At 32.5% G+C, this 144,179-nt stretch overlaps 9 protein-coding genes and 2 non-coding genes across 28 annotated transcripts; 4 read left to right on the top strand and 7 right to left on the bottom strand.

The window, feature by feature from the left end:
• Window positions 1–1,215: 1,215 nt before the first annotated feature.
• LOC133034516 (uncharacterized) lies at window positions 1,216–2,496 on the bottom strand. The gene has a single exon (XM_061109612.1). It carries the CDS (start codon window positions 2,494–2,496, stop codon window positions 1,216–1,218), a length of 1,281 nt encoding a protein of 426 aa, XP_060965595.1.
• Window positions 2,497–16,378: 13,882 nt separating this feature from the next.
• TRNAS-UGA (transfer RNA serine (anticodon UGA)) lies at window positions 16,379–16,460 on the bottom strand. The gene has a single exon. It is a non-coding gene; the product is annotated as a tRNA-Ser (tRNA).
• Window positions 16,461–17,884: 1,424 nt separating this feature from the next.
• LOC133034515 (uncharacterized) lies at window positions 17,885–18,654 on the top strand. The gene is made up of 3 exons (XM_061109611.1): window positions 17,885–18,056; window positions 18,180–18,246; window positions 18,587–18,654. Exons 1-3 carry the CDS (start codon window positions 17,886–17,888, stop codon window positions 18,652–18,654), a joined length of 306 nt encoding a protein of 101 aa, XP_060965594.1. The 5' UTR covers window position 17,885.
• Window positions 18,655–38,882: 20,228 nt separating this feature from the next.
• Window positions 38,883–40,241, bottom strand: LOC115720039 (uncharacterized). The gene has a single exon (XM_030649204.2). The coding sequence runs from the start codon at window positions 40,239–40,241 to the stop codon at window positions 38,883–38,885; it is 1,359 nt and encodes a 452-aa protein (XP_030505064.2).
• Window positions 40,242–40,275: 34 nt separating this feature from the next.
• LOC133034514 (uncharacterized) lies at window positions 40,276–55,147 on the bottom strand. The gene is made up of 6 exons (XM_061109610.1): window positions 55,072–55,147; window positions 54,753–54,964; window positions 42,622–42,672; window positions 42,244–42,429; window positions 41,112–42,009; window positions 40,276–40,799 (listed from the first exon to the last, which is right to left on the bottom strand). The coding sequence occupies exons 1-6, from the start codon at window positions 55,145–55,147 to the stop codon at window positions 40,276–40,278; spliced, it is 1,947 nt and encodes a 648-aa protein (XP_060965593.1).
• A 2,391-nt stretch (window positions 55,148–57,538) lies between these two features.
• Window positions 57,539–76,012, bottom strand: LOC115721282 (piezo-type mechanosensitive ion channel homolog). Of its 5 annotated transcripts, XM_061110888.1 has the most exons (22): window positions 75,732–76,012; window positions 75,354–75,434; window positions 75,011–75,170; window positions 74,740–74,897; window positions 74,334–74,490; window positions 74,048–74,234; window positions 73,067–73,182; window positions 72,850–72,934; window positions 72,481–72,696; window positions 72,213–72,390; window positions 71,899–72,027; window positions 71,560–71,733; window positions 71,248–71,472; window positions 69,663–71,144; window positions 66,747–69,259; window positions 66,274–66,669; window positions 66,030–66,188; window positions 65,120–65,623; window positions 64,851–64,992; window positions 60,041–60,185; window positions 57,734–57,913; window positions 57,539–57,655 (listed from the first exon to the last, which is right to left on the bottom strand). In XM_061110888.1, the coding sequence occupies exons 1-21, from the start codon at window positions 75,778–75,780 to the stop codon at window positions 57,778–57,780; spliced, it is 7,392 nt and encodes a 2,463-aa protein (XP_060966871.1). In that variant the 5' UTR covers window positions 75,781–76,012; the 3' UTR covers window positions 57,539–57,655; window positions 57,734–57,777. The 5 variants fall into 5 exon arrangements, 4 of the variants coding, with proteins under 4 accessions (XP_060966871.1, XP_060966870.1, XP_060966873.1 ...); XM_061110887.1 differs by having other exon boundaries at window positions 57,539–57,913; XM_061110889.1 differs by lacking the exons at window positions 57,539–57,655; window positions 57,734–57,913; window positions 60,041–60,185 and adding an exon at window positions 63,736–64,174.
• Window positions 76,013–83,576: 7,564 nt separating this feature from the next.
• TRNAA-CGC (transfer RNA alanine (anticodon CGC)) lies at window positions 83,577–83,649 on the top strand. The gene has a single exon. It is a non-coding gene; the product is annotated as a tRNA-Ala (tRNA).
• Window positions 83,650–84,642: 993 nt separating this feature from the next.
• On the top strand, window positions 84,643–86,258 carry LOC115719561 (phosphoglycerate mutase-like protein AT74). Its single transcript, XM_030648655.2, has 2 exons — window positions 84,643–85,292; window positions 85,646–86,258. The coding sequence occupies exons 1-2, from the start codon at window positions 84,839–84,841 to the stop codon at window positions 86,056–86,058; spliced, it is 867 nt and encodes a 288-aa protein (XP_030504515.1). The 5' UTR covers window positions 84,643–84,838; the 3' UTR covers window positions 86,059–86,258.
• Window positions 86,259–86,542: 284 nt separating this feature from the next.
• LOC115719562 (uncharacterized) lies at window positions 86,543–89,067 on the bottom strand. Its single transcript, XM_030648656.2, has 2 exons — window positions 88,300–89,067; window positions 86,543–86,927 (listed from the first exon to the last, which is right to left on the bottom strand). Exons 1-2 carry the CDS (start codon window positions 88,514–88,516, stop codon window positions 86,617–86,619), a joined length of 528 nt encoding a protein of 175 aa, XP_030504516.1. The 5' UTR covers window positions 88,517–89,067; the 3' UTR covers window positions 86,543–86,616.
• A 19,882-nt stretch (window positions 89,068–108,949) lies between these two features.
• LOC115719043 (replication factor C subunit 3) lies at window positions 108,950–129,320 on the bottom strand. Of its 8 annotated transcripts, none has more exons than XM_061110883.1 (14): window positions 129,151–129,316; window positions 128,935–129,011; window positions 128,206–128,258; window positions 127,642–127,774; window positions 127,446–127,556; window positions 127,142–127,174; window positions 126,449–126,617; window positions 125,792–125,973; window positions 112,763–112,899; window positions 112,565–112,663; window positions 110,551–110,620; window positions 110,404–110,478; window positions 109,426–109,471; window positions 108,950–109,311 (listed from the first exon to the last, which is right to left on the bottom strand). In XM_061110883.1, exons 4-14 carry the CDS (start codon window positions 127,723–127,725, stop codon window positions 109,253–109,255), a joined length of 1,065 nt encoding a protein of 354 aa, XP_060966866.1. In that variant the 5' UTR covers window positions 127,726–127,774; window positions 128,206–128,258; window positions 128,935–129,011; window positions 129,151–129,316; the 3' UTR covers window positions 108,950–109,252. The 8 variants fall into 8 exon arrangements, with proteins under 8 accessions (XP_060966866.1, XP_060966865.1, XP_060966864.1 ...); XM_061110882.1 differs by having other exon boundaries at window positions 128,935–129,060; window positions 129,151–129,290; XM_061110881.1 differs by having other exon boundaries at window positions 128,935–129,049; window positions 129,151–129,289.
• On the top strand, window positions 120,081–123,661 carry LOC115725229 (protein ROOT HAIR DEFECTIVE 3-like). Of its 7 annotated transcripts, none has more exons than XR_009686402.1 (6): window positions 120,081–120,505; window positions 121,300–121,446; window positions 121,684–121,750; window positions 121,908–122,010; window positions 122,276–122,472; window positions 123,052–123,661. XR_009686402.1 is itself a non-coding variant. In XM_061110886.1 (6 exons), the coding sequence occupies exons 2-5, from the start codon at window positions 121,428–121,430 to the stop codon at window positions 122,281–122,283; spliced, it is 249 nt and encodes an 82-aa protein (XP_060966869.1). In that variant the 5' UTR covers window positions 120,081–120,505; window positions 121,300–121,427; the 3' UTR covers window positions 122,284–122,472; window positions 123,052–123,661. The 7 variants fall into 7 exon arrangements, 5 of the variants coding, with proteins under 5 accessions (XP_060966869.1, XP_030510533.2, XP_030510535.2 ...); XM_061110886.1 differs by having other exon boundaries at window positions 122,224–122,472; XM_030654673.2 differs by having other exon boundaries at window positions 120,436–120,505; window positions 121,303–121,446; window positions 122,354–122,477.
• Window positions 129,321–144,179: the final 14,859 nt, after the last annotated feature.

Raw genomic sequence — 144,179 nt, 5'->3', positions numbered from 1 at the left:
AACGTTAATGCAAATGGGAAAATAGGATATCGTGGCCAGAATAGATTGGTTCATAAAGATGTATAAATATATTATAATAAATAATAGCGTGAACGTTCGTACCGAAAAAGAGAAGTAATAAGATGGTCTTGATATCGTGATGTGTAGCCATCAGGAGTATAAGAGATGATGATGAGATGGCTAGCATTATTTAATTAATAAGATCGTGTATTTAGTCAACTTGATCAAAAAGTAACGGAAAGTGACTGATACTTATTAATTTCCTGGGAGTAAATGGCACTCTTCTTCTTCTTGCATGGTTAAGTTATATTACGTGTATTATAAATTGAGAAGTCAAAGAAACTCAAACTAGCCTATTTATATATATATATAATATATATGGGTTTTTTGGTATTGGCATTTTAAATTTCACTGAAGTAAATTAGTATAAAAGAAGCAGTAAATTGGATTAGAAATCAATTATGACAGATTGTTTGAGGTTATTATAAAAGATTATTGTAATTTTTTTCATCTTTAAATAATATTTTCTTATTTTTTATTAAACAATCTATAATATAATTGCTTATAGTCTTTCTTTTCTCGATCAAATATACAACAGCAATGATGTTCTTATTAAGATAGAATTTTATTTTTCTTAACTGATTTAATAAATTAATAAAAATTCTTTATTTACTTTTAAAAATATATATATACAGCATATTTAACGTATATCTATAAATAATAGTGTCACGTACGTTAATATTTTGTTATACATATATAATGTATATGACATATACTCAATTTTTTTAAATCAGAAATCATTCATTAAATAGGTAGCAGCTTGTTAGGCCGTGGACAGAAGTTTGTCGTATTGTCTACTCAAATAAAAATTAACATCCTTTAATGCTACTCCTCTTAATAAAATTATAATTCTAAAGGCTACAGCTAGCCCATTTCAAAAAGAATAAAAAATAAAAAATAAAAGTAAAGGCTAAAGCAAGCTTTATTAACCGAGCCAAAGTCCATATACTTTTCTTTGGAACTTTTGAAATCAAACTCTTATTAGTATGTATTAATATTTTTATTGCTGTAATTTTTTTTTTAATAGATTCATGTAATTAAATATTAAGTCTTTTAATTATAATTTTTTAAAAGTATGCTAACTAATTATAAAATGACACTAAAAGATATTTATTTTTTTTGATAAAAGCATTTATATCATAGATTCATAAAGATTTAGACCTCTCGGTCATTACAGAATAGGGTGTCCGGGACGGAATCTACTGGGAGGGACCCAAAAGTCTGATGGGTAAAAGCCCATCTAGCCACATTATGAGCGGCAAAATTACAGGATCTACTGATGAAAGAAAAATAACAACTACTAAAAGAGTGAGATGACTTAGTACAAAAGGAGATGTAGTTCTCTATTGCCCAACGAGACCCCTTCCCATTGATGGCGTCAATAACCACTCTCGAGTCACTCTCCACTATAACATACTTAGAGCCGATATCCAGGGCAGCAGTCACTGCCAAAGAGCAGGCCGCCGCTTCACCACAAAGAACATCCGAGAAGTTCTCCCGAGCTGTCTGAATTCTAATCACTTTGCCAAGATGGTTTCTTGCCACAACAGCAATACACATACTATCCAACCCCACTTTTACATCACAATTCAGCTTAATCCAATCCTGAGGAGGAAGGGACCAAGCTTCCTTTAAAGCTGGGGTAGGACTTTGGAGCAAGGTATCAAACATATCTGCATAAGAATTACAAATATTATCAATGCATTTGTTAATATCAACAGGACAGTTATTATGGACCTTCTCATTACGCACCCTCCAAATAGTATCCACAACAATAGAAGCATATAAGAATATATCATCGACACGAGCTCCTTTATGTTTTAGATCCCAGATGAACTTGACCCAATCCCAAGCTCGGATGCCTGTATCACACACCGGATAGATACCCCAAGGAGATGAACGCCAGAAATGAAGAGCCACCTCACAGGATAGAAACAGGTGTTCAATGGATTCTACACACCTTCCACAAAGTGGACAGCTTTGATCATCTATATGGAATCTAGTACCAATCACAGCTCTTACCGGGAGGGCACTAGACAAGATACACCACCATAAGACCTTATGACGCTCCAAAATTTTGCTATTCCAGAGTTGGTTCCAAAGCTTTGGGGCAACAACACAATGGGGAGCTCTTTCCAAGGCCTGAGCAAGATAAGCAGACTTGCACGAGAACTGTCCATTACTCTCCAGAGTCCATATCCACCTATCAACTCCGCCACTAGAGGGTTGACCCCCTTTGAGAATGGCTGTAACTGTTTCATTGTCAAAACAGTGGTTCAGCTTTTGGGTATCCCAATGCCCATTGTCTTGAACAAGATCTGCCACAAGGTTTAGGTTGGGGGGGGGGGGGGGGGGGGGCACCCCCACTTGGTTTCGGATAGAAACCTTTATAGTGAGGAATCCAGGGGTCCCGCCAGATATTCGTAGTCTCTCCATTAGCTATTAGCTTGCAAGCCCCTTTCCTCAAGATAGAATTAGCTTTCACAACACTCTTCCAGAACCAAGAATCAGAATTTTTGTACCTGCAGGTGAGAAAATCTTTGCCCCTGAGATACTTGGCTTCCAAAACTTTGCAACATAAAGATTGGCTTCCGTTTAGGATATTCCACCCCCATTTTGATAAGAAGGCCTGGTTCATTTCTTTAGTTTTCCTGAAACCCAGCCCGCCAAAAGATTTCGGAAGGCAGAGTTTATCCCAAGCCTTAAGGTGAATACCATGATTTCCTTTCTCGAAACCCCACTAGAAGTCTCGGACCAACCCATCGATTCGGTTGACCATACGAGTAGAAAGTTTTGTGGTTTGCATAGCATACATTGGCAGCGACAAACCCACAGATTTTATAAGAGTTGCTCGCCCCGCCTTTGACAAAGTTTTTGCCTTCCAACCTTGAAGCTTTGTCGTGAGATTGTCTAAAATAAAATTAAAATCAGCATCCTTTTGCCTAGATCTGAAGAGAGGCAGACCCAAATATTTTATGCACCCCTCTGGATAATCAATTCCCAAAGCTACCTTGATATCACGCCGCATTTCCATCGGGGTGTTTTTACTAAAGAAAATGGTTGTCTTAAGCTTGTTTACCTGCTGGCCCGACCAAGAACAGAAATTTTCTAGGCAACTCCAGAATCCATTTGCCTCAATTAAATTAGCTCTACCCACCAAGATTAAATCATCAGCAAAGAAAATGTGAGAGAGCACCGGGCCTCCCCTGCTAAGATTTATCCCCTTGATGTTACCCCGGTCAAGGGTATTGGAGATCAATCTTGAAAGAACTTCAGCATCCCAGATGAAAAGGTATGGGGAGAGAGGGTCTCCTTGAAGAAGCCCACAAGAGGGTTTGATGTTTCCTACCTGACCCCCATTTAGACAGATGTTGAGGGTCGTAGTTGAAATACACTGCGAAATCCAATGACGGAACCCCATAGGAATGCCAGAGCATTCTAGAACATGATCAATAAACCTCCAGCTCAGCCTGTCGTAAGCTTTGACAAGATCGATTTTTATAGCAAAGAACCCCTCCTTACCTTTCTTCCTATTAAAGGAGTGGATAATTTCTTGGATAATCACATTATTATCATGGATATTCCGCCCCAGAACAAAAGCACCTTGCGTAGGGCATATGATAGAAGGAAGAATGGGTTTTATCCTGTTTGCTAAAATCTTAGCTATAACCTTGTACACTACATTGCATAAAGAAATAGGCCTGAAGTGATTTGTACGTTTAAGATTTTGGACCTTCGGGATGAGCACAATGTTCGTGGCATTAATCCCTCTATGCATGTGGCCATTTACAAAGAAGTCTTGAATCGCATCACAGAAATCAACACCAACAGACTCCCAATAATGTTTATAAAACAAAACTGACATCCCATCAGGACCCGGTGCTTTATGGTTATTCATGGCAAACAGAGTTTTTTTGATCTCATCAGAACTAGGAGAGCAAACAAGAGCCTCCAACTCTTCCTGGGTGATTCGGTCCTGAAACAACTGGGAGCAATTGTAATCCAGACAATTCGCAGCCTCCGTAAATATACCCTTAAAGTAGTCCATGAACTCACTCCCTATGGCTTCCCGGCCGGAGATCCAGACATTATCTTTGTCTATAATACTCTCAATGGCATTTCGACGCCCCTTAATGGTCGCCGAAAGGAAGAAAAACTTAGAGCATTTATCCCCATCTTTGAGCCAAGAGATTCTGGCCCTTTGATTCCAATAGATCGCTTTTCTTTCTAAAGACTCATTCAACTCTCGGCGAATATCACGTTCGTGAATCCAGTCTCGAGACCCAGCCGGCAGACTCTGCAGAGAGTTGAGTTTATTCTCAAGCTCTTTTATAACCACATCAAGCTTTCCAAATTGGGTTCTACTCCAGTTCAGGAGGGCCACCCTAGTGGCCCCAACCTTTTTGAAGATTCTTGCAGGGGCCCAATTGTGCTTAACTGACTTCCAGGCATTGTCCACTACCAGATTGCTTCTAGCATCACGGGTCCACCCTTCCTCAAATTTGAAGCATCTCTTATACTTGGCGACCAGACCATCCGACATTAAGCACAAAGGCCTATGGTCGGAGTTGCAAGTCTGGGACGAGCAGAGGATGGCCCTAGGAAATAAGTTTAGCCAGGCGCCATTCACTAAACCATTATCCAACGCATATTTCACATGATGCCTCCCAGACCTATGGTTATCCCAAGTCAAGTTGTCCCCTTGGATAGGCATATTGATTAGACCTCTGGCGTCCAAAAGGTTAGAGATGATCGGGATGAAAGGATCCCGACCCGAGGAACCTTCTCTTTCAGAGTCACTGAGAACAAAGTTAGTATCACCCAAGATCAGCCAGGGCCCCCCAAATCTATCTCCCAAGGTCAGAAACTCAGACCAGAACTTTTTCTTCGCATGTAGGTAGGGAGGACCATAAACACACGATAGGAGCCACGGATGAGAGGGGGGATCTGAATACACTATCCCTGATATATGATTGCACGAGCTAGAGATACACTCAAAACTAAACCCAACCTTCCAAGCCAAAATAATTCCTCCCGCATTTCCAATAGACGGAACACAAATATTAAAGTAAAAGTGAAGGGACTTAAGAATACGTACCAAAGGTTTGGCGTTCACTTTAAGCTCGGTCAGAAAAACAAAATCAGGGACTTCAGTTCCCGAACTGTAGAGGTCTGCCCTAACCCTCTACAGTTCCACGCTAAGCCTCTCATGGCTCCTGTGGAGGAGATTCAGCATTCTCCTCCACAGGGGTATGAGAGTAAGCGGACCCACTCGACACAGCATCATTGATCATAAACGAGCCAACCTGGGGGTACTTCAAGATACCAGATCGGCTCGGGGAATTGGAACTATCCTCAGAAGGATCATCAAACACCATTTCAGCATCATTCTCTTTACGCCTCGAGTCCCAGGGGAAGTCACGCACAACCCCGGGATACTTGCGGAGAATTTTCTGAGGCCTAGAGCAAAGAGAAGCAGAGGATTCAAACTTCCTTTTTTTGACAGGAGTCGTCCTCTCATTAACTTCAGAATAGGCCGGGACTCCAAAATCACCTCCTATCTTACGACTCACATATAAGTCTAGCTTCCCAAAATATTTAAGATCATTCATTAAGTCCTCAGTAGCTTTGAAAAAAAGAGCCAAAGCTTTATCTTCATTAGGAAGCGACATAGACTCACGATCAACATTGGGCTGTGGAGAAGAGAGCCCAACCTGACCGCCACTCACTTGATCTTCAAGAAACGGCCCAAGAGTAGGAGAGATATTTTTAGACACTATCGGCCCATTTACTTCCAAATAAGAAATTTCATTTATATTAGTATTAGCATCCCCCCCTACCGGCCCAGGTTGCACATAGGTCTCACGATCATCAAAGGACATATAAGAATTGACCCCAACCTGCCCGTCAATAACTTGAGCCAGAGGAACCGGCCCATTTAAGGAAGCGATAAAGCATGGGAGAACCGGCCCCAAGAAGGCCCTATCTTTGAATTGGCCCCGATGGGCCTCCTGCCCACAAATAGAAAATTCTTTAGGCTCCAACTCCTTTAAAGGCCTCGACCCACCAGGCCCAAATAGCAAAGGTCCAACACTACTTCTCGGCCCAGACCCCAACCCAATTTCAACACTAATAACTCTATTCAAGGCCGGCCCACTATCCAAGTCAAATTCCTTACCACAAGACTTCTTAGAAACCAAAGGGTAAAACGCCCTTTTGACCTTATTTGTAGGCTCCAAAGGAGGAAAACAAGCAGAAATCTTTCCTCCAAAATTCAAAACGAAGGTGTCCCCATTACCATTACTGGTAATCCTCTCACCACACGTAACAGGTACATTCTTGGGCCTCCAAACCTGTAGCTTACCATGACCCTGCCCCAAAATACCCCGAGAAGTCACTATCATGAAACGCCTCGAGCCACGAGAAGCTGTGAACGGACGCCTACGCACAGCACCACCCACCTCTGTCCTGGCCACGGTCACCGGGTGAGCAGAGAACCTTACCCCATCCACCAAAACCCAGTCTAACGATCTACCAGACGGTGAGGTTGACGGAAAAATAAAGAACGGACGAAAAGAAGCATCAGGGTCCTGAATTTCATCCACAGAAAGAAGAAAGGTTTCCTGAAAATGATCCCTTTCCGTGGCCACCGATGAAGCTAGACTACGGACTCCACTTTCTTGGGTTCCTTCATCTTCGTCGTCCAAATCCCAACCGGACGACAACCAACCACCTTGCTTGACAAAAGCCTTCACCAAAACAATCCTTCCAGCATCAACCAACTCCTTCTTGCTAGGAAACGCCCCAGGCTTATTAGAATTCTTCATGAAACCCAAACTCAGCTTCCAAATCAATATCCCCTTCGCTATCCCAATCCCTGCAACACGTGACTAACCAAGGCCCACCAACAAGCAAACCCCTTCAATACTCCGTCGAACGAAAAAACCCCCATAATACTCGCCTGGACTTTTCATCTCTCTGTCTCTCTAAACATTATTTTAATTTTTACTCTCTTCAATTTTCTTGAGGTGAAAGACCCAGTGATGCCCACCTTTCCCTCTAACAATCTCCTCCTCAGTTCTCTCAGCCAAGTCCTATGCCACTGAGTCACTGACTATTTCTCCCGGTGCCGACTATTTCTCCAATCGACCCTCGCGCTCAAAGAATTTGCTTCACTGACTATTTCTCTCTCTCTCTCTCTCTCTCTCTCTCTCTCTCTCTCTCTCTCTCTCTCTCTCTCTCTCTCTCTCTCTCTCTCTCTCTCTCTCTCTCTCTCTCTCTCTCTCTCTCTCTCTCTCTCTCTCTCTCTCTCTCTCTCTCTCTCTCTCTCTCTCTAACAGAAACTCCTAAAAGATATTAAACATTATTAATATATGCTTTCGTTTTCTTTGAAAAAGCACTAATTAATGCTTGGTTGGAAAAACACACCGACAAATGCATGGGACATAATGGTATTAATAATAAATCTCCATTTATATATAACTATTAAAGATGATGTGCCAAAAACACGTGTTATTTGTGTATTAGTTAGTTTAACATAACACCCCTCAAAATTTATTATAAATTAATTATATATTTTATTTTCATTAATTACGTTTAAATAAAAAATATAAGTTCGTTTTTTAAAGCTAAGTATTATCTATATATATATATATGTTGTTTAAATATAATTTATGTGATTTTTTCCATTAGAGTATCTCTAATGAAAAGCTAATGTATTGTTATTTTTAGAACATTTTGCTAAAATTTAATTCTAATAATGTAAAATGTGTGCTAAATTTAGCACAGAAGATAGTATGGGTTAAATTTTTACCCACAATAAATACTACATTTTTTTAAATTACCTATTTGTCACTTATTAATACTATTAATTGACTTTGAAGAAGATATATTTATAAGATATTAAAATAATATAAATAAAATTAATTATTTTGTATGTTTTGAATGAACATTAATGGTAATATTGAGTTTTATAGCTAAGTTGCACCTTGTGTATTGGAGCACAAATACAAGAAATGGGCCAAATATAGCCTTATGGTATTTTTTGGGCCAAATTTAACCTAAAATATACACCATTCATTAGAGATAGTCTTATTATGATATTATCTACTAATAAAACAATACAAAAAATTAACATCGTATATGAAGTCATGTTTTGTTTAATGTAATAGAGATTAATAGAATTAAAATTTCTATTAATCTTTGATTTTCTTTTAAAAGTGATGTAGTGGGATTACAATGTAATAAAAATTACATTATGTAATAAAATCTTTATTACATTAGAAAAGCTATGTAATGAGAATTACATCACAAATATTAAATAAAATAAGTAAAAAAATTCAAATATGAAATTTAATAATCCATGCTAAAAAATTAGCCATGGTATTTAATTATACCCCAATTATTACACATAGGAAATATATTCTAATCTTTTTATTTCTTTCCAAAATTACCCCTCTTTTCAAACTCCTCTCATTCTCTCTAACTCCATTCTCTCTCTTCTTTCCCTCTCCCAAACTCATGGTGACCCATCGCACGAACCCAAACTCCATTCGAACCCACCGCACGAACCCACTCGTCCAAAACCGAACCCACGGCAACCTTGTAGACCACTCGAACCAAGTGACCAACGAGACCCACGAGATCCCCCAATAACTGACGAGACCCACAAGACCCACGAGACACCCCAGCGACCCACGAGACAAAGCTCCGTCCAGTCTTGGATCACCTTCCCCGCCTCCGTCCACGACAACTCCAACCCAGGTTTGTTTTTTCTTTTACTTTAAATTCACAATCTGTGATTAAACTGTGGTTTGTTTGGATTTATTAATTTTGTGTTTGGGGAAGAATCTGAGTTTAGGGATATAGTATTTTTGGGGTTTTCTTTCTTTGTGCGACATTATGCGATGTTATGTAATTTTGTGCAATTAATACTGCAAAGTCAAATCGAGTTTTTGTGTTGGTATTATGTGTGCGATTTCCATGCAATTTTCGTGCGATAAGTCATGACTATCATAAGTGTTTTTGTGTTCCTGCTTGTATGCGATTTTTGGGTGACATTTTGTGCGATTTTATTTAAATGTTTTACTAGTCAATGCTTGAACAATTTTAAGAGACATTATGCAATTTTTGTTTAAATTATTTTATCAGGATCTAGATTTACTAACAAGTTGTTTAACATCCTAATATGAATTTCTAAAACAATGTAAATAAACACATATAAAGTTTGAGAAACCTTACAGTGGGTGCAGCGGAATTAAATGACTCCTTCCGTTCAGATCTCTAACCCTTGTATCCTTTCTGTAGCAGAATATCACCAAGATATGAGCCCGATTCTCCTTCTTGTTGATTGGATTCTTCACAGTCTTACACAATATGATTGAGATACCACTTGATGTGTGTGGGCACTCACTCTATCACTCAAGGTATGAAAATATGAAGAGAATAAGAAGAGAATATGGTTCGGGTATGCTATAGGAAAGGAGGCTCAAAATTTCACTGAAGGTGATTTTTTCATCAACTTTAAGTGTGAGCCATCACTATCTATTTATAGCCAACCACCTAGGTTTAGGTTAGGATTTATTAAGAAATAAAATAATGAAGAAATTAAATGGAAAATACATTCCCTAGTGGCCAGCCATAGGATGTATTGGGCCCCACTTGGAATTTTCTATTTTATCACAATCTTTCCTTATTTTCTCAAAAATATCATTTTTCCAATTCTAACCATTTAAATGCCAAAACTAATTATTTAATAATTAAAAGAACTATCAAATAAAATTGTCATTTAATATATTTATTAATTAGACTTATAAAAGTCTCTTAATTAATAAATAAGACCTAGGATCTCTTTTCTTCACATTTAAGCCCTTGCTTAGTGAAAATTCATAAACTAGACATAGTCTAATTTTAGAATTATAATTGATTAACTAAAATCAATTAACTGAGTCTTACAAGCAGTATGGTCTCAAGTAGTATAGGGACCATGGGCCTATATAACCGAGCTTCCAATAAGCCGATCTAGAATTTACCAAGTAAATCCACTAACTTATTAATTCCTCATTGCATTCACTGATAGAACTCGGAATTGCACTCTCAGTCATATAGAACGCTCTATATGTTCCACGATATAGATACGCTATTAATTATCCATTGTTATAATCCCAATAATCAATGATCCTCTGTAGATGATCTACATTGCATAGGGAGAAAATTACCGTTACACCCTTTCAATGTATTTTATCCTTAAAACACTTGGCCACCTATAAATGATATTATATTGAACTAATATAGTCACTAAAATGAGCGCTCTATCATTTATCTCTATTTAGCAAGCTCGAAGGAAATCATCGTTTCACTTCTATGTCGGTTAGAAGCTATAGATTTCATATCTATGATTAGCACTCCCACTCAATTGTACTACCATGTTCCCAAGATGTACGTATCACCCTGACCAAAAAGTAGACTTAACTAACAAATCAAAGAACAGGAATAACACTCTTGAGATCGAACCTAATATTGTCAGGATTAAGATCATTTGATCTAGGATTAACTAAGCGATATTGAATTGAATAGATATTACGGTAAATTTATCATATCTAATCAAAGTTCAATATCGGTGCCTTCCAATGTATACTCCATACATCTGATACTGGTAAACTTTGCCAATGCCCTAGAAAGGACATAACACTTATCCAAGGTGTAAGTATACCTATCGCTGATTATCATGACAGTCTAAATTCAGTGAACTGATAAATCAGGGAATTAAACTCTTTGAACATATAATCATAATTATATTCCACTGTGTTGACAACACTATAATTATGAACAAATACATATGTTCTGGACCTAATAGAATTTATTCATATGAAATAAATCATGTGAACCATGCAACATAAAATAATTTCTGATCTTTATTAATTAGTAAATCTGATTATATTGAAATGGATTTTATTTAGGGCACAAAACCCAACAATTTTTGTGCGATTAATACCGTAAATTCAAATCGGTTTTATGTGTTGGTATTGTGTGTGCGATTTTGTCTGATAAGTCATGATAGTGCTTGAACAATCATAAGTGTGTTGTGTTCCTGATGGTATGCAATTTTTTGGCAACATTTGTGCGATTTTATTTAAATGTTTTGCGATCTTTGTGCGATTCCTGGTTGTTATTTTGCGATTTTGTGCGATTTATAATCCAATAATAGTCATCTTTTGTTTGTAAATGCAGATGGCTCCAGAAGAGACATTAGAAGGTCTAATTAATAAATATATTTAAATGATAATTTTATTTGATAATGAATTATAATTATTAAATAGAAAAATTAGTATTTGAATAACTAGAACAGAAAAATAACATTATTGAAGAAAGATAATTTTGTTTCATCAAGGAAGCAAAATAATGGAAAAAATCAAACTCAAGGGCCTTATAGGGAGTTCGGCCATGAGTGGTTATTTTATGTCATTGGATCTTTTAAATCAGTCCATTTAGTTCTAACCCTAACCCTAGTGAATGCCTATAAATAGAACATATTATCCTTTGATTCAGTAGACACAATTTAGACTCTCTCATGTCTGACAAACTGAATAAAAAGAAAGACAATTATTTTTGTATTTAAAATTTCAAAAAATTCTCTTGTTTTTCATCATAAAAATTCATGCTCCTTAGTGTTGAGAACTTGCCCACACAAATCAAAGTAATACTCAGCATAGTGAGGAAGACTGTGTTGTCACTTTGTCATCAGAAGAAGAATCCAGGTTCAGATCTTGATCATACTCTACAACAAAAAAGATCAAGGGTTAGAGATCAGAACAGAAGAAGTTATATTATCTTGCTACCATTAATATAAATTTTTCTATGCCTTTTATGTGTTTAATTCATTATTTTAGGTAATTCGTATTTGAAATTTAGATTATAGAATTATAATCGAGCATACATGTTAGTAAATCTAGATCCTAGTAAAATAATTTCTAACATTTTTGTGGGTTTTTTTAAAGATCTTTTTGTTCTCCTCATAAATGACAATTCTTTTTACAACAACTTATGTGGTTTTTTTTTTCTTTTGGTTATCTTTTTCTTTTATTTTTTTTTTCTTATAAATGATTTTTTAGGTATAATTTTTCGTACAATATTTGTTGTGGTGAATTATTTTTTATTATTAATAGAACATTATTATTTGACATCTTAAGATGCCCAACACTATGCATATATGACACTTAATGATTGATTAGTAGTTTTCTATATTATTCATTGAATCAAAATTTGTGAGACTCAATATTAAAATACACCAGTATGTCACCATTTATGGTGTTTAGCACATCCCTTAGTATTTTCATCATCATCTCCGATAAATAGTGTATAGTTTGAGTTAAAAAAAAAAGTGAGTTAATATTATATTTAGCCTAAATTTTGTAATAATGCTTCAATACATTTATGGTAAAAATATTAAATTTTTATTAAAAGTATATAAAAGTTCAATTAAAAATATAAATAAAATGTAATAAATGATTAATTACATTAATAAATGACAAATGAGTAAATTAAAAAATAATATTTATTGTGTTGTAAAATTTAATTTATGCTATATTTGTGTCAAATTTAGTACAACTTTTAGTATGTGCTAAATTTATATTTAAACCACTTTATACATCATTTTAGTAAGGGGGCTATTATGGTAGGGATTAGGTATTTTGCCTATCAATAGGGATAGTAATTTATAGCCCTTGATTTAATCCAATGGCTTAAATCAACTCTTGAAAACTACACCAAAATTAATATATTTTTTATTTATAATTAATCTTTAATATTATTAATTGTAGATTCAACAAACAAACTCCAAACCTAACTCCAAACCTAATATTTTTATCTTTCTATTTTATTTTTATTTAAAATTTAGTTTTAATTATATTTTTTTATTTCAAATTTACATAAAAAAAATATTTTAATTAAATTTATTTTTAAAACAATAATTATACTTATAAAAACCTATAACATATTCAACTTATAATAATTTTATAATAATCACTCTGAAAATAATTAAAATATCACGAGTTCAATACTTTAGAAGTAATATTTTCTTTTCTTTTCTTTACTTATATTTAATTTAAGATTTCAATTAATTTAATAGTTTTAAAATTCTATTATATTATATTAATTAATTTTATCTTTCAAGATTATAATGTTTAATGTATTTAAAATTTTTAGATATAAAATTAATTATTTACATCAATTACATTATTTATAAAATCATGAATGAACTAGTAAATAATATACATTCATATTATGCTTATTCTTCAATTTAGTTTAAGGTAGGGTTCTGAAAAAAGCCCAACCAGCAGACTGGTTCCTAACCGGAAGATCGGTTCCTGGGGATCAACCGGTCGACCGGTTGTTACAGGCTCCCTTGAACCAGTCGACCGGTTCAGTGAAGGGAACCCCAAAAATGTCTTTCACAACTCAAATCGAGCCCAAACTTAAGCTCAGAAATTAAAAACACCATTAGAGAGCCAACTTAAGCTCTCTAACTTCAAGTTTGAGTAATCCGTAGTACAACTAGCTATCTCAGCACAAAATCAACTAAAACAAACCTATCTTAACCCCAGAATTAAAACCCAAACTAGTTGCACACTACAGAACCTCAAATCACTAAAATCATGCAATTAACCTATCTTGAGCTAAAGAAAACCATAAAGAAGAAGGCTAAGCATTATACCTTGCATTGGACCTCCTATTTCTGATTGAAAACTCTTTAATTGTAGCAAGGGTAGTTTAGTCATTTACCACTCCCGACAAATCCCCGATATCTCCAATGCCTAACAATAGTACCACGCTATTGACATTCTAAATCATACAAAATGTGACTCTCTAATGGCCCACGTAGCTTTCCACCGTTACCGAACACAAGCACAGAAAGCGCGAAATTCACATATGTAGCATAATTAATACATTTTAAATTTAAATAAATCTCCATAAACATGTAAATCATAATTAATAACTCAATATTGTAATTAACCCTAATCATTTAATAATCCAAAATATTAATCTTAAGCGGTCATTAGTGCAAAACTTTTTATCTATATATTATGCATAATTTGCTTTGACAAAGAGCCATAACTTTTCATTTGAATATTATTTATTAATGCATGTATTATTTTATTGTTCACTAGTATAATTACAACCTTAAATTTTTTTATAGTGTATTCCATACATATTGTTTAAAACAAAAATTTTAAATTATTAAATTAATTTAAAAGTTAAATTAATAATAAATAATAAAAAATCATGTCTTTACAAGGGTAGCAATTCGATCGTTTATAGTACGTTTGAAGCACCTTATAATTAAAGTTGTCATAAACTATAAAATTTGAATGAGATCGACAATAAATCGAAATCGTTTAGATATTTTTTTAGTACAAAATTTTTCATCTATTTATAATGTATTTTTTTATTTGACAAAATTTATTATTCAATTTTTATTTGACAAACTTTTTATTTGATTATTATTATTATTATTATTGCATGTGTTATTTTATTGTTCACTATTATACTTTATGTAATACAACCATCAATATATATTAACAAATAAAAATTTAAAACTTTTCACCACAATAATTGCAAACTTTAAAAATTTTATAGTATAAGAATTGTTCCATATTAGTAAATTTTAAAAAAAATGAACTATTGTTTAGAAAAAAAAAATAAAGAAATTCAAATTATTAAATTAATTTAAAATCTTAAATTAAAAAAAAAAATCATACTTTTGAAAGGATTGAACTCATGTCATTGTACTTGATATACAATAATTTTACCTCTTACACTATTATTATATTATTGGTTGTATTGATTATGGTAGGATTAAATAACTTGAATATTTTGTACTTTTCTAGCTACAATTATTGTGTTAAGTAGAAAATAAAATTAATTAAAAATAAATATATAAATTTCAAATTAAAAAAAAATAATTAATTGAAAATTATAACTAGTCATAAGATAAATAAGTAAAAAAAAAAAGTTTGGAGTTAGGTTTGGAGTTTGTTAGTCGAACTTGTAATTAATAATATTCAAGATTAAATATAAATAAAAAATATATTAATTTTGGTGTAGTTTTCAAGAGTTGATTTGAGCCATTGGATTAAATCAAAGGCTATAAATTACTATCCCTATTGATAGGTAAAAATTACAATACCTATTGTATTAGCTCCCTTTTAAGAATGGAGTTTGATATTAATACTTTTTTAAACATAATTGTTAAAAATAAGAAAGATAATTATAACCCATAAATTTTAACGGATTAAGTACCCACACTTAATATTTTTATATATAGGGATAATTTTGTCACGTGATGTACTTTCACGGAATGTATTTCGTGGTATATTAGATAGGTGGTACATTAGATGGGTGTCAGGGTACGTTATTATTTTTTAACCCTAGATCAATCTCAATCCTCAGATCAAATAAATGTCTCATCTCATCTCACGGTTGTCGTACATCACGGAACACATTCCGTGAAAGTACAATGACAGGACAAAATCATGTCCCTATATATATATAAATATATAGATTTATAGCAGACAGCAGCAAAGGATAAGAGGTAGCTAGATATAGAGTACTGCCTAATAATAAACTCAAAATCTTGGAGGACATGCATCCAAGTGAAGTGATATTATTGATGATGACGATTATTGACGACTAGTACTGTACTTTATGTCCATTTATAGTACTCCTCCTCACTATGCTATAAATACATACTAAATTTGGGCATATGTACATACTTGATATTTGATTCCCCCAAAGCTGATTATTATTATTATTATTATTTTATACTGTTAATTTATTTTCTTTGCGGCTGATGAGAATGTTTATCTTGAGAACATTGAATGGTATGTGTATACAAATACATTAATGCGTACGTATTTTAAATGATTGACTGTATTTGGCTCAGAATTAGAAAATTTGAGCTGCGCAAAGAGGATATGGTCGATACTAGCTGTAAACTAGGTGCTATTATATAAAACGACAACAAAGTCAGGGATTTTTTCTAAGTCCCTATATATGTGCCCAATTTATTAGTAAATTATATCTGTTATTATATTCAACCATTGGCCTGTTAATTTACCATTTCGATGTTCTTCAGTCAGTTTGTTTCCATGCCAGGAAGGATTGACCAAGAAGATTGTAGCCATTTTATTGTCGTTTCTAGCTTTTCAAATCATCTTACTGTCGTTTGTATTATCATTATCGTTAGTGGATTAAGAAAGGAAAAAAACTTCACTTATAAAAAAATGAAAAGGGAAAAATCGCTTCAAAAATTCTTTATAAACGTCGACAGCAGGGTTCGAACCTGCGCGGGCGAAGCCCAACAGATTTCAAGTCTGTCTCCTTAACCACTCGGACATATCGACCATGTCGCAATGTGTTGCTTACTTATATAATGATTCATAACATCATAAATACTTAAAATTTTAAAATTATAAGCAACATAAATTCTATAATTGTTTTAATAGCATAAATATCTATTATTTATAACTTTAATTTTCGTTCAATTTTATTAGTGTCTTAAACAAGACATACATAAGAACTATATTCTAAATTATTAGGTTTAGATAGAAGTATGTAGTATTAATTTCTTTTAAATCTTTTTTTAATAAATTCAAAACAGAATTTATACTGACTAAACTAGATAAAAATTACAGTTTTACTAATTTAGGATACTTATGCCACTAAAAAAAAATTATTCAGTTTATGCTAACTACAAACTCAAAACTTTAAGTATTTATGGCGTAATTTTCTTTTTATTTAATATGGTGCTTTATATTATTATAAAATAATTTAGCATAATTGATTAAACTCTATATCTATATTTAATTGTTAATTTATATAATAGAATTTGACACAAAATATATATAACATGGCTAAATTTTGACTACAACAAATATGTCACATTTTTTATTCGCTCATTTACCAATATAATTTACAAGGTTAAACATTTTATTATTTAATAATTTTAAAGGAAATTTGCGGTATAAATATCTATTTTGTTCAATTTATTGCTATTAAATACCCAAAATTTAAAAATAGTGGCAAAAGTGCTCAAATCCTCAATTTCTATTATTTCTGTTAGTACCTATTTTAACAGTTCTGTTAAGTCCTCCAATAATGCCACATGTTGATTTCCAATTGGTATATTATTATTAAAAATTATTATAATAATTTTAAAATGAAAAATAAATAAAATAAAATATTTTTTTCTTTCTACTCTCTCTTCTCCGTCTCTTCAATTTTCTCGTTCTCGATTTTCCTCTCGCCCAACTTCTAACCAGCCCAGGGCTCTCTCAGGCCACCGACAACCCAAACGGAGGCCACTTCTATTTTTTCTTCTTTTGATAGATATCTTTATATATTAAAAGTGTCTATCTAACAGTATTTCTTGATTTAACAGAATATACCTTAAAAATAAAAGAATATTCTGTTAAATTTAACGATGTTAATAGGTTTGATCTCCCGTTAACAAATAAACCAAATAATTAAACCCAAAAAATTAAACAATCTTTTTATAAATTAAAAAAAAATCATCTTAGTCACATATCTCTCTAACAAACCGTAAAATATTTGAGATTTTACGAATAAGTCCTCCGTTAACCCTAAGTAAAAGAAAAATATAACCAATCAATAAATCTTCTAACCCTAAACTATCAAAAACTAATCACATCGTTCTGATCCTAATTTCTCTCTCAATAACAATATTTTCGTCTCTCAGCCCTCTCTACGTTTTCCCTTTTAGCGCTCCGGTGGGGGAAAGAGTAGCTTTGGTTGCTCTATGGTCAGTGATGGTCCGAGTTCGGCAAGCAGTGGAGAGGTCTGGTCGAACGGCGAAAGAGATCCGTGTTGTGGCTGTTTCCAAAACCAAGCCCCTTTCTCTCATCCGTCAGGTCTATGACTCCGGCCATAGATGCTTTGGTGAAAACTACGTTCAGGAGATTCTCGAGAAAGCTCCTCAGGTCTCCCTCTACAAATATATATATATATATAATATTTTCAAGTTTTTTTTTTTCTTTTTAACATGTTGGGCTTTGTATGAACAAAAATACTTTTTTTGATCTTTTTGTTTTGTTTTTGAACAGCTTCCTGATGACATAGAATGGCATTTTATTGGACATTTACAGAGCAACAAAGTGAAATCTCTTCTAAGTCTGTTCAGTTTTTCTTCAAATCATAATATAAACTTTAATTGATTTAACAGTTGGAATGTTAGCCTTATAATTAAAGTGAAGCTATGATTTGAACGATCATTTTAATGGTAAAAATGTTGGGTTTGATTATTCCAAATCTTAAATATTTTATGTACTTTTGGGCAGTTTGTAATTTGTAACTCTAAAATAAAAACTTTGTTGTTATAGAGCAGAAAGGTTTAATTTTGAGGATATAATGCTTAAAAAATTGTAATACAGATCTTATATTTGCTTTTTTATTTTCCTATTAGTACATTAGGGTATGATTTTTAGGCCATAGATTTATTTATTTTTTGCAGCTGGAGTTCCTAATATAAGCATGCTTGAGGGTGTGCACAGTGAGAAGTCCCTATTGGGCATAGATTAGCACTTGGAACTTTGAGTTTGAAGAAATATTAAATATATAGGTAAGTACGACCCATTCTCGTTTCTCCTCTTCTTAAAGTCCCAAAATAACTAAAATAATATCCCACCGAACTCCACTTAAAAATTAAAATTACCTTTTATATTATTATATAAATATAAATTTAATTATAATCAAGGGTCTCGTGGATATTGGTAAATAATTTACAATGTTATTATTAATGAGAAGTCTCGTGGGTGTGTGAGTGTGTGGGAGATGTATAGCGGGATGAGTTGAAATCCCTATCATAATATTTGAATAGCAATGTGTATATTATTGGTTTATATACACAATTATGACATTCTTAACAATTAGTTATATAAAACATATCGTTTATAAAATAATTTACAATTAGTTACTGAATTCTTAAACAAAAACTACTAGAACTTACATAAAACTAATATTTACGTGGCTCGCCACGTAACTCTCATCTAGTATACATATATATATATATATGGGTGCACTCTTAATGGGTATTACCCATGAATGGGTAAAATTACAAAATTTTGAGTTTTTATGCTTAATTTTTTTATCTAATTAAAAATATCTTTCATTTTTATATCACATGGACTGAGATTGTCCCATCGGTAAAAAAAAAATTAAAAAAAGTTTTTTAGTAAGAAAAATAAGAAAAGAAAAAGTTGAGTTTGAGTTAAATATTTTTGTATGAACATATTTTTGATATAGTGTAAAAAGAGATATTTTTTGATATTTTTTATAATTAAGTAGTTAAATTAAGCATAGAAATTCAAATTTGTGATTTCATTATTCGTAATTAGATCAAAATTCGATGGTTTGATATTTTTAAAATTAATATTTGTAATTAAATTTGTTTAGTAACCATTCATGGGTAATACCCATTAAGAAGTGTTCTATATATATATATACTAGTAAAAAATTACGTGCGAAGCACGTATACTAAATTTTATGTTAGGTATTTTTTATTTTATTTAAAAACGATACAATTAATAATTGAAGAAAAAATATATTAGTTATTAGGTGAGATTATTATTATCTATATATAAATAATGTAATTTATAATTTTAACAATAAAAAGTAAATACTGGATGCAATAAATTAGTGTTTAAGAAAGCTTAATAATTTAACTGTAATATGTTCTTAAGATTATCCAAAACTAAACTAAAAATTTATGTTCAAATGCTAAAGAAAACACAACTTAAATATGTGTAAAATAAAAAAAAAATTAAAAATCAATCTCTAAATTGTTGATAATTGAAGATAATATCTTTCTAAAAAGTTATAGATAAGAAAAATAAAAATACTCGTAATAAGTGGATTTTAATCTTTCTTCGCTTTGAAAGAGACAGTGTAATATTTGTATTTTGAACTTTATATTCTAACTGGGTTCGCATATAATTGGATTGTCCATTTTTTTGTAAATAAATTGTATGTGGTAGTGTCGACAAAGTGACAGTATTCCTGCAAATAGTTATTTATTATCATTTAAGATGATACGACATGGTGTGAATAATTAATTTAATTAAAAAAATCTACTTAAGACAAGTAGAATTATTTTATTTATTTAAAACTACATCGTATAAGATTATTAGCCTTCAAAATGTAGAATAGCAAAGTTCCAAAGATCCGTGACTCCATACACCACACAAAAACCTTGACGAGGAATCCAGCCATACGTGGTGCTAACACAAACAAAACCAGAGACATAGTCAATTAACTTTCACTTCAGACAATACATACTTGACTTATTTCTTTCTCTCTTTCCCAATTAATTAATTCACTACGTTATACAATACATCATAATTATCCATTTGTTAATTAATTAATGAATGATACTAATGGTCATACTAATATTCATTAGTATTGTTTTTTTTTATACACATGATGTAGGATTTTTGACAAGTCTGGGTTGGTTGCTTTTAAATAAAAAGGGATCATAATCATTAGTCATATACATCTCAATCAAAGTATACCCGATTGCTTCAATGCCTTCTCAAAGTCTTCCTCACTATTATTGACCTGCAATTAATTGAAGTGGCAAACACAAAATTAGACTCTAAACACACATATTGTTAGTTTTATTTAAAGTTTGATTTTTTTTTTTAGATTTTTTCTATTTATATTGCTTAAGCAATAGTGCTTATGTATCTAAATCTTTGTTAAACTTAGGCCTATTAAAAAAGTTTTAGAAAAAGAAAAAAGTTATTAAAAAACATAAGAAAAAATTATATTGTCCAAATAATTTTTAGATGCTATATAGTTTGATCGTGACACAACAAATAATCATATATAATTAATTGTTATCACGTTTGAGAGTAATGTCATTCTTCTATGGAAGGTACTTGAATTCAATTTTCTGAAGTAAGACTTTTGCCCTTTGATACCATAAAAAACTCAAGAATGAATCTTAATTAGTATAAAAAAAGTACGTCGACCAAGAAAAAATAAACTATTGACCTATTATCCCTCTATAGCTAACCACATGAGCACTCTAATTAATCAAATAAACCTTGACTACTTTACAAATATCACTACATGAGCACTCTAGTTAATAAAAATTTTGTACTACTCAATTGAAAACAACGTCGTGTTTGATTGTGATGATAAGTTAAGGGAAAGAGTTACGTCGAGCTTTAATGATTGTAATGAACGTAATGAACTCATTATTAGAACTACGTGTTAATTAATCAAGGATAGCTTAATTCTTTTTGTGTGAATATAAGTGGAGATGATTATTTGTTTATATAATCTATTTAGGATTGTGGTAAAGGAAATATCGTTGTGATTAGATCTTAAAATTGGTTTTTTGCTCTTGAATTATGTGAGAGTTCTAGATGAAAGAGTACAAAGAATATGTTCGTGTGTTAATGATAATAATAAGAATTATATGGATTCATATAATATCTTGCTATTTGACTTTTTTTTTTTTGGCTTTCTTCGTCAAATATAATATCTTGCTAAGATTTCTCTCTTTTCATCTTAGTTTTTTTGGCCTTATTAGTTTGATTTCTTCAAATATCAGTTCAAATATTAATTGGATTTGTTTTATTATTATTTTATTATATATAAATTTTCTTTTTAAATGGGTTGTGATTCTCGAATATTTAATATCAGTTCAAATACTAATGGGATTTGTTTTATTATTATTTTATTATATATAAATAATATTTTATTATTTTATTAAATAAAAATAAAAAGTCACCCATGAATTTCTCATAAACCAAGAATTTCAGTTATATAGACACACTTTATATAGAATAGATATATACTAGGAGAAAGTTACGTGCAAGGCACGTATACTTAGTTTTAGTTTTATGTTAGGTACTATATAATTTAATTAGAAATTATACAAAAAATAATCATATATATATTTTAATTTATTAATATGGTCTAAATGACTCTTTTAATATAAAGTAATTAATTTATCATAAAACTCATATTACTACCCGATCTATAAATGAGCACTACTATTAAATTGGTTTTTCGGTTTATAACTATCTTTTATATTATTTCTTATCGGTTCCTCAAATTGTTGGATAAAAATGCAGAACTTTAAATGATGATTTATAACTATTGAGAAAAGTCACTTTAAATAACGGTTTACAACTATTGGAAAAAGTCACTTTAAGTGACTGTTTATAACTGTTGGGAAAGACTTCTATCAAATAGTAACAGACAGAAAAAGTTACTTTAAATGACGGTTTATAATTGTCAAAAAAGTCACTCTATTTATATTGCATTAATAATATATCATTCATATTCATGACAAAACCTTCTTACTTCTTAGCATTTGAACCAAATTGGTATTCATCCATTAACAAAACTGACTATAAAATGTTAAACTAAGTTGGCTTATGAGTAGATCATACCTAAAGAATAAAAATCATAATCTATCAATACAACATGTATTGGTATTGGATATATTTTTACCAGTATGTATTAAGCAATTTTTGCCAAGTTCAAGCTTATACATATCATCATCTTCAACAAAATGTACATGACCAAAAGAAAAGAAAGAAAGGAAAAAAAAATATTATAAGAGTAAAATAGTAGTGTTATCTATTTCACTTCTTAAATGAAAAGTGAGATAAGAAAATTTTTACCTCAATTTGTTGTGAGGAGGAGCTTGGCTCCTGAACCACTTCCTCACCTATATCCTTCTCAACTTTATAGTTATTCTCTTGTGTTTCACTTGCTGCAGCTGGTCCATTGTTGTGAGATGGTGTGCCTTCAAGTTCATAGTAGTCGTTTTCAACATTAGACATCCTTAGAGAACATAGTATTCATCAGCTGTGCTTAATCCCATCTTTGTAATGATTACTTGAAGCTTAGTTCCCATAATTAATATTGTCTACAATTTGTGAAATTACTATATTGATCATCATCAATGAATTTATATTACCATAAGAGTTGGGTTTTAAACAAGGAAGAAATTAATTAGAATATGATTAATCATAGCATCTGTACTAGTTGTTCGTGCATTTGTGTCGTACTTACAATTAAAAGTAGAAATGGCAGCCACAATGAAAAGTATAGTCCTATTAGAAAAGAACAATATTTCTCAATCAGTGATGAAATAGTAAATTGATAATCAAGAGAGTGTAATATATATGTTTTAATAATAATAGAACAAAGTGTCCAATACCATATGTGTTGGACAGTAGAAACAACACTATAACGAACTAAATTATTGAGATGCATAAATTTAACAACTCCTTAATACTTACCATATCGTGTCGAAAATATAATCTATTAGAATCCTATATACACATTCACCATAACCTTGCAACATAAAACACAAAGGAGATATGGAGCTTAGAATTTTCATAAGCAACAAATTTAAGCTCTAAACACATACAATCAAAAACCAAACTACTCTATATCTCATACAAAAACCTAATCACATAATCACACATAAAACTTATTAGTATATGATGAATGCTAACAAATAAATAAGACAACTTCCTGGAAGAAAAAAAATATACATGTGCACCATGATTCATTTGATCAATATTTTATGGCTCACAAAGTTAAGAGGTTGTGTATACTTCCCAACCTTCCTAATAAAAAAAATCACTGATTCAAAAGGATGAGTAGGAATTAAAGCATGAATGAAAATTAATGAGATAAAAATTCATTTATTCGGTCACGTTTAATTGTGTTTTCAAGAGTAAAAAAAAGTTAGAAGCAAAACGATTTAACAAGCTCCCGAAAAATCCTATGTTGTAGGTACAGAGTATGGATGCTAAAGAAGCTCTACCACTCCATAAAGAAAAAACTTATTACAAATACTTAATTATGTACCAATTAACAAAATAAAAAAATTCATGATAATGATAAGCTAAAAATGAACTGAAACTTAAATAAAAGTTCACTTCTTAATAGGTAAACCTCTCAAAATTCTATAACTAATAGACCAAACTAATTAGAAATCATATAATTAACAATTGTTACAAGTGAAAATTAATTTTGACCAAACAAATGAATATTAACAATTACGTAGTTGTCTTATGAATCGCCTCTTGTAGATCATCTACAGTGGCCTGAAGAAACAACATAAAAATTAAATAAACACAAAATCAAAGTCTCTAGGAAAATTTCAAGTATACTAAATAAACACAACTCTGCGTTTTAATTTCTCATTCCAGCTAATTGATATTATACTCGGTAATTAACAATTAATAGTGTCACAAGTCTATACAATCATATTTTCGTACATACTTACATTTGGCCAACAATTCTATTCATAAGGTCATCATATTGTATATTAAGATCCTATAGCAGATGCTAAGACTCACCTACATTTGAAACTCTTCCCACATGCCAAATTTGACAGAAAAAGACACCACCTTTAGCGTGAACACCATCAACAAGGCTTTCGAGCTTCAACATGCTCTTTTGTCCAAATACCAGGTGTATCAGGGTACTTATATATAATAGAACCACACACAAATATTTTACAACTTTCAAGTGAGTAGAAAGCATGAATTTAAAATAAAAGTACTTGCAATAAATAGATCAGTAGAATTACCCTTGAGCAGTATCAAAAACTCCAGTTGCTTCTGAAATGAGAAGACCCCCATTGGAGGTTCTTTGGGAGTAGTACATGTTAATTCCATTTTTGCAAAAATATTTTATTATTTCCTATTAATTTCGGCTGGTATGTGCTTAATATAGTTTCCTATTTTGTGTATTCAAACTTGGAAGGAAAGTTGTCTAGCTTTCCTATTTTTGGAAAAAAAGGTAAAAATGGTAAGTTTGGTTACCCATTTCGTTTTTATCTAACCAGCTGTATAATCTGATCTTGTGTTGAGTTTTCCATTTTCTCAGATCAGATTTCTTGAAGAGAAAACTGGAGCTAAACTTTCCTTTTCTATACAAGGAAAGTTGTAGTTACTGCCCACGATTCTGTAGGTACAGAAACAGAAATTTCTGGACTGATTGAAGAATTATTTTAGGGAAGTTTCTAGTGGGCTGAGGTCTTGTTCAGACCGAATGTAAGCTGTCAATAAGACGTATATTCACTATAAATACATCTTATAGTAGCTAGGTTTATTATCTCTTTCATTCACTTTCAAATCTTTAGGAAAGAGTGTCTTTGTTATGTAGAGAAGAGTTGTTCTACTCTTACTCTGTTTATTTGTTGTTTGTATTGTCTTGAGTCTGTATTCAAGTCTACAACGAAGAAGAACATCAGTGCACCTTCGGGAGAAGGGTATTTACAAGCTTTCGGGAGATTGCTTTTGAAGTCTTGCATCGGGAGGATACAAGCACACCTTCGGGAGAAGGGTTTTACAAGCTTTTGGGAGATTACTTTTGAAGTCTTGCGTCGGGAGGATACAAGCACACCTTCGGGAGAAGGGTTTTACAAGCTTTCGGGAGATTGCTTTTGAAGTCTTGCATCGGGATGATACAAGCACACAACCTTCGGGAGATGGTTGTATAGGCTTTCGGGAGATAGCCTTTAAGCCTTGAATCGGGAGGATTCAAGCACTCTTCAAGGTGATCGAAGGGAGTTCGAGCTCTTGGAGTTTTATCAAGATTCGGTTAGTAGGTGGAATACATCAAGCTTGCGACATACAATAAGAGGGAGTCTATTTATGCATAAGTCAATTACTTTGTATTTTTGATACCGATCTAATGAATCTTATCTCTGGGCGTGGTCCCGTGGACTAGTAACAATCTGAAAGGATTGTTGAAACTACGTACAAAAATCTTGTGTGTTTTTACTTTTATGCACTGTTTGTTTTTCTGGGTTTCTCTGGAGTTAATGAGTTGTATTTTGTAACTACGAAAAAACTGTTTTCAGTACCAATTTCATTATTCCGCATTTAATTAATCACTTAATTAAATAATCAAACTGGGAATATTAAAACACAGAATTTCAGTACAAAATGGCATGTGGTTGAGGGACATTGTTGTTGCAAGTTATTTTACCAGAAACTTAGATCTACTCACAAGTATGTTGATTTAACAACCTAAATATGAACTTCTAAAACGATAGAAAATTAAACACATAAGAATATCAGAAATCTTACATTGGGTGCAACGGAATATATGTCTCCTCCCACTCAGATCTCTAACCCTTGATTCCTTTCTGTAGCAGAGTATAATCAAGATCTGAGCCCGATAGTCCTTCTTTGTTGTTTCTGAATTCTACACAGCCTTCCTCACTATGATTGAGGTATTACTTGATGTGTGTGGGCACTACTCTAGCACTTATAGATTTGGAAACAGTGAAGGAATAGAGAGAGAGAGAGGGTGGCGGCTCAGAGAGAATTTTCAGAGAGAAAATTCTGTCAGAATAATGTTGTGTATCAGATGTATAGTTATTTTCAACTTTGAAGCCTTTCCCTTCTATTTATAGAAGACCACCCAGGGCTATGATTGACATTTAAAATTAAAAAAATCAAAGAGAAAAGGAAGCTTAAGTGGCCGGCCTAGGCATTGTGGAAACAAGGCTTGCCACTTTTCCAACTTTCCTTTTCCTACACTGATAGTTTCCTGTTTTGTCAAAAACTGCCAATTCCTTTGTTCAACCACATAAATGTCAAATCTAATTATTTAATAATTAAAATTAATTATCAAATAATATATTGTCATTTATTTTATTAATAATGAAACTAATTAAAGTTTCCTAATTAATAAATATGCCCTTAAAAATCTCTATTTACTGTTTTGCCCTTAATAAGTGATAAATTCTCAAATAGACAAGTCTATCTTGAGAATTTTTAATTGATTAATTAAAATCAATTAAATGAGTCTTACAAGTAATATTATCTCAACTAGTGAGGGGACCATGGGTCTATATATCCGAGTTTCCAATAAGCAGATCTAGAATTTACCACTTAAATTCACTGACTTATTAATTCTTCGTTGAATCCACACATAGAACTCAGAATTGCACTCTCAGTATATATAATGTTCTATATGTTCCACCATATAGACACATCATTAGTTATCCATTGTTATAATCCTAATGTGATCAATGATCCTCTATATGGATGATTTACACCGTAAAGGGACTAAATTACCGTAACACCATACAATGTATTTTATCCTTAAAACACTTAACCCTGTATAAATGATATTTCAACTAAGTGAAATGAGTACTCAATCATTTATCTCGTTTAATTAAGCTCGAAGGAAATCATCCTTTGCTTACTATTCGCCAGATAGAAGCTATAGATTCCATATTTATGTTAGCGCTTCCACTCAATCGCACTACCGTGTTCCCAAAATGTATGTATTTCCCTGACTAAAGATTAGGCTTAACTAACAAATCAAAGAACACGAATAATACTCTTGAAATTGAGCCTAACCATATCAGGATTTCGATCATGTGATCTAGGATCAACTTATGATATTGAATTGAATAGATATTTACGGTAAGTTTCAAAAATCTAATTCAAAGTTCAATATCGGTCCATTCCAATGCATACTCCATGCATCCAACCTGAGCTTTACTTTAACCTATGTTCTGGAAAGAACATAACATTTCTCCAAATGCAAGTAAACTCTGTTGTAGATTGTCATATCAGTAAAACCCAGTGTTCTGATAAATCTAGGAATACTTTATTCACATAGTCATGTTTACTTTCCACTGTGTTGACAACACAATAAACATGATCAAGTATGTGAAAAGGGGTTTGGATGAATTTATAAATCAAATAGACAAACAATTGATTAAGTGAACCAAAACATACACAAATGAATGAAAAAATACTTCTGTTACTTTATTGATATTGAATAATCTGGATTACATTGAAACAGAGTTTTATTTAGGGCATAAAACCCAACAAACTCCCACTTGCACTAATATAAAACAAATCAGTACATTTCAATTAATCCTAAATTCTGACGGTGCTTTTCGAATGAAGTTACTGCCAAGACTTTGGTGAATGGATCAGCTAAGTTATCCTGCGTATCCACTTTCTCCACCAGTACATCCCCTCTTGCCACATATTCTCTGATAATATGATACTTTTTTTCTATATGCTTACTTTTCTTGTGGCTCCGAGGTTCCTTATTGTTGGCTATAGCTCCATTGTTATCACAAAGCAGGACTAGAGGCCTTTCCATTCCAAGAACTACACCGAGACTGGTGAAGAACTTCCTAAGCCAGACAACCTCTTTAGCTGCTTCAGCCGCAGCTATGTATTCTGCCTCCATGGTAGAATCCGAAATCGCAGTTTGTTTAGCACTTCTCCAAACCACTGCTCCACCCCCAAGAGTAAACACCATCCCAGATGTAGATTTCCTGTCTTCAAGACATCCCTGGAAATCTGAGTCTGTATAGCCTAAGGGATTTAAAGCACCACCCTTGTAGACTAATACATAATCTCTTGTACTCTTTAAGTATTTCAAAATATACTTAACAGCATTCCAATGTACCCGTCCTGGATTTGACTGATACCTGCTCACGATTCCAACTGCATAGCAGATGTCAGGTCTAGTGCATAGCATAGCATACATTAGACTTCCAACTGCAGAAGCATAAGGAATTTTGGCCATGTCTTCTATCTCTCGAGGATCAGTAGGACACTGTTCCTTAGATAGACGGATACCATGTCTAGAGGGCATGTTTGCCCCATTGGTATTGGTCATGGAAAATCTCTCTAGAACTTTGTCAATGTAAGTTGTTTGAGAGAGAGCAAGTGATCTGTTCTTTCGGTTTCTGACAATCTGAATACCGAGAACATAGGTTGCCTCACCCAAGTCTTTCATGTCGAATTGAGTGTCAAGCCATTCCTTGATGTGAGTCATTTTCTTGACATTGTTGCCAATGATCAAAATGTCATCAACATAAAGGACCAGGAATACTACTCCTTGAGTTGGTAAATACAAGGTTCATCTTCATTCTGATGAAAGCCGTAGGTTTTGATGATCTCATCAAACCTTTTATTCCATGAGCGAGAAGCTTGCTTAAGTCCATATATGGACCTATTTAATTTGCAAACTTTATTCTCCTGCCCAGGAAGAACATAACCTTCTGGTTGCTCCATATAGATGGTTTCTTCAAGAAGCCCATTAAGAAAGGCTGTCTTGACATCCATTTGCCAAATTTCATAATCTAAAGCGACAGCTATGGAGAGAAGAATTCGGATGGATTTGAGGATGGCAACCGGACTAAAAGTTTCCTCATAGTCCACACCTTCTCTTTGGGTATAACCCTTGGCGACCAGTCTAGCTTTGAAAGTTTCGACTTCGCCTCCAGCACCTCTTTTCTTCTTGTAGACCCATTTACATCCAATTGGACAAAAATCATCAGGTGGTTCTACATATTCCCAGACTTTGTTCTTTTTCATGGAATCCATTTCTGAATCCATACCGACTGACCATCGCTTCCGTTGCGGACTTGCCATTGCCTGTTTATAGGTTAATAGGTCGTCATCAATACCGTCACCAACGACCATATTGATTTCACCATCCAAGCCATAACGAGATGGTTTTGTAGAAATCCTCCCACTACGACGAGGAGCGGTGACCTTCTCAACAGGAGCTTTGGTAGTAGTTTTCTCAGTTGCTACAACTGAGGGAGTGGGATGTTCCTCTTCTTGAGTAGAAGAGGATGGTACATTTGAAGGAACAGTATCTGTGAGCATTTCCTCTAATACAATTTCACTTTTCGGTTTGTTGTCTTTCATATAGTTATCTTCAAGGAAAGTAGCATTTGTAGAAACAAACACTTTGTTATCCTTGTGACTATAGAATTGTCCACCCCTAGTCTCTTTAGAATTTCCGACAAACATGCAAACTTCAGTTCGCGATTCCAGTTTTCCTTCTTTCTTTCTTAAGACGTGAGCAAGGCACCCCCAAATCCTATAATGGCGTAAACTAGGTGTACGACCATTCCATAGTTCGACGGGTGTCTTAGGGACTGCTTTAGATGGTACAACATTTAAAATGTCGTTTGCCATTTGAATAGCATATCCCCAGAAGGACGTAGACAGAGTTGAATAACTCAGCATAGACCTAACCATTTCTAAGAGAGTGCGATTTCTTCTTTCTGCAACTCCATTCTGCTGTGGAGTGCTTGGGGCAGTATATTGGGATTCAATTCCAAGTTCAGTTAAATGATCTTTGAATTGCATATCCATATATTCTCCACCCCTATCAATTCGCAAGATCTTTAATGTTTTACCTAATTGGTTTTGAGCCAAAGCATGAAATCCCTGAAACTTTTCAAACGTTTCAGATTTCTTTTGCATTAGGTAAAGAAAACTATATCTAGAGAAATCGTCAATGAAAGTGACGAAATACTCATAACCTCCTCTGGCTTTTACATTCAGCGGTCCGCAAACATCTGAATGTACTAACCCTAGGGGTTCTTTGGCACGCTCTCCCTTCGCAGAGAAAGAACGTTTGGTCATTTTTCCTTCTAGGCAAGACTCGCAGACTGGCAGTTCTCCTAAGACGACATTTTTCAATGGACCGTCTTTGGTTAGCCTATTGAGTCTATCAAAACCTATATGACCTAAACGTAAATGCCATAGATAAGTTTGATCATCATTATCAATCTCTTTTCTCTTAAGGCTTCTAGGTTTAGCTACATTGAAAAGTTCAGTATTTAGTGAGATTTGAGTATCAGGTCTTAAAACATAAAGCCCTTGTTCCATGTTTGCAACACATATATGAAATCCATTACGAGAAATTGAACAATTTGAACTCGAAAAATTCAATATATAAAATTGTGTCTGTAAACATGAAACACTAAGTTTCTACTAAAATTGGGAATATATAAAACATTCTCTAAAAGTAAAAACTTCTTAGAATTAAACTTGATTCGGGCTGTTCCTCTTGCTTTAACTGATACCAACTCGTCATTTCCAACTTTAAGCTTTAACTCATCTGGGTGAAGATTCTCCCAAGTTTCAAGGAGCTGCAATGAAGAACATACATGGTTAGTAGATCTAGAATCAACAATCCAGGTGGATTTGTCGTTCTCTAAAACACATGATTCAAACACAAAAGCATCACTTTTGTTTGAATTGTCTAGAAGCCTGGGACATTGTTCTTCTTTATGTCCCTTTCCATTACAATTCGCACAAAGAACATGATGTCTGATAATTGTACTTGAAGAAGCAGCTTTGTTAGAGCCCTCATGCTTAGTCTTCTTCCTCTGATTAAAGTTTGCAATACCAGGAGGTCCCATTGCAATCAGATTCCGCTCATGGGCCCTCAACTCAGTCTCGAGTTTGTCCATGTCGGAGGAGTGAGGATTGTTCAATAAGTAATATAGAACAAAACTGTCATACCCCTGAGGAAGACTATAAAGTATGAGTCTTACCCATTGTTCCTTTGATAAATCAATTCCTAGTAGATTTGCCTTTTGGAATTTCAAATTCATCAACAATAGGTGCGAGTTAATGCAACTACCAGGATGCATTTTCACACTATTGAGTTCTTTTGCAAAGATACTAACTAGGAGTGGATCGGGATGAGGGTTATTCATATTGGCACTACAACATATCAATAAACAGAAGTAAGGTTTTGGCTCTATAAATTCATACACAGGTTCAGAAAACAAATAATCACATATGTTATAAAAATACTAAATCTAACATAGTTTATTTTCCAAGGTTTCCAACAAACTAATACAGTGTCCCGTTTAGGCGAGAGTCAAAGCATCATCCATTGAATAGAGTTGTCAATTCATCTAAAATGTCAAACATTCTAGCAACCTTTTATTCGATCAAGATTGGAATTCAGCGTTGTCCCGTTTAGGCGAGAGTCAAGGCAATTCTATCTTATGAGCTTCTACCATTGTTTCGCACTCTTGTAAGTCTTATACAGTCGCCACCATTAGGGTGGTCATAAACCATATAAAAAACTTATAAGAATACTTATCTTTCGAGATTAAACGGCGCTAACTTGCTAATGAACGTTCCTCCATTAGGGAGGATTACTCACTAAAACAATAGCTATGTAAAACCAACAATGGAGATCGAATTTCTCTTGATTAAAGCTCATTATTTAAAAAAAATGTATTTTGTTTAATCATTTATATTCCATATCTCAATAATGAAATATTATAAATTAAAGTAAAAACTTTGATTAAATTTCAAAAATGGAATAATTTTGAAAAATATCTTATTTAAGTTGTTTAGAAAAAATCTAAATACCCAACTTAAAATATTCTTCAATCAATGACTTAATTAAATATTACCAATTAAGTAGTAACCACTTAATTTAGAAGATATTCCATTTTAAGTTCCCATATTTATAAATATCAACTTAAAAAATATCTAAAGAATCTTAATAACCAATTCCTAAAATTCCTCAACTTAATTTATAATAGGAAATTCAAAAAAAATATTCAAATCTAAGTTGATTTGATAGATTTAACTAAATCTCAACTTAAATAGGAATATCTAATGAAATTATAAAATTAAGATTCAGAAAGAATTTATATGGTTATAATTCCATATTTAATTAAACACAAGAAAAATACATATAGTTTTCCAGAATATAACTATTCAAACTATGTTTTTCTTAAATTAATTTCAAGGAAGAATGAAATTAATTATGTTGCTACTCAATTTTTTATTAGGTCAAACTAATATAATTAACCTAGCACAGTTATCCAAATCAGGCAAATGGGCCTTCACAATTGGGGTTGTTCATGTGAGGGGGGGCTGGGTCCAGTATGTCGTACCCACTTCTAAGGCTCCCAACTCTCACACAAGGCCCAAAAGAGAGGAATTTAACCTTAAAATGAACAACTGTTATTAATTGAATAGGCTCACTACTAAATGAGCTTAAATAAAATCTACCAGTTATGATATTTTATTTAGCAACAACAACCTATATGTATCTATAACAGAAATTAAACATATAGGCTCACACAGGCATACACACTTGGATGGATCCTATCATGTTGCTAGGTCATACACAGATGAAAGAAGTTTGTAAAAATTACCTGTTACAAATTATTTACTTGATCTATCATCAATTGAACCTTTGGTTAAAATTAGATCATAGGATCTATCATCAAGTTAACCAAGGCAATTTAGATCAAGCAATAATAGGTTTTAGAAAACTTACAAACAATCTAAAACACATACTCCTGCAACAATGTTAGATTTGGATAGTTGGATGTAGGATTTATTTAATTTTAAACATGTATTTCGAAAAATAAAATTAAAATTAAACCTACCATTTTGAAAAATTAGGTTTTGGGTAACCTAAATGTCATTTCAAAATTAAATTGCTAACTTTCCTTTTAAATTTCATGTTATTTAATAAATCAAATAATAAAATAGAAAATGGTAAATACGTACCCTTTTCTTGTTATACAATTTAATTTAATTAAAAAATAACAAAATTTAAAAGTTAACAAAAATACCTTATTTCCTCTTTTAAAATTATCATGATTATTTTGATCTTATTTTAATTAAGGTCAAGTTACCAAAAAAAAAAAATATCTGACCTTAAAAAAAATAAAATAATCAAATTTTAAAGGAAATAAGAAAAAAGGTAAGCAAAACTTGATTTTTCCTATTTTCAAAATCAAATTACACTAATATCTAAAATTAATTTTAAAAATTAAAATTAATTTATTTCTGATAATTAGATTTGAAATTTGAAAAACAAAAATTAACATACAAAACTACACAAAAAATCGGAATTCAATTCCATGAAATAGCATGAAAAATCAAAAAAATTGAAAAATTGGATGAACTATACGGATGGCATGCTATGCATGCTCATCCGCGCGCGTTCTAGGGGGAATGGCCAAGCTCACACGGCGCAGGGAGGCTGCATGCAGCCATTCCGCGCGCGTGTGATGAGGTTCATCATCTCGATTTTTCTAATTTTCAAAAATTCATAACTAATTCAAATTAAATCGAAATCGAGTTTTGTAAAAAAGTAAATTGCTTAGAATTTTCCAAACTATCCAACAAAAATAATTACAGAGACAGAAAAGTAACTATTTTTCCCAGAATTCACAAACAACAATCAAACATCAATATGACACTCAAAGCAACATGATACCATCCAAAAAACAAGCAAATCGTTTTAAGTCCAAATTTCTTGCAAGCAAATCAATTACCATGGCTCTGGTGCCAGTTGTTGGAAGTTATTTTACAAAGAACTTAGATCTACTCACAAGTATGTTGATTTAACAACCTAAATATGAACTTCTAAAACGATAGAAAATTAAACACATAAGAGTATCAGAAATCTTACATTGGGTGCAGCGGAATATATGTCTCCTCCCACTCAGATCTCTAACCCTTGATTCCTTTCTGTAGCAGAGTATAATCAAGATCTGAGCCTGATAGTCATTCTTTGTTGTTTTTGAATTCTACACAGCCTTCCTCACTATGATTGAGGTATTACTTGATGTGTGTGGGCACTACTCTAGCACTTATAGATTTCGAAACAGTGAAGGAATAGAGAGAGAGAGGGTGGCGGCCCAGAGAGAATTTTCAGAGAGAAAATTCTGTCAGAATAATGTTGTGTATCAAATGTATAGTTATTTTCAACTCTGAAGCCTTTGCCTTCTATTTATAGAAGACCACCCAGGGCTATGATTGACATTTAAAATTGAAAAAATCATAGAGAAAAGGAAGCTTAAGTGGCCGGCCTAGGCATTGTGGAAACAAGGCTTGCCACTTTTTCAACTTTCCTTTTCCTACACTGATAGTTTCCTGTTTTGTCAAAAACTGCCAATTCCTTTGTCCAACCACATAAATGTCAAATCTAATTATTTAATAATTAAAATTAATTATCAAATAATATATTGTCATTTATTTTATTAATAATGAAACTAATTAAAGTTTCCTAATTAATAAATATGCCCTTCAAAAATCTATATTTACTGTTTTGCCCTTAATAAGTGATAAATTCTCAAATAGACAAGTCTATCTTGAGAATTTTTAATTGATTAATTAAAATCAATTAAATGAGTCTTACAAGTAATATTATCTCAACTAGTGAGGGGACCATGGGTCTATATATCCGAGCTTCCAATAAGCAGGTCTAGAATTTACCACTTAAATTCACTGACTTATTAATTCTTCGTTGAATCCACACATAGAACTCAGAATTGCACTCTCAGTATATAGAATGCTCTATATGTTCCACCATATAGACACATCATTAGTTATCCATTGTTATAATCCTAATGTGATCAATGATCCTCTATATGGATGATTTACACTGTAAAGGGACTAAATTACCGTAACACCATACAATGTATTTTATCCTTAAAACACTTAACCCTGTATAAATGATATTTCAACTAAGTGAAATGAGTACTCAATCATTTATCTCGTTTAATTAAGCTCGAAGGAAATCATCCTTTGCTTACTATTCGCCAGATAGAAGCTATAGATTCCATATTTATGTTAACGCTCCCACTCAATTGCACTACCGTGTTCCCAAAATGTATGTATTGCCCTGACTAAAGATTAGGCTTAACTAACAAATCAAAGAACACGAATAATACTCTTGAAATTGAGCCTAACCATATCAGGATTTCGATCATGTGATCTAGGATCAACTTATGATATTGAATTGAATAGATATTTACGGTAAGTTTCAAAAATCTAATTCAAAGTTCAATATCGGTCCATTCCAATGCATACACCATGCATCCAACCTGAGCTTTACTTTAACCTATGTTCTGGAAAGAACATAACATTTCTCCAAATGCAAGTAAACTCTGTTGTAGATTGTCATATCAGTAAAACCCAGTGTTCTGATAAATCTAGGAATACTTTATTCACATAGTCATGTTTACTTTCCACTGTGTTGACAACACAATAAACATGATCAAGTATGTGAAAAGGGGTTTGGATGAATTTATAAATCAAATAGACAAACAATTGATTAAGTGAACCAAAACATACACAAATGAATGAAAAAAATACTTCTGTTACTTTATTGATATTGAATAATCTGGATTACATTGAAACAGAGTTTTATTTAGGGCATAAAACCCAACAATTGTTTTATGACCTTTGTCGAGTCAAGGATGCCAAGACAACCCTGGAAGAAATCAACATCAAGTACACACATTTAGCTAAAATTAAGACTTTACTAACAATTTTTTTAGTTCTAGACAAACAAGCTTTGGATTTCGAAATAGAAAAAGAAGCCAATGCTCTATCAAAGGTTATACAGGTTAAAATTATGTACAGTAAACAAAAAGCAATTGAAACAAATAAAAAAAAAATTGAAGAAAAGTCATATTGACAATCAACAGCAAAAAATGTACCAACGTATATCTCCCTTTCTCCCTACCAGAGTCAAAGATCAGATGCCATCGTGACATCTAATCTGACTTTAGAAACTGAATTGTAATATAATTGTTTATTATTACTACTATTATTATTATTATTATTATTTCAATTTACACAAATTAAGTTTTTTTTTTTAAAAAAAAAAAAGAAACAATCAGTAATAAAATTAATCGAAAGACAGAAAACAAAAACATTGAACAAGACTCATAATCAAAGAAGAAAGATGGTTACCTATGAGAAAGATTGAACCTTTCCCATTTTGTAAGGCGTCATAAGAAGATTTGTTTGAATTGGAGCAGAAGTCATTTTGGGTTTGGGTTGTATGTTGTTCGGCAGGAAACTGATGCAATAGTAGACCCCCATTGGATAGTCGTCGTACCTCCCGCTAACTCTCCAATTCGACGCATCTCTGGCAGAATCGGCGCTTGATTAGGCGGTCTTTTAGTTAAAAGCAAAGTTTGACGATTCTTCAGCGGCAAACACTGTACGAATTGTCGATTCCTTAATTAAGCTTTAAGTAGTATACGATTGGAGCTTTTCTTCTTCGTAGATTTTTTCTTTTGTGGAGAAAATGATTGTGATACAACTTGCCGATTCATTAATAAAGCTTTGAGTTGTATATGATTGCAGCTTTTCTTGTGGAGAAAATACGATTGGGATTAGGGTTTGAGATTTAAAAAAATTAGATTGGAGAGGAAGATAAATTAAGGATTTGAAAGGTAATCGTTTTTTTAATTAATAATATGAATGGTGGATGGCAGATGAAAGTTAATCGAGAATCATTAAACTTGATGTTACTTAGCCACAAAAATAGTGAAACTAAGAATTAAAAAATCGTTATTTTAATAAATCGTTATAAAAAAAAAGTCACCTAATAATTTCTCATAAACCAAGAATTCTATTATATAGCCACATTTTATATAGAGTAGATATATTACTTTGGCTCTACTTTTAACCACCTCCGATCTCCATCTCAAAGCCAACTATTTTTACCAGCTAACCCATTTTGGAATCATCTCAAAAGATCTGTAAAAAGAAATGGTAGATTTTCATCTTTGTCCATCTCTTTGAAAGGGGGAAAAAAAGAAGAAGCTTTAGTTTATTCACTTGCTTATGTTGTTATTCAATATCTCTGCTTTGCTTTGTATGGTTTCTAGCATCTGGATATTTTTTTTCTTCCAATTTGAAGCTTGCCCATTTCATTTTTTTCTTAATAATTCCTGTAGTGGGTCAGATTTTTTAGATTGGAATGCTTGAGTTTTGTGTTTAGAGATTGAATGTGAAATGCATTTGTTCTTCTTTGAGATTCACAAAATTTGAGCAGGTGGGTTTTGTGTTTTGGGAAGTTTTAATCATTTTGATATGATAGTTTTGGGGTTTGGTAGTTATGGGATTGATAATACTGTTTATGGAGAGATGCAAATGTTTGAATCTTGATTTGGTATTATCATGCTCACTATGAATAGTTTCCAAAAACCCTTGTGGTGATCTGGTCGATCGACGGGTGAATCCCATGGACGCCGACTGAGGTGATCGAGAGGGTGAGGCTCGGGGTTGGGACATTTGGGAGTCGAAAAAGTTGGAAGTGGCCTCCGTTTGGGCTGTCGGTGGCCTGAGAGAGCCCTGGGCTGGTCAGAAGTTGGGCGAGAGGGAAGTCGAGAAGGAGATAATTGAAGAGACGGAGAAGAGAGTGAAGAAAGAAAAAAAATATTTTATTTCATTTATTTTTCATTTTAAAATTATTTTAATAATAATATACCAATTGAAAATCGCCACGTGGCATTCTTGGAGGACTTAACAGAACTATTAAAATAAGTACTAACGGAATTAATAGAATTTGAGAATTTGAGTACTTTTGCCGCCATTTTTAGAGTTTGGGTATTTAATAGCAACAAATTAAACAAAATAAGTATTTATGCTACAAATTTCTCTAATTTTAAATATACTTTTAATAAAAATTAAATATTTTTGTTGATTTTTAAAGGTAATTTACACCATAAAATAGCAGCATAATTATAAAAGTTTGACCAAATATAATCCAAATTCATTTTTTAGTTAAATTTGGTACACATATTTTACTATCTATTGAATATGGTCTAAGACTATAAAATATTTCCATGGAAGGCAAAAGTGAGACACTATTGGTCTAAGACTATAAAGCATCTCCATAGAGAGTAAAAGTGAAATATTATTGGTCTAAGACTATAAAGCATCTCGATGGAGAGTTAAGTTTGTTATCTTTTATGATATTAAATATTTTTATTATCAAATTTGAAGAGAATTTTTTCCTATGATAATCACAATTTTAAGTTGCGGCTTATGAGTTAGCTTAGGATGTTCTTAGATTGATTTTTTTTTTTTGAAATAAAAACATTGATTAATATTATAAAATTAGACCTCTCGGTCATTACATAGGATAGAGCTCGGAATAGCCGAGGGTTCCACAATACCTGTGATAGTTTAAGCATAAACCCATCTAGCGACATTGTGAGCCGCAAAGTTACAACTTCTAGAGATAAAAGAAAAATTACAAGATAAAAACTTCTTATAGAGTTGATTACAAGCATACACATAATTAACAATGTTCCAATTGGATTGGACACCTTTAATTGCATTTATAACCACTTCTGAATCACTCTTAATTATGATAAATTCATGCTCCCTGGTAGCAGCAATTTCCATGGTAAGTTGGCACGCCACCGCCTCCCCAATCAAAGGATTTGTGAAGTTGAGATTGTTGGCCACACCCCACAAAACTGTCCCTGAATGATCTCTAGCCAAGGCAGCAATGCACATGTACTCACCACCAACCTTAACATCATAGTTAATTTTGATCCAGTCTTCAGGAGGGGTCGACCAACCTGGAGGAAACACATCTACTGTCGGGGAAAGCAAGCAGTCAGCATAATCTGTAAAACAATTAGAAATAGAGTCAATACCAGTATTAATGTTACTCGAATAATAGTTATGAACTTTATCATTTCGGGTTCTCCATATAGTATCCACAACGATCGAGGCATAGAGAAATAGCTTGTCCGTGTCCACCCCTTTCGTCTTCAGGTTCCAAATAAATGTTACCCAATCCCAGACTCTGCTTCCAAAGTCGGGGACCGGAAAGATTCCCCACGGGGAAGCTCTCCACAAATGGTACACAAAATCACAATGGAGGAACAAGTTCTCCATGGACTCCTCAGCTGCCCCACACAGGGGGCAAGAAAGTTCGTCTATGTTGATTCTTTTCGCCAGGAGTCCCCTAATAGGGAGGGCATTTGAAAGGATGCTCCACCACAGGACCTTATGCTGCTCTAGGATTTTGGAACTCCAAAGTTTGTTCCAATGTCCTGGCGCAACAACAATATTAGGGGCTCTTTCCAAAGCCAAAATTAGGTAAGCTGATTTGGTTGAGAATTGGCCATTTGGCTCCTTTGTCCACACCCACCTGTCTCCTCCTACTCCCCAAGGTTTACCTCCTTTGATTATGTCGCGAACAGTTCCGGATTCAAAATGAGTCTGGAGTTTAGGAATATCCCAATCCCCATCCTCCGTAAGAAGCTCAGCGACTTTCGTCACACTCCCAGAGGTCGAACCAATAGGTTTAGCGAAGAAATCCTTGCTAAGCAGCACCCAAGGTTCTAACCAGACATTTGCATCGTTCCCGTCAGTGATAAGATTGCACGCTCCTCTCAGTAATAAGTCTCTGGATTTCACCACATTCTTCCAGAACCAAGAATAAGATCCGTTATAAGATCCCTCTAGGAAAGGTTTTCCTTTAAAGTATTTGGCTTTCCGACACATTACAGCAAAGCGATTGCTTCTCATTCAGGAGATCCCATCCCCACTTCGCTAGGAGTGCCTAGTTCATTTCCAAAGTTTTACGGAAACCCAGGCCTCCCCTAGACTTTGGAAGGCAAAGACGGTCCCATGCCTTCAGGCAAATACCCATGTTTCCCTGCTCACAACCCCACCAGAAGTCTCTAAACATACCATCAATTTTTGAGGCCAGCTTCTTAGAAAGCCTAGTTGTTTGCATCGTGTAAATCGGTAAAGCCATCCCCACTAATTTGATTAACGTAGCCCGCCCGGCCTTAGATAGGGATTTCAGTTTCCACCCATGAAGCTTCAAGACAAGGTTCTCAACAATGAAATTGAAATCAGCATTTTTCTGCCTGGATCCAAACAACGGGAGGCCTAGATAATTGATGTTGGAATCAGCCATATTTATACCAAGTTCATGCATGATCCCTCTTCTCATGCCATAACTGGTGTTCTTGCTGAAGAAAATAGACGTCTTAAGCTTATTGACACGTTGTCCTGACCACTCACAGAACTTCTCCAAACATTGCCAAAAGCCCTTAGCCTCAGCCACGGTTGCCCTTCCTGCAAGGATGAGATCATCAGCAAAGAAGAGGTGATAGAGTCTCGGGCCGTTTCTACTCAGCTTGATACCCCTTATGCTACCCGACTCCAAGGCTCACTCTAGGAGGCGAGAAAGTATTTCTGAGACCCAGATAAAAAGATACGGAGAAAGAGGATCCCTCTGTCTTAGCCCACATTCCGGATTTAAACTGCACACTTTTCCACAATTAAGGTGCAATTTAAAAGTTGTTGTTGAAATACACTGGCGCACCCAGTGGCAGAATTTATTTGGGACTTTAAAGATGCTAAGAACGTGGTCAATGAACGACCAACTGAGCTTGTCATAAGCTTTCACCAAGTCTATTTTGATTGCAAACAAACCCTCTTTACCTTTCTTTAGCTTAAGAGAGTGGATGATCTTCTGGACCAGAATATCATTATCATTAATACTCCTCCCCAGGACAAACACCGCTTGAGTGGGACAGATCACTCTTGGGAGAATCAGTCTTATTCTGTTGGCAATGATCTTAGATATCACCATATAAACCACATTGCAAAGGGAGATTAGCCTAAACTGAGTCACTTTCTTCGGATTGGGCACCTTGGGGATGAGTATTAAGTTAGTCGCATTAATGCCCTTATGCATTACACCCGAAACGAAGAAATCACGAACTGCTTCACAGAAATCTTCACCTACCGAGCTCCAATACTGATTATAGAATAAGGCCGACATACCATCGGGCCCAGGAGCCTTAAAACTCCCCATGGAGAATAAAGTTTGGAGAATTTCCTCATAATCTAGGATTATCAAGCGGTCATTTTGATCAATTGCCGAGAGGTGATCTCCTATAAGATAGTCCAGACGTTCCAGTGGCCCCTTAACAATATTGGTGAAAATACTCCCCAAAAAACCAGAGAATTCCTTGCCAATGTCTCTCCTGTTACTAATCCACACCCCGTCCCTATTCATTATACTCTCCACTGCATTACGTCTATTTCTGATTGTAGCCGTAGTGAAGAAAAATTTGGAGCACTTGTCTCCCTCTCTAATCCAAGAGATACGGGCTCTTTGCTGCCAGTAAATGGCCCTTTGCCTAAGCGCTTCATTGAGATTTTTCCTATTCTCAACCTCCTCTTTCCATTCCCTCGATCCTGTAGGTGAGTCCTGGATCTCCTTCAGATGGCGTTCCAGATTAGCAATACGAGTATCGAGTTTCTCGAATTGGACCTTCTGCCATTTACAAAGTGCAAGGCGAGTGGCCCCCACTTTCTTGAAAACCCTGGTCGGGGCCCAGCCGTGAGACACAGAGCCTCAGGCATCCTCCACAATTAGCGAGCTTCGGGGGTCTCTAGTCTACCAAGCCTCAAAATGAAAAGACCTAGTCGGTCTAGAATCATGGTTTGTAGTACTAATGCAGAGAGGGAAATGGTCCGAATTACACGTATGAAGGGACTTAACCACTACCTTCGGGAAGAGACCGAGCCAATCCCCATTCACTAGAGCTACATCTAGGGCTGACTTAATGTGGTTCGCACCATCACGGTGGTTATCCCAAGTTAGTCGATCACCCTTCACAGGTAAGTTAATAAGTGTGAACCTACTGATCAAGTCTGAAATGAACGGCATGAACTGGTCTTTAAGACTGCTTTTCTGAATGACAATCTCGATGAAGTTATTTATATGGAATAACCTAAAGGGTATGTGCAACAAGGAGAAGATCAAAAGGACTGCAAATTGATTAAATCCATATATGGATTGAAGCAAGCCTTTAGTTCTTGGAATATTACCCTTAAAGTATATGGTTTTAAAAAAAATGAAGATGAAGCTTGTGTATACAAATACTTTAAAGGTAATATAGTGGTACTCCTGGTTCTTATGTTGACAGTATTCTACCTATTAAAAATAATGTAGAAAGGTTATCAGACATAAAGAAGTGGTTAGTCAAAAAATTCAAAATGAAGGATTTAGAAGAAGAAAGTTATGTTCTAGGCATCAAAATCTATAGAGATATAAAGAGGAGAAGTTTAGCACTATCTCAAGCAACTTATATAGATAAGGTGCTAGAAATATTCTCAATGGAGAATTCCAAGAAAGGACAGTTTCCGTAGAGACATGGAATTTCTCTGTGTAAGGATCAATGTCCAAAGACTCCTCAAGAGATGGAGGACATGAGAAAGTATCCTTATGCATCAGAAGTTGGGAGCTTGATGTATGCAATGTTGTGTACTAGACTTGACATATGCTATGGATAGGGTTTTCCCCTACTGGATTTGTTTTTGGATTAATTAATTAACTTAAAAGATAAATATTTATTTGAATTTGAAAAGTAGTTACAAATATTTATAGTGGTTGAGATATTCCCTAGTTGAGAGATTCTCTCCAAGTAGTTGAGATATTCTCTTAAGTGGTTGAGAGATTCTCTCAATCGATTATAAGAAATAAATATCTATCACTGATTTAACTATAAATATTCATTCAAATAATCAAATATTATTATTTTCAATTAAAATATTTATTTCAAATAAAATCTTTAATGGTTTTTATTTTATATATAGTATAAACCTAAAACTATTTACGTATAAGTCTTAAGAAAGCCTAAAAAGGGTTAATCAGATTAAACCTTTTTCCATCATCATCACTCTCAGATTTTTTGCTCATGTGTTGAGATAAAAAACAAGAACTCAATATACAATTTATCTCATTAGCCCACACTAATCCTTGTGTGTGGTAGAAGGTTCGAAAGGTCACGCTGTGAGTTCTTCATCACCATCCCAAGGATACAACTTATGAAAAGAAATAAGGATACCCTAATTTGCTTCAAGAGGTAAATTATTCCTTTCATCTCTTTATTTGCCGATTTAATGTATATACATGTGGTGAACCTGAGGATGTAGTACAATGGTAATTAGAAATTGCTTTCTACTGCATACCTGATTTAGTACCACAAAACCAACAGCCACTTCATACAAAAAGTTGGGACATAATTTCTCATGTCAAGGGCTATGGATTAGGGTTCTTGAACTTCGGAAAGAACACTCTTGTGTAAAAATACTTCAAAGCTTTTGATAAGGATCATTAATGACCCAATGCAAAAATCATTATTTCTCCTTCTTTAATTTATTTCTTCTTTAAGCTTAATTTATTTTATAATCGATTTCTAAAAATCTCAGTAAAATTTTGACCATAGCATGAACCCAAAGGCACCGAAAGTGGAGGGTCTGGTGACTATGGAGAACCTCAAGTGAGTCAGCTTGGTCGCTCCATACCAAAGTATAAACTCTCTCAATTCTTATGGAATACATTCCAAAATAGATGATGTTAAGGAGGTCGTTGTTGAAATCATGGCAAACAAGGTGAAGCAGGCTATTAAAAAGATAAGAACTTAATGGAAGAGTGGGTAAAAAGGAATCCAAAACCCCTGAACAAAGATGTAGAGCTGGAGGTATATTTTGCTACAATCTTTCCAACACATCCAAAAGAGGTAATTATCCTTTCTGTCTGACCCATGTTCCTCATCCAGAAGTGTAACGCCCTAAATAATTAGGCACGTTACCCGAGTTATTTAGGAAACCCTAATCCCCTAAGCGGGATTACCAATCAAAATAGCGCAGAATTTAAACTTTTATAACAAACGGGATGGAAATAAAACTTGTAATAATTTAAACTTTATAACATTTGGGATTCTAAAAATATTTACAAACTTTATTACCAGTCTTTTTCTTTCAGCCGGCATAAGCGGCAAAATAGAGTTTCAAAAAACATCGCTGGTAGACCCTTAACCCGCTTGGTCTGATATGACTCAGACATGTACATTCTTCGCCCGGCTTCTAAACTCATGGCTGATAAGCTAATGCCTTACCCTTTCCTGCACAGTAGAGCACCCGTGAACCAAGCCCAACAAGACAGTATATAACATAACAACATAATATGCTCATTATACTATTTAAGCAATAATGCCATACATATACGTCTGTGTGTCACAGACCTGCATGTTACATTCACATGCCTATTTATGTCTACGTGGCGTAGACCTATGTGTTGCGATCACACATCTATTTATATTTACGTGGCGTAGACCTACGTGTTGCTCTCACACGTCTAAATACAATAAGGCCTTAGAATGGTTCATCTCGGTTATGGTTACGAAGTCCAACCTGATTATGCCTTAAGCGCATAATCCTTGAATCTCATTACATATAACATAGCATGGCATTTTCACACACATCACTAGGGTAATAACCCTAGGCTATTAGACCGTTCATATTAGGGTAATAACCCTAATCTCGGTTACTAAACAATCATATCATATTCAATATAAGCGCCACTGTGCATACTCTATGTGCTAATCACTGTCTTACCTGTTGTCCCGCAACTGATAGAAATTCTGAATCCCTGGGTGCTCCTGATCAGGTGTCGGTAATCCTAGTCACACAAATTTGGGATTTTCACAACTAGGGTTAACCCCTGATTCCATACTCATAAAATTCAATCATGGCATTTAAAATTCAGATAATCATACAGAGCTCGGAATGAGCTTTCCAACGATATAAAGAACTCCCAAATCGGAGTTCGGAATCAAAAGTTATGAATTTTTGAAATTCAACTCAAAACTGCCCAAAAAACACCAGGGCGGGCCGCGGCACATGGGACGAACCCCCAGGTTCCATCAGCAGAGGCGGGCAGTGACATGCTCAGAGCATGCCGTGGTACTTGGGTTGAAAACCCAGAAAATAGCCACCTTCAAACACGATTTTCAGCTCAAAACTCAATCCAATTCATCCCAAATCATAAACAAAACTTCCAATTTATAACATTCAATTGCTAGCAAATATTAGGGAGTTTAAAACACATAAACATGCATCAAAACTCATATTATCCCCTGGAAATTTAATTGCATAACCACATAACTCATGCTTTAAACCAACAATATTCAAGCTTAATAATTTGTGCTTCAAGCACACCAAAACATTTGATTTCCAGCAGCGAACTATCCAATTAATACCTGAATTCAACCTAGAAAATCCCCTATAACATACGGCCACAACTTCACAATAAAATCAACAACAACTTCATGCAATAGAGATCCAATTCATCAAAATCAAACATCAATTCACTCATCATATAATCAAGAACACTCAAATCTTAAAAAAAAAAAAACATGCTTTCAATTCCAAACTCAACAACAAATTCACAATTAAAGGGGGTGAGGAGAAGAACTACCTCAAATTCAAGCCACAACCAAGCTTAATTCTTCGAAAGCTAGCTTCAATTCACTCCAAGAATCAAGTTTTCTTCCCAAAATCAAGTTCTAAAAGAAGAGGGTTTTGAGAGAGAAAGAGGGGTCGGGTGAGAGGGAGACAAATCCATAATTTTGATTTCCTTCATCTTAAAAAATCAATTTTATTAAACATAATCAATAAAGGCCAAAAGACCAAAATGCCCCTAGGGCCAATTTTCACCTATTCACACATACAAGGGCATAAATGTCATTCCATGCATATTAAATCCCAATTAAATTTTAGATTATCACTTATCAAATAAAATGCCAATTAATTCAATCCAATTTGCATTTCGGGCCCGAACCCAGTTCGGCCCAAAATACCTGGTTGTGACTATGCCACGCCAACCTGTCAGAACACACCTGAAAAGACAACACAGGCATACTATATAATAATATAGTTCTGCTAAGCACGCAAATAAATTAATTTCATCATTTTATCCTTCTTGGGTCATAATTACTAAAATGCCCCTGGCTCACCAACGGGGTCTAACCATGCTATGAATTATAATAATTCTCAAATGTTGAATTATATAATAATATAATTCCTCAATTATTCATAATTATCTAATTAGGGTTTTACTAATCCATTTCTTAATTATATGGTATTACAAGAAGAGTTGGTCGATGTTACATAGGGAGGGTTTGATCCTTATTTTTTTAAAAAGAGATCACCTTCGGTACCCAGTTACACATTACTTGCATAGTTAGAGGAGATAGTTGAGCGACCTACCATTTTTATCCCACTTTTCAATGCACAAGGATATATCCTTTTACCTTGATTAACTACCTAGGAATCTTCCAATATAGTATAGGTTGCAAGGATGTTTCACTATTTGCACAGATGGAATGTACAGTACAACGAAGCCAATGTTTAAACCCGGACCGGAGTCTTATGCTTGTTTGTGTTAGAATTATTTTACCATGATCTAGATTTACTAACAAGTATGTTTCATTAACATCCTAATATGAATTTCTAAAACAATGAAATAAACACATATAAAGTTCAAGAAACCTTACATTGGGTGCAGCAGAATATAATGACTCCTTCCGTCCAGATCTCTAGCCCTTGATTCCTTTCTGTAGCAGAGCATTATCAAGATCTGAACCTGGATCTCTTTCTCTCCTTCTTGAGCCCGATTCTCCTTCTTGTTGATTGGGTTCTTCACAGTCTTCCACACTATGATTGAGATACCACTTGATGTGTGTGGGCACTCACTCTATCACTAATGGCTGAATAATATTTGTGAAGAGAGGATATAGTGTTTTCGAAATTGAAGAAGAAAGAAGAAGGAATAGGTCTCATCTAGGTTTTTAGCTTTGGAGGCATTAGAGTCATTAGTTGGATGATGAGACCATAGCCTTCCTTTTATACTATTCTTCAATAGGGTTAGGGTTGAATTATATGGATTAAAAAAGAATAAAATATTGGGCAAAAAACATATGTGGCCGTACACTTCAAAGGGACCCATCTCTAGTTACAATTTTGCCACTTTATTTCAACCACTTATTCTTCTTTTCAATAATACCATATTTTCCAATTCAAACCTATAAATGTCCAAAATATTTATTTAATAATTAAAATAATTGTCAAATAAAATTGTCATTTATAATATTTATTAATTAGACTCCATAAAGTCTCTTAATTAACAAATAAATCCCAAAACACTATTTCTTCACAATCAAGCCATAACATAGTGAAAAATTCTTAAATTAGACATAGTCTAATTTTAGAATTATAATTGATTAATCAAAATCAATTAACTAAGTCTTACAAGCAGTATGGTCTCAACTAGTATGGGGACCATGGGCCTATATAACCGAGCTTCCAATAAGCTGACCTAGAACTTACCAAGTAAATTCACTGACTTATTAATTCCTTGTTGCATCCACGCATAGAACTTGGAATTGCACTATTAGTCATATAGAACGCTCTATATGTTCCACGATATAGAAACGCTATTAATTATCCATTGTTATAATCCCAATAATCAATGATCCTCTATAGATGATCTACATTGCATAGGGATAAAATTACCATTACACCCTTTCAATGTATTTTATCCTTAAAATACTTGCCACCTATAAATGATATTTTAGTGAAATAAAATAATCACTAAAATGAGATCTCAATCATTTATCTCTATTTAGAAAGCTCGAAGGAAATCATCGTTTCACTTCTAAATACCTATGGAAGCTATAGATTCCATATCGATGATTAGCGCTCCCACTCAATTGCACTACCATGTTCCCAAAATGTACGTACCGCCCTGACCAAAAAGTAGGCTTAACTAACAAATCAAAAAACACGAATAACACTCTTGAGATCGAACCTAATCATGTCAGGATTAAGATCATTTGATCCAGGATCAATTAGGTGATATTGAATTGAATAGATATTACGGTAAATTTATCATATCTAATCAAAGTTCAATATCGGTCCCTTCCAATGTATACTCCATACATCCGATACTGGTAAACTTTGCCAATGCCCTGGAAAGGACATAACACTTATCCAAGGTGTAAGTATACCTATCGCTGATTATCATGCCAGTCTAAATCTAGTGAACTGACAAATCATGGAATTAAACGTTTGAACATATAATTATGATTATATTCCACTGTTCTGACAACACTATAATCATTAACAAATACATATGTTCTAGACTTAATAGAATTTATAATCATGAAATAAATCATGTGAACCATGCAACATAAAATTATTTGTGATCTTTAATAATTAGTAAATCTGATTATATTGAAATGGGCTTTATTTAGGGCACAAAACCCAACAGTTTGTTGAATTTTTATGCATTCTTTATTATTTATGAGTATCTAACCATGTTTTATTTTCTTCTGAAGAGGGCCCTTGTACTCTCGAGATGATTCTACTAAACACATTCATCAATAGGGTGAATTCACAGAACGATGAGGTGTGGAAGGTAGCAAAGAAGGGGAAGGGAAAACCTTCTAGCTCCAAGTCACAAGTCAAGAAGGCTGCTTCTCCCAATAACCTTGTGGATGCTACGGTTGCCTTGGTAGTTTCTGCCTCTCCAGCAATCCTAGTGACACACTTGAACCAGGTTTCATTGATTAGGGAGGTACCAGACCCAACTTTTCGCTAAAAAAGGCCATCTATAAATGTTAATGGGCTAGGGAAGAAAACAAGGTAGATGCCATCTAGAAGTTAGCTGCAAACCAAAAGGCTGAAAGAGAAAAGGTGGAGCAGGAGAAGGCCGAGAGGGAGAGGGCCAAAAGAGAGAAAACAAACCGAGAGAGGAGAGGCTCCTACAGAGAAAAGGGGAAGCAAGACCCAAGGGACACTTGGGATTTGAGGTCGAGGGATATCATCTGAAAGACTAAAAAAAGATGTCTAGATTATATTTTGCTAAATTTGGAAGGATATTTAAAGAAAGATAATCAAGAAAACATTTAGTACATACCTACAATGCAAAAGTCTAGTGAGAGAGTTGGATGATGCTTTAGAGGGAATCTAGACATGAAAAATCAATACTCCTTGAAGTCGTGAGTTTACTTGCATGTGCTGGTTGTATATATCACTTTGGATTGCTTCTTTAGTGAATAAAAGTCGATCTTGGTCTTGTCCTTCCTCACAAGATTTGACTCTAGCTTGTAAAAATATAAGACTTTGTCGAGAGACGGGACCTCTACAGACTGGTCCCACCAAAAAACATACCATCTAGCAAGCAGGTTGTACACTTGCACGATGATTTGAAATGGAGCCATGCCCACCATTCTATAAAAATTAGTGAAATAACTCCTAAGTAGAAGATGGGCTTTGACTTTAATGTGGTCCCAACTCCAAGTACCGAAGTCATCTTGTTTGGGAGGTGAAATTCCCCTTCTTGCTCGCAATTGAGGTAGAGGTTGTGGATGGGGTTGTGGCGGCAGTACTACTAATCTACCACAAGCTTTGCCAGATTGGGAACAGTGGTTCGCATAAATACAAGCCATGCTTCAAAGACAGGTAGAGGAGTTGTAGTGACTTAGGTAGCAAGCTCCTCCTATTGGACCTCCTGAGCATATGCAACCATTCCCATTCCAATGTTGCAAATTAAGCAGCTTGATACTGGTAATTGAATGGAACCATTGTATGTCTTGGTTTAGATGTGATGAAAGCGTAGTAGTGGCTAAATACTATCAATTGAATTTTGAACTTTATAGGGTTTTTGGTAATGACCAGGAAACTTGTGCTACTTTTCATTTCCTGGAGGATGCCTTGGTATGGTAGAAGATTGTACCTCTAAGTTACAATGTGGAAACTATGTCTTGGTATGAGTTCCATAATATTTTCAATGCTAAGTACTATAATGAAGCAGTACGTAGTGCCAAGAGGAATGAGCTTACTCAATTAACTCTAGAAAAGTCTTTGTTAGTGAATTAGCATACAAAAAAGTTCAATAGGCTTTCTACGTTGGCCTAAGGAATTATGCCAACAAATTTCAATAAGAAAGAAAAGTATCTAACATGACTCAATGCCAAGATTAAGCATGACCTAATGATAAAACCCAATGATGCCACCACTTATGTTCAAATGCTAGAAAAGGCTCTTTGTCGTCTTCTCAATTCTAGCTGAATTTCTAAGCCATTTTGTGCTTGTCAAAGTGTCCACAATGCATAGAAAATGAGCCCAAAATTCCAATTTTAAAAATAGACTATAATTTTCTATTCCCTTGCATTTATTTAGCTTATTTTCCCATTTTACTATTTTCTCAGCCAATAAATTGCACATCCCATTTATTAATTATTTTAATTCACTCACTTTGACTATTAATAGAGAAAAATAGTTCAACATTTTTGGTTAATTAGTAATTTTTCTCCTCGAACTTTGACATGTACCAAATCATGCCCCTTAAACTTTTTTGGCCGTTAAAAATTTCCCCTAAACTATTGAGATTGTTAGATTTAAGGACTTTTGTCTAATTTTAGTAAAAAAATATTCTAAATGGATGAAAGTTCAAGGGGCATGATTTAGTACATATTAAAATTTGAGGGGAATGATTTAGTGGACATCAAAGTCTGGGGAGCATGGTTTAGTATATAAACAATCACTGAAACAGTAAAATTAAATGAAATTAGACAAAAGTTCTTAAATTCAACAATCTCAATAGTTCGGGGGGAATTTTTAACGGCCAAAAAAGTTCAGGGGATATGATTTGGTACATGTCAAAGTTCAGGGGGAAAAATTACTAATTAGCCTTCTTTTTTTGTCTAGAGAATGAAAGAAAGATGAATGAAAACCAAAGTTCTTTGCTCACTCAATTAGTAGAGGATGATATGAAATTCAATGAAAAAATTTCAGTCAATGTTCTTCCTCCATAAATTGAAATAATACTATATCACCCTCTACCCCAATCTCTTGTAAACTCGATGAGGATGATGCTATTACTATTTGGAGTGATAATATTTCTCATCCCGAAATTCTTCCAACCATTCCAAATGTCATTCTAAATGAAAACAAGTGTTATCATACTGATGTGATAGACACAGTTGTGGAGGAAATTTGTAAAATTTTCTCAAGTAACTAAGCATACCATTTCCTTCACGACATTGAGGACGAATATTTTCTTTATCCTGAAAATGTCACCAATGCATCAATTTTTAAGAGGAAGGATAAAAGAAAGTTCATTTTTTGATACTAGATAGTACAAACATGTAGTTGGTAGAGTTACCCGAGGAGATCACTTCTGTCTGCCATTGACTTATCAAGTTTTATCTTTATGTTTTTAGTAAGCTTATTTATATTATTTTATCTTTTCTATTTTGTATTTTCCATGTTTGTTTTGAATCAATTATTTTAATTCACTCACTTTGGCTATAAATAGAGGATTTTGGACTGATAACAGTAACCCAAAACAAACATGGAAAATATTCAGCTTGGAAATTTTTGCTATTACCCTTGGCAGGAAGTTGCATGCGGCTGGGGAATCAGGCGCTCACGCGCCTTCGTCTGGCAGTGAGCAACACGCGCCCATATGGACCCTTGGATTTGTGATCTGACGGCTCAAAATGGGGACCTGGGCTGTGCGCAAGTGGGCTTTTCCAAGCCGATTTCCGATTTTATTTTTAAAAATATTGTTTTATGCTCCAATTCTTCATTTCTAAGTGCCACAATAATCTTTTAATTTCTACAAAAAGCAATAAATTAATCTAAATTAAATATTTTCAAAATAAAAATATATCTCATTAATTTCATGAAAATATTAATTTATATTTAATTTATTCTAAACTTTAAGTTTACTAAATGTATATTTTTCACCATTAATTAGTATGGATTGCCATTAACACGGAGTTCACAAAGATAACTCTCTCCGCATATGATAAGTGTCTAGAATTTCATATTTAAATTAGTGCAACCATCTTTTCTAGGAGCATTTCACATTCAACACTTGATATATTTTTTGAGCAGATAGGGACACCCAAATACTTGAATGGAAGAGTGATCCTTTTGAATCCCGAAGCATCCACCACCTTTTGAACATCTTGTTCATTCACCCAACAAAATATAGAGCAATTTTGCTTGCATTTTCCTGTAATCCTGAGGTGATAGAGAACTTTATAAAACAACTCGGCATCAACATAATGGACCTCACATCCCCTTACCTGAATAAAATTAAATCATCAACAAAATAGAACTGCGTTAGCTACAACAATTCACATCTAAAATGAAATCTAAAATATCTTTTCTTAGTAACATGAGCTTTTTTCATCATCCGGCTCGAGCACGAATCAAATGAACCAAATATACCCATATAAAAAAAATCGATATACTAGCCATATCCACACATATATGAATGATTCTATATAAGTAAAAATTTACCAGTTTAGTTTCTTTTTCGGAGTTTATTTAGACAAGTATTTCATTCACAACATAAATAAAAATGATGACATAGAATCCCCCTACCTTAAGCCTCATTGAGAAGAAAAGAAACCACAAAGAGATCCATTAAAAAAAAGATAGAATTTGGGAGTTCGAATGTAAGCTTTCACCAACTTAATAAATTGATCGGGAAAGTTTAAGGCTCTCATCATTCTAGTTAATAAATACTAATCTACCGTGTTGTATGCTTTCTTCAGGTCCATTTTGATCATACAAGAGGGCTTATAATTTTTTCTTCAATAATATTTGACTAAGTCTTCACAAACCATTATGTTGTGTGCTATATACCTCTCATGAACGAACCCTCCTTAATTTTGAGAAATCAAATAAGGAAGAATGAGATGTAATCTCGAGCACACAATCTTAGTCGCTATTTTGTAAAGTACATTACAACAAGCTATAGAACGAAAATCAGCCACAGATTGAGGAACTTTCACCTTTGGAACCAATGTAAGAGTGCTAGAATTTCTTTCTTTCAAAATTTCTCCTAAGTGGAGGAAGGATAGCATTGTTGTTGTGACATCTTTCCCTACTATATTTTAGAATGCTTTAAAAAAATCTTCTGTTAAAATTGTCTAGGCCCAGAGATTTTGAATCTGGGATATAAAATAAGGCATGTTTAACCTCTTCTTCAATATAAGGTTTCGATGGCATATGAACTTGAGCATCACTAATTACTAGACCTTATTTCACCAATTTCCAATTCACGTATTCTCTATGTTAATTTTCCTTCCACACAGCTTCTTATAATAGTCTACAAAGGCATTTGTAATCTTGTTAGTTTCATCTACCTATTTACCATGAGTCGATTAAATCAAATAAATTCTACTTTGGTATCTTTTCTATTTGAGGCTTTGATGAAATATTTTGATGTTGTTGCCAGGGGCGGAGGTACTCTTTGGGTTGGGGTGACCATGGCCTCCCCTCAATTTTTCAACAAATATTTATGTATTTTGATGATATTATTAATTTATTAAAAAAATTTTAAAGATACTCTTATGGTGATTCTTTTTTAGAGATATATGATTGAAAATTGTAATTTAATAAATAGAAAACAGGTCACTAAAATTACATGTAGTACTTTTGTATTCCACATCCAATAGAATTTTTTTCTTTTATGGAAATTATTATTTTGTAATCTCTATTATGGCTACACAAAATAATCTTTTTGATCTCTCTTTACCGAAATGAAAAAAAAAAAAAAAATCTTTTTATCTAGAAAAAGAAAATAAAATATAATATACCTCTAACACTTTGCATGAATATTTTTGGAAGGAAAAAGAGTTTTGACTAATTAATTACTAATGTACAATATATTGAAAAATATTTATAAAATTTATTATAATTACTAAAAAAAAATTTGTGTTAAATACTTTTTTTTTGAGAGATTATGTGTTAAATATTAATTATTATATAATATAATTTTTTATATATATAATTACTAATTATTTTACTAAACAATACAATAAAAATTGATATGTAATTATATTTTTACATATAAATATACAATTTATTTTAAAATATAATATAATTATTAGACCGTTTATTTATGAAATTAATATCATAGTAATTATACAATTATATCCAAATATGTCCTTATTAATAATTTTTGTGATGTGCAATTCTATAAAAACATTTTCTTCAAAATATAAATTTTAAATAATTGGCCCCCCTAAGTATTTCGTTCTGGCTCCGCCCCTGGTTGTTGCCACCATATTTCACCCATTGCAATTTAGCCTTTTGAGTTAAAAAGGAGTTGTAACTTTGGTGTGCCTACTAATAAAGAATTCTAACTTTCCTCTCTTGATCAATCAAGCTTCCATTAAATGCTTGAAAGACTTCCTGAATAAGCATCAACCTTTGCTGCTTTTGAACAACCCCAGAAGCAATCTCACCTATCTCTGTCTTGTTAAAAACCTTGAGCATAGATTTAACTCTCTTGAGTTTTTGTACAACCACAAACATACGAGAGCCTGTTATAGATTTCAGCCACACTTTTTCCACCTCTGTTAAGAAACAAGGATGATTACTCCAAAAATTAAAGATCAAAATAATTTTTCCCCTCTCATGTCTAGATATACAGTGAGTAGATAAGGGCTATGATTAACTTTACCTTCAGTAAAGAATGTGACCTTACCACTTGAATATTTATCAAGACAAGCAAGATTCACCAATGTCCTATCCAACATAGCATAAACTTGATTTTTGCCTTCGTGTTTGTTGTTTCAAGTGTAAAAATTCTCATTATATTTAACATCCTCTAATTTAGAATATTATAAACATATTTTTAGAACTCTAAAGTCCTTGGTTACAATAGTTTACAACATTATAAACATTTTTGAAATTTATAAATAACCTACCACCATAAAATAATAATTACAATAGATTAGTAAAAATAAATGATACTAATTTAAGTTCTATATTATATAAATTTATATACATACTATATACATTATTAATTACTCTAAAATGATTACTGGTTACTAATTTTCTATCTCCCACAAAAAGATATATAACTTGATAAAATTTTAGATGTATAGAAAACATATTGTAATTGTGATGAAGAGATTGGCATTGTGGATGAAAATAACTTGCATAAAAAATGATATATATATATATATATATTTATTCTATATAATGTGTGCCTATATAATTTAATTTTTGATTTATGAGAAATTCATGGGTGACTTTTTATTTATATTTAATAAAATAATAAAATATTATTTATATATAATAAAATAATAAAATAAAAATAAAAAAATCTCATTAATATTTGAACTGATATTTAAATAAATTATCATTTATTCAAATTAATTCATCTGAGTTTACTGTGCGGCCTATCTAACAAAGATTATCTCATAACAAAAAGCAAGTAGTGCACCATATTAAATTATCAATTCTACATGAATTACTGCAAACTTCTCTATAAAATCAAGAGAATAAATAGTATAATAATTCAATTTAATACTTCAAAAGAGGATTCAACTTGTGAAATTTTTGTCAACTTTCATAAAACAAAATTTGAGCATAACAAATTAATAATAAAGAATAACATAACAAAGAGTAATACTGATTTTAAAATTAAAATTTAATATTTAGATATTAATGATTAATAATCACACTCAGTAAAAGATTATTTAATTTTAATCACAACAAAAAAAATTAACATGCAACTAAAAATAAGCCATCACTAATATAATTTTAATCACAACCTATCACATAAAAAGCTAAAATTTATGATGACTAAATTGATAAAATACATGTAGTTACTAAAAAATTGTGATTTTGTTTTCTTAAATGTCATACATGTGCGAATCAACTCAATTTATATATAAATGACCGAGAGATAAATAAGAGATAATAAAGAATAATTATTTTTTTTAATTTTTTTTTTCATATAGTTAAAAAATTAAGTGAGATATTTTATGATATTTATAACTAATTAGATTAGATGACGATTAAGAATACAATCGGTATATAACTCATATTAATTTGTTTTATACCAACTAAGAATTTGATTTAGCTAAGTAGGGAAAAATTAATCCCACTCATAATTCTTCTATTTCTTCTCATTATCTATGTTATTGGCTTTATTAATTTATTGAATTTTCTTTCATCAGTTATTGTAGGATTGGTTTCACTTCTTTTGTTGATTAATTACACTTGTTGGAATCGTTGCTACAATTAATTTGTCACCGCGTATTTTATTTGCTTCAAAGTTTCTATCATCTAAGGTAAGTGTTTTTTTTTTAATTATTCATGTTTGGTTAATTCGTTCGTTGTAGAAAGATTAGAAAAGCATATGTATATATATATATATTACATATTATGTATTTTATCCGTTGTATATATATACACATATGTGTGTATTTAAATACATATATGTGTATATACATATATTTTAGTGCTGCCCAACTAATGGATTATATTGTTGCCCAACTAATAGATTATACTGCAGATGTGGAGTTTTAAATAAAAAAAATAACTTTACTTGCCTTTCATAAGTAGATTTTTTTTGATTAAATTAATTATGCACACCATATAATCATCTTAAATGAAAATAAATAACTATTTACAAGAACACCGCTGCTTTGTCGACACTACCAAATTAAATTTATCAACGAAAAAATAGACAATCCAATTATATGCGGACCCGGCTAGAATAAAAAATACAAAATACAAAAATTATACTATTATCTCAGTCGAAGCAAAGGAAAATTAAAGTTCACCCATGAGTATCATTATTTTTTGTTATCTACAATTTTTAGACAGATGTTATCTTCAATTATCAACAATTTAGAGATCAATTTTTAATTTTCTTTTTTATTTTACACACATAAGTTATGTTTCCTTAAGTATTGGAACATCAATTTTTAGTTTATTTTTGGATTAACTTAAGAAGATATTTAAATTATCAAACTTTCTTAAAAACTAATATATTGCATCTGGTATTTACTTTTAATTGTCAAAATTATAAATTATATTATATAGATATACATAATAATAATCTCACCTAATAACTAATAATATTTTTTCTTTAATTTTTAAATGTATCATTTTTAAATAAAGTAGACAAAACCTAGTATAAAATTTAGTATACGTGCCTCGCACGTAGCTTTTCGCTAGTATATATATAAGACAAAATAATTTAACCATACTAAATGATAGATGAACCAAAATGAAAAATAAATACTCATCTTTATATAAATGTTATAGATATAGATCATATATTATAGAATGGTCATTATAATTTTTTGTACTATAGAACATGGCACATGAGAAAGAAAAAAAAATTATACAATTACTTTCTCACTATAAATTAATCTAGTTTGGTGTACTCGAGAAGCATATGGGGTGACCGGTAAATTTTAACAAGTGTCCAATACAGAACCTCTTCAACTTCTAGTTCACCTTCTGCTCTTGCTGCATAAATATCTTCACATATTGCTAGCAATCTGCATCAAAAAAACATGTAAAAAATCTATGTACCAAAAAAATATTATTTAGAAAGAAAGTTTACAAATGCAAGCTTATACATAGATCAATATTGAATGGTTATGATTAATTTAGAAATTAAAAAAATAATAATTAATAATTTGTAACTTAATAATTAAATATTGGGTTTTTTTTCATAAATGCACAACAAAAATAATATAATTACAAAAAATGTGCAAGAAAAATTATTTTAAAATTTATACATTTTGAAAACTTATTACATGAAACCATACATTTTAATAATTAAATAAAAAATATGTTTATTAAAACTCAAAATAAACAATTTCGTAAAATTAGTTAAAATAGTTTTATAAAAATAAACAAGTTAAATATTTTTTTTATTAAAAAATAAATATTTATTATCTATTTTAGTATGAATTATTATAATTTAATAAGATTTTTTTAATAAAATACATTATCAAAATTATAAATATTAATGTATGTAAATATAAATTAATACTTAAAATTACTAAAAATAAACATAACACATAGAGTGATATAATAAATATATGCGAATATTATTATTTTGTTTATTAAATTAGTATGTTTAATAAATAGAAAACAAAATAAACATATATATAAAAAGTAATTTATATTATTAGTATGTTTATTATAATTGTAAACATAAAAATAGACATAGCCAATTTATCATATACTAAAATAATAGTATATTTTCTTTCTATTGTTTCTATATATTGATTATTTTCTAATGAGTTTGTGAACGAATTTTCTATTGAAGTATAATTTTTACATCAAAAAATAAATAACAAACATAACTTTATAAACTCCAAAAATTATTTAATTAGAAAAAATAAACATGATACAATAAACAAAGAAAAGATAAAGGTAAACAATTTTTTTTATATATATTATTTATTTTCTAAAAAATTACTAAAAAATAAACATAACACACCTAGAGTGATATATATAATAAACCTATGTGAATATTATTATTTTGTTTATTAAATTAGTATGTTTAATTAATAGAAAATAAAATAAACACATACATAAAATATTTTATATTATTGGTATGTTTATTATAATAATAAATATAAAAATAAACATAACCAATATTACCATATATATAATAATCAATAATTATTACCATATATATTATAAAAAAATTAAATTTTTTTTAAATTATATATAAAAATGCATGAGAAAATGGTAATAAGTTTTTTTGCACATATTTTGTAATTAACTAAAATAATGTATACAAAATTGTAAAATACCCTTAAATATTTGTAATAAAATTCTTTATAATTTAAAATTATTCCACACATAACCTTATCTTATTTTCAATACCTTTAAATGCTAAATCAGTATGTCAGTCTAAAATTGGTTCAAATTATTTAATTTTTTGTCAAAAAAATGAAAAACTAAATAAAAAAATAGTTAAAAATGTAATAACAATTATAAAATTAAAGATTAGCTAACTATTTTCGCTCTTCATTGAAATCATTTTCATCAATCTAGTGATTTTAAAAAAATAATTACTAAAGTAAATTATCAATTAATTGAGATGGTGCCTTTTTTCACAAATAAGCATAATAGTACGAAAATAACAAGCAAATCACTAAAAACCAAAGAGAAATCTAATTGTAGCTGGTGGATTGGAGGAATGGATTTGTGACAGAGATGTAGGAGATTGCATGGAAGTAAAAAACTCACATGATGTTAGGTTGGGACACACTGAAACCTTAATTTTTGAAATTGAGATTTTTTTTATATATAAAAGCAGTTGTTGCAAAAAAAAAATAATTAGATGTTTTTTTAAAAAAATAATTAATTATTCAAAAATTTATTTTAGAAGGGTTAGAAGTCTAATTTTTGTTAAAAATATTATAGTTAAATGGTTTAAATATTTAAAAATTATAATAAGAACTTAAATATAAAAATAATATAATTTATAAATATTAATTGCTAAAAAAAGTCTTGTTAAATTAGAAATTAATTATATTAAGAAAACAGTGTACTATAATTAATTTAATTCTAAAAAGATTTAACCTATTAGTAATTTGATATTATAAGTAAAAAAAATATAACCATTATGAATACAATAAAAATATAAAATATGTATATATTACCTATCACAAGAAGGAAGGTTCTCAAATGGTATTCTCATTCTGAGATCAGAACATTGTAATCTTATAAAACGACCGACTGCTAGTACAAAGGTTATGTAAAGACCCCATATGCTGAATTTGCTCAGTGTTTCACCAAGAATGCCCTCTGAGATCATATATCAAGTTAGTTAATACCAAAAACACAAAATACTAAGATTCATATTAGTAGATTAATTAGGGTAAAAATATTTTCTCTCATATTTTAATCTATACTCAAAACATTGTATATTTAAGTCCATATATAAAGAAAAAAAATAAAGATACAATAAAATTATGCTTATAACTACTTTCCTAGAACAGTGATAAATGGCAGTTATAAGATTTTACTCCACTTTCCCCTCAAGCTGGTCTAAAAATGTTATCCATAGCGAGCTTGTTATTAGGAAATCAAACTACTTCTTGGATAGTCTTTTGTGAAGATATTTGCTACTTGCTCTATTGTAAGAATGTAAGACATGCTCATTAGTCAAATTTCTATTTTTTTATTGATAAAATGTTTATATACTTCCACATGTTTAGTACAATCATGTAGGATTGGATTGTGAGAAATTGCAAGTGCCACTTTGTTATCACAGTATAATTTCATAGGATACGGTTGTTAAGACTTTAGTTCTTTCATTAATCTTCTTATCTATAAGATCTCACACATATCGTGAGCCACAACTCTGAATTCAGCTTCAGCACTACTTCTAGCCACCATATTTCGCTTCTTGTTGCGCCATGTAACTAAGTTACCACCAACAAACGTGCAGTAACCAAAGGTAAATCTTCGATCTACTAGTTCCCATCCCAATCAACATCAATATAGGCTTCAATCTTCAAATGTCCTTGAGCTTTAAATAAGAGACCTTTCCCAAGTGTTCCTTTTAGGTAGCTTAGGATTCTAGACAGCATCAAAGTGATCTGGACATGGTGAATGCATAAAATGGCTCACCTATGTCCCTGAAAACGCAATATCAGGGTGTGTATGTGAGAGATAAATAAGTCTTCAAACTAATCTTTGATAATGCTCCCGATATTTAGCATGGACCACTTTCGTAGGTTTTATACTTTTAGCTTGACCAATGATCCAGTAAGAGTTTCAGCAGGTTTAAACCCAACAAAAATGTTTCACTCAACAAGTCAAGCACATACTTTTGTTGACTCACAAAAATACTTACTTTGGATCTACAAATTCCATCCCAATAAAATATTTAAGAACTCCTAGGTCTTTAATTTAGAATTCTTCACCAAGCTTAACTTTCAACCTTTCTAATTCACAAACATCATCACCAGTTAGCACAATGTCATCTACATACATGATTATAATAGCTACCTTTCCATCATTCGAATACTTGTAGAACATAGTGTGATTAACTTGACGTTGTATGGTATCCTTGAAGTTTCAATACCTTGCCAAATCTTTTGAACCATGCTCTAGGGGACTGCTTAAGGCCATACAAGGATTTCTTTAGTTTGCAAATGTTCCCAAATCCAAAGTGTTATTCAAATCCTGGTGGACTCATGTACACTTCTTATTCAAGGTCTCCATTAAGGAATGCATTCTTCACATCTAGTTGGCATAAAGGCCAATTAAAATTGACTACTAAAGACAACAATACACGAATAAAGTTGACTTTTGCTACAGGAGCAAATGTTTCTTGATAGTCTACCCCATAGGTTTGAGTGAATCATTTTGCTACAAGTCTAGCTTTGTATCTTTTAATATTTCCATTAGCGTTTCTTTTTATTGTAAACATCCATTTACAACTAACAATTTTTATCCATTTTGGTAACTTAACAATCTCCCAAGTTCTATTTTTCCTCAAAACATGCATTTCCTCAAAAATTGCTTGGTTCCAACTTGGTTCACCCAGTACTTCCCATATGTTTCTAGGCACAACAAGTTATGAAATATTAGTAGTAAATGTTTTATATGTTTCAGATAGACGATTGTATGAGATGTGTTTGGCAAAAAGTTATCTAGTACACGCATGGGTTCTTTTTCTAAGAGCAATAGGAAGATCATCTTAACCAGATGCAACTGGGATTGATTCAGCAATAGGTTTAGTGTGAACAACTCTAGGATTTAAATTAAATTGAGAAGAAAGCAAAGTAGTGCTAATAAGAAAAATAGAACTTGGGAGAGGGCATGCAATTGGTCTTGTGCAAGGATGATTTAGTGATCTTTATTTTTCTCAAAGATAATTTTCCTTAAATAAACCACATGCTCAAGGTTATTGCAATTTTTAATCAATCGTAGTACTGTATTTATTTTCCTGACAAACCAAGCTCAGATTCAGAATCAGCAAGTTAGGGCAGAGTCTTTTCTATTGAAACATTAAGAATAGTGTTTGGTAAAGGCTCACTAATTTCCCAAAAATTTATTTATACTATATTCTCTCCTAAATTAAATATTTGTATAAATATGGGGTATTCTCCAAGAAAGAAATATCCATAGTAGTATAAACAAGTTTAGTGATAGGATTTAAACATTTATAACATTTTCTATTAAGAGGATAACCCTAAAAAATACATTTCTCAGAACGGATCTAACTTGGACCTAGATCATTTTGGGAGGTGAAAATAAACAGAGCAACTAAATATTTTAAAAGGTAAATCAGCATTAAGTCTTGATTCAGGTAAAAACCTTTTTAAACATGCCAATAGAGTAAGATATTGTAACACTTTAGTAGGTATCCTATTAATCAAATAAGATACAGTAAGAACAAAATCCCCCATAAATATTTTGGAATATTTATATAAAACATCATAGCATGAGCAACTTCAAGCAAGTGTTAATTTTTTCATTCAGCTATCCAATTTTGTTCGGGAGTATCTAGACAAGTTGATTGATGCACAATTTCTTTTTCCATTAAAAAAGTTCCCAAAGTATGATTAAAATACTTTGTGCCAGTTCTAAAATACTTATTTTTGGTTGAAATTTATTTTCTATTATTCTGCAAAAATCTGTAAAAATTTGTGCAACATCAAATTTTTCCTTCATTAAATAACCCCTGCAAAGACGAGTTTGGTCGTATATAAAAGTAACAAACCACTTCTATCCAAAATTAGTGGTAACTTGTGAAGGCCCCCAAACATCACTATGAAAAAGATAAAAAGATTTTGAGGGCTGATAAGAAGTTTTAAAATAAGATTTTCTTTGGCTCTTGGCCTATAAACAACTTTCACATTAGAAAGATTAATTCAATCGTTTAAATAATGCTGGAAATAAATGTTTTAGATAAGAAAAACTTGAATGACCTAGTCTGTAATGCCAAAATAATAAAGACGAATAATCATCTTACTAAGCCCTTGAGCAATTTTAAGACCAATAATCAATTTTATTTGATCATGAACAGAATGAGAATGGATACTACTAAGCGCTTGAGCAATTTTATTACCAAAAAATTCCCCTTAAAATAATAAAAACCAATAATCATCCTAGCACTGCCAATCGTCTTCTCTGAACTCTGGTCCTAAAAAGGACAATAGGATTCATAGAAAACCACACAACAATTTGAATCTCTAAATAATTTGGTGACACATAAGAGAACAAATTTAACATTTATCCCCTCGAAAAGTTTAATTAAACTTTGCCTGTGATAGATGAAAAATTACCATGAGTTATTATAACCTTTTTGTCTCATGAACAAGGTATATAAGAGTCAAAAAGGTTATAAGAATTGGTCATGTGATCTGAAGCTCTGGAATCTATTATCCATAGAATAGATGATATCTGAAAACAATTTAAAGTATTTATTTCATTACTTGTATGTGCAATGGAGACATTAGGAATATCATATGAGTTCAAGTTCGTTTTCAACAATGCATGATGGATCTGCTGCCTTCCCTTATCTCACCACATTTGAGATTCAACTCAAATATCTGGGATTGGCTCTCTAAATTAGAGTATATCTAAGTTACTTTTTCCCAAAGTTCCTTTGCTGTAAAACAACACATATAGTTAGAACTGATTTCCTCCATGGAATTCAAAAGCCATGCCATCACGATTGAATTCTCAACATCCCAAGTCTTGTATGTCAGATCCTCCTCTGTTGGCTTCTTCTTCTCACTTGTCAAGTACCTCATTTTTCCATGACCACGCATGTAACTCTGTACCAATTGTGACCATTTGAAGAAGTTATCACCATTCAACCCAATGGCGGTGATTTGGATAGGGTGAGAATCAAAAGGAATGATTTTGGTTGGAACAATAGCTGAAAAAAGTGGTAGGTGTGACTAGAACAGTGTAGATTTGGCTGGAATGTTTATTGATTAATTTGAGGCATCACACATGGTGAAGAAGGAGAAGAAAACGATTATGGTTAGGGTTAGAAGGCAGCTGACTCTAATACTAAGAAGATTAAGGTAAAAGTATTTTCTCTGATATTTTAATCTATACACAAAATAGTATATATATGTATATAGCTTACATGAGTCCCTATATAAAGAAACAAAATAAATAGAGATATAATGAGATTATGCCTATTATCTACTTTCCTAGAATAGTGATATGTTTCCTTAGTAAATAAGATTCTCCTATAATATTATATATGTACGCAACGGGGTGATGTAGTGTTGCTCCAACACTGGTATCGCTACAATAGGGAGTAACGTACAATATTACTAGAAGTATTTTTAAGAATAGAATTACACATTGATGACACTTGACGTTTACCTAGATTGTAACTATATCAATGCTAGAGCAGAACTACATCAAAAGTCTATAAATGTGTGTAAAATGATAATCAAGAACTGAATTGATAATTGTTTCTATAGAAAAGCTTACGTGGTGTTTCTTCAGACACAACAATGGCCAAAGGTCCTGCCAAATCTCCACATCCACCAATGTTCGATACATCTATGTCATGGAAAGACCACCATTCTGGATTGCCCCTATTCAGAAAAAGTTCTCCACTGACCAAATCAACCTGAATATTATTCAGATATAGTATATAATTATGCTAAGTTCTTGGAGGTAGATCTATAGTCAAACTAAATTAGATTACGTAATAATATCAGAACATACATACCGTAATAATATCAGAACATACATACCGCATTTTCAAGAAATCTCACTTCGCCTGAGCCAGTGACCCTGAAGTATCTTGGATATAAGTTACGTATTGTGAAGCTATTGGCAGTACCATTTAAGACTTCCCTTACTTCTGATGATTTAGGAAGATCCTGATCTTGAACAGTTAGTTCATATTTCACTATTTCTTTTCCTTTTGGCCTGTCCCTAGTAAATTTCCAAGAGAAGACAATGTCCATGCTTCTCTGAAGAGAATTCATGTATCTGGCCTGAACAACGGGAGGGACAAGCCATAAGGAACTTGCATCAGCTTGGCAGCATATCAATTGAATATCTTGCTCATTGTATGTACTCAGATAATTATGTGTATCTAACTTAGTATTTGTGTCGAGTTTGCTCCAAGATATCTTTTCACACAAAGTAGTTTCGAATAATGTCAGCCTTCCACTGATTGTTTTTATTTCGATTTGCACACTGGCATCTTTAATGGGGTTTGCTATGTTTGTGGGGTTTCCACTGCTGTACATCTGTTAAGAATTATATTCAAACAAATGAATTTAAGGGTACAATTAATTGGGTGTATTAACAACATACAAATGAGAAAACGAAAAAGTAGATGAAAAGAATAATTAATATGAATTGGAATGGCCTTCTTCTTATTGGAAGGAATAGTCATGCCATCAAAATGATAAAAAGTCATTCTATTCGAATTGCTCATAATTTGCAACCAAACAAAAGAGTAGAATGAAAAAAAAAAATTATTTCCACGACCTCAACCAAACATAGGTTATTGAGATGATTTGATCTTGGTGTATTTAATTTTGAGCTGAAGGACCATGTATATTTGACAAAGAAAGGAAGCAACCTCAAAAGGAATATGAAAGCATGTATCAACAAATTTTATGGAAATATGATGTCTTCTAGGATTCTTACCAGCATAGGAGCCCATATAACACATATTAATACCAAAAATAAGCAAATTCCATTGCAGAATTTTGTCATTTTGGATTGCCTTTGCCCTTGTTGATGGCTGGCTCTATTGAGTTCCACATCACACTTTACAAGAAACAAACTTCCATGTATGTCCTCCAACTTAGAGAAAAACACAAACGAGATCCGTAAGTAATAATAACACCAGTTATGAAAATTTCCTAAGAAGAAAATGTAGTAGACTTACTTTCAACCAATCATACATGGTCAAAGATGTAGTTGTGCAAGACCAATCAAGTACACATCGAAGTTCATAGAGGAATGGAAGAGCGCGATAACCTCGAAAACCAATAAAATTAATTTGTGAAATACTACTCGTCAAAAACTGTCTGTACAAAGTGCTCTTGTTTGGCATCCCAAACCGAATTTGTATGGCTTGAAGAGCCAAAGAAATGGCCTTTGTTAGATATACAGCACGCAATGCTAATCTTCCAGCATATTGATGCGATGGCTCCATGTTCCAAGCATACCTTGTGATAGAATAAGTGAAGAGAACAATGTTGGAAAGATAGAAGATCACTTTCCCAGTGGCAAATGATCGAAGATAAATTATTCGATCAAGCACAATTAAGAAAAAGATTGCCTGCAAGGTAAACATGTGCATTTGATATAATTGTGCCAAAGGTACTATACTATGAACTTTTAACCAAAAGAACTTACCATCAAAATAAATACAAACTCTTTTGGGAACTGGTCTTCTAGCTGATAAACTTCGAGAAACTCAGTGTTGTTCTTTATGACAGAATTGTAGAAAATGGCAACTAAGAAGAAAACAGCCAAATCGGCACAGAATGTGTAAGCATATAAATCCACTTCCCTTTTCCCACCACCAATCACAGAGAGTATTGGGTATGGGAATCGTATCCAATCAAGAATTCCATCATGTTGAGCTTTTAAGATCTCATTAGCAACATCAGCAGCTGGAGTTAGTGATGTGTACCACTCTGCTGGTGTTGGACTGGATTCTAATGAAGGAGAGGCATGCACAACCTCCAAAACAATCAAAGCTACATCAACATTTTCCTGGCTACTTTCAATGCTTTGAACTCGAACACGACTTGGTGAGTGGAAGCGGTTCACATGTTTTTCTTTGCATCTTTGATCATGTAAAATCTTAAGCAACCTATTAATTCCTGATTCAATTTTCTCTGGCTGGATATTATCAGCAGGCCACAATGTAACTTCCAAAGACAGCTGCACAAAGTAAGGTGGAGTTTCTGCTTCTTCTGTAAGTGATTTCCAGTACCTATGCAACTTTCTGACAAACTGTCTACTGACATCTCTTACAGCTAGGAATAATCTTTGTATTCTCTGAGGGCAATTGTATCTCTTTACATGATCTTGTTGGAGATGGTTTTTTCTCTTACTGAAGCTGAATTCTGTAACCATGTTTCCCCAATCGTTATCTTTTGTTGTTATGGTGGTTTGTAAAAGAGTGAATAAATACACTAAAAAAAGGGGCCAGTTGCTTGTGACGAAAGACGACACAATTTTGTCAGCCGGAAATCCAAATTCTTGGAGTAAGCTTACATTAATGGTAAACCCACAATGCTGGATAATGATTTGATATAGATACTGAAGTAGTATGCAGAACTCAGTATAAATAAGCATAACAACCCAAAATATATGACTTGGACCGGTGTTTGTACAAAGAGCATACAAGAAGAGAGCCATGAGATATACCATGGATAACATACTGAAATTCCATAAGAACACAATGATAAAGCAGCAGTAACAAACAACATCATTATTTGATCTCATCTGACTCCACATGTAACGTAAAATGATACCGATTTGGGAGTATGTAGCATCAGACATGATCTTGTCACTACTTGATCGCACTACATGAGCAGTTTGTTCTGCTTGTTCATTACATATGTTCTCAGTTTCTGTTTCATAATACACCTCATCCTCAGAAGAATGCTCGTCCGAATCTTGTCCCTTGTGTTCTATGTTTAAGAAATTAATAAGATTATGGACTGCCGAATTCCCAAGGGACTTAACTAGAGAAACTCCATCACCAATAAGATGAACTGTTGAAATTATGGGGTTTCCCCTTGTTTTCAACTTTTCCCTACCTCTTCCTTCTGAATCCACAAGGCTATACAAATCAGTGGCCTTAAACTTAAGTTGAGGCATCTCATGAAGATTATCTATCATATCCTTTGAGGATTCTGCTAACAAACTTTCAGCTCCTTCACTTGTTGGAGATTCAATTGTATCAAAATTTGACAAAGCATCAGAGCTCAAACTAAGGTCTTCTCTCTTTAACTCATTTTCTCCACTTCCCCATATTCCATTCACACTATGTGAACGCATGGAGGATTTTATTCTTTGAACACTTTCACTTCCTGGAGAATTGTTACCACAATTCCCAGAAATAGTCATGCTATCAAGCTGGATTTTAAGGTTGAGCATCTCTGACTTCATCTTTTCAACTTGCAGATTTCTCAGGCACTTTTGCTCTTGAGATTTACATATATGCTGCAAATGTTCTTTCTTCCAAGCAGCTCTCTTCTCCTGCTCATGCACTATGGCGCCAATTTGCTCTGCCTCAAGGTATTTCGATACATAATCAAACTCTTTGGATGAAAACATGTATGATTGAAGTGACACTAACATGAATATGACAATTTCAACAAGAGCAGATCTTGAAGTGATTCGAAAACCGTAGTCATATTTATAGAATCCAATCACCTGACTAATGTAATCTGTGGTATCACATTTCCCTTCAGTGGCGCTCCCTATGAAGGGAGATTGATAAGCTAAAGAGATAACAATTAGACCAAAGTTATACATTCTTAAGAACCTGAAGATTTTGTTCTTCTTCTTCAATATCTCAAGCCTCATTCGGAAAAAAACAAGTGCAAAACCAAGATATCCAAGGTGAAGGACATCGTACTCGAGGGTCCCAGTGATCAAAATCAAAACAAGAACAAGATCAAGTAAGTGACAATAACCGTAGAGCCTAAGAAAGTCAAGATATGTCCATAAACCTTTTGTTTCAAATGAGAGATCACTTAAAACAGAGGCTTTATAGCAATTAAATATCATTTCTCTGTATATTTGGGATCCATAGGGAATAGACAAATGGTCAGAACGAAGCTTGAAGCATGAGAACATGAACACGACATAATAGCTTATAAGAATTCTGGGATCATCAGCTATGGTTCCTGCACAACGTAACATAGTTGCAATAATTGTCTTCACATCACATTCATAAGCTACGAAAGAGTTAATGATAATATAATTTTAAGGAAAAATTAATGATGAACATGTTAACTTAAAAACTTCATATTGTATACATTCATATTTTACAGCAAATCCAAAACTTCATATTTTATACATTCATAATATGGGCATGGTGGGAACTTAAAAACATACTATATTAGTGTGTGTGGAAAAATGCACTAAAAGGTAAGTAGTTGTTAAGCATGCACATACTAAAGTGAACACTAATGGTTAAAAAGAATATTAGGGTTTTCTAGTTGTGTTCATGAAGTATGTGCTTGCCTATAGAGCATAAAGAAAAATTTCAATTAACCTGAATATTAAGACATTTCTTGAGAGGGATACCTAGCCAGCACTTTTGACAGAAGCTGTAATACACCTCGAAAGATCTCCAACAGTCATGGCAGGGCACTTGTGCAGCAGGCTGCTTCCCAACAGATAAATTCTGCCAAAGAACCAAGTATTCAATGATGACAATAGAAGCACACAGGAACACAAAAACAGGCCACAATCTCTTTATAATACGTCGATGTAAAAGAACACAAGCAGCAAGTGAAGCAATATACAACAAAGAGATTGCATTTAACACTGCAAAGCTGGCAAGAAGTAGTACTATCATGTTCATCTCAAGGCCAAAGAGATTGAACATATTCTCAATCCAAAACTTCATATGTATTCTCAAACTAGTCTTCTGCATATCGAGCCTATCCTTTCTCAAAGAAAGAATCCTTCTTCTATTCCACTTACGACTCTCTTTGGAACTTTCCCAGAAATAGTTGTATAAGTATGCGTTGTTCATACCATCAGAAGACCGTTTTTCAGGAGGCACAACGTTTGGCCCTTGAAAAAGGGAAGAGTTTAAAGATGACCAGGTGTGGCTTGTTAGTTTACTTTCTGTTTCATTTTTTGTTGCTTCAGTAAAGGCAAACAAAGTGCAAGGCTCATCCCATTTGCCTCTGTTTCCATTGTCATGTGGAATTATTTTCATCCAATGAAAAACATTGTATCGGAGCACACATGCAGCGATTACCAAAACTTTGTTCCGCAAGCCTGATTCTATACCCAAGAATCCTGGCTTGTACAACTGCAATCCCAAAAATAATGACAGATAAGAGTGCTTTTGACCAGGGAACATTTCAGCCTGGTTACCCCACATCTGGTAGAGATATTCAACCATTGCTAAAAATCCTGAATACAGTAGTAATAGTATTGAAGGAGTTCTAGAAGTTTTTGGTAACACTGAACTTATGACCAGACCAAGAAGATAAACTAAGCCAAATGCGCTCACTGGAGAAACTGATGCGTAGAATGAGGCCAGATAAAGAATCTTCTCACTGTGCCATATCAGAAGACGTTTGATAAACGAGAGTGCTTTCATTTCAGGCCCATCAAAGTCGTTTTCTAAAAAGTTCTTGTTATGACTCCTCTCATAGCTATATAGTTGCATTACAACCAATATAGCTAGTGATTCCCAAATATTTTCTATTGTTGAAGCTTTATTTTTATAACCAAATGCAGAATCAAGATCGACTATACTTGACAACCATATCTGAAAGCCAGTGAAGACACTCATACTATATATCAATACAAGGACTACAACTGCATAAACTTTCAGAGGAAACCAAAGCTGCCATCTTGTTTTTCCCAAAATTTGTCTTCCAATCAACCAAAGTAAGAGGAAGAATAGATGACCAAATGAAGTGTAATTAGGTATTACAAGGTATACTGTAAAAAGAATAGTCGAAAGGGCAATGTAGGTTCCCCATGATCGATATGCTGAGAGACACTTTTGTCCCATTGCACTCAAATAAGATGTTATCTTTCTCTCTGAAAATAACATACCAAAATCATTAGATAATTTGCAGGTTTCGATCTGCTCAGAGTAACTTATTTATGTCGTTTTGAGAATAAACATAGAATGGAATTATACCATTAGAAGAATTGATTCGATGATACTCCCTAGAAGAACTTAGAGACAGAAGAACTGATTTAATCAAACCAGCTCTCAAAATGCTAAACCCAACTGGAGGGTAGGGAGCACGTTGCACAATTGCTGAGAATGAGAAAACCATGTCAAACCCATGATTGTGAATGGAACAGAAGCATGCAAGCAAAGCCATTGGTAGGAATTCGCCACTAGTTTGGTTAAGAAGGCCTGAAATAAGCAAGACATAAAATAATATGATCAGTTGAATTATTGATACAAAAAATATTATGAATTTGGACAGATTAAATTGTTTACCCAAGTCTGAGAGAATGTCCATAAAAGATGAGAATTTCTGGTTGAAGGTCTTGGATACTACATGAAGTTCAAGAATGTACAATAGAGAAAAATGTGCCTGGCATAGTAGAATTAAAGAAATGCGGAGCTTTTTACCAACGGTATCTCGTAGTAGATGAATCATAAAGAAAATCACTGTGGTATAAAGAAAAGGTTGGCATCAGTATATCAGCAAAATTTCATATCACTAAACATAGAAGTTGCTCTACGACTACAAGAACCAAGAACAATATTCAAAAGAAATGATGCTTCCAGGATATACCAAAAAATTGATGCAAGTAACACAATCATTGTACTTACTGTATACAACATGTATCATGCCAGATTTTGTTGACATCAGAAGTAGTAGAGCTAACACTATAACACGAGAAGTTTTACGCAGTCCCCATGCAATTGTAGCAACAATGAAAACTATAGTTTCTTCTTTCCCTAAAAGTTTGAACAGAATACAATGTACGTGTTAAAGTGAAATGAGGGAAAGAATAAAACTGTATTAAATATAAAAATAGACAAAAGTTGAACTTTCAGTTAAAAAGTAAGAAACAAACTATCTACATACGACAAAAATGAAAAATTTTAAACAAAGAAAAGTTAACATAGTTTCCTTACATCACCTTCTACATTAGAACTTTCAATTGTAGATGGTCCTTCTTCATCAGACAAATAAGAGATAACAGAATTGTTAACCAGATTTCCCATAGCAACAAGGACACCGAGACCAAATTGAGCCAGTAAATAAAGCCCCGGTGTTGAGTAATGCCATAAGCCTATGGTTTCCCAAATCACCATGTCCTGCATATATTTTCAAAACAGATCACCATAAAAAAATAAGTCTGGTTCCGAAAAACATGAGACCAAAGCATCTGAGGACAATGAGTTTACCTTGTCCAACTCCTTGTTAAAAAATGTAAATGCCACATTAAAGACATATGTGCTAGCACCCCAAAAAAGAATGAAAACAAGAAGTGAACCATTCAGCCGGTGCAAATGAAGCATTGGAGGAAAAGCATACAGAACGTAGCCAACATATGCAAGTAATCCAAATGCACATAAACTTGCAAAATGGAAACTCCAAAATGTGAGAGCAAGCAAGGTTATCTGAAATTATATAAATTGCATTAAGCTTCCAAATGATGAATGTAAAAGTTATGGTTTGTATGGATAATAATGTGAGTTTGTTCTAAGATAGAAGTGAGCATAAAAATAAGAAGAAAAAGTTCAAAAGCAAATAAAATAATATGGCATGCCTACCGGAAAGCCATAAGTGAAAAAATTGATGCTAAAAGTACGAAAGACAGCTCTCTGCAAAAATACATTAGTATGCCTCACTCCTGATCTGCATGACATAAAAAAAATAAGCAAGAATAAAACCAACATTTGTTAATAATTAGCTCATAACGAATAAGAACTATAAAACAATTGAGGGAGTACATCTAACAAAACAATGAAGATGATGAGATAAATGCACCTTGACTTGCGAATAAAAAACGAATGCCTTTTAGGAAGAAGCTGCTCGGTCAAGTTGTTTTCCCCAGTGGATACAATGAAATCCATTTCTTCTAGGTCACATCTAATCCAGGATAGCTGTGGAATTAAAAGAGGAAAGAAAGTCACGCTAAGTATTCTTGTAACTATAAGTAAGAATGATAGGAACCACTAGACTTGTACACAAAATATAAGAACAAACCAACAAGAAAGATTAAGAAGATGATGAAACCTCCCTGAGTTTTATCAAAGACATAGCAAAAACATTATAATAAGAAAATGGTCAGTATCCTCTCCAAAGAGAAAATGCTCCACTCAATACAAAGTCCATGATGTCCTTATCAGCCCTCACACTATCTATATATACATATACAAACGTCTTCCCTAACTAACTCCGTAATTATAATACAGTCCCACTAACCGCCTAATACAATATGTCAAATTAGCCCTTAATGCTTATTTGACAGGTTGCCTCACTGAGTTACTAAAAGGTTTAAGTAAATGATAAGACCTGAACCTTCTGGTACAGTTAATAGCAAAGAATACTAGAGCAATGGTAGAAAAAAGATGAACTCAGTGTATTATATGCTGCTACTGCAGCAAGAAAGTACGAAAATGGGCCTAGGCAATTCGAGAGGCCTAGGATCTCTCCATGATGCAAATAGAGATTCAATCAATACACTGCATACCCTCTAATTTTCCTTAGTATCCTATATATACTATTGTATTCCCTCCCAAACATTACCCTTAATACAAAGACCCAAATACCCTTTTTATTAAATCTCATGTATCCTATTCTACTAACTTGGGGTCTATCAGTAAAACATTGATGATGAATACATTATGTCAAACAAAATCGTTACATACCACACTACCAAATCCAGACCAAGCATACTTGTGAGTGAGAGAGGTAACTATTTAGACATAACATTGGTAGACAAATAAAGCCAAACAAAACCCTTACTATAATATAGAAAAGGAAAAGAGACACAACAGAACAAATTTCCGACCAGGCCGAGTTTGCAGATATTCTAAATAGACCAATGAAATCAGCAAACCATAAAAGTTTCTCTGAATATTCAATTGGAAGTTGGTAAGCATACAACAAGATGATGTTGAAGCCTGCATACAACAGAAGATGCCTCCACCACCTTCAAATCCATAAAATAAATAAACTTCAGTAAAGTAGTAACTCCTTAATTTGGCCAATTAGTAATGATCCTCCAAAAATAATAACTTTAAATGTGTACCGGAAGAGGCCGAGAAAATTGCTCGTTAGAGACCAGTCGACAAGACCAATAGCACTACATATGAAAAATGGTAAAGATATCCAAGAAGGGTGACTGATACCCACAATTAATTGTAATCCAGGCAACAATAAGCAGCATAAAACCCTGACATGGGAACCTTTCCATGAAGCAAATCAGAAAATGGCCACAAGTTAATAATATATCTAATTATTTGAAAACCAAATCAACTAATGTTTAAGTGCAAATTACCCTTGCTCCATATAAATGAAAAGTTGTACTCAAATTAGTTTATATTATTCAAAATGCTGCTAGAGGAACACAAAATCCTAAAGATAAATTTATGAACAATGCAAGTGGTCAGATTTTTAAAGGAAAATAATGTTCACCAAGTAATCTAATTACTAACCTATAAGTACAGCAGAAGTGTCAAGGCCCCTGAAATAAGAGTTTCTCCATGGATCCAAACCAGACATACTCCCATGGATTTCACATAGAGCAACACAAGCAACGAGTACTTGGATAACCACAAAATAGACGATAGATGGAGATATCCAAGATTGCACACTGCAGAACCATGCCACTTCAGTTTGGAGTTTATGTTCAAATAAAAGAAAAATTAAAATCATGCCTAGCACTGAAATTTAAAAATAACCAAAAGAAAAGAAACCATTACTTACTGTAAAAATCCAATTAATCTGGCCCAGCAAGTGTCAACTACACTCCACTGATCCCCCTTAATAGCCAAAACAATATGAAATATTGCTTGTGAAAGAATAACCAACAAGGAAAATATGATAGCACACCATGTTACCAAAGGTTTCCTCAAATATCGAGAACCTGGTATATAACCTTACATTTAGTCTTAAGAAACACTGGAAATACAAAGAACATATAATATAAGATGTAAATAGCACAAACATATAGACAGCATAATAATGTCATTTTGTTCTGAGTGAAAAAAGCAAGTCCTCACTCAAGAAAATTGAGATTTGACATTGCAAAAAGCTGTGAGCAGCTTACCAATTTTCGGAGCAGCATATTGAACGAAGAGAAAGGCTAGCAAATCAGCAAGAGATATCAAACTCCAACTTAGTAAAGCCGCTGAATGAATCAAATAAAAGAAATGTCAATCAAGTTTAAGAACTACATTATTCACTATAATCATCTTGAAACAAAAATGAAACTTGTAAGTAAACAAAGGATAAATTTGAAACTAATAGAACAACAAAAATATACATATTTCTTTTAATAATCTTTACTTAATTTAACTCACAAAACTACCTCAAATGATACTTTGTAAAATCTTCCAAATAAAACATCCTTAAAACACTAAGAATCAAAAAAGTAAAAAATGTAGCAAAATTCTCTATATTTAGAACTACAAGCTGGGATTCTTACCAAACAAAAGCAGCATAGGCAATAGGAACCCACTGAGAAATCTACCCATTTCAGTTCTTGCAAACGTGTTGAATCAAAAGAAATTCTAAAATTTTTTTTCAAAAAACCAAGAGGAGAACTACACGAGCCCGTTTGAGAAAAACCATGTTTGAAGCATAAAAGATTGTGTATAAACATTAAACCAATCTTGCTTTCTTCCTCAATTGTATTATAACCTCAATGTCCCATCTCCAGAAAAGAACAAAGGAATCATTTTTTCCTTTTCAAAAGACAATTAAACTACCTCGTACTTTGGAAAACATAGAAGAAATGAAGAGGCCGCCAATATTGGAACTTTAAGGTATTGATACATGACAAATGTCAGAAGCATTGTAAATTCTTCAAATGATGGAAATTTCAGATGCAAATAACCGACTTCTACGCTTATTTGCATCACCAAAAAATATATATACATAATAATTACATAAATAAAATTAAACTAGCGGGTGATTCACTCTCATAAAACAGGAGTACTGATACACCCTTAACCCTTAACTTGTTTCGTCATTTAGAAAAAAAATTTAGTCTAATTTTTTTTTCATATTCATTTCCGTTATAACTATTTAAGATATCTTACAAAATTTTGAAAAATTTAGAATAATCAATATCAATCAATATCAATATCAATCATCAATCAATCAATATCAATCAATCATCAATCAATATCAATCAATATATATATAAAGTAAAGCATTAGGAAGTTGAGGTGGCAATTTATATGTGTTTTCTATCCTATTCTTTGTTTTCTTAATTTTTATTATTTATTTATTTTTTCAATAATAATTTTAGCTAAATATCTATTATTATTATCAATAGAGTAACTCACATTGTAACTTATAACTACATTTAATTACTAATCTATGATATATTAATATAAAAATAATTTATTACTTTCAGATATATATGAAAGTAAGTATTATAAATTAGAAAGCATTATTTACATTATCTAAAAAATGTACATTATTATATATGCAAAGTATTATCTAAATTTGAAAGCATTATTATAAATTATAAATTGGGTATGTGTTATACTACATTTTTAAAATTAAATACTTTTTGATCATGTTTTGACTAAATCTACAAAATGTACTCTTATATATGCAAAGTGAAAAAAAGAACAAGCAAAAAAAAAGATTAGGTAATGTATTATACTTTTTTTATTCTATTTAACTCCTATTTTAAAAAAAATAATAATAATTAAAAAAAGAAAAGGAAGAAAAAAAAATCATTTAACTCAACTCTAGCAATTCCAAATTACGATATTTTCAACATTGTATGTATTATTTTTGTTTTCTAATTTTTCTGATTTTTTATTATATTCAACTCTGCTTAATTACTTACATAATATCAATATCAATATATATATATATATATAAAAAAAAAAAAAAAAAGAATTTCAAAAGAATAATGTGGTACTCTCAAATTAGTTTATAGCTATTTAACTTAACTATGTTCTTAAAATTAAAATGGTATCATCTTCTTTTAATATTTTATTTTCTCTATTAAAATATAAAGGATGATAACAACTAATTAATAATAACTTTTAATAAGTAAGTTACGACACATAATAAATTACCTAATAATTTAATAATAATTAATATGAATATGAACAATCTCTTAGGCCTAAATTATTTTTCTCTATCAATTAATAATAATAATAACAACAACAATAATATATTAATACAATTATAAATTGTAATTATTATCATCTTTTACTCTTTTTATTATTATTATTATTAATAATAATAATAATAATAATAATAATAATAATCAATATCAATCAATATATTAATATAAAGTAGAGTTTTGAAGTGTTGATGCGCCATTTAAATTAGTTTACAACTATTTATCAATTTAATTTTTTAAAAAGTGGTAACATCACCTTATAATTTTCTATTATCTATATTAAAAAATAATAAGAGGATAACAACTATTCATAAGTAACTTACGTAATAACTTACCTAATAATAATTGCACTATTTATTTCATATAAATATAAATTTACATGCAATACTTAAATTATGCACCATTTAAATTAGTTTACAACTATTTTATCAATTTAATTTTTTAAAAAGTGGTAACATCACCTTATAATTTTCTATTAACTTAACTATGTTCTTAAAATTAAAATGGTATCATCTTCTTTTAATATTTTATTTTCTCTATTAAAATATAAAGGATGATAACAACTAATTAATAATAACTTTTAATAAGTAAGTTACGACACATAATAAATTACCTAATAATTTAATAATAATTAATATGAATATGAACAATCTCTTAGGCCTAAATTATTTTTCTCTATCAATTAATAATAATAATAACAACAACAATAATATATTAATACAATTATAAATTGTAATTATTATCATCTTTTACTCTTTTTATTATTATTATTATTAATAATAATAATAATAATAATAATAATAATAATCAATATCAATCAATATATTAATATAAAGTAGAGTTTTGAAGTGTTGATGCGCCATTTAAATTAGTTTACAACTATTTATCAATTTAATTTTTTAAAAAGTGGTAACATCACCTTATAATTTTCTATTATCTATATTAAAAAATAATAAGAGGATAACAACTATTCATAAGTAACTTACGTAATAACTTACCTAATAATAATTGCACTATTTATTTCATATAAATATAAATTTACATGCAATACTTAAATTATGCACCATTTAAATTAGTTTACAACTATTTTATCAATTTAATTTTTTAAAAAGTGGTAACATCACCTTATAATTTTCTATTATTTATATTAAAAAATAATAAGAGAATAACAACTATTCATAAGTAACTTACGTAATAACTTACCTAATAATAATTGCACTATTTATTTCATATAAATATAAATTTACATGCAATACTTACATAACATATATAATAGTAATTATTTTTAATATGTGCAACGACTATATATTTGAGTACTCTTTATTCATAGCTTTCATAATTTGTATTTCTTGCATATTTATTAGATTAATTTTGTAACAATCAAACTAATTGTATTCTTTCATACATTAAAAATAAGGAAAACTATTTGTATTCTTTGAATTCCTTTCCTTTATAAGACTTTTTATTATCACCAAAGACTCTTAATATTCTAATTATATCATCAATGTAAATTAATACCCTACTAAACATATCTTATATATACTACTAAAATTATGGTATATGTTCATTCAAAAAAAAAATTATGATATATGTTGTGCATATGATATAATATATATTTTACAACTTCAAGCTTCTTTATTGAAAGAAAATTATTATGTGGAAGATTGTAATGGAAATCGATTTAGTATGTTGATTAATAAGGTATGTATATTTTAAAATATTATTATTGTTGAATGTATTATATGAAGTAGTTTTTATATACATTCTGATTATCCAATCATCTTATATGTATAAATATATATATCTATTCTATATAAAGTATACCTATATAACTGAAATTCTTGGTTTTTGAGAATTTTATGGGTGACTTTTAATTTTTATTTAATAAAATAATAAATATTAAATATTTGAATTGAATAGTTGAATTTGAACTGATATTTATCTATAAAGCAAAACATACTTACCTGAATAGTTTCCCAATGTAGTGCAAGACTCCCATCTGGGCTTCGATTCCAGCTATTGGGCTTCGATTCCAGCTATTGGGCTTCAATGCCTTCTCTAGCAATTTCAGTCCAATGTAGTGCAAGACTCCCATCTGGGCTTCGATTCCAGCTATTGGGCTTCGATTCCAGCTATTGGGCTTCGTAGATATATCTGACAAACCAAAACCTATTTATATGTGACTGAATACCTTGTCAAAAATATTCACTGTAGCAGTGGGTATGTATTCATTATGTTTTCATTATATTTTCTCCCAACATTAAAAAAAGTACATTTTTTTTTTAAAAAAAAATATTTTCCTGTTGATGCATTTAAAAAAAATATTTTCCGGTTTTCATTATGTTTTCAATTTTTTTTTTTTTGATTTCAATTTTATTTTTTATCTTTTTTTTTATTTATTATTTAATTTGCCATAAAGAATTTAAAAATTAAATATCTATGTATTCCTTTTCCTATTATAATTTGGACATTCTTATTCTAATTTATATCATAATTAGCTGAGAATAATAATATATGTCATCAACCCAAAACCTATTTATATTTCATCTCTTCTCTGTCTTTTTTCATTCCAATATATATAACAGAATCATATACCCTCTAATTTTTTTTGTTGGCGTTACACCACTTCTTTTCTTCTCCAGATTTTTCTCTCTGCTTATTCTCCCAAGTAATTTTTTTATTTATTATTTTTTTTTGTTATTTAGCTTTTGTTTTATTTTTTATCTTTTTTTTATTTATTATTTAGTTTGCCATAAAGAATTTAAAAATTAAATATCTATGTATTCCTTTTCCTATTATAATTTGGACATTCTTATTCTTATTTATATCATAGCTAGCTGAGAATAATAATATATGTCATCAACCCAAAACCTATTTATATTTCATCTCTTCTCTGTCTTTTTTCATTCCAATATATATAACAGAATCATATACCCTCTAATTTTTTTTGTTGGCCGTTACACTGCTTCTTTTTTTCTCCAAATTTTTCTCTCTGCTTATTCTCCCAAGTAATGTTAATATTCATCACTTTAATATCATAATTTTTTTTTTAATAAAGATAAATATGAAATTTTAATGTTAATATTCATCGCTTCTTCATTTGTTTCTTTTAAGAAGAATATATCTTCATCATGCATCTCTCATATTTCGTTTTCGTTTCTATTGCAAAAATAATGAATATTGTCAAAAATAAAACTCTATACTATATTTAGTCATATAGAGTTTTTTTTTTTTTTTTTATCTAACCGTTTCATGTAAGTATGGATTTTATGAATTATTATTATTTAAATTTAATGTCTGCAATTACTTTATTACACCATCTTTTCTCACTTGTGTAGATTGGATTCTTACAACATTTTCTGCATTAGCATAATGACACATGGTAAGATGTCATACACAAAATACCTAAAACTTAAAAATGTATTTTGTTTAAGAGAAACTAATACATATGAAATTAATGTTTATAATTTAATTTTACAAGATCGTGACAGAGAACCTTCAAAGCGAATTCCATATAAAGATTTACCAATCGAAAAAAGAAAGCAATATGTAAAAAACAAAGAGAGAGATATGCTAGACAAAAAGCATTTAAGATCAATAACATTAGTGTAAGTAGTAATCCCAGTCTTATTGATCTTCACACATATATTGCCGAGAATACGGCAACGTCAAGTCAACAACAAACAAAAAGACTGGGAAATGACTTCACTCACACTACCATAAATGAAGATGAATGTTCTTGTGGAGATAATGTTTCTACCAATGTCGATTGTGAAACTAATTTATTTGTAAATTCATCATCTTCGAGCAATGTCAATTTCAATCAGGTTTGCATTTGTCCCATATTTTTTTTTCAAAACTCAGCTACTTCATTCACGTGATGAAACTCCCTATGATTATTTTGGATGTTGTTTTTGATAAATATTAATATATATAATCAGAACCCAAATGAATTTGCTGGGGGATCAACCTACAATAAAAGAGTAACAAGACCTCGTAGCGGTAAGGGACACTTTAAATTTATAATTAAAATCAATATGTTATGTGAGTTGGAATTTGATACATAATTATTATTTTACAATAAAAAAGGTCTACATCTTCATTCCTCACCTCGATTTCGTCAATTGCTAAAAGAGGTGCCATCTAAAGCATTTTCTCTACCATCCGTCCCTCGATGCAAACATTGCAAAGCGAAGCGTTTCATTCATGAAACAACAGGATTTATCTTGCAACAAACGATGTGCCGAATGAACTTTATGAATTGTTTACTTCCAGTAGCGAAGAATCTACACATTTTCGAACATACATTCGAACTTACAACAATAAATTTGCTTTTACATCAATGGGAGTTACTTACGACAAATCAATGTGTCGAAGGAATAAAGGAATATATACTTTCAGAAGCCAAGGGCAAATCTATCACACAATCAATAATTTACTACCATCTGATGGACATCCCTCTAATCTGCAACTATATTTTTATGACACCGAGAATGAATTGGAGCACCGACTTAATGATTCAAAATGCAGATTGGATCCATCTGTTACAACTCAACTTATGAATATCCTTCGAATCAATCCGTATTCTATATTCTAGAATGAAAAGTGCAAAATACAAAAATTATACTATTGTCTCTATCAAAGAAAATGAAGATTGAAATCCACCAATGACTATCATTAGTTTTCTTATCTACAATTTTAAGACTAATGCTATCTTCAATTATCAACAATTTAGAGATTGATTTTTAATTTTCTTTTTATCTTACCCCCATTTAAGTAATATTTCTTTAATTATTGGAACATCAATTTTTAGTTTATTTTTGGATTAACTTAAGAACATATTTAAATCATTAAGCCTTCTTAAATACTAATATAATGCATTCGATATTCACTTTTAATTGACAACATTATAAACTATAATATTTACATACACATAATAATAATCTCACCTAATAACTAATAATATTTTTTCTTTAATTTTTAATCGTATCACTTTCAAATAACATAGAAAAAACTAGCATAAAATTTACTATACGTGCCTCGCACGTTGCTTTTTGCTAGTATAAATATTTATATATATATATATATATATGAGATTATTTAAAAAATGAGGCTTGAGGAATACAGAGCTCCAATCAAGCTCATCATACTGAAATGTAAAATTATTTAAAAGACCTATGTATTTAAACATTTAAATTATTATAATTAAAATTGTGGTTTTTCCATACAATTCAAGAATAATTATGTATAAGAATTTAATATTTCAAATATTTTTAATTTTTTTTAAATAATGACAAATAATTTAAAAAATAATATTACTTTTTTAATTTTCACATTTAAAAGAAAAAAAAAATTCTATTGTAATTATTTATATTCATATTTTATCTCTCATTCTTAAAAGGTATAGAATTCTAATATTATGCAAACCATACATGAAACTATTATTATTATTATTATTATTATTATTATTATTATTATTATTATTACACTTTGATTTATGTATGTAAAATAATAAGTTAATATTGAATTCAATATATATATATAGCACCTATTGTCATTGAAGAAATTGATACTCTCTAAATTATTCCTATATGAATTTATATTTATTGTATTATGATGTATCTTTGTGCTAATGACCAAATATTAAAAAGAAAAAAAGGATTATTTTTCATCATAAAATTTATCATTCGATTCATATTGAAAAATTATATAAAAAGTATTGAACTTCAATTTTGATTCATAATTAAAAAAAAAATATTTAAAAATTTATTAAAACCGCGCGAAGCGCGGATCTATTCCCTAGTTTACAATATAGAAAATAATGTTCAAACAGTCTATTTTACACGTGTATAAAATAAAAATAGTCACGCGTGCAACACACTGTTTGAACGTAGTTTTCGGTGTGTTAAACTTTTCCGAATTTCTTAAAATTCTGCAGGATGTCTTAAATAAATATAACGTACATGACCATGAGAAAAAATTTGATTAAAAAATTATTTCGGATGCTAAAATAGATAGGGATGCATCAATATATCTATTTTAAGGGGTACATTGTAGAATTTTCATTTCAATGTCTATTTGTTCTCTGACTGAAGATGGGACCCACAAGATCTTTACTGACGTGGCATTTCATCATACAAAAAGTGATATAAAGTACTTGATTAATTGCTTAAGCAGCAAGGGGATGTAGCTCATATGGTAGAGCGCTCGCTTCGCATGCGAGAGGCACGGGGTTCGATTCCCCGCATCTCCATTTTGTTAATTTTATTTTTCTAAATTAACTTTCTGTCAAACACGCCAGAAAAATCACATCTTTGAAGGAAAGGAAGGTTCAACTTCAAATCAATCAAGCCCTTTCTTAATTAGAAAAATTCCATCTTTGAAGGGTTGGAAGGTTCTCAACTCAATCAAGCCCTCATTTCAATTTAAAAGTAAAGAAACAAAGATCTTATTATTATTATTATGATTAGCAGTAGACGTGTAAAGGAGTAGTGGCTAATCCATAATTGAAAGCAAAATTAGCATCTCATTTCAGATACATCTGGATGTATTCCAGAATCCAAACGACAATTATTAAGCCACCATCTTTCTGTTTTTTGTTCTTTTAAAAATTCCGTCTTTTTTGTAATTATATCATGTTAAGCATTTGTTTAACGTAAACCATGTTAGACCGACCCATTTAATGGGAAAAGAGAAAACTTCATTTCTTTTATTAAAATGATTATCTATGATTCTATATGATGTGCCCATTACACCCATATAATTGTAATTGGTCAACCTCTAAAATAATAAAACTTTTCTTGCTTTGTGGGCAAAAATTTTCAGCCAATTTTTTTATCTTATAATGATTACTACCACTGTCACTGTACAATTACTTCTTCTACAACGATAAAGATCTAAAAAAGTGAAGAAAAAAAAAAAAAAAAAAAAAAAAAAAACCCCAAAGCTAGCTAAGCATCCACAACAACAATTGCTACATTGATCTGTTATCCACTGTCAAAGGAATTGAGTTGAGTACACCTTACGCTCACGCAAAGACTAATATTATACATATTAAAAATATAAAGATTTTAATACTATTAAAATTATTGTTTTAGAATTATTATATTAATTTATATAAAACTGATAATTTAATTGTACAAATAACATTATTAATACATAAAAACATACTTATATCTTTTAGCATTTCCCTAAAAATATACCTCATAAATCTGAAGTTATCCATGCACTGGTTTATATATATATAATGATAAAAAAGTCAAATCATGGATATCATTTTCAAATTAGTATGGTATAAACAAACAGTTGAAGACACTAAAAAAAAGTAGGTAACTAAAGTAAGCCTATATATTGAGGTAAACAAAGATTGTCCATTTCTTTACATTTTTCATTGAAAGAGAGATCTAAGTCCTACTGAGGAAACCCAGAAGAAAGGAAACAAAATGTCGCCTCACCAAAAGACCATTCTACCAAAACGGATAATCTTGATGCGCCATGGCGAATCTCAAGGCAACCTTGACGATGCTGCATACACCACCACCCCTGATTACAAAATCCACCTGACCCAACAGGGACTGGCTCAGGCCCGAACCGCTGGAGCCCACCTCAAAGATGTTGTGTCCCAAACCAGCCCCGACTGCCCCAACTGGCGCGTCTACTTCTACGTCTCCCCTTATGAGCGCACTCGCTCCACGCTCCGAGAGGTTGGCCGGTCGTTCTCGAAGAAACGCATCATAGGTGTTCGCGAAGAGTGTCGGATAAGAGAACAGGATTTCGGGAACTTTCAGGTGGAGGAGCGAATGAAGGCCATTAAGCAGACTAGGGAAAAGTTCGGTAGATTCTTCTATCGATTTCCTGAAGGCGAATCTGCTGCTGACGTCTTCGACCGCGTTGCCGGTAATCTTTCTTTCTCTTTTTCTGTTTTGGGTTGTTTTTCTTTGGTTTTGAGTTTATATGTTGCCTGTTTTCTATTTTGGGTTTGTCATTTTGGGGTACCCAATTGGAGATATTCATTGAAAGCATTAATGCATAGAGAATTAGAGGCTAGACATATGAGAGAAAGAAACATAGATCTGGCATAAGCATTAAAATTTTGGTCTGTTAGATAATGCTTGGCTTCATCTGTTATTTGAGATTATGCTATAGAATTACTGCTGTGAAAGCAAATTCTAAGAAGATGAATGAAATCCCAATTGCTGATTTTTGAAGTTTTGTATGTGTCTACTAACCATTTGAACGTAAATTTTCAGGTTTTCTTGAATCTCTGTGGAGGGACATAGACATGAATAGGCTTCACCTTGACCCTTCACATGAGCTGAACCTTATAATCGTGTCTCATGGCTTAACATCACGAGTCTTCTTCATGAAGTGGTTCAAATGGACAGTGGAGCAATTTGAGCAACTGAACAATTTTGGAAATTGTGATTTCCGAGTAATGCAATTGGGAAGTGGTGGAGAATACAGCCTAGCAATCCACCATACAGAGGAAGAGCTCCAAGAATGGGGTCTCTCTCCTGAAATGATAGCTGACCAAAAATGGCGAGCTACTGCCAATAGAGGTGATTGGAATGAAAAGTGTTCTTGGTACCTTGATGGTTTCTTCAATAGTCTAGCTGACACCGATGACAGTGCAGACGATGAAGACATTGAAAAATCTGATTAGAACAGTTTGAAACCCAATAGAATTCTTTGTTTCTGGTATGAACTTTAGATTGATATTCTTTTCAATTGTGATCTGTATTTGATTGTTGTGCATAGTAACTTCAAATGTTTATAGTGATTCATTTTTAAATTGCTTATTGGGAAACCCCAAGTTCAGATTGCCTCAACAGAGAAATTTAAATAAACATTCTTTGCTTGTGTGTATAGAAGATCATTTTGCTTCGGTTTGTATTAACAAGTTATATCTTCAAATGTCTCTTTATTCAGGGTGGTCCCTTTACTTCTAAAAATAAAGTCAAGAAACCATACCTATGAGAGTGGTCCCTCGATTTCTAAGATTGAATCAAGAAACCAAACTCTGAAAAATCAAGTTTCTTCTCGAATATGTTGCCCTTATACTAAATTATAACTACTAAAGTCTAAACCAAATTCAACAACCAAGCTTCTTCTAGATCAATTTGAGAATGTCAAACTGAGATAGAAAATTTGGTAAACAAAAATCATTCATTATATAAGCTACAATTGCAGCTGAAGTTGGTATTTGCAAGGAAAACATTAACTATAATCTTCTGCTATCTTTCCACCCAAGCTTACGAGATCGTTCCTCCCACAATGTTGAAAGGTTACGCTCTACTATAAGTTGTGATTCAGCCCTCTCCCTTGCTTCCTCACAAATTTCTACTCCTGCGTTGCACTTTTCTGCTTCTTTCTGGTAGTGTGAAGAGGCTCTTCTAGCATCCGAAACCAGTACCTTGGTGTGTTCCAAGGTTTCATTGGCTACAGATTTATGCAATTCTAGCTCTTCAAGGGTCAAAGTTATTATATCCTTTCTTAATTCCTCATTCAGCTCTGGGTCATCTTTCGCACAGTCTGTGTGTACAGTAAAATCAAGAACGTTACATTGAAGTACATTGCCTTAAATTTTGATCGTTTTGGGTTGAAGTTGACATTCAACATTTGATTGGAAATATTTTAAATTGAAATATTCATTAGAGGTTATAAGTATCAGAAGATTTTTAAGAAGCTCACACTAATAACATATTATCTAATCTGCAAGTCAACTGGCAAGAAAACAAAATAAAAATGTCTTCCACAAGTTATAAAAAAAAAAAAAATTATTATTGATTTTATATACTTAAAAAATTAAAAAATTTGATTATTAAACCAAAACCTTTTAAACTAAAAAAAACTATGAATTTTTTTTCAAAACCCTAAAAATAACCCCTTCACAATTCAAACTCATTCTCTCTCTTTCCCTCAAACTCTCTCTGCATCATCTCTCTCTCTCTATCTAGCATCCCACCCTCACCACCAACTCCGACCTCCGACCCTCACCACCACCTCCTACCACCCGCACCAACACCCTCGACTCAGCCCCACTCTCTCGGACCACCCAAAAGTCGCACCCCCTCAGTCCCACTCTCTCTTCCTCTCTCTGAAATCGCAGAAAAAAAAAAAAAAATTCCCCCCAGGTCCGATGGGGTCCGACCAATCGGACCCCATGGTCCGACCATCGGACCCCAATCTCTCTTCTCTCTCTGAAATCGCAAAAAAAAAAATAAATAAATAAATAATAATAATATACAGGTCCGATGGTCGGACTTGTATATTTTTTTTTTTTTTGCGATTTCAGAGAGAGGAAGAGAGATTGGGGCTGAGGGGGTGCGACGTTTGGGTGGTCCGAGAGAGGAGGGTTGGGTCGAGGGTGTTGGTGCGGGTGGTCGGAGGTCGGAGGTGGTGGTGAGGGTGGGCGGTTGTGGGATGCTAGATAGAAAGAGAAAGATAATGCAGAGAGAGTTTGAGGGAAAGAGAGAGAATGGGTTTGAATTGTGAAGGGGTTATTTTTGAGGTTTTAAAAAAAATGTCATAATTTTTTTAATTTAAAAAGTTTTAATTTAATAATAAATTTTTTTAATTTTTTAAGTATAGAAAATCAAAATTCCATTCTAATAAGAGCACCTATAGAAATAACAAAAGATTATTAGTAAAACAATGTCTATGTGTTCACTCATTATTGGTTGATGTTGATTTAACTTTGAAAAACATTGAATATGCAGCAAGTGTATTTTTGTGTACTGTACACTAATACTTATCTGTTCTTGTTACGAAAACTTCCCACTCGAAAAGGGAAAAAACAGAACAAGAATATCTGAACATAACTCAATACTTTTGTCTGTTTCACAAAGCAATAAAAAGTATTTTTAGTGGTATGTAGGTGCAGCCAATGAAAAGTGGGTCTGACCTGAAGGTAGGGGAAATAAACCGTTTGAGGAGGAGGAGCAATGACATTGACATTGTGGGCATGATGAACCTGAACCTGGAGCTGTTGCCTTCTCCTTCAAGCGCAAATACCATAGTGGCCTTATACTGTACCCAACCAAACAAACACCAAATAAGAACAAGATTGCCCTCAAAACTGAACGACTGCTAACTCTTCCTTTGTCTGCTGAATGAGCCATTTTCTTGTTCTTTGTTTGTTACCCAAAACAGAAGAAAGGACAAAACCAACCCACTTTGGGTTTATATGGGCGAAACTCAAATAAAAAAGAAAAAGACCCTTGATTAGTAGAGGTTATTCGAGATTTGGGTGGGTCATCGTCATCCATTTAAGCTTTCACTTTAATACTTTTCTAGAACTGCGTGTGTAATTATAACAAGAGAATTGAACAGTTGTCATAAATATTCGGTGAGAAATATGAGAAAGAGGGAATCAATGGAGGTCTTTTTTACTTGAGATGGAAGGATCTTTTATGGATGTGAAAGAGAGCTAATGGTTTTTTCTGTAAAGATAAATATGAACCTGAAAAAGTATTAGAAAAGAGACTTATATGGGTTTAGTCGGCAGTAGTGAGACTGAAGTAGACGACTTTTGCTGTGTGTTTATAATCATTGTGTTGGTTTTATATTATTTTGGTTCCAAAGTAATCATTCTGTTGTTTCATACTAAATAATGTTGTGTTTTATTTCAAAAAATAAATAATGGTGTGTTTAGACCATTTCTAATCCTAAAAATTTATACATCATCTAAAAATATAATATTTTATTTCATCTTTTTTTCACATTATTTTTGGCACATTTACTTCTAAAAATACTCCAATGTATAGTACTTTTTAAAAATGTTATAATTATAATCTCATACATTATTATTTAGAGAAGTGCTATGGAAACTCTCTTTTATACTTCTTAATTGAATGACATGTGTAACTTTCCAAATTATGTTTAAAAATAATTATAAGTATGCCCCCATTTAATTTTTATTAATAATAATTAAAATGAGACATCTTATTTACCTTTTTTTATTTTTTAAAACTAATAATTAATTTATTTATTTTTACTGGTAATTAAAATGTGTGATTCTATTTACTTGTTTGTTTATTTTTCAGACAATAAAAAAACTTAATTAAATTATATATATTTTTTATATTTTGTTTTTTTAATAGATAATATGTACCACAATGAATCATTCTTTTAATTTCTTTTATAATAAATATTGGCTATTAGCTTTTTAAAAAATGGAAAAATATTTCTTTTTATAAATTTTGCACCAACTTTTTTTTTATTATTTTATTTTCTTTTTTTTTTTTGCTTCGTATTATTTTTTTTTTAAATTTGTATTTTTTGTTTTTTTTTACATTCCCTTAAATTGTTTTCAAATTTCTCTCTAATCAGATATGTATATATATGTGGAATCAATTAGTTTTTTTTTTTTTGCCTATTCATGAAAAGATTTTTTTTTTTACTTAAAAAAAAAATAAAACAAAAGTAAATCGATCTAACATATACTATTGACTAGGCATAATTATATTAGTTTATTTTTTGTCTTCATTGTTTCTTTATATATATATATATAAAAAAAAAATGAAATCAAATAATTTAAAAATGATACAATATGGAAAAAAAAACCTACTAAAATTTGTTGAAAAAAAAAACAATTAGTATTTTTTATTTTTAATAACATAAAATATTGCATATTCATTATAAAAAGAAATTAAAAAAAGATACATAGTAGTACATATTATTTAGTAAAAAAATTGAGAAATTAATAAAATAATTAAAAAAATAAACAAGTAAATTAGATAAGACATTTTAATTATTAATGAAAAGTAAAAAATGTATGATTGTAACTATACTTAAACATACTTTAGAAAGTTACAAATCACTCAATTAAGAAGAGAATGTAACAGAGTGCAAAAAAGAGTTTCTCTAGCACTCCTTTAGTATTTAATATATATCTTAATTTTTAACTACAATAATTTTTTAGCTTCAATTTTTTATTAAAAAAATAATGAATAGCATTGATGCTACAACATAGCATGTTGGATTAAAAATCCTATGTGGGCACATATGTATAATGTATATGCTATTATAAAGTGTGATACAAAATTAAGTGACCAATTATGTTATGTGTATCAAAAAGGTATTAAATTGTCATGGAAATAATGTGTAGATACCATAAGTTAATTTATAATTTGTTGAGGGGCCAAATTATAAATACCCAAGAATTATTCTAAGATGACTCTATAAATAGGTAGTGGTCCCCAATGTATTCTCTCCTTCCCATAAGAGAAAATACTTTATTCTTGGAAGATCAAAACCTTCTCTGCAATCTCCAACAATGGTTTCAGGTTAGTGCTTCCGCTCATCTTTTATTATCTTCTTCTTTAATTTAGCAAAGGCTATAGATTTATGATTTAGGGTTTTCTATATTAAAGTACTTTTAGAATATGTTTACATCTGTGATATGTATATTTCTTAAGTGTTTTATAAATCCTAACAAGTAGTATCAGAGTCACCTTTTGCTAAATTGATTGAATGATTTAGTTTATAAAATTTGGGGATTTTGAAAATTAGGGTTTTTTAAATATTATGATTTATTGAACTTGATGATAAATATTCTGTCTCTGTCATGAATATTTTGGTTTATTATACAGATTTATATATTGTTCGGATTAATTTATACAATATATAATTTGATGGGTTTGATACTATTTATGTGGTTGATATTAATTTTGTTTCTTTCGATTACGAGGATACGTATAAGTGTATATCGTTTTTTTTTATCTTATGTTTTACTTACTTTCAAAAGTCAAACCATGATTTTATGATGTGGCTTCAGAATTTGATGTGAGTATATAAATTGTATATATATATGCTTCTGATTACAATCAATCAGAACATATATACATACATATAAGATAAAAATAATTTTTTACTTGTGGTTTCGGTTTTAGTGCATATTCTGATTACATATATATCAGTTTCTTTGTTTTACTCGTGGTGATACAATACGCACTCTTCGAGTCAATACCTAACTTCAAATTGCCTTTCAGCTTTGAATTACTTAACATAAAAATTGCCATTGGTTACAGTCATAGATTTATACCATCCCATTCAACAAATTTTTTTAGCAAGAGAAAAACAACTGAAATTACAACAGAAAAATGGAAATGTGTGAGGCTTTATTCAGCTCCTCTCCATCCTAACAAACTCCTTCAACCAATTGGGTCTTACGCGCTTCCTCTGTCAACGCGCTCTTTCTCCTTCAGCTGAGGTTTCTGCTGGAGCCATTGTTCCCGTGCTGGTAATTTCCAGTACCCCTTCTTCTCCTGGGCTAAAGTCTTGGGCTGCCTCTTGTATTCCTTTGATAGCCTCTTTCCCACAACTTCCAAGTCCAATGTTATTGGGCCCCCATCTTGGGCCGAGTCCACTTCTCTAACAATACCCGCCTCCTCAAAAATAACCTTGTCCTCAAGGTTGTGCAACCCATAAATATTGCAAAACGAATCGAAATTCTCCCGTGTAGAGTCTTCTAGAGGACTCATAGTCCATTGGACTAAAACTTGTTTGAGCGGACCGGTGCGACTTTGAATGATTCTTGTCGCCAAGATCGCACTAGGCAACATTACCGGTTTGTTGGCCACCGTGAGCTCGGGTAAAGGATAACATGCTGCTAGAGTGTTTCCATGATATGGTTTTAACAACGATACATGAAACGTGGGATGAATGCGGCTGCCTGGAGGAAGAGCCAGCTTATAGGCAACTTGTCCTATCTGGCCGAGACGGCAAAGGGTCCAAAGAAGCGTCGACACAGCTTGGCATTTTATCGCTTAGCCACCGTGGTCTGTCTGTATGGCTGCAACTTAACGAGGACCAAATCGCCTAATTGAAACTCAATGTCTCTCTGCTTTTTATCAGCTTGCTGCTGCATTGTATTCCTGGCTTGCTGCAAATGAGTCTTCAAGTGCTATAGAATGTCATCTCGAGTAAGCAAATCATCTTCAACTACTTGTATTGTAGTGCCCCCCCGAGTGTAGGCTAGAATTGTTGGCGGAATTCGTCCATAAACGGCTTGAAATGGTGTCATCCCGATGACTGAGTGGTGGCTAGTATTATAATGATATTCCGCCCATAATAAAAAGTTTGCCCACTGCTTTGGATTGTCCGCTGAAAAAGCCCGTAAATATTGCTCCAAGTATCGATTTGTGACTTCACTTTGGCCATCCGTTTGAGGATGATAAGAAGAGCTCATATGAAGTGAAGTACCCATTAACTCAAACAACTTCTTCCAAAAGGCACTTGTGAATATTGGATCCCGATCCGACACAATGGTTCTGGGCAGCCCATGCAATTTAATCACCATATTTGTAAACAATTCGGCAACTTTAGTCGCTGAATAGTGGTTTGGAAGTGCACCAAAATGGGCATATTTAGTGAATCTATCCACAACAACCAAAATGTTAGTAGCACCATTCGACTTTGGTAATCCCATGATGAAATCCATCGACAAGTCCTCCCAAACTCTTTCAGGCATTGGTAGTGGTTGGAGCAAACCATAAGGAGCTTTAGTGGAATATTTCACAGTTTGACATGTTGGGCAGGCTTGGACAAAGTTCTTGACTTCCTTACGCATCCTCGGCCAGAAAAAACTTGCTCATATCCTCATGAATGTCCTTTCAACCCCTGCGTGACCTCCAATACGCGAAGAGTGAAATTCCGATAACAACTGAGATCTGAGATTGGAATGCTTACTGATAAGGAGGCGATTTCGATAATAGAGAAGCCCATCACGAACCGAATACAGCGATGTATCACCCTTTCCTTGTTGCAACTCATTGTGTAACTGTCGTAAGTCGGGACAGGTCAAGTTTTCTTGCCTCAACTCGTCCAAGAAATTGAAAGAGCCAGTGCTGAGTGCTAGAAGTATCGTCGACTACCGTTCAGTTGGTTGTCTTGAAAGCGCATCTGCCGCAGCATTGTGTCGACCCGACTTGTATTCGATGGAGAATTTATAGCCCATTAATTTATGCAAGAATTGTTGCTGCTCCAGAGTTTGAATCACCTGAGTGAGTAACTCTTTCAAGCTTCTGTGGTCTGTCCGAATAACGAAGTGTCTGCCAAGTAAATATTGTCGCCATTTCGTGACCGCTTCAATTATTGATCGCATCTCTTTGCTGTAAGTAGAAGCATTTATGAATTTCGGGCCCAACTTCTTGCTGAAAAAGGCTAGTGGGTGGCCTTCCTGCATCAAAACACCACAAATTCCCACATTAGAAGCATCAGTTTCTATGACAAATGGTTTGGAAAAATCTGGCAAATGAAGGACTAGTGTAGTAATCATGGCCATTTTTAGTTGCTGAAACGCCTCTGCTGCCTCAGAATTCCATTGAAAATTGTCCTTCCGAAGTAATGAAGTCAGCGGTGCAGCGATGGTTGCGTATCGAGCTACAAATCGGCGATAATACCCCGTCAACCCCAAGAATCTTCGAAGTTGTTTTAGTGTTGTTGGGACTGGCCAATTGACCATAGCTTCAGTTTTGGTAGGATCTGCTCGAACTCCCTGTGGTGTTACAATGTGGCCGAGATACTCAATGGTGTCTTGGAAGAACTGGCATTTGCTGAGTTTTGCATAAAAACTATGGTCTCGCAGTAACTGAAGTACCGATTGTAGATGGTGTAAATGCTCCTCACTCGACCGGTTGTATACCAGAATGTCGTCAAAAAAAAACAGTGACAAAACGCCGTAAAAATGGCCGAAAGACATGATTCATTGCTTCGTGAAATGTGGAGGGAGCATTGGTTAACCCAAATGGCATGACTACAAACTCGTAGTGACCATCATGGGTCCGAAAAAGCCGTCTTGTGAATGTCCCTCGGATCCATTCTAATTTGATGGTAACTCGCTCGAAGGTCCAGCTTCGAAAAAACTCGAGCGTTGCCCTATTCATCTAGCAATTCGTCTATTGTTGGGATAGGGAAGCGGTCCTTGATGGTAATGCCGTTGAGAGCCCTATAGTCCACACAAAATCGCCATGTCCCGTCCTTTTTCTTCACTAACAAGACCGGTGATGAATAAGGACTAGTGCTTGATCGAATAAACCCACATGCCTTCATTTCTTGAATCAACTGCTCAATGATATCCTTTTGGAAATAAGGGTATCTATACGGTCTTACATTAATGGGAGATGTTCCTGGTTGTAGAAAAATTCTATGGTCCATGGCTCGCCGAGAGGGTAGCTGTTTTGGTTCATCGAATACATCGCGAAACTCAGCCAGTAATGCCAATCCCTTGCTGGGAAGATTGCTCTGAACCTCACAGAATGCTTCGGTACTCTCCTTGTTGTCTAAAATGGCTGTGCAAATTCGAAAGCAATCTCGCACGTCTCCCTCTAAAATCATAGTGTGCAGCTTAGAGAAAGACATTTGATGCGCCTCCACCTCCTTCGAACCTGCTAACTTCACAACGTTACCCTCCCATGTGAATTCCATAGTTAGAGCCTTATGGTCATGAATACAAGGACCTAAGGTTTGTAACCACTGCATCCCAAGCACAACATCCAACCCGCAAATAGGTAGGACACACAAATCCACAATAAACCGATGCCCTTGCAACATCAATTCAACTCCTCTACATATTTTTGAACACAACAGATAATGGCCACTGCCCATATACACCTTAAAACGTTTAGTCTCTTCCGATGGCAATCCCAATTGTGTCGCCAATGATTCTTGTATAAATTATTGTTACTACCCGTATCAATTAATACCTCCAAAGTCTCCGTACCATGTAGAGTCGAGATTCGAAATATTCGAGGGTTCAAAGGATTAGATAAGGAATTCAGACTAACCTCGTCCTCTGTAGTCTCCTCTAATTCATTGTTCATAGTATCCTCCACTGCAATTTGCTCCTCATCTCCCGAAGCACATAAAATCAGCATCCTATTTTTGCATTTATGACCAAAACTAAACTTCTCATCGCAAGTAAAACAAAGGCCCTTATCTCACCGTTCTTTGAGCTCCGTTGGCGACAGTTTCTTGATCGGCAAAGGCGAAACACCTGTTGGATTTTATGTCCTAAATAAAACTCTATTTCAATGTAATCCAGATTATTCAATATCAATAATGTAACAGAAGTATTTTTCATTCATTTGTGTATGTTCTGGTTCACTTTGTCAATTGTTTGTCTATTTATAAATTCATCCAAACCCCTTTCACATACCTGATCATGTTTATTGTGTTGTCAACACAGTGGAAAGTAAACATGACTATGTGAATAAAGGATTCCTAGATTTATCAGAACACTGGGTTTTACTGATATGACAATCTACAACAGAGTTTACTTGCATTTGGAGAAATGCTATGTTCTTTCCAGAACATTGGTTAAAGTAAAGCTCAGGTTGGATGCATGGAGTATGCATTGGAATGGACCGATATTGAACTTTAAAATAGATTTATAAAACTTACCGTAATATCTATTCAATTCAATATCACTAAGTTGATCCTAGATCAAATGATCTAAATCCTGATATGATTAGGCTCAATCTCAAGAGTGTTATTCGTGTTCTTTGATTTCTTAGTTAAGCCTACTTTTGGGTCAGGGTGATACGTACATTTTGGGAACACGGTAGTGCAATTGAGTGGGAGCGCTAACATAAATATGGAATCTATAGCTTCTATCTGGCGAATAGTAAGCAAAGGATGATTTCCTTCGAGCTTAACCAAACGAGATAAATGGTGGAGTACTCATTTCACTTAGCTGAAATATCATTTATACAGGGTTAAGTGTTTTAAGGATAAAATACATTATAGGGTGTTATGGTAATTAAGTCCCTTTACAATGTAAATCATCCATATAGAGGATCATTGATCACATTAGGATTATAACAATGGATAGCTAATGATGTGTCTATATGGTGGAACATATAGAGCATTCTATATACTGAGAGTGCAATTCTAAGTTCTATGCGTGGATTTAACGAAGAATTAATAAGTCAGTGAATTTAAGTAGTAAATTCTTGATCTGCTTATTGGAAGCTCGGATATATAGACCCATGGTCCCCCCACTAGTTGAGATAATATTACTTGTAAGACTCATTTAATTGATTTTAATTAATCAATTATAATTCTCAAGTTAGACTATGTCTAATTGAGAATTTATCACTTATTAAAGGCGAAATAGTAAATAGAGATTTTGAAGGTCATATTTATTAATTAGGAAACTTTAATTAGTTTTATTATTAATAAATAAATGACAATATATTATTTGATAATTAATTTTAATTATTAAATAATTAGATTTGACATTTATGTGGTTGAACAAAGGAATTGGCAGTTTTTGACAAAACAGGAAACTAGCAATGTAGGAAAAGGAAAGTTGGAAAAGTGGCAAGCCTTGTTTCCACAATGCCTAGGCTGGCCACTATGCTTCTCTTTTCACATTGTTTTTTTCAATTTTTAAATGTCAATTAATTCAACCATAGCCGTAGGTGGTCTTCTATAAATAGAAGGTAAAGGCTTCAGTTTTTGAGACACAACATTCTGACAGAATTTTCTCACACAAAACTCTCTCTGAGCCGCCACCCTCTCTCTCTCTACCTTCTCTGTTTCGAAATCTATGAGTGATAGAGTAGTGCCCACACACATCAAGTAATACCTCAATCATAGTGAGGAAGGTTGTGTAGAATTCAGAAACAACAAAGAAGGACTATCGGGCTCAGATCTTGATTATACTCTGCGACAGAAAGGAATCAAGGGTTAGAGATCTGAGTGGGAGGAGACATATATTCCACTGCACCCAATGTAATATTTCTGATACTTTTATGTGTTTAATTTTCCATCTTTTTAGAAGTTCATATTTAGGTTGTTAAATCAACATACTTGTGAGTAGATCTAAGTTTCTGGTAAAATAAATTCCAACAACACCCGCTGCTTTCGATTGTTTTGGAGTTGTTCCAGCCTTAAACGGAACTATTGAACTAGTCGGAGTGTTTATACTTGGCCCTGCGGGTTTGTTGTACCAGTTCGATCGTTGTACTTCCATCTTACGACGACCCCCAAAATCATCATTCCTGTCCTCAAATAATTGAGCCTTTGCCATAGCATCGCTCAAATCAACGGGTTTAGCCAGGAGTAGTTCCCGCCGAATGTCCATCTTCAATCCCCACACAAAAAAATTCAGAAACATAGCCTCTGAAACACCAGTGATTCTTGGCATAAGAGCCTCAAATTCGGCACGATACTCTGAAACTCTACCCGATTGAGTCAGCTTCGAAATCCTTCCCAAAGGATCATCATAAATTGATGTTCCAAAACGTTGCTGCAGGGCTCGGAGGAAGGATGACCAGTCCGTGAGTGCGCCCCCTTTTTCCATCCATTGGAACCAAGTTGAAGGTGCCCCCTCCAAGTGAAACGCAACCATGGCAAGCCTCATTTCATCATCTACCTTATGCAGATCAAAAAACTTATTGATTTTGTAAATCCAGTCATCTACATTTTCACCATCAAACCTGGGTACCTTAACGCGTACGTCTTGAGCAGAGCATTCGCTTCCCGATTCTCCGTTGGCACCTCCGATCTCCTCGTGCTTGAGCGACCCAACTCGCTTTCAGAGTTCGAACGAGTCTCTAAATTCCCCGAACTGGCCTACGGCATCTGTGTGAACCTCTCCTCAGTCTTAGCTACGTGCTGCTCCAATAGGGCCGAGAACTTCTGTAATTGATCCTCTGAATGTTGCTTGAAGTTCAACTCCAATGCTTGCAATAATCCAGCAATCTCTTCGTTCTTCATCGTGAGTACAACAATGAAAGCACCAATGATACAATACGCACTCTTCGAGTCAGTGCCCAACTCCGAATTGCCTTTCAGCTTTGAATTACTTAGCATAAAAATTGCCATTGGTTACAGTCATGGATTTATACCATCCCATTCAACAAATTATTTAGCAAGAGAAAAACAACCGAAATTACAACAGAAAAATGGAAATGTGTGAGGCTTGATTCAGCTCCTCTCCATCCTAACAAACTCCTTCAACCAACTGGGTCTTACGCGCTTCCTCTGTCCACGCGCTCTTTCTCCTTTAGCTGAGTTTTCTGCTGGAGCCATTGTTCCCGTGCTGGTATCTTCCAGTACCCCTTCTTCTCCTGGGCTAAAGTCTTGGGCTGCCTCTTGTATTCCTTTGATAGCCTCTTTTCCCACAACTTCCAAGTCCAATGTTATTGGGCCCCCATCTTGGGCCGAGTCCACTTCTCTAACACGTGGCTTCAGTATATAGTAGATTCTTTTATTTTGGTTAATATTTGAATGATAATAAATGAAATTTTGTATTGATTTTAAATATATATACTGTTGTATGTCTCTTAAGATAATATATATAATTAGACAGTTTTATGAAATTTTGGAAATAATAAAATTTAAATTTTGGTGTTTGTTTATGACTAATATTTTAAGTAAACTAATTGAAATAATATGTTTCCAAGTGACCTCTTTTGTGTAGATTAATTTATTTAAATATTAGGATGGTTGTATGTTTGTAATTGATGCATGTATTGACTAGCCCAAAAGAAAGTGAATATTTCGCTAAATTTCAAACATACCTGTGGCAATAAATATGTGACAATTATAAGGTATTTTGTGTGAACAATACATTAGTCCAAAGATTAATCTATTGTTTGACACAGTTTTATTGTCAATGTTTGATTGCTACACCAAGAGTACCGCTTACAGTTAATATTACTGTCCAAAGACTTGATATTAATGTGTGTTTGGTATCTTGAGATGGGATTAACCAATTTTTGAATTTATTGTTTAATTATGCATATTAATGTGAGCTGGTTTTATTTGTTCTATATTCAGCTAGTTCATCTTCTGCTGCCTCAATATCTGCTAATATTAATTCTATTCATATGCTTAATGGGACTAATTTCAAGGATTGGAAAAAGAACCTACTTATAGTTCTGGGATGTATGGATTTAGACCATGCACTAAGGAATGAACAACCTGCACCTCTCACTAAGGAAAGTTCCCATGATGATAAAAGGGAATTTAAGAGGTGGGATCGTTTAAATCGCATGAGTCTAATGATTATGAAGCACAGGATTCCAGAAGCCTTTTGGGGCACCGAATCCGAAGGGGTTATTATGACTAAGAATTTCCTTGAACAAATTGAGGAGCGTTTTGCTAAAAACGATAAGGTTGAAATGACAACACTTCTTGGTTCTTTAATGAACATGAAGTATAAGGGTCAAGAAAATGTAAGGGAGTACATTATGGAAATGCATCATATTGTCTCAAGATTAAGGACACTTAAGATTGAGCTTTCGGATGATGTACTTGTACTCATGGTTTTGTTAACGCTTCCTCCACAGTTTAACCAATTTAAAATTAGTTACAACTGTCAAAATGAGAAATGGACTCTCACGAGCTCATTTCCCATTGTGTGCAAGAGGAAGAAAGGTTGAAAAAAGACAAAATTGAAACTACCCCTAAGGATAAGGGCAAGAAAAAGAAATTTGAGAATGAAGCTGCTAAGGGTCCAGTTCAAAAGAAACAACAAGAGGATTCTAAGGGTTGTTTCTTTTGTAACCAACCTGGACATGTGAAGAAAGATTGTGCCAAATATCACGCATGGCGTGTAAAGAAAGGTATTAATCTTGCTTTGGTCTGTTCTGAGGTTAATTTAGCTTCAGTACCTAGAAACACTTGGTGGATAGATTCAGGTGCTACTACTCACATTAGTGTTTCTATGCAGGGTTGCCTGAGCTACCGAAAGCCAAGTGATGGTGAAAGATACATCTTTGTGGGCGATGGACAATCGATGGAAGTGGAAGCAATTGGGCATTTCAGATTGTTATTAGGAACTGGTTTTTATTTAGATTTGAAAGACACTTTTGTTGTGCCGTCTTTTAGACGAAATTTAGTTTCTGTTTCTTTGTTGGACAAATTTAGATATTATCTTGTTCATTTGGAAACAATCAGTTTACTTTGTCTTTAAATTCAAATATTATTGGAACTGGTTATTTGAATACTTATGACAATCTTTATTTGTTAGAAACAATTGCATCCTATAATGAAACCTTGCATGTGGAATCACGAGGTACTAAACGCAAATTAAATAAAGAAAATTCAGCATCATTATGGCATAAATGCTTAGGTCATATCTCAAGAGGTAGAATTGAGCGTCTTGTGTCTGATGACATTTTAGAGTCTCTTGACTTCACAGATTTCAATGTCTGCGTAGATTGTATCAAGGGAAAACAGACCAAAACTAAGAGATTAGGTGCCAATAGAGATTCAGAAGTCTTAGAATTGATTCACACAGATATTTGTGGGCCATTCCCTACGGCATCTTGGAATGGTCAACAATATTTCATATCATTCATAGACGATTACTCACGTTATGGGTACCTATATCTCATTCATGAAAAATCTCAGTCTGTGGACGTGTTCAAAGCTTACAAAGCTGAAGTTGAGAATCAACTCAACAAAAGGATTAAGAATGTCAAATCTGATCGTGGTGGTGAGTACTATGGTAAATATGATGGCTCAAGTGAACAACGTCCAGAACCATTTACTAAATTCCTAGAGGAATGTGGTATTGTCCCACAGTACACCATGTGAGGATCACCTAGCATGAATGGTGTTGCTGAGAGACGAAATAGGACTCTTAAGGATATGGTAAGGAGCATGATTGCTCATTCTACCTTACCTGAGTCCCTCTGGGGAGAAGCATTAAAGACAGCAGCTTACATTCTGAATAGAGTACCAAGTAAAGCAGTTGTAAAAACACCTTATGAGCTTTGGACAGGTCGAAAGCCTAGTCTAAAGCATTTCCACATTTGGGGATGTCCAGCTGAGGCAAGGCCTTATAGGCCACATGAAAATAAATTAGACTCCAAAACAGTTAGCAGCTACTTTATTGGTGTTGGGTTTTGTGCCCTAAATAAAACCCTTTACAATCTGATTAGTTATCAATGTAAGAATTTTGAAGTGATTTATGTTTGCATGAATTTTTCATGCTTATGGTTTAATATGTTTAATATATCACAATCTGTTAAGTCCAGAACATATATTTATTCATAATTACAGTATTGTCAACACAGTGGAATGTGATTGTGATTATATGATTCAAAAGACTAAGTCCCTGTTTCATCAGTGTTTTGGATTTACACTGATGTGATAATCAGCGATGATGTGTACTTACACTTGGAGTAAGTGTTATGTTCTTTCCACGACATTGGTAAAGTATACCGGTTTCGAATGTATGGAGTATACATTGGACTGGACCGATATTGAACTTAGTTAAGATATTATAAACATACCGTTGTATCTTTCCAAGTCAATATCAGTAGTTGATCTTAGATTAAAAGAATCTAAATCCTGATATGCTTAGGCTCAACTCAGAAGTGCTATTCATGTTCTTTGATTTATTAGTTAAGCCTACTTTTGGGTCAGGGTGATATGTATATTTTGGGAACATGATAGTATGATTGAGTGGGAGCGCTGAACATAAATATGGAATCTATAGCTTCTACTGGTGTATAGAAGTCAAGTGATGATTCCCTTCGAGCTTACCTAAATAGAAGTAAATGGATGAGCTCTTGTTTCAGTGACTTATTCTTAGATCACTAAAATATCATTTACAGGTAGCTAAGTGTTTTAAGGGGCCAAATACATTGAGGGGTGAACACGGTAAATTTATCCCATCTCGATGTAAAACATCTATATAGAGGATCTTTGATCACATTAAGATTATAACAATGGTTAAATGAGATAGCATATCTATATCGTGAAACATATAGAATGCTCTATATAAGTTTGAGAGTGCAATTCCAAGTTCTAAGAGTGGATTCAACAAGGAATTAATAAGTAGGGATTTGCATAGTAAATTCGGTTCACTTATTGGAAGCTCAGCATATAGATCCATGGTCCCTATTCTAGCTGAGACCATACTTCTTGTAAGACTCAATAATTGATTTATTAATCAATTATAATTCTAAAGTTAGACTATGTCTAATTTGTGAATTTTCACTAAGCAAGGGTGAAATTGTAAAGAAAAGAGATTCTAGGCTTATTTATTAATTAAGAGACTCTATATGTCTAATTAATAATTATATTAAATGACAATATTATTTAATAATCTATTTTAGTTATTAAATAATTAGTTTTGGCATTTAAATGGTTAGAATTAGAAAATTAGCGTTTTTGAGAAAATAGAAATAAAAATTGTGAATACTGCAAAATCCAAGTGAGGCCCATTAACACCTATGGCCGGCCACTTGAGTGAGTTTTTCCAATTAATATTTACATTATTTTAATGCCAAATAATTACTAACCTAAACCTAGTAGTTGCCTATAAATAGAAAGTGATGGCTCAGTCAAATTAACAAGTTTTTAACAAGTTTTCTTAAGATTGTCTTTTTAGAAAAACTGAGCCTTCCACTTTCTCTCTATAGCCGACCCTACCTCTCTCTCTTTTCCGCTTCACAATTTCGAACCCTCTAGTGATAGAGTAGTGCTCACACACAGCAAGTGGTACCTCAATCATAGATTGGAAGACTGTGAAGGATCACACGCAAAGAGAAGGACATTCGGGCTCAGATCTTGATAATACTCTGCGACAGAAAAGATACAAGGGTTAGAGATCTGAGTGGAATGAGACATTATTCTGCTGCTACCAATATAAGGTTTTCTTAACTTTATATGTGTTTAATTATCATTTTAGAAAGTTCATATTTAGGGTGTTAAACAACATACTTGTGAGTATATCTAAGTTCATATTTTAGGGTTAGTTATGATATAATTCAAAGTTTTGTGTTTGTAAATGACATAATTCAATAAATTTTTTAGCAGTATAAGTATACAATGCTAGTAAAATTGTAATTTTTGTCTAGTTTGTTAGTGCATATTACATTTTGAATTTTATTAAGAGAATATTTTCAAGTAGTTAATACTATATGTTTCGTATATACCTATCTGTTAATCAAAAAGTTCCATTACAACACCAAGCTTGAGTTCCATGAACTCAAGCTTGCTTTTCACAACCAAATTCTCAATTTACCACTTACAGCAGCTAGCCAACACTAACGATTTAAAACACATTATCAAGCATTAAAATCCAGCAATTAAACACATCAAAAATTCAGATTTAAGCAAGATAAACACAAGCTCAACACTTTGAGCAAAATTCCTCCATGAACACACATACAAGAGCTAGAGTTCAAGGATAATCTCTACACCAATTTCACAGCTGCTAAGATTAATTAAAGAATCAATCTAACTCATAATTTATAACAATATCACAACCTAAAATCACCCACGACAACCTTTCAAGCATGATCAAAGATATAATATCATGAAAACCCTTAAATCCAAACACATGCATATCAAGAGAACATCACATAATTCATGCTTTTTCCCATAATAATTCAGCAGCTAAAACAAGATTAAGATCATGGATAGCTACCTTAATTCTCAACACAACGAAAGCAATGATCTTCCTCCAAATTCAAGCTTCAATCAAACCAAAAATCAAGCTTTTTCCTTCCAAAATCCAAGCTTTGAAAATTCAAGAGGGTTTGAGTGAAAGAGAGAGACATGGGTCGGGTGAGAAGGAGAAAAATCCAGAAAATTACATTTCATTTCATCAAAATCATTTTCCAAACATAGTATGTAACGCCCTAATGCTAAGGCACGCTACAGTGCTTTTTCAATTATTGTGCAATCTTTGCTAATCAAAGAAATTTCTCGAAAAAATGTGTTAAATTAAAACTTTTGCTTTAATTATTAAACTTTGTAATATAATATAATATAATATTTACAAATTCCGGGATCCCGATTTCAAACTTTGTAAAATTTACTGTTTAAACTTTACATTTCAAAATACATAATTTTCAGGTCGCACAGCGACTTTCAAAATACAACTCCCAGATGTCCCGAGACCGAACACTCCAGGTCGCGCCGCTTGACATGTACAATCTCACCCGAGCTCAAGTTCATTCTTGTTCAGCCTTCGCCTTTCCTTTACCTACACATGGAAGCAGAAACTGTGAGTCAACAGACTCAGTAAGAAATGCATATAACATACCATATAATTTTCGACCTGTAAATAGGCGCCCATACACCTATCCACAGAGCTTAACAGATGAGTATGAACGTTCAATACCAGGGTACAACCACTATACCACATACACATCGTACCTCACTGTACGAGTGTTGGTAGGGTTTACCCCGATCACTGAGTAACACTGAGTGATGTACCACACATCTTAGCATTTTTCCATGCTTGTGTTGGTATCACTGTATCGTACTCACAATCACAATAATCACTATACCAATGCACTCTATAACTTATTCATACAAGTGTTGGTAGTGCTTAACATAATTCAAGCATGCATATATAAACACATATACACACATTCAGATAATCACATCATACATTATACACAGTTCTTACCTGTTTTCCGAATTCAAGTGTGCTGGCCGACCTGAACGGAATTCACGTGCTAGATGGATGCCCTAATCACAATAATAGTAATACAGATGAGTGACTCGCTAAATCACTTTCCGGGACTTAAACTTGAAACTAAAAGTTTCCCTATCGATAAACCTCATGGCAATACCCTAAATATCTCAAAATTGGCCAAAACTAGGGTTCTGGAAATTCCCCCAACAGGCAGACCGGTTCCCAACCGGCAATCCGGTTCTGGGTCACCAACCGGTCGACCGGTTGGTACTGGTCTCCCAGAACCGGAATTCCGGTTCTGCTGCTGGGAACCCAAAAATCATCCCCCTTAATTCAATTCAATCCCAAACCTTACCAAACTCTCCAGTATACCTATACAATGCATAAACATCCATTTCCAACCAATAAATCACAGAACAAACCAACAAATCAAATTATGCCATTAAAGCTCAAAGCTTGAGTTTCAAAACTCAAGCTTGCTTAGAATCATTATCAAGCATCAAAACCAGCAGCTAGAACCTTAAATCAATCAATATAGAGCATAACAACTAAACCCAAATCATTTCTAAACCTAACAGCCACTAACCTAACAAATCACCTCTTGAAACTAAGCAAAACTTGAGAAAAAACATAACTAGAGAATAACTAAAGTTACCTTGGTTAAATCCTCCTTAATTCCTTGCTAAATCCCAATGAAAAGAGAAGAAAATTCTGGTTTGGTCCTTGGTTTTTCCCAGCCGAAAGCAAGAGAGAGAGAGTTCAAGAGATAATTCAATTTTTTCTAATTTTTCTTCTTTATCTCTTAATTTCTCAAAAGAAAAGGGTTCCCAATTATTTCTTGCTGAAAAGTAATATGCTAGCTGTCACTCAATCATGGCAGCCACCTATCCACCATTAAACAAAATGTCTAAAATGCCCTTTAGACTTAAAACTAGGGTATTTCTAAAGCTAGGGGTAAAATGGTCAAAATCCATAACCCCGCTCAATCCCGATAATCTATTTTCTCTAAAATATTTCCCACTATGGAATAAGGTTCTAAACTTACCCATGTGATCAATCTAGCCATCCATCACATTTTCCGTTGTCGCCAAGCAAAAATTACAAAATTAACATATTTCACATATAAGCTAAATAATACTCCTAGAGTTTAATAAAATCTCCGAAATTGAGAAATTATAACTCTAATATTTATTTCTAAATATTGGAGTCCACATTAAAATTTATTCACAAATAATAATAAAATAATAAAAATTAGTGCTAATTGCATTTACTAATCCACATTACTAGAGCGGTCATTACATAGTAATTAGGGGTCAAATGACCAAAATGCCCTTAGGGCTTAAATACCCACATACACCCTCACAAGGGTAAAATAGTCATTCAATACTCAATTAATTTCAAATAAATTTCAAATTATCACTCATCAAATAAAATGCCAAATAATCAATCCAATTTACATTTCGAGCCTGAACCCGGTTCGGCCCGAAATTTTCGGTTGTGACTATACCGCGCTAACATATCAGAACACACCTGAAAAGACAACACAGGCATACTATATAATAATATAGTTCTATTCAGCACGTAATTAAATTAATTTTATCATTTTACCCTTCTCAGGTCATAATTACCAAAATACCCCTGGCTCACCAACGGGGTCTTTAATATATTAAAATTTATATAAAATCACATATATTGAACTATATAATAATATAATTCCTCAATTATACATAATTATCTAGGTAGGGTTTTGCTAATCCTTTTTCTTAATCCCGGGTATTACAGTTGGGGTCTTGTTAAGACCGTGTGTAAGCTGTCAATAAGGTGTATATTGATTATAAATACACCTTATAGCAGCTAGATTTAGTATCTCTTTCACACACTTAAAATTGTATTCATATCTTAAGGAAAGAGTGTCTTTGTTTTGTAGAGAAGAGTTGTTCGACTCTTACTCTATTTATTTGTAGTTTGTATTGTCTTGAGTCTGTATTCAAGTTTACAACGAAGAAGAACATCAGTGCAACCTTCGGGAGAAGGTTTTACAAAGCTTTCGGGAGATTGCTTTTCAAGTCTTGCATCGGGAGGATTCAAGCACTCAACCTTCGGGAGAAGGTCTTACAAAGCTTTCGGGAGATTGCTTTTCAAGTCTTGCATCGGCAGGATTCAAGCACTCAACCTTCGAGAGAAGATCTTACAAAGCTTTCGGGAGATTGCTTTTCAAGTCTTACATCGAGAAGATTTAAGCACTCTTCAAGGTGATCGAAGGGATTTCGAGCTCTTAGAGTTTTATCAAGATTCGGTTAGTAGGTGGAATACATCAAGCTTGCGTCATATAATAAGATGGAGTCTATTTATGCATAAGTCAATTACTTTGTATTATTGAGACCGATCTAATGAATCTTATCTCTAGGGGTGGCCCCGTGGACTAGTAACAATCTGAAAGGATTATTTTTTTTGGTTTCTTCTAGAGTTAAAGAGTTGTTTTCTGTAACTACGGAAAAACTGTATTCAGTATTAGTTTCATTATTCCGTATTTAATTAAACATTTAATTAAATAATAAAACTGAGAATATTAAAATACAGAATTTCATTTAATATCAGAGCAGGTCACTAAATTCTTAGTGAGATCTCGAATTTATTCAGTTTAATTTATTTTGTATGAGATGTCTTTGTTTGCAAAAGGAAGCTCTATCTCTCGACCACCTCTGTTGAATGAATCGAACTATCCTTATTGGAAGGTCAGGATGAGAGCATTTATCAAATCACAAGATCAGAAGGCATGGAGAGCTATACTTACAGACTGGTCACAACCTATTGAAAGTGATGAGGAAGGTAATACTAAGGTAAAACTTGAACTCAATTAGACTATTGAAGATGAAAAATTTTCAGGTTATAATAATAAGGCTTTACATGCTATTTTTAGCTCGTTCTTCTGGTTCTATTCCTGACTGTGTTTCTCACGGGGGTTATGTCCCAGCTGGTTTGGAAGCTATTTTGGTAGTTGATTTGATTTAATAAAAGTTAATTTTATTGGTTAAAAAAAAAAAAGCAACCAAAAGATTGGTTTTTTAAAGCTTGAAAAAAAAATTGATAAGGAATTTTTCTAGTTTTTATATTTATTTTGAGTATACATTATTTTAGAATCTGATATATATGTTGACTTGGCACACAATATTTGTGTGAATAAAATTTATGGGAGTATTATAAATAGAATCAATATAATATTATTTATTTTTCTTATAAGTTTTTTTTTTAATTTATCAAAATTACTCGATAAAATAGACTTACTTAGACACTATCGACTAACTTTTAAATATAAAATAATAAGATATTTATAGTAACTCATAAAATTAGTACTATACTAAATTTTGTTGAAATTTAAATTTTAGTTCTTTATTTGTTATAGATGAAACTGAAATGTTACTCTTAGTTATGGTTATTTGTGATGGTGCCAACAAAAATAATATATGCTTCCAACACTTTAAGTCCAAATAATTAGTAATGCGGTCAGAATTTACTTTTAAAGTTAAGAGAAAATAAATACTTTTGAGAGTAGATAGAAAGAGAAGTGTATAATTTATTTTATTTTAGATAATTAAAAAGTCACATAATGTATCCATAACTATAAGAGAGTTCTAAGGAAAAAAAAAAAGGAAAAAAAAAGGTATGAATAGAAGAGAGGCCTTAGAGAGCGTACTCCAAAGGCACAATATTTTTTAATTTTTGTAATCCTTACCGGATATACGTGATTAATTTATGTTAGCTTTTTATGTAATTATTATACAATAATGTATATAATTAAAAATTCCCCCAACAAAGGTCCAATGTTAAAAATAATAAAAAAAATAGTATTTTTAAAAATTAAATTTCATTTCAGCTCATAAATTACACATTCGGGCTCAGCCCAGTAAGACTCGAACCCGACTACGCCAACCCGAAAAAACCCAACCCGATACCGACACACCTGAACACCCAAAAACCGGGTTCAGTTGTGCATTTCCAAGACCCAAAACCCGAAAACCCAAACCCGACCACCCGACCCGTGTGCAGCCCTACCTCCAAGTCCAACCAAACACTACCTTACACCGCTAAGATGATCCTTTTGTTACACTACACTGTAATTTTATTTTATTTTTAATCAGAGTACACTACACTGTAATTGCTTTTTAAGAGAGCATATTCAATTTTTTTAATGGCTTGTGAATATAATTCCTCCATAATGTATGACACTTGAGTCTACCCATTGAATTCAGGCTTCCAAAACTGAAAGCTTAATACATTTTCAGATTTTTCCTAATCAAAAATAGGTTTTACACATCCCTTTTCACATTTATATAAAACAAGAGTACTCATGATGACCTAGTTTCCATCTAGCACCCCCAATGTGCAAAGTCAAGTCTAGGACGATGGAATCACCTAAAACTGTTACAAAAATTTCCAACACACTTCCACATTCTGTTACTCAGCCAAATGTTGCAATAAGAAAAGACTTGTAAATGCTCATGAACTTGGCCACAAACGCTGAAAAGATAGATCAAGAGAAGAAAAATTAGAGCCATATAAAGATATATGCTGCACTTGGTTTGGCACGTTCACAGCGCAGCATATAGTAATGCCATGAAAACTAAAATGTACCTTCAATGTGAAATATAGCTTTTTGTCCAAGTCGCATCCTGTGTTCCTGCAGAAAAACAAAAATAACAAATGAAAACAGATAGATGACAGAAAACACACCCTATTTTCATCAGCCAAACTCACCTCTGGGAAAACAGTCACTGACCATTGAATTGAAGAGAATTTTAAGATCCTATCATATATCCAAAGGAAAATGAAGGGAAAATTTTGGTTACCACAGCAGGTGGTCCCACAGATGACACACTCCGGAGTGAGAAAAACTAGCCCACTTAGCCAGTAACACATGGGACAAGGTTACTATTAACTATTTTGAGAATAAAAATGATATAATACAGGATATAAAAGAGTTATATGATGGTATAAATAGGAGGATAAGAAGAATGAAGAGGGTATGATGATTGTAATGAATTGGGCAGTAGCAGGTGAGACAGGTGAGGTCTTGGGAATTCCTCATGTTCTTGTGTGTTATCATTTTGTTTATTCAATATCAAATATCAGGTCTTCTTCGCTATTTTTATTGTCTTCTATTCTCAAATCCCTCTATGATTTTGTCTATTATCTCTGGTGAATATTGAATGGACCCTAGTAGGGTTTTATCAAAAAAAAAACAAACTTAACAACTTTATATACTTGCAAGAAAGTTGAAGCAACATCTGCCACTCATCAGAGATCCAATGTATCAACATCCAGTAATCTTTCTCATTTCTCTCAATCTAAGTGACCTTATTTTCCTAAACTAAAGAGGTTTTGTCAAAACCATGCATATATAACATATATATTTATAAGTTGCTTAATCTGTTAGCAAAAGTTATTACACACCCTAATAATTTAATTCAACATCAGAAGCAAATTGTAAAGTTAAACCAAACCCACACGTCATTTCCGTCTTATTTCTCTACTTGATTAATATTTCAAGGAAAAAAAATAATAGAAAAGTTGACATTGTTCCGTAGTCAGTATTAGCAATGGTGAACTTACATAATATGCCGCCCAGTGGCAAACCTCGTGCTTCAATTCTGCGTCTAATTTCCTCAGTAACTCGTAAAGCAGCCTCTGATGCAACACCAAAAGTTGAATAAAAAAGGATGAAAATTTGTAGTGAGCAATAAAATGGAAAGCATTTACCTTCAAGATGATCTCCGGAGGTATACAATTGACAAGTAGCTCATAGATTTTAAGCCGAACCTGATAAAGCCTAAAAAAAATATGTGTTTAACTTGTTAGAGTTTAAAGTATTTCTATAGAACCCCAATTAATTGTTCAGAATGAAATATTAATTGGTGAAAGAGACAACATATAAGATTTCTGTAACCACAAATGAATCCCTATATGATATCTTTTTGTATATACATAACTGTATGCTGCTCATTAACAAAATAATTATTAGACGATTAACAAAATAAGACCTTTTCAGAAAAATAAAAAATAAAATAAAATTATTTGGCATCACAAGTTGAATAGGAAATTCAGTGTTTTCGTTTCATTACAAATCAATTGACTTAAATTTGTATTCACATCATTAGTTCAAATTCCCTGAAACTTTGTTTACTAGTTCTGTGGAGAGCTTCAGAGCATAAAAGACAAAAGACATCACAGAACAGAAAAGGCACCAAACAAGATAAAAATTAAAAAATATATATATTATATTCATATGTTCAAAACCCACTCTGGCTCAAGAGGGCAGCACAAATGGTCAGGCTTGCAATTTACTCCTACAAGGTTAAGGTTGAAGACCCTCCGAAGCAACTACATAGCAATTGCTATAGTTTTCTGATCTCCAAATAAATATACTACAGTTACACAAGCGAGAAGCCCTAATTTCTGGGTGAAAAAAGAAGGCCTACGCTAGGAGAATTTACAATTCTAAAATTCATTAAAATCTTATTCTAAAATTTTCCATAACTAGCATGACAGTATCATATCTGACCAAGAGTATAATGAGGGAAACCCTTGTCTATATACTAAACCCGCTAAACCCACACTGAAAATTTCTGAGAACAAAAATAAACTACGCTATGGAAAGAACGCTGCTTCAATCATACAAAAAGGCCCCAATTGTTCCCTTTCAAGGGGAAAAACCCCTTCAAGGGGAAAAAAAGTAATCTCTTCAGCAAGACTTATAAAAACTAAGAAATTGTTGGTAGTGTTTGAAACCAATTCAAAACATTTGATAGCACCTCAATCTGAAGCATATAGCTTGTTCCAAAAAAAGAACACAGTGCTATTTGTAAGAAGATATCAATGAAACAGAGCAATATGCTAAGTAACAAATTTCAAAACCCAAAAGAACAAGGTATGCTCCAAAATCTAAATAGGAAAAATAACAACAGACCCCTTCAATTCAAAGAAAACATGGGACAAGTAAATCTTTAACATACTTTTTCTTTACTTTTCTTGAAATCCATGGGTACCTGGGCCCTACCCCAACTATCCCACAGGGAATACCCCTCTGCCAGGTCCCAGGAGACAAAAGGGTCTTAATGTGGTGGTTGGGATTTGAACTTGAGAGCTCTGCCTTAGTCAGACCCTACTCGAGGAACTTGGGGGCATTTCTCTAATATACTTTTCCCTCAAGAAGACAATTCTTTTCTCATTCTTTTCTGATTGACCTTGAGCTCACTAAGCTAAAAGGAACAACAAAAGTTCCATCTGAATTGACGTACTTACAACATTTGTTACATGCCATTTAGGATGGACAAACCATTTCTCTTGCCTGTTTGTGTGCATATATACTGGAAACCTACACATTATCCATACACACTAGAGGAGGCTAGGAAGAGAGAGAATTCCTATCAACACGTTACACATGCAACTCAACCAGGAGGAAAAAAAAGAATACCAGTGATAAATATCTAAAATATCAAGAGCTAGAGCCAGAACATTCAAATAGGTTACATACCATCCTTTTCGAGGACATTTGTATATGAAAGTAATAAAATTGCAAAAAAAAATAATAATTAAAAAAGAAAATAGTGTACAAATATAACATATTTAAACATGTATGAATTGCTTATACATATGTGGATGCTTGACAACTGACTGCATGAGTAAAAATTTGTCATATTGATTCAGTTCAACGAAACTATATGGAAAAGTACCAAAGTAAGCAGATAACATTGAGAGAAGCATAAAAAGAAACCTTTTCGGGCTTTGCTCTTTCATTATGTCAGATGCAATTTCAGAAATATATTCCTCCCAATCCATTGGTGGTATTGTTTGGTTACTTGTGAAAGGATATCTGAATAAACATGTCCACAATACAAATTTCCAATCATAGAATTAGCTAATCAGAATTGTAGGCTAAATGAATTGAAATGAGTATGTCATCGAGCTTAACTGTTGAACACGGCAAGTTTCAAATGACAATATGGCTCTCCTTAAACTTCGATTCGATTTTTCAGCTAAACGAGCAGCAAATCCAGATGGAATGTGCAGGCCTTCTTTTTTACCAATGAACTCAAGTACCTTAACAATCTGTCATATGAAATGAATTAAAATATATATATATATATGCACATGGTGAGCTGTAAGTTAAAGTCTCAATCAATAGAGCATACAGCAAATTTAGGTAAAATTAGATAGTCAATATGAGCAAATGTTATCCTAGAAATTAACCTACATGAGAAATTGCGTATAGCAATTGGCAAACACTTTGGGATGTTAAGTGGATCCCTAGCTTATAAAATATTTAGGAGTACTTTTAGGCTACGTTTGGTGAAAGGGAAAATAGCATGGATGGAGAATTTAAGAAAGATGTAGAATACGATGGAGGGATAGAATAGTACTTCTCTATGTTGTTTGGTATCAGAAGTGAAGAAGGAAGGGTGGAGAAAAAGTCAATTGTTAAAACAGCCATATTGTCCTTTTTGTAATAACCTTTTAAAAGATGACATTAAATAGATTTGATTTTGTCTTTTTCTTAGATCCCTAAAACATTGGAGGGAATGAAATTTGTAAGGTCTAGTATTTTTTATGACAAATTATGTCCAGTTATGTCTAGGGTCATTAGTTGTTATATCTGGAGTTTATTATTTAGTCATTGTACACGTCAGCGTCTGTTTTAGGCCAAATCTATTACGGTTGTCTATTATCTGGTATTTTCCTAATTTAGCTAGGTATAAATATCAGAATCTTTTACTATTCCACTCTTTTCGTTCTTGTGTTCTTGCAAGTCAAAGCTCAGAACTTTGTTAATGGTGATTCAAGGTTTTGAATATGACCTACAGTCGATGAGTGTGAGATAAAGGGAGTCCAGTCATATCCTCGCAAACAAATCTGAAGGTGTTCAGGTCTTAGATTTCGTTGAAGGGATTTCAACGATCAAGAAGCAAGGGGATCTTGCTAAGTTTGCCAAGGGATTTGTCATTCGGGATAATTGCTTACTATAAGGGATTTTGCGATTTGTACGAACTGGTTATTGTAAACTTGAAAATCATATAGTGAAGTTACTTACTCTGCTTCGGGGAACCCAAGCAATACTCGACTGAAATTTATTGTGTGTCAGGAGAAGCTTGTAAATTCCACTGTGTTTAGATTGTTTAGCTTTATCTTTTACTCTCTAAATATCATAATCAAATTGAATCAACAAACAAAATTACAATTGATAATTGAACTCGGTAACTATAACAACTTAAGTCTTTCATTTGGTATCAGAGCCAGATTCCAAAATTAGCCATGTGAATGTATCCTTGGAATGCCAAATAAAGGAGATGAGCCTCAGTAATCTCATGATGTGATCCGTAGATGTGCTCTAGTAGACAGGCGGTGTGCTCTGGAGGACAAAACCTGAGAAAAGAGCAAGAACTCTCGAGGTAGAGTGGACAGATGAAAGATCGTTTGAGAGACAAGATGATCTTTCGTTTGAGGGAAGGATTGTTGGGTGTGCAACTAAAGTCCCACATTGGCTAAAAATGAGAAAGATCATGAGTATAAATAAGAATGGACAATATCTTCATTGGTTGAGACCTTTTGGAAAGGTGCCTAAAAACAAATTCCGTGAAGGCTTGGGCTCAAAGCAGTTGGAGTGAACATTTGGACCCAAAAAACCTACCCGCCCGCAAAACTCAGCCAACCCGAACCCGAAAAACCCGAAAAAATAGGGTTTTAAAAAATATGGTTCGAGTTCGGGTGGAACTTGAAATCTTTTCGGCCAAGTTCAGGTTTGTATAAAGTGACACCAAAACACGGGTTAGACTCGAACCCGCCCAAAAACCCAAAAATATTAATAATAATAATTTTTTTATTTTTTTTATAAGGCAACTTAACTTTCAGATGTAAAAACAAAAAAAAAAAACTAATTGTCTAACTCTAACCTAACACCCACACAGTCGTCCCCCTACCCCCGACGGCACCCCCCACCCCCAGTCCCAGCCCCCACCCAACCACGACGTCGACGACCACCACCCAGCCTTCCCCTTCCGTCCCTCTGCTTCAGCGAGACACCATCGGCACTACACGCACACGCAAGTGTGTACCTTTTTTATTTTTTTTCTTCTATCTTTTTGTTTTTAATTTGTTCGATCGGTGTCTCTCCTCTTCAGTTCAGTTCGTTCTCCCTTGGCTGTCAGTGGGCGTGTTCCCCTTGAAAATGGTAAATAAATATATATTGTATATATCTTTTTTCTAAAATTATATGATAAAATAATATATATTTGTTTTGTATGTGATTTGTGGGTAATGTATTAAGTGACAGTGAGTATGTATGTGATTTTTGTTAGTGTTGAATTGTTTTGTTATTTTTCATATATTCTGTGTATATTTATTTTTTCAAAATTCATATATATTAGTGTTAAATTGTTAATGTGTTATTTTTGATTTGTGAGCGTGTGGTATAATAAGTTATATATATATTTTATTTATATATATTTTGTTTGAAAATTATGATTGTTGGTTTGGTGAATTTGTGATTTGTAAGTGTGTTTATTGTATTATTTTGTATATATTATATTTATATTTATTTTGAAAATTATATATATTTGTTTGAAAAAACAATGATTATTTATTGTGAATTTATAATATGTAACAGTGTGTTAGTGTATTATTTTATGTATATTATATTTATTTTGAAAAATATGAATTATTGAATTGTGACTTGTTGTAAACTTGTGAGTTGTGTGTGTATATTATGTTATTATTTTGAAAAATTAGATTGAATTTGTGTATAAAAGATTGTTGAAAAATGTTGTTATATGTGTGAGTATGTGATATATTAGATAATAAATTATGTTGAGTGTGACATATTATGTTATTTTATATATTTAAAATCTTAGAGTTTGAATATCTTAGATATTCATTTATAGTGAAATAAGTTCTGAGAATAAATGTATTGCGGTCGGATGGGTGAAAATTTTTAAATTGTTAATTATTGTTTTATAATTGTTATTATTGTATGTGTTTGCTCATTTTTAGGATATGGAATTGGATCGAGAAAATGAAACTGTTCCTTCCTCCCAACCGCCACAACAACCTACCGATGATGATGGAGGTAGTAAAAAAAGGAAAGTTGCTAAACCCCCTCGAGCTCCCAAATCCAGATCTGAAATATGGAGCCATATCGAGAAATTACCCAAACCTGAAAACGAAGATGACCCCAAGTGTGGGTGTAATTATTGTGGTGCTGAATTAAAATGTCATCCTACAAAGCACGGGACTACTTCTTTGTGGAATCACTGTAAGCAAGTATGTGAGAAGAGTCCTTATAAGGATGATGAAAATAAACAGAAGACTTTAAGTTTTGGGGGAATAAGAGCCTAATTGCAATAGCATATAAAAAAGAAGCATGCAAAGTTACTTTATGCAAATATTTGGTACTGGATGATTTGTCGTATAAAGATGCCGAGGGGGAGAGTTTCAAAGAATTTGTTAGGACCTTACAACCTAGGTTTGAGATCTCTTCTAGGATGACTATCTTTAGAGATGTTTTAAAGGCTTTTGAAGAGAAGAAAAAGTTAAAAGATATTTTGAAGGATCGAAGGATCTCAATATCCACTGATACATAGACAAGTATTCAGGATATCAATTATATGGTTATCACAGCACATTGGATTGATTCTAATTTTAATTATTAAAAAAGAATCAGTAACTTTTGTCAAGTTGTTGATCACATGGGGAAGACCATAGGCACAGAAATCCAGTGCTGTTTGCAATAGTGGGGAATTACCAAGTTGTTTACTATTACAGTAGACAAGGCCTCTTCAAATGATGTGGTCATTTAATATTTGAGGGATATTTTCAGATAAAAGGAAAAGATGAGAAATTCAAACATATGAGATGTTGTGCTCATATCATTAACCTAATTGTCGGTGAATGTTTAAAGGAGATAAACTACTCAATTGCTGCCATCAAGAATGTTGTGAGATATGTTAGGTCTTCCCCTGCTAGGCTTAAAACTTTCAAAGAATTTGTCACCAAAGTAGGTGTTCCAACGAGAGGACTCCTTACGTTAGATGTCCTAACAAGGTTGAATTTGACCTTTCTCATGCTCACTTGTGCTGTCTGATTTAAGCAAGTGTTTCAGTTCATATTTGACGAAGATTTAAATTACAACTACTTTGATGAATTTGACAAAATGGGGAGAAAAAGGCGGGGCCACCTATGAAAGGGGATTGGGAGAATGCTTTAGTTTTCATGAAATTTCTAGAGAGGTTTTATCAGGTGACATTAAGGTTCAGTGGCTCAACCTATGTTACTGCAAACAAGTATTTTGTTGAAATAAGTGAGATGCAACAAAAATTGTACATGATGATAAGAGATAATATAGGAGACCCCTTGTTGAAGAAAATAGTGAATAAGTATGACAAGTACTAGGAAGATGTTGACAAATGTAACGAGGCACTTTTTATTGCCTTAGTTCTTTACCCTAGAAACAAGCTCAATTACCTCAAACATTCTTCTTTTGGTACTTTTCATGATGCAGAAACAACCATTGGAATGGTGAGCAAGATTGAACATACTCTTCTTGAGTTGTTTGATTTGTATTGTGGTGCTATGGGATTCATCCACTATCTTAGAAGAGCAGTCACCTTTGCCTGTGACTCAAACAACTCCTCATTCTCATGATCAGTCTTAGTGTAAGTTAATCTTCTATGTTGATATCTAGTCTAGGCCTAATGAGTAGGAAAAAGAGGTATGTTGCTACTGAGCATCGTGAATTCATCAAAATATCCAATCCTGTCAAGCATCGCTCGAGATATTTTAGCAACTCCTCTCACCACTATAGCTTCTGAGGCAGCTTTCTCCATGGGAGTCGGATTTTAGATCCTTTTAGGAGCATATTCAGTCCGACAACAGTTGAAGCTCTAATATGCTTGAAAAATTGGTGGAGATCAACCCATCATTGTGAGAGAGTACTATGATGATCCAGATGAGGTCGAGCTACAGTCAGAAGATATTTTTAAGAATGGTATTTTATTACACTTTGGTTTAGTTTTCTAATAATAATTCAATTTACAATCATTTTATACTAATGTTTTAATTTTTAATTTAGAAGTTTCAAAGTAGACCGATAATAGAGGTGGTGCAGCTGTTGCTACTTCTACTACTACTAGCTCACAGGGCTCAACTTCCATCTCCGCCACACACTCTAGTACTACTCCGGCAACTTCATCCTATTCTACACCAAGAGTTTGATTTCAGACTTTGTTAGACAATCTAGTGTGATTTGTTTATGTGTTTCTTGTTTAATTTTGGTTTGGACTTTGATAGTTTAATACTTTGATTTGATTATATGTTTGTTGTTTGTTTTGTTTAGACTTTGTTTGAACTATGGACTTTATTTTCTGGACTATGAACTTTCTTTTTTGGATTATGGATATTATTTTGGTCTGTTTGATAATGGATTAAGATTATTAGATTACTTTCTTAGAAATTTTAATAAGTTTAGAAGAGTGAAGGATAAGTAATAAATATTTCTTATTATATAGAAATTACAAATATTGTATTGTAAAAAGGCAAAATAACAAGGTTTTTTTAAAGTGGAAACAAATAGGTTGCTGAAATTTGAATACTTTTATGAAAAAAAAAATTGTAAAAAACTGATATTTTTCAGAAAAAAAAAAAAGAAAAGCTCAACCAATCTGAAACCTAGTTCCAACCCAACCGGACCCGGACCAACCCGCACCTGACCCAACCAAACTCGAGACCTGAAAACCCGGCCACACAAATGGGTGGGTTCGGATTATAGCTTTTGTACACCCAAACCCAAAACCCAAAACCCGTTAAAACTCACCCGATGTACACCCCTACAAAGCGGACAATATCATACCAATGTGGAGATCCATGGTGTCTAACGTGCGAACTAAATTTATGAGTTTGGAGGGAGACCCTCTCCCTTCCTCTCTCCCTCTTGCCAAACAAGGGATTTGTTTTACAAAACAAAACAACACAAATTGTATTATTCAATAAAGGAGAAATAATACAAAGTGCGGAGATGGCAAGAAAACAAGCAACCCAAAAATTAAAACAATAAAATAAAAAAATGAGAAAATTTCTGCCAACAAATAAACAGAAAAGAAAAGAAAACTGGCTGATTCTACACTAAGAGAAGGTAAATCCATTCAACAGAGAAATCCATAAAACAAAATTACAAAATACTCTGCCAATTCCAAGCAAGATCTTAGAAAAAAATGTCTTTGAACTCTTTCACTTTGAGGAGCCACATAGCAATCCATATTCTGATAATCTCCCACAACAACTCCACGAATTCTTTATCTTATAAATTCTTCAACTCTCCAGCAACAAAGCCCACCAAATAGCCATTTCTACCACCTACCAAAAACGACTTCCTCCTTTTGCCACCTTTTATATCCATAAACAATATGTCTATGCAATGGAGAGGCATGACCCATTCCATACTAAATTCCTTCAGGGCATAAAACTCATTCCGTACTAAATTCCTTCAGGACATTAAACCAAATCTCCAGTGAAAAAGAACAATGGAGGAATAATTGATCATTACTCTCTTCATTACACATACACAACACACCACCTTGGGGATAAAGCAAGATAGGGTCTTCTTTTTTGCATCACTTCATGCTTATACGACTTAGGGACAACAAAGATCTTAGCCTTACTTGGAAAGGGACTCTATCCATACAAAATTACGATGAGGTTATAAAACATGTCATTTTTAAACCATGGGAGACTCCATAAGGTTCAAGTGGATCTTCGATTGAAAATAATTACTATGACTGATAGTTTTCCACTACTTTATCAAATCTAAAACTCTTTGGGCGATTGCATAGCAAATGCAACAGAAAGCAAGAGAGTGTGGACATCAAGAAGACTATGTTGGGAACTTAAAAGTGTAAAAAAAATTACATAATTATGCATATATTTATATATAAAGTGTGGCTATCTAACGAAAATTGATGTTTTGATGGTTTTCTGTTATTTTCCGTTAAAGCTACAAGTTAAAAATAACACCGTTAAATAAATTTGTTAAATATTTTTTTGAACAAATTTATTAATTTTTCAATTTAAAAATATAACTTATATCTTTATATATTAAAAGTGCCTATCTAACACTTTTTCTTGGTTTAACAGAATATACTTTAAAAATAAAGGAATATTCTGTTAACTTTAACGGAGAAAAATCAAAATACATTTTGCGTTTCCTCTTTCTTCTTTAAGAAAACCCTATTGCGATTCTTTACGGGACAACAATTGGCTATCTCCATTTAGTCTTTCTCTCAATAGTCAAGTCCTATCTCCATTGCATTTCCTCTTTCTCCAGTCTCAACCGACTAACTAAATCCCAAATCCCAAATCGCACCACTACCCGCTAGGAGTTTGATTCTCCCTGCATCAGGTTCTCTCAATCTCTCATTCCATCGTCCCAACTTATTTTCTTCTTCTTCTTCTTATTCCGTTCATTCCATCAGGTTCTGCATCAGGTTCAATTCATTCCTTCCCAATACAAACCGATTCATCAGGTAATTTCAACAAGTAATAACCAAGTGGATGTTTGATTCATATTTTCTGATACTCTTGTACTTAAAAAGAAAATGTTCGATTTGTAAATTCTCCTGTAGGTTCCAGGGTATTCTACATTGAGGCGAAATCTTCTACTTCTTTCTCCTCGGTATGATTCTTAAATCGACTTTCATTCAAATAAACCTTAAGTGATGGGGTTTTAGTTTAACTTATTGACTTGTATTGGATTGAGTTTTTTCAATGTATTGCAGATTTTAGGCTTCTGAAGTATTCTTTCTAATAATTCTGAAAGTTTTGGTTTGTTTCTGTTTTGATTTCGGTAATTATAATTAGAAATTTTGGGATATTTATTTATATTTAGAGTTGGGGTTTGGCTACCGAGAAAATTTTGGATAGAAAAGAAAGGAGCTGTAGAATTTGAGATTAATTCGAGTAATTGAGGAACACTGGAAGTGCAAATATATGGTGTTTTGGGGCTTATGAAATTAGTTGGTATTTTAAACAGATCGAGTTTGTTAGATGTGAGCTGATGAATAGTTTTACGAATCTTTATGACTCCACTTGCAGCTAACGAATTACAGATTTGTAGTATCTTATTGTAAAGAAACAATGAGACCGAGCATGAATCTTGTGACTTTTATTTTTTCAACCTCAATTATTGAAACCAAAAGATATTCTTACACAAAATGTACTACATTGCTGGTGTTTCTGGTGAAACTTTTTAAATTGGTGATAAATGATATGTCCTCTTGTGTGAAAATTAATGAGAAAATCTTACAGGATGTCAGTCTTTGTAAAGTAATTGCTACTGATCAATCATCAGAATCTCATGAACTGATAGCTTAATCTCAAGCTATTTGTGCTCAAAGAATTTGATATGTTAGTGCATGACATTTTATTGTGGTGTTTGCCTGTCTAACGTGAACATATATTGCTGTGCAGCAGATGATGGTTGCTATTCTACTCAGCTTATAGATGGAGATGGTGTATTCAATGTCACTGGAATTGACAGTTTCATCAAGGAGGTAAAGTTGGCTGAATGCGGTTTGTCGTACGCGGTTGTCTCCATTATGGGTCCACAAAGTAGTGGTATGCAATCTTATTTCCTTAATATAATAGGAATTTAAGTGGTATTATTGACAGTTCGACTAAATTAGACTTTTTGAGCAAAATCTTTTTCAAGCTTTGGGAAATTTGAAGGCTTTGCTACTATATCTGAGACTGTTTTCTTTTTGAAGATTAATGATCTGTTTGTGAATGTACTTTGGTACTTTGATCTCTTTGTTTATTATATTCATGTCACATTGCTATTGATGACTGCAACAGGAAACAGTACTTTATTGAATAATTTATTCAACACCAACTTCAAAGAGATGGATGCTTTTAGGGGAAGGTATGTTTCTCAACTTCCTTTTACAACTTCACTTTGATATATGTTAGAGCTTAGCAAATCGACATTATATGGTAATTTTGGTTAGAAGCGAGCAAATTGACACTTTTTGATAATATTTGTCAAATATTAGCAATTGATACTATCTGATACTTTGTAGGTCTCAAACTACTAAAGGTATTTGGTTAGCGAAATGTGCCGGTATCGAGCCCTGTACAGTTGTTATGGATTTAGAGGGAACAGATGGAAGAGAAAGAGGAGAGGTGCTCTTTCAAGGCTTACTAATGTCTTTATTTGCTTTATTATTGTTAGGCAACATATAAATTTAGTCAACAATAATATATTAAATTGTTGCACATGTTGGGTGTAAAGTTTTTGCCCCTTTTATGTTTAGAAATTTAATTGTCTTGGGCATATGCCATGTTTTCTGATGAAAGAGGTGGGTTTATTATATGTATGATTTGATTTATCTTCAGGATGATACAGCATTTGAGATGCAGAGTGCTCTTTTTGCTCTTGTTGTTTCAGATATTTGAGCACTTAGATATATAACTCTGGGAAACATAACTAAATAAATATCACTGTGGGTCTATTTGCGGGGAATAGTGGTAATAAGGAATTGGCGAAGAGCCCAATCGAGATGGAAAAGATCAAGTCGGAGTTGTTGAAGGAAGCGGTGGAATTGAGCAGAATCACTGCTGGGGAAGCTCAATCGAGCCCAATTGGTAAAGTATAGCTCCAACATCCTTTTATCCAAATTTCTTTTTCCAATTATTTCAATTTTGGGTATTTAATGATAGTCTCTATTTCTTTATTTTTTCTTAGTGGATTTGATAATGTGGAAAGAGATATCAAGATTAGTTTTCACCATTAGAATAAGAATAATCACTATAATCTCATCTGCCTATACTATAGATCTCTACATTAAGTTAGTAAGCTCTGACACCTGCTATAATAAGAACATGGGAAATTTGCTCATCATATAGCATAAAAGTAGTCTATCAGACAATTTTTGTAAGAAGTAAACCAAAAGGAACCAATTTTCTGATAATCTCAAGGTTATGGTATTGTATTGCAAGATTAAGCTTTATTGGCTGTGCTAAGAGGTATATTTCAAACGATTGTACATACGTTTAGTTTACTGCTCTGGCTTTTTATTATTATTATTATTATTATTATTATTATTATTATTATTATTTTGAAGATCACTATGAGTTATTCAAAAAAAAATAAAGAATATAGTGATGGAAGGAAATTGTCTTACTTTTTCATTTGTTTTGTATTATTGTCTTACATGATGGCAGGTAAGGTCAGCTATAAGCACAGAGCTTGCAAATTTCAAAAGAGAAAAGGAGGAGGCTGACTTCAGGAAAGAAAGGGCTGAAGTTTTCTCTTTGGTCAGGTTATTGAGCTCCTCTCTCGAGCTGACGCAGCTAGGGAGTATGAAGCAATACGAACAGCGAGTTCAGGCCATTGAGAGATATAATTCAAGAGAAGAATACATTTTACCACTTAATGCTTTTCTTTGTTGCATAAATGGAACTGTGATGACTAATCCTGTCAGCCTTTGTACTGGCACTACATGTGAGAGAGCTGCCATTGCAGATTGGTTTGAGAGTGGTAAGAGAACAGACCCTCATACTAAAATTTTAACACTTACGTATAAACTACTAAACCCGCCTCTAAGTTAAGTGCATGCATACTTCAGCTTGGCATAAAAAAATTAAATCCAGATACTTATATGTAAAGGTAATGGAGAGTTCAGTTATATGTAGATCCAAAACGAATGATAAGTTCAAAGTACAATCAATACACTATTCAAGCAGCTGAACTAATGGAAGAGTAGGGAGAAGTTTCACTATACTCTTTTTAGTTTTTCAAATAATATTCCATATATTAGGACTTTTTTAATAATTTTTTTTTTCTACTTTAAGATCGAATATTTTCTTTAATTTTAGTTACATAATGTTTGCTTTTCTTTGGTTCACATATTATTTTAATAAAATAAATCATTCGCATGATCATACATTTAGATACAATCTAAATAAAACAACAAAGAACTAAACTCTAAATGAAATTAATATTTACGTGCATCGGCACGTAACTTCTAACTAGTAATTATTTAAAAGTGTTAATAAAATTAGATAGATATTTTCTTATATAAGTTGCTGCCTTGCGAGTCCTCTCTGGATAAAACTGATAAACGAATTTGAGATTCAATGGGTTATGCCTTGTTCGGTTCCTCATATGATAGTAAGGTGGGGGGGTGTCTTGGTACTTCTTTGGGCTGTTTGGTTAGAAATAATAGAATCTTTGAAGGTTCTCAATGATTAGCAGATGTCCTATGGGAAAATATTAGATTTTGGACTGCATCTTGGGTGTACATCGGTAGTTCTTTGGGCTGTTTGGTTAGAAATAATGGAATCTTTGAAGGTTCTGAATGATTAGCAGAGGTCCTATGGGAAAATATTAGATTTTGGACTGCATCTTGGGTGTACAAGACTAAGCATTTTGAGAATGTTTCATTTTTAGACTTAATTAGAGACTGGAGAGCAGTGTTGTAAGTTCTTTGCTACTGCCACATGAATTTCTACTGTGAGGGATCTGGTTTTTATGTGTATCCTAGATGAATGTTAAAACGTATATTTGGGGCAGTGAGTATGTTCAGGGTGTCTAGATAGTTTCTAGTATTGGAGCTTGGTTTAACTTTGTAACCACGGTTTTCCTCCACCACAAGTGAGGGTTTTATTCATATCGGGGGGCTAGTCTAAGACAAAGGCCCCTTTCTCTTTTTTCAGAAAAAAAAAAATATTAAATTTGAATTAAATTTTGTATATTTAAAAAAAAAATATGATAGAATTGAATTATACTTTTATTATTATTATTATTTGAATTAATAATTTGGTAATAGTACCAGGCAATGCAAGTCTAAGCAAACATAATGATTGATTAAAATTGCATGTTGATATTACCTAGTAAATATAAATACTAATAACCCTTTGTTACTATAAATTTCCTCCGCCATACGCGAGGAGACTCAATAAAATTTGGAAGGAGGTTAGATCAAGACAAGTGACGTCGATCTCTTTTTCAAAAAATATATATATAAACATTTATATCCAAAAGCTTTAGTCACAAAATTGATTCTCATGATTGAATGGACCGAACAGAGTGAACCAATAGGCTTAGTCTAGACGACTTTCAAGTCAATACCTTGACTTAAATCCATTTCTTACTACAGTAACACATGTTCAACCTACTATTTGTATAAATATGAAAATCATTAACATACAACAGTGCAATAATTTAGATGACCATGGAATTCACAAAACCTATCACTAAGGTCAGTATATTAGGATTATTTTCTAGGAACTGTTACAATATGTTTAGTTGGAGATAATGGATTGAAAAGAAATAGAATCGAAATTATTTTCATTCTACCTTTGTTGCTTTATAAAATATTGGAATGATTTTACCACTATTTTGGTGGGATAGCTATTCTATTTAAGAGTGGAGGGAAGATCATTCCAATGTACAGATAAAAAAAATTATTCATGTCAAATTTTGGTCTGTTGCATTCTACTCCCATCCCCATTCCTCTATTTTTATTACTCCTAACCAAACATACCTTTAGCGATAGTTCATATCTTATTATGTACACATCAATAACTCATTACACAATTATAAAATGAAACTAAATTCAAATAGTAACTAATTGCTATCACTACTAATTACTTGATGTATTTCTGCTATAGATACTTGATGTATTTCTGCTATAGATACTTGATGAAAATTATTTGTAATATCTACCTTAAACTTTGAAAACACACCAGAATCCCCCAAAACAAGATACTTTTAAGATCTTATTCTCAACTAGAATCTTGCCATATCATATATATAAATATGTGTGTTTGTGAATGTCACTCCATACCATATTAAAGTTAACTCCTATAGTCCTTTGTCTTTTATAATATAAACCGCTATGCATGTAATAAATTAGCTCAGTACAAACTAGTATTATGACAAAGAGAAAATTTATCCAACCTGTTCTTCTGATGGTGCATTGATTCTCACATTCAGACAGCGAGACCTGATGGCTTCACTAACTTTTGAAGAGCTGTTACAGCATAAAATTAGTCGACAATAGGCACTATACTTCTCCATTGTTCTTCTAAGAGAATTCTGTGCTTCTCTTGAAAGTTTATCAACTTCATTAAGCACCAAAACTGTCATCAAAGAAGATGACACGTCATCAATCAAAATGACTGTATTAAACCAACACACAAGTTTGTCTACATACTCATATGTGTGTATGTGCATATCATGTGCTCGCTACTACATGTATACAACTACCCTATGTTATATGGTCAGCTAATGTTGTCAAGTAAAAAAGTACTTTTAGGGTATTAGTTTATCTCAGGTAAAGAAACAAGGCAAGGAGAAGAAACAAAAGAGAACAATAAGAAAAATGAGGGTACTGCCCGATTAATAGAATAGTACCAAGACAAATAACCATGAGCAAAACATGTACTCTGTTAGCACAGCCAGCAAAATGCTTTTGAAAAGTGGAAAGAATACAAACAGGGATTGGTCCAAAAACATATCTTAATTTGTTGAATAAAAACATCCATGAATGACCATTTGACATATTGAAAATAAAACTACACTCAATTTTCAATGAAGAAAACTGCTCAATACTACCTTTGTATCCTTTTCTCCCCTTTGTGTCAATTGGTCTATTCTTAGCCATCTCTTTAATTATCTCTTGAACTATATATCTGTCCTGAAATCCTGCATCACTAGGGTTCAATTCCACATGGTTGGTACTTGACAATGTTGTCAGCTCTAAATCAATAGTTCTACTTCCAGCCTGAAATAGCAAAGCATTCAGCTTAATAGCTTAACTAGATAATGTAACCAAGTAAATTATCCTAGAACAAACTGACAGTTATGGTGGCTTACAAAAGAAGTAAAACAGTTACATAAAAATTATATTTTCAAACATTAGACACAAAACATAAATGATAACAAAATTCCAAAATCTTTACAAGGATTATAAATATTTTGGTCATAACTTCTGGTTAGCCAAAAGAAAAAAGAGTTGTCACTATTGACAAATGTAAAACGAATCTTAATATATTTCTAAAAATCTATTACACCATCTAGGCATTCATTCCAAGAAAATATTCTCAAGCAACGATATTTGTCAGGTATGAAATATTTTTAAACAAAAGATACATAATCAAAAACCGAAAGTCAGTTCATCAGGAAAAAAAAAAAACAGAAATTCAGTATCAGTACTTGTATTAGTCTATCAAATATAAGCTAAATATAAATAGTCAAATCAATAGTTATACTCATGACAAAAGGAAGAATCAAGAAAAGAAAGCTTACATCAACTTTCCATGTTCTATTTTCAACCTTCACCTGCAGCCAAAAGAAAATGCTTTTGAAAATCCAAAATAATGTGAAGAGTATTAAAAAAAACAAGAGGTAGAAAATTATTATATACTTATGTAAATAGTAGGCTTTCAGTTAAGCAATAGAAACAAAAGATGAAGGTAAGTTCACTTATCGCAGTGAAAGCTTCTATAGTTATTTTCTTCTCTCTCTGAACAATTCTTAAAAAGCACAAGATGAATACAACTTCTTTTCCCTTAAAACTTCCCAATAAACAAACGAGGGGGGGAAAAAATACCTTCTCAGCACTTGCTCCAAACATCTGACGGATGAGGGCCATGATTAGGGTTTTTTTGCCCGACCCAGATGGGCCATAGAAGAGCAAATGCGGGCAATCCTGCTCAGTAACCTGTAAAAGTGAAAGAAAAAAAAAATCAAAACCCTAACAGAGAAACTGAAACGGCAAAAGAGAGAGAGAGAGAGAGAGGATGTACAAGCTTCTTGAGGTTTTGGGCAACATCTTCGTGAACCAAAGCGTGGTCTAGGGTTTTAGGACGGTATTTGTCGACCCACAACATGGCTCAAATTGACAAATTCACAATGTGATGAGAACTTCTCAAATTGTACCTAGAAAATAATTATAAAGAGTAAAATATACATATATAGGAATGTTAATCGAGCCGGGTTGGGCTCGACCCGACATTGACCCGACCCGGCACGATTCCGCCCGACCTGGCCCGACCACTTCTTTCAGCCTGGCGGGTCAGGCCTAACCCAAGATAACCGGGTCGGGCTTGACTCAGCCCCCTTCCTTAATTTTTTTTTGAATGACCGACACAACTGTTATCAGGCCGAGCCGGATCGGGTCAATGACCCGAATAAAGCCCAACTGTTATGGAGGTAGTCTAGCTGTTCTCTTTAACATATTACATCACATCACACACCAAATGGGCTAAGAAGCAAGTCCACAATGACTCTATTCTGAATCCATTTTGTCAAGTCAATATATGCAAAAGCCTAAACTCAATAAATTTAAGTATATAAGATTTATTTTTTACCACATTCAATTAATTGAATGTCCAAGAATATGTTTTCTCTGTGATCACACAACCTGCACCAATCAAGAACAGAAAACAGAAAAATAAATAAAAATATAAATGAAAATTACATGTAAAATATAAATATAAATAAAAACAAAAATAAATAATATATATGTTAGCCCCATAAATTTCTGAGTTTGATTCGTCATTGTAATTTACTTGGTTTAATATATATGTTAGTACAACAGCACCCCAAGAATACAAAGAGCATCTGGGCAATCAAGAGAGCTACAAATTTATGATAAAATAATGTGCACTGTTTCTATGAACTCTCAAGTCTCAACTAAAGAAAAACGCATTATACTAAACAGAGTGAAGAAAGAAATGAATCTCAAAAGGCACAAACTGAAACAAACACTACAGAGGAATTTCTACATATTTTCAACTGAGATTCCAAATGTTGAATATGCCGAAAAATTCATAAATGTTCCTAAAGACAATTTGAAACAACATAGCAGAATATAACTGCTCCAAATAAGTAAGAAAGCTAGGTTAGGATGGTTTTGAATTGAAAAACCTCAAATCCTTAGACACAGAATCCTACTGGGGTTTGAGGAGCAGAGTAAGTATAGGAATCACATTTGGTTTGAGGAGCAGATTTCTACATCTGGGCATAAACCAAAAGCACTTCATTTGGAAAATTATTGCAAATAAACCCATTAATGATGGTGTTCTAAAGAACAGTACCTGGGCGAGGCAAAGTATCAAATTATCTACTCTTCTCTCAAAGCCAACACCACCTACCGCAACCTCCAATCCCTTACCTACAAAACCAATTCCAATCCCCGATCATGCCGTTGCCCTTGTCCCCAGCTACTCAAGTAAGAATCTTTCACTTCCCAAAACCCTCGTCCCCAATTAACTCACACAACCAGAAAATGAGAGAGAGAGAGAGAGAAATACCTGATTCAGCAAGAATCGGTTGATGGAAGGAAGGAGATGAAGAGCAGAGGCGGGTAGGCTTCACGAAATGGTAGGTTCTTCTTCTGTGTCTATTTTGGGTGAGCTTTCCTGAGAAATGAAACTCTTGTGTTATCTCAATATTGAGCCCATAGTAAAATGACCTCCTAACTAAAAAAATAAAGGGAAATTTACACCTTATACTGATTTTTCCCATTTTATTTCTTTTTTACTGTGTGATTATAACAATTTTACTATGTATATATATTTTTTTAAAAAAAAAATTTAAGCAAGTCTATTTAATTTAGCTTAATAATATAGGAAAATTCTACAATGCACCCCTTAAAATGGATATATTGATGCACCCCTATCTGTTTTAGCATCTGAAATAATTTTTTAGTCAAATTTTTTCTCATGGTCATGTACGTTATAGTTATTTAAGACATCCTGCAAAATTTTAAGAAATTTAGAAGTTTAACACGTCGAAAATTATGTTCAAACAGTGTGTTGCACGCGTGACTATTTTATTTTATACGCGTGTAAAATAGACTGTTTGAACATTGTTTTCTATATTGTAAATTATTCCGAATTTTTCAAAATTTTGTAGGATATCTTAAATAGCTATAACGTACATGAATATGAAAAAAAATTAGACTACAAAATTTTTCTAGATGCCGAAACAAATTAAGGGTGCATCAGTACATCCCTTTCAAGGGGGTGCATTGTAGAATCACCCAATAATATATATGTGTATATATGTAAAAAAAAAAAAATCAAAAGTTGATTGATCATTTTATGTCACTTTCATGTCAGACTTTTTATTTATTTTGTAAACTTAAATTTATAATTTAAGTCCAACGTGAGTGATCACATTCTTAAAAATTGTAATATGTGTTTATATATATATGACTTTTTACATGTATTTAGTTGATTGATGTGATAAATTATTTTTTACTTAAATTTAAAATTAAGAACAACCCACCCACGTGATCACTATTCCTAAGTTTATATATATTTTGTTTCTCTCTCTTTCTATCTCTTTTTGTGAGTTGTGTCTGTAAAAAAAATTTTGAGATTGGTATCTAAAATAAAGTCCATCAACCAAGGACTTTACATAAAACCATCTCTAGTCTTCATTGTTTCAAAAACTTACAAAGCTTGCTCCTTTCATTCATTTTTTATTTGAGTTTTGAGAGAGAAAAACAAGATATATATAGAGAAAGTTTTTGTGGGCGTGCTAAGAGAGAGAGAGAGAGAGAGAGAGAGAGAACTTGAAACATGCTGATGAAGGAGTGTGGAGGCTCTATTGGTGAAGAGAGTCTACCTCGTGAGAATATCTTGAAGAAGAACAATATAGAGGAAGAAGAAGAACAGCAGACAACTCAAATTTTCTAAGTAAAAAAATTTCTTTTTTTCTTTATTTATTTTTTCTAGAACGACATAAATTTTAATGGGTTTTTGTTGTTATTACTAATTATGTTTTTTTTTCTTTTTTTGGGTTTATAGTTAGCTCTGATTTTGTGAGTGGTGATATTATATCGTTTGATGACTCTTATGGCTTATTTTGTTATTGTTTTATTATTGTTCTGATGTTGTTTTATTGTTGTTTTATTTCATTTTTTTATCACATTTTTTTGAATATTATTGTACTGCTCTATTTTTAATAGTTCAATTCTTCTTCTTCATCTTCTTCTCATTTTTTTAGTTTTTCTAATTTTTAGTCACACTTTTGGGAGGAAATAAAAGAGTGATTTTTTTTTTTATTTTGACTTTCTAGATTTGTTCTTACAAATATAGGTTTTTGTACTTCAAAGAACACTAAATCAAAAATACCCTCAATCTGTGTTGGAGAACTCCAACTCTGATTTTGAGTTTGAGCCAAAGTTCCAAAGTCTCCCAAATCTATTAAGGTTTTTTTCTATTGATCTTGTGTTGTTTTAGGGTTTTTTTCAAGTTAATTATATTTCCTATTTTTTTTTTCATGTTTTTTTTTTGTTAGTCCTATTTTATAGTTTTCTGTTTGTTTGACTTTGTGTCTTGTTGTTGTTTTGGTTTTATTTTGTTAACTCTTAGGGAAAGGGTAATTACCAAGTGAAGATTGTTCAATCAACTGATCTGTTTGAAGACATAATTAAGAAAAGGGTTGTTGAGGTGTGTCATTTCATTATTTTAGTTTTAATGTTTTTTATGCTTGTTTTTTATGTTCTTTATTATTATTATTTTTTTTTAGTTTTGTTTTAGTAGTGTTTTCTTATGTTTTTTTATAGGATTGGGAATCCAAGTACACCCGATCGGAATACTACCATTCCAGAGTTTTTTTATGCTTGTTTTTTATGTTCTTTATTTTATTTTTTTTGTTGTTTTAGTAGTGTTTTCATATGTTTTTTTTATAGGATTGTCACATTCTCTTGAAATAATTATGTTCTTTTTCCTATTGTCCATTGCTCTTTATGAGAACTGGTATAGATTCCATGTCCTGTCATTTTTTACAATATTTCATTTATGTGGCCTTTCTTTCATATTAAAACAACAGTAAAATAACACTACAAAACAGTAATTTGTTGTTAATTTAGTAATTTTTTCTCTTTGCCAGATTTTATAATTTTTTTTCTGGTATTTCTATGATTCCGGTGTTGATTTATCCGTCTCTAACCACGAAGGAGAGGTGCCGTTTGTGTTTTGATACTGTTTACAGTATAAAAGTAAATATATTGGGCATGGGCAGTATAAAAGAAATAAAAATGGGCTTGAACAGTAAAAATGTAAAGTTTGCCGTGTCCCAGTATTTTTGAAAACATTTGGTAAGAGAACAGTATTTTTGTAAGTTTCCCAAAATAAAAATGTAATACCAAACAGCCCAATATGGGTTTAGTCGGCAGTAGTGAGACTGAAGTAGACGACTTTTGCTGTGTGTTTATAATCATGGGATTTTTTCAATAATGTACCTAATTTACAATCTATTAACAGAAATAACATTAATTAATCTAATACAATACTAATAACGTGACACGTCATCACCCCTACCGTAAAACCAAACTAATCCTAATCTGCAATCTCGCTCATCAACGCGCTAAACTACTCTGAAAATCACGGCATTGAATTTCTTAACGGCAGGTGATTTATAAATAATAAAAGGAAACTTATAAATCTATAACTGAAAATCTCAGAATTCAAACCAAATCTTAAAAAAAAACTATTAACGAACAAAAAAAAAAAAACTTCGTTCGACAACCGATCGAACATTCTAAAAACGCATTTCGATTCTGAAAACTACAATAACGATTTGCAAAATTGCTTCACTGCGATTATACAAATCAAAATCACAGCTCGAAACCTTCTCTCCAAAAAAAATCTCCACTAAAGAACAAAAAAAAACTTCACATACAAAATGGTATTGAGAGAATTACAAGAATAGATCATTATCTACATTCACATACTTGACTACTATCCCAGAAAATACTGCGTAAAGATAGAGATATGAGCTTGAAGTACAATGTAACAATTTTGTTTATTTTGTATTACCTTGTAACAAAATAAACTTACTAGTTTATTACTGTATGTAGAAAATTTATAAATAAACCTACTAATTTATTACTGTATGCATATCATAATAAACCTTATAAAATATACAATGCACGCATTCTTAAAATAGCATATATATCTACATAATAATATAGTATACTAACATTTTATTGTTTTATAAACTATCTTGTAAACATATATGCATATATTTTATTTAATCAACTTATTGGTTTATTGAGGCATATCAACAAATAATACATTGATGCATGCAAGTATACATATTAATCTAATTTCAAAAACAATATATCTTACCTTAAATACGATTCTCAGGTTTATTAAAATATTACTCCCACTCCTGTAAAAACATAAAGAACAACACAACAATATAAAATATTATAAACTATCTTGTATACATATTCAACAAATACATTACTATACCTCAATCTATCTAAGTATACAATATACATTATCTAATACGATTTGAATAAAAAATAAAATCGGTGTAAACAATATACCTTACTGTATACTATATATATACACAAAATTCAAGTCAGTCTCATAATGCAAACAAACACTCAAAAAACTAACCTAATAAATAACAAACCAAATAACACTTCCAATACACATATATTCTAAACTATTATGTATACAATCTAACAAACATACACTCCTAGATCTAATCTAAGTATACATCCCAAATCAGAGAACATAATATACATTAATTTATACAATATACACACATTCAGTATACAAAAATATGCACAATATACACTAATTAATACAACACATATAAACATAAATCCTTATAGACAACACACCTTATTGTATACTATATACACACAAAATGCAAAACAATTACATACTTTAAACCAAAACACAAAAACTTAAACTAGTAAACCACAAATCAAATAATAACTATTATGTATATATTTTAACAATAATACATTACAACAACTACATATAACTATGTATCAATAAATACAATAAACGTTAACTTATACAATCTGTATATAAACTAAAATATTATATACAATACTAAGAAATTACAGCAAAAAAATAAAAATAAATGCAACAGGTACCACATTTTATAAGACTAAGGCAGTTTTGCAAAATATGATTACAAAGGAAGTTTACAGAAGGAGAAGTAGACGATCATGTTTTCACCATTACTAAGCATTTAGAGAGAAGAAATAAAATTAGAAAAATAAAATAAAGAACACTTATATTTAGAAAGAAGAAATAGAGGCTGTTTGTGAGGTTTACAACCCACTTTTTGGGTAAAAGTTTAAAAAGATTCAAAAACTGAAAAACGTGTCCACAGGCCCACTTTGACATGACCCCCATCTCATTTAATTGACACTGACGTCACTCCCCTCATCAACTAGGCGTGCTCAACAAGCCAAAAATAAAGACATGGTTTAAAATGAAAAAACGGCATAACTAACGGTATATTCAAAAATTTTAAAACTAACTTTATTATTAGAATTAAATGAAAAAAACGTGTCAACATGTAATTTTCCCTATAATCATTGTGTTGGTTTTATATTATTGGAAAATTCTACAATGCACCCCCTTAAAATGGATACATTGATGTACCCTTATCTATTTTAGCACCCGAAATAATTTTTTAGTCAAATTTTTTCTCATGGTGATGTACGTTATAGTAATTTAAGACATCCTACAAAATTTTAAGACATTTGGAAAAGTTTAACATGCCGAAAAATACGTTCAAACAGTGTGTTGCACGCATGACTATTTTATTTTATATGCGTGTAAAATAGACTGTTTGAACATTGTTTTCTATATTGTAAATTATTCAGAATTTCTGAAAATTTTGTAGGTTATCTTAAATAGCTATAACGTACATGAATATGAAAAAAATTCAACTAAAAAATTCTTCTGGATGCCGAAACAAGTCAAGGGTGCATCAATACATTCCTTTTAAGGAAGTGCATTGTAGAATCATCCTATATTATTTTGGTTCGAAAGTAATCATTGTGTTGTTTCATACTAAATAATGGTGTGTTTTATTTCAAAAAATAAATAAATAAATAATGGTGTGTTTAGACCATCTCCAAGGCTAAAAATTTAAACATCATTTAAAAATATAATATTTTATTTTATCTCTCTTCTACATTATTTTGGCACTTTTACTTCTAAAAATATTCCAATATATAGTACTCTTTAAAAATATTATAATTATGATCTCATACATTATTAAGGGAGTGCTAGGGAAACTTTTTTTTGCACTATCTTTTACACTCTCTTCTTAATTGAATGACATGTGTAACCTTCAAAATTATGTTTAAAAATAGTTACAATTATGCCCTCATTTAATTTTTATTAATAATAATTAAAATGAGTCATCTTATTTACTTTTTTTTTTATTTTTTTAAAACTAATAATTAATTTATTTATTTTTACTAATAATTAAAATGTGTGATTCTATTTACTTGTTTGTTTATTTTTCAGACAATAAAAAAACTTCATTAAACTATATATATTTTTTATTAAATTTTTGTTTTTTTAATCAATAATATGTACCACAATGAATCATTCTTTTAATTTATTTTATAATAAATATTGGCTATTAGCTTTTTAAAAAATGGAAAAATATTTCTTTTTATAAATTTTGCACCAATTTTTTTATTATTATTATTATTTTCTTTTGCTTCGTATCATTTTTTTTTTTAAAATTCGTGTTTTTTGTTTTTTTTACATTCCCTTAAATTATTTTCAAATTTCTCTCTAATCAGATATGTATATATATGTTGAATCAATTAGTTTTTTTTTTTTCCTATTCATGATAAGATTTTTTTTTTTTACTTAAAAAAAAATAAAACAAAACTAAATAGATCTAACATATACTATTGACTAGGTATAATTATATTAGTTTATTTTTTGTCTTCATTGTTTCTTTATATATATATAACAAATATGAAATAAAATAATTTAAAGAATGATACAGTATGAAAAAAAAAAAACTACTAAAATTTGTCGAAAAAAAAATTATTATATTTTATTTTTAATAACATAAAATATTACATATTTATTATAAAAAGAAATTAAAAGAAAGATACATAGTATACATATTATTTAGTAAGAAAATTGAGAAATTAATAAAATAGTTAATATAATACATTTTAATTATTAATGAAAAGCAAAAAGGGTATGATTGTAACTATACTTAAGCATACTTTAGAAAGTTACAAATGTCACTCAAGTAGGAAGAGAATGTAAAAGAGAGTGCAAAAAAGAGTTTCCCTAACACTCCTCTATGATTTAATATATATATCTTAATTTTTAACAACAATAACTTCTTATTATTAAAAAAAATAATGAATAGCATTGATGCTACAACATAGCATCCATACAAATTTCTAGAATGTCATCCTCTTTTCTCCAATGGTATAGCATCTCAATATTTTGCCACATAATATGTCCACCTTATTAGAAATTATTTTACCAGGATCTTAGATCTACTCACAAGTATGTTTATTAACACCCTAAATATGAACTTTCTAAAACGATGAAATAAACACATATAAAGTTTAGGAAACCTTACATTGGGTGCAGCGGAATTAAATGACTCATTCCCTTCAGATATCTAGCCCTTGATTCCTTTCTGTAGCAGAGCATTATCAATATCTGAACTTGGATCTCTTTCTCTGAATCTTTGATGCTGAAACCTCCTTCTTGCTGAAAGTCTTTCTTCACGATCTTCCTCACTATGATTGAGGTATCACTTGCTGTGTGTGGGCACTACTCATACACTAAGAATTTCGAAATCTCAATGAGAAAGAGAGAGAGAGAGTGGGTTCGGCCAAAGATAGGGAGAGAGAAGGCTCAGTTTTTTCTGAATCAGAAGTGTCAGAAGAAAAGTGTAATTTTCCTGAAGCCTTCACTATCTATTTATAGCATTCCACTAGGGTTAGGTTTGAATTATTTGGCATTAAAATAATGAAAATATCAGAGGTAAATTCCTATAAAAGTGGCCGTCCCTATACCAGTGGATTTGGGCCTCACTTTTTGCAATTTTGCAGTTTTATCTTTTCTGCATCTTATTTTCTCAAAAACGCCAATTTTCTAATTCAACCATTTAAATGCCAATTCTAACTATTTAATAACTATAAATAATTATTAAATAATATTGTCATTTATCATATTTATTAATTGAACCATACAAAGTATCATAATTAACAAATATGCCCCTAAAACTCTTTCTTTACAATTTCGCCCTTACTTAGTGAAAATTTCACAAATAGACATAGTCTAATTTGAGAATTATAATTGATTAATCAAAACCAATTACATGAGTCTTACAAGCATTATTATCTCAACTAGTGCGGGGACCATGGGTCTATATAACCGAGCTTCCAATAAGTAGATCAAGAATTTATTACTAAAATTCACTAACTTATTAATTCTTCGTTGAATCCACACATAGAACTTAGAATTGCACTCTCAGTATAATAGAATGCTCTATATGTTCCACCATATAGATGCATCATTAGTTATCCATTGTTATAATCCTAATGTGATCAATGATCCTCTATATGAATGATCTACACTGTAAATGGATTAGATTACCGTTACACCCTACAATGTATTTTATCCTTAAAACACTTGACCCCGTATAAATGATATTTCAGCTTATGTGAAATGAGTACTCCACCATTTATGTTCGTTTGGTCAAGCTCGAAGGAGATCATCCTTTGCTTACTATTCGCCAGATAGAAGCTATAGATTCCATGTTTATGATAGCGCTCCCACTCAATTGCACTACCGTGTTCCCAAAATGTACGTATCACCCTGACCTAAAAGAAGGCTTAACTAACAAATCAAAGAACACGAATAGCCTCTCGAGATTGAGCCTAATCATACCAGGATTAAGATCATTTGATCTAGGATCAACTAGGCGATATTGACTTGAATAGATATTACGGTAAGTTTAATAAATCTAAGTCAAAGTTCAATATCGGCCCCTTCCGATGCATACTCCATGCATCCAACCTGAGCTTTACTTTAACCAATGCTCTGGAAAGAACATAGCACTTCTCCAAATGCAAGTAAACTCTGTTGTAGATTATCATATCAGTAAAACCCCGTGTCTGATAAATCTAGGAAACTTTATTCACATAGTCATGTTTACTTTCCAATGTGTTGACGGCACAATAAACAGGATCAAGTATGTGAAAAGGGTTTCAGATGAATTTATACATTATGTACATATAATCATGAAATAAATCATGTGAACCATGCAACATTAAATGTTATTTCTGATCTATATTGATAAGTAAATCTGATTATGTTGAAATGAGTTTTATTTAGGGCATAAAACCCAACAAACTCCCACTTGCACTAATATAAAACAAAAGTGCGTTTCAAATAATCTCAACACCTTGATATACAAATCAAGTGTAGTAGTAGTAAACTCCTCGTAATGGGATCTGAAAGGTTGAATTAACCACAATCTTTTCTCCACCATTACTCTTCCTTTAATCACAAAATCATTGATAATGTGAAATTCCTCTCTATATGTCTACTCTCTTGGGATACTGGATTCTATATCTTTGGCAACAACTTTTGGTTAATCAGAAAATTAACACTAGTAGTTTAAGGCAATTTGGAATGATGCCAAAAATGTATAGAACTTTCCTTAGACTGAATAAGTACCTTTCCTACAGCTTTAACATTCAGTCCCTCTCTGGTAGACCTAGAGACTTCAGATAGGTTTTTACACTTCTCCAAAATCACTATTCCACCCCAAGAGTAACCACCATCTTATCAGAAAGATTTTCTAGCACAAAGGCAAATTTCGAAATCTGATGTGGTGTAGTCTAAGAGTTTTAACCACACTCTTATAGACTAACATATAGTTCCTCTTCTTAATCTTAAGATTTACTTGATTGTCTTCCAATGTTCTTCTCCTGGATTAATCTGATACCTACTCTTTATTGGAATTTATTTTACCAGGATCTTAGATCTACTCATAAGTATGTTGTTTAAACACCCTAAATATGAACTTTCTAAAACGATAAATTAAACACATATAAAGTTAAGAAAACCTTACATTGATGCAATGGAATTAATGTCTCCTTCCACTTAGATCTCTAACCCTTGAATCCTTTCTGTAGTAGAGTATAATCAAGATCTGAGCCCGAATGTCCTTCTTCTTCAAGTTTGATCCTTCACAGTCTTCCAATCTATGATTGAGTTACTGCTTGCTGTGTGTGGGCACTCACTCTTTCACTAGGGTCACGAAATTGATGAAGGGAAAAGAGAGGGATGATTTCGGCCAGGTATAGAAAGTGGGGAAGGCTCAGTTTTTCTGAAGAGAGAAATTTCTGTCAGATTACTAATGAAAGCATGTGAAAGCATGTGTTGTGACTGAGCCATCACTTGCTATTTAAAGGCAACTACTAGGTTTAGGTTAGGAATTATTTGGCATTAAAATAATGAAAATATTAATTTGAAATCCCACATTAAGTGGCCGACCATGGTGTAGTATTGGGCCTCACTTGATTTTGCAGTTTTATCAAATTTTATCTCTATTTTCTCAAAAACGCCAATTTTCCAATTCTAACCTTTTAAATGCCAAAACTAATTATGTAATAATTAAAATAGATTATTAAATAATATTGTCATTTAATTTAATTATTAATTAGACATATAAAGTCCATTAATAAATAAATAAACCTAGAAACTCTTTTCTTTACAATTTCACCCCTGCTTAGTGAAAATTCATAAAATTAGACATAGTCTAACTTTAGAATTATAATTGATCAATCACGAATCAATTAATGAGTCTTACAAGCAGAATGTTCTCAACTAGAATGGGGACCATGGATCTATATGCTGAGCTTCCAATAAGTGAACCAAATTTACCAAGTAAATTCCTACTTATTAATTCTTCGTTGAATCCACTCTTAAAACTTAGAATTGCACTCTCAGACTTATATAGAGCATATTGTATGTTCCACGATATCAATATACTATCTCATTTAACCATCGTTATAATCTTATTGTGATTTAAAGATCCTCTATATAGATGATCTACATCGAGATGGGATTTCTTTACCGTTCTCACCCTCAATGTATTTTGCCCCTTAAAACACTTAGCTACCTGTAAATGGTGTTTAGTGATCTAATAATTAGTCAGTTAAACAAGAGCTCATCCATTTACTTCTATTTGCTAAGCTCGAAGGGAATCATCACTTGACTTCTATACACCAGTAGAAGCTATAGATTCCATATTTATGTTCAACACTCCCACTCAATCATACTATCATGTTCCCAAAATATACGTATCACCCTGACCCAAAAGTAGGCTTAACTAATAAATCAAAGAACATGAATAGCACTCCTGAGTTGAGCCTAAGCATATCAGGATTTAGATTCTTTTAATCTTAAGATCAACTACTGATATTGACTTGGAAAGATATGTATAACGGTAAGTTTGTAATATCTTAACTTAGTTGCAATATCGGTCCAGTCCAATGTATACTCCATACATTCGAAACTAGTATACTTTACTAATGTCCTGGAAAGAACATAACACTTACTCCAAGTGTAAGTACACATCATCGCTGATTATCACATTAGTGTAAATCCAATAACACTGATGAAACAGGGACCAGTACTTTTGATTCATATGATCACAATCACATTCCACTGTGTTGACGATACTGTAATTGTGAATAAACATATGATCTGGATTTAACTGATTTTGTGTGTAAATGTAATAAACATATTTAAACCATTAGCATGTAAATTTCATGCAAACATCAATCACTTCAAATTTCTTATATTGATAACTAATCAGATTGTAAAGAGTTTTATTTAGGGCATAAAACCCAACAAACTCCCACTTGCACTAATATAAAACAAACTGTGCAAATAGGTCAATCTGATGTCTTGATCTTCAGATCAAGTGTAGTATATTTGAATCCACCCAAACTTCTGGAACTAGTTCATAAATACTCTTATGAAATATCCTTTACTATATGCTTTACTCATCAAGGGATACTGAAATCTTTACTGTTTTAAAAGTACATCTGAATTAACAGAAGACATATCTCTCATATTTTAAAATGTGTAATTGAGATAATACAGTGTAGACTTTTCTTCAGTGACATAACTTTCTGGTATTTTCGAATAGACCAAGTTACAATTCTTCTCTAGTAGAGCTTGAATTATTATACAATAATTCCTCCACCCCCAAAGTAAGCACCATCTCAAGAATTTCGAAATTAGATGGTGAGATACAAGGATAACTGATACACAGTTCCTTAATATCTGACATATAGATCACTTTTATAAATCTTTCTTGAATATCTTCTAATGTTCCCTATTTGATTACATCTCAGATAGCTCCCACTCAATAGCAGATGTCTGGTTAAATAATACTTTTAACCTCTGATTGTTTAGAGAGTTACCTAGTTGTGACTTTTGTATTAGTCTGAAACTTTAAGTTAAGACTAAGTCATCAACATAGCAGACTAGTATTTTGAAGTGAAAAATACATGCCAGAGATAAAGTAATCAAAATTAAGATACCATCAAATTTTATGAGGATTAAGAATTCTTGGTTCAAGTCATTCGAATGGACTGAACTAGAGTTCTTTATCTTATTCTCATAATTCTGATAAGCTATACTTATCCATGTGAATGGTTAGATTTTCTTTTCAGTAGTGTTCTTAAGTACCTATCACAATTATCAACCTAATGAGGATGGGTATAGAACTTTAAAATTCTCCCACTCAATTAAGGTAGTGTGAAACTTTAACAAAGAACTTTCAAAGGTATCAAACTTTTACTTACAACAGTAAAATCGAAATGGAACATACAATCAAGATCAAGAATTTATATTGACAATAGCTGACTCATTATATTACTTCGATGTTTAAAGAAGATATGTGTTATATAGGGAATTGTGGAATAGACTCCACCCCTAAGAATATACATATAGGGTACTTGTGGATAACCTCCACCCCTAAGTATATAGAGATTATGATCCACCCCTAAAGGTTGTAAAGATCATGGTTCTCATAGTGTGATAGAGTTTATGTGGAGTTGAATACTATCCAGAGTTCATTAGATATAAAAAATCGTTGAACTGCATAGTTTTCTTAACTTTTCTCCACCCCTATCAGATCATAAGATCCTTTTATTAAACAAATTCTTAATAATTTTATTAGAATGAACAATTATTAATAAACATAGAAATAGTTTCTAGTGTTTATTTAATATAACTCTATGAAGAGTTGTAAATATAATAGAATTTGCATCAATAATAAAAACACTTACACATACAAACATACAAATATAATGTGGTAATAATTGATGAAGATAAATTAAATGAAGCTCAATCTCATAATTTGCAATAGTAAATTTCGAAAATTATAAACTTTATTAATAAAAATGTATTGGAACAATATGAGAAAAATAGGGATAAATATCCCTAACTAAAATTTGAAATCTAAATTGTCTTTAAACTAAAACAATTAATTCAAAAAATAAATTGAAGAGCTTCATCTTCATTTGGACGATTTCACCCTTTGATCCAGCTTTCTGATCCAACTCAATTGAGTTCAAGTAGCTTGGCCTATCAGAAGAAGAAAACAAATAAACAAAGTTAGTCCAGAATCATAAATCCAATTGGATAACAATTCACTAAACTCTTAAAGTTTATAAATGGAAATATCTTGTTTCTTTGCAAGAAGTTTAGGACATTGGGGTTTCCAATGACCTTTCTCATTGTAGTAGAAACACTTTCCTTTAAGTGTAGCATCACCAGAAGGAACAACCTTTTTATTCTTCATGGCTTTTGTTCGCTTCTTGGTGTTGTTCCACTTCCTCTTCGATTTGGGCTTTGAAGCAGAGGCAACATTTGCTTCAGGTTTCATCGTCCCATTACCATTCCCAGGATTATGAGGTTTACTCCCTTTCTTCTTGGGTCCTCCAATCAAATTTTCATAAGTTTGAAGGTCATTGACTAATTCATGAAAGTCAATTTCCTTCTTATTCATGACATAATTTGATGTGTATGGTAGAAATGCTGGAGTCAGGCTATTCAAGATAAGACTTACTTGAGTAGCACTGTCCATTTCAGCACCATGATCCTGGGCTTCTTGGAAATAACTTGACATGAGGAGAACATGGTCACACACGTTTTGATGAGGTTCCATCCGTGCATTAATGTACTTCTTAGTCGCGTCAAAGCGTGACTGAAGTGATGCCTTACCGAATAGCTCATTTAACTTCGTCATAACTTCAGCAGCCTTCTCAGTTTTAGAAAACCGAGTTTTGAGGGTGTCAACCATGCTAGAAAGCATAAAGTATAGAGCTTTGTCATTTGCTTTCTGCCGACGTTCATACTTTTCTTTCACAGCTTTGGAAGCATTGTCCCCAGGCATTTCAGGTGACGGCTCAGTTAAAACAAACAAGGCACTTTCTCCTATGAGAGCAATATTAATCTTCTCATTCAACTTATTAAAGTTAGATCTATTCAGCTTGTTTTCAGTCAACAGTGATAACATGGGATTCATTTTGACAAAACAAGATACTACAAAATAATAGAAATCGACAAATAGAAATAAATAATGGTTTAACACAAAATCAATTCAGAAATTATAAGCACATAGCAAGTAGGAATGATATGAGAAAATACTTAAAAATTCAATCCTAAATAATTTCCAAGGTTTTTCAACAAACTGATATCAGTGTCCCGTTTAGGCGAGAGTCAAAGCTACCATCCATTGAATAGAGTTGTCACCTCATCTAAAATGTTAAACATTCTAGCAACCTTTTATTCGATCAAGATTGGAATCCAGCGTTGTCCCGTTTAGGTGAGAGTCAAGGCTATTCTATCTCATGAGCTTCTACCATTGTTTCGCAATTTGCAAGTCAAATATGGTCGCCACCATTAGGGTGATCTATACCATATAAAACACTTACAAACCACTTATCATGCGAAATTAAACGGTGCGAAATTGCTAATGAACGTTCCTCCATTAGGGAGGATTACTCACTAAAACAAACGCGGTGTAAAACCCACAATGGAGATCGAATATCTTAATAATAATAAAGCTCATTCTTTGAAATGTATTTTCTTTATTATTCTAATAAATAAATTCTCTTTAAATTTGAAATTTAGAATTGAAATTCAAAAATAAGAATTTAATATAATATTTATAAAATTATACTTAGATGGTGATTGAAATAAAATTAATTATTTCCATCTTAGTAATAATCTTAAATATAAATATTAAGGAAATTAATTTAAGTTGAATTAAATTAAATAATTAGCAACTTAAAAATTTCCTTTGAGAATATATTTATTGAGTTTGAATATTAAAGTATATAAAAATATACTGTTAGAACTATTATTTTCTATAGTGACAAATTATGTCCTGTAGCATTGCAGTTGCGTCTGGGTCTCGTAGTGTTTTGTCTGGGGTTCGTACTGTTAGTGTTAGTCCACGTCAGCAAAGATATTTTAGGTTTTAA

Source organism: Cannabis sativa, chromosome 2 (genome assembly GCF_029168945.1).
Source record: "Cannabis sativa cultivar Pink pepper isolate KNU-18-1 chromosome 2, ASM2916894v1, whole genome shotgun sequence".
Classification (NCBI taxonomy): domain Eukaryota; kingdom Viridiplantae; phylum Streptophyta; class Magnoliopsida; order Rosales; family Cannabaceae; genus Cannabis; species Cannabis sativa.
Note: the sequence above shows the minus strand (reverse complement) of the source record. Positions and strands in the feature narration are given on the sequence as shown.

Coding starts and splice junctions, on each gene's coding strand:
- LOC133034516 (XM_061109612.1), bottom strand. CDS start 2,496: ATGGAGAGACTACGAATATCTGGCGGGACCCCTGGATTCCTCACTATA.
- LOC133034515 (XM_061109611.1), top strand. CDS start 17,886: ATGGTCCGAGTTCGGCAAGCAGTGGAGAGGTCTGGTCGAACGGCGAAA. Junction 18,057..18,179: donor TTCTCGAGAAAGCTCCTCAG/GTCTCCCTCTAC, acceptor GTTTTTGAACAG/CTTCCTGATGACATAGAATG. Junction 18,247..18,586: donor CAAAGTGAAATCTCTTCTAA/GTCTGTTCAGTT, acceptor TATTTTTTGCAG/CTGGAGTTCCTAATATAAGC.
- LOC115720039 (XM_030649204.2), bottom strand. CDS start 40,241: ATGAGAAGCAATCGCTTTGCTGTAATGTGTCGGAAAGCCAAATACTTT.
- LOC133034514 (XM_061109610.1), bottom strand. CDS start 55,147: ATGTTGGATAGGACATTGGTGAATCTTGCTTGTCTTGATAAATATTCA. Junction 42,430..42,621: donor ACCACTATATTACCTTTAAA/GTATTTGTATAC, acceptor ATTGTCATTCAG/AAAAGCAGTCTTAAAGACCA. Junction 42,010..42,243: donor GGCTCGGTCTCTTCCCGAAG/GTAGTGGTTAAG, acceptor TGTAAATGGCAG/AAGGTCCAATTCGAGAAACT.
- LOC115721282 (XM_061110887.1), bottom strand. CDS start 75,780: ATGGGTAGATTTCTCAGTGGGTTCCTATTGCCTATGCTGCTTTTGTTT. Junction 66,189..66,273: donor CCATGTATGATTGGTTGAAA/GTAAGTCTACTA, acceptor TTTTTCTCTAAG/TTGGAGGACATACATGGAAG. Junction 65,624..66,029: donor TTATATGGGCTCCTATGCTG/GTAAGAATCCTA, acceptor AATTCTTAACAG/ATGTACAGCAGTGGAAACCC.
- LOC115719561 (XM_030648655.2), top strand. CDS start 84,839: ATGTCGCCTCACCAAAAGACCATTCTACCAAAACGGATAATCTTGATG. Junction 85,293..85,645: donor CGTCTTCGACCGCGTTGCCG/GTAATCTTTCTT, acceptor GTAAATTTTCAG/GTTTTCTTGAATCTCTGTGG.
- LOC115719562 (XM_030648656.2), bottom strand. CDS start 88,516: ATGGCTCATTCAGCAGACAAAGGAAGAGTTAGCAGTCGTTCAGTTTTG. Junction 86,928..88,299: donor TTTATTTCCCCTACCTTCAG/GTCAGACCCACT, acceptor CTGTACACACAG/ACTGTGCGAAAGATGACCCA.
- LOC115725229 (XM_030654673.2), top strand. CDS start 121,991: ATGGAAGAGAAAGAGGAGAG. Junction 122,011..122,353: donor ATGGAAGAGAAAGAGGAGAG/GTGCTCTTTCAA, acceptor TGCGGGGAATAG/TGGTAATAAGGAATTGGCGA. Junction 122,478..123,051: donor AATCGAGCCCAATTGGTAAA/GTATAGCTCCAA, acceptor ACATGATGGCAG/GTAAGGTCAGCTATAAGCAC.
- LOC115719043 (XM_061110879.1), bottom strand. CDS start 127,725: ATGTTGTGGGTCGACAAATACCGTCCTAAAACCCTAGACCACGCTTTG. Junction 125,974..126,448: donor GGGGAGAAAAGGATACAAAG/GTAGTATTGAGC, acceptor CTTTGATGACAG/TTTTGGTGCTTAATGAAGTT. Junction 110,621..112,564: donor AAAGAGCAAAGCCCGAAAAG/GTTTCTTTTTAT, acceptor TATTTTTTTTAG/GCTTTATCAGGTTCGGCTTA.